This window comes from Artibeus jamaicensis, unplaced genomic scaffold (genome assembly GCF_021234435.1).
Source record: "Artibeus jamaicensis isolate MK-2021 breed Jamaican fruit bat unplaced genomic scaffold, CSHL_Jam_final scaffold_916, whole genome shotgun sequence".
NCBI lineage: Eukaryota > Metazoa > Chordata > Mammalia > Chiroptera > Phyllostomidae > Artibeus > Artibeus jamaicensis.
In genome coordinates, this window is record NW_026522059.1 from 21,060,451 (window position 1) to 21,181,685 (window position 121,235).

A 121,235-nucleotide genomic window follows, 5' to 3' on the forward strand; every position below is an offset into this window, starting at 1 on the left:
GAAGACAAACTGAGCACAGAACGTTTAGTTAACCCAGTTGCACTGAATCACAAGCTCCAGGGATGGGTACAGCAACCTGTGTTTTAAAAAAGCAATAGAATGGTTTGATACCCCAGCCCCACCAAAAAAAAAAGCTTCCGAATGATTCTAATCTGCCAAATTTGAGAACCACTGGTTTAGACCATGCACATCTCTATCATAACATTGACTGTATACTCTTGAAATGAACTATTTATTGGTCCCTGCAATAGATTAAGTTCCATAAGGGCAGGAACCAGGTCAGACTTTCACATTGTTATATTCCCAGTGCCTAATACAGAGAGTATTAGCAATAACACCTGGAATACAGGGAGTGCTCATAAATGCATGTTGAGCATATTAATAAATGAGTTTAGGGATGGTTTGTCTTCAGGATTATTATTCTAACTTTACCAGATTATCATTCAGGGTACAGTCATAAATGTGTAGCACTTCCTAAAATGATTCGATAACTTTTGATGACATAATAGCCCTTTGTGCCCAAAACTTTTCTTAGAGGAACAGAAAGCAGATGTAACCTGTCATGTTCCTGAGTATGACTGTGTCAGTACATCCGTGGGTTCATTCACTCACTAAATATTTATTAAAAAGCTATCTATTTTTAGTTCTTTTACTAGGCACTTTGGGAGCTGGGTAGATGAGGAAAGTGCATTCTTGGCTCTCAAAGAAGGTACAACTCGGCAGCTAAATTAAATGGATTAATTCTAAACCCATTATAGGTTTTTCTTTGGTGGGCACTATAGATCATTAGAGAATGAGCAGATAAAGTCATGTGTGCCTTCTGAGTAAAGGGGAAAGTTTGTAGACCATTGGAGTTTCTCAGCAATGGTGATAACCACTTGCTTTCCAGGATTATTCAAGCTATTAAAGGAGAATAAGTAATACAATTCTAAGGTAATTCTCGGCTAATAAAATGCTTTTGTATTTTTAAAATCTGTTTATGTATTTCTCCTATACTGAATATACAGGGGTGGGCAAAAGTAGGTATACATAATATAAATAAATAATCCAATAATTCATAAATAATAAGACAAGAATAAACTCTGTTTCATGTACTCACAACTGTAAACCTATGTTTGCCCATCTCTGTATATGTATTTGAAAGATACATGGATCCTCCAACTTGAAATTGCTACTACAAATTGTTGCATTTACTAACATTCATTGACTTGGGGCTTTCACTGTGCCAGGCAGTGTCAAGTATAAACTATTAATTATTATCATATCGTACTCATGGTGTTCCCTGAGAGCAGTTGAATTCCCTCAGAGAAGTAGGAAGCAAAGAGATCACATGAAAGGTGAAGATGGAGTGAAGGTCATGAAATCTCTTAATAATCATATTTTTCCCAACTGGAGATGGAAAAGAAGGTTTGGGTAAGAGCTAGCAAGGAAGATTATTGGCCCAAGCTGCAGCTTAGTGGGTTTAGTGTGATTTTACACCCTAATTGATCATCCACACCAGTTGGCCTGAGGACCTTCCTGTCACATAGGCCCCCTCACTTTGGAGGGTTGCTCACTGTAATCCAAAGGTCTAAGGGAGGGTTGCAGACAGAAGGACAGGAGGCAGTGCCATGCAGGGTTATGCCCAGAGTAAGATGTGGATGAGTTCACATGATGGATGAGGCCTCATCGTGGTCAGCCTGGAGTGGAGTGGCTGCTGGAATATGGGCCAGGTGAGAGAAAATGATAGTGGTCCAGACTGGCAGGCAGCACTGGCACAGGGCTGACAGCAGCCACAGGTCACCCCTGAAAATGACAACTCAACATGTGGTCTTAACATAAAGAGAAGAATGAATTCCAGCAATAGGGCATTGTTCTCTAATATTATTTACTACTTTCCTTTGTACTTTTGTGTTTGCTCTCAAAGCTTTCTGTAATGAATATGTCTTGCTATTATAATCAGAAAGCACAATTTGTTCATTTTGAATGGCAGTCAGAGTTACAGGCAATCAACTTAACTGCCAAATTCAAAGGAAAAGTGGGTTCTTACCTTTCCTATTATACTGTAAGCTGATATTCTAAAATCATCCTGACTCGAGATACAGATTTTTAAAAAAATAAGAGAGCAGCCTAATCCATAACATCATGACCCCACCTAATGACTGGGTTTTATTCTTTTTTCCTACTTTGTGAGGAGAAAGTCATAAAATAGCAATTGGACAAACAGGGTTTAAGCAAAAGCATATTTGATATCATTCTTGATTGAAAAAAGTACTATATTAATAGCTAGGTGACAACAGCATTCTTGAACAGGCATGAGCAGTAATTATTAACTTTAATGTTTAATATAATGTGTTCCCTGGCCATGATGCTAATTGAAGTTAGGCAAAAGGTCATTACTTCAAAACACAACTGTGCCAAAATAGCAATATTTTTTCTGAACCAATGCACAGTAATGACAGACTGAATAAGCCATACATAAGTTGGTTATATAAAGGATATTGTCATGGTTTTTTCCCCAAACAAAAAAGAATGTTCTCTAATATATTTACTGCCTCGGGCCTGAAATAATTAAATATCCAAGGTTCTTCAACAAATAAATTATAAGTAAAGGAAAGGATGGAGAAGATACCTTCAGAATCAAAGGCATTGTCACAGTATATGCTTTTTTATAAAAAGTATAGTCAGAACAAACTGTATAGACTGCGGACACACAGCTGGATGATGAAATACAAAGAAAAAGCCAGGAGAGGAGTTACCCTTGGGGGTATGGAGAGGGCTGCAGCTAAGACAGGGACATAGGCGGGGGACCAGAGATGACTGACAAAGTACTTCTTCATGTGAGTGGTGATGTCAAGGATGTTTGCTTTATAACTTAAGCTTTAGCAATTAAATTAAATGATTTTTAAAGATTAGTACATATGCACAAAATACCCATATGATCTAATATTTCAAAAATTCTATAAGTGGTTCTCAACTGGAAATGGTATCGATCTGCAACCAGGGAAATTTGGAAATTTGGGAAAATGAACAGATACCAATATTAGTGGCCAAAATTACTACGAGAGCATATTCAGAGGTCATTATGACTGGGGGCGGGCATTAGTGACACTAGGGATGCAGTACATAAATATGCTGTAGCCCAAGAAGAGTCACGTGCAATAAGAAATACGAATCCCACTAAGAATGTCGACAGTGTCATCTACCTGCAGCTGACATATCAGTGATGACCACCTAATATCCTATCAAATCACATCTGTGTCATAATGCTCATTTCTGTCCTTTAAGAATAGAAACTCTGAGTGTGTGTGTGTGTGTGTGTGTGTGTGTGTGTGTGTGTGTGAAAAGACATAGTCTATCAATTTTAAGGTTGAAGAATTCACTTCATAGTTTTGCAGACTGTGATTTGATTACAAATGGCTCAGTTCATAGGCTTTAGAGTTAGCCTTGTACAAGTTATTCAGTCCTTCTAAAATTCAGTGTACTTATATACAAAGTGGGGGTAATATTAGTAACTATCTGTATCAGCTAGCTATTGTGAAATAACACACCGCCTCAAAACTCAGACTTTAAACCAGTAAGCATGTGTTATTGTTCCTAATTTGGCTGGGCTGGGCTGACCTCAACCAGCCTCACTCAGGCTTCTACAATCACTGGAAACAGAAGCTGGGCTGGATACCTTAGGATGGCCTTGCGTGGGATATCTTAGCTCTCCTACATTATATCTCATGTCCCGCCGGAAAGCTTGTCCAGGCCTACTCACTGGTGGCAGCGGAAGTGCAGGAGACAAAAGGGAAATGGGCAAGCACACTCAAAGTCTCTATTTGTATCAAGTTTCCCATTGTTCCATTGGCCAGAGTAAGTCACATGGCCAAGCCCTGAGTCAGTGTTGAAAGAAATTATTAAAGGGTATGCATTCAGGAATGCTGTGATCTGAATGTGTACCCCCAAAACTCATATTTTGAAATCCTAATCCCCAAAGATGATGGTATTAGGAGGTAGGGTGGGCCCTGCATGAATATGATTAAGTGCCCTAATAAAAGAGAGACCATATCTGTGGACCCTTCCACCATGTGACACAGTAAAAAGGTGCCAGCTAAGAATCTGGAAGGGGCCCTCCACAGAGAACATGACCAAGCTGGTGCTTTGATCTTGAACTCCTAGCCTCCTGACTGTGAGAAATAAGTTTCTGTCACTTATAAGGTACCCAGTCTGTGGCATTTTGTTATAGCAGCCCAAACAGACTGAGAGAAGAAATGTGTGAAAAATTGGAACTATTAACACAAATCAACCCACCACACTATATCACAGAGCTGTTTTGAGAATAACACATGCCAATAAATGTGAAATACTTAATTCAGAGCCTTATGTACACAGTAAGCACTCAATAATTGTTAGCAATTATGAGGAGTGGTTACAAATAACATTTCAAACTTCACACCCAGTCTAGCTAAATATAGCAAGTTGTGAAAGTATGCCAATGTCCAAATGGTATTTCTGGAGAATTTTTTTAAATTTTAGAGAGCTTGGAAAGTGCACAAATTATTGAAATTTTATTACTTGTACCTGAGTTCATTCAGTTTGAACTTCTTGAGAAACAAAACCACAACACAAACTGTGAGAACAATAGCATGAAGAACACAAGTTTTCCTAGAATCTTATTAACAATGAAATAGACTTTTGGGTTAAAAATTTTTGTGTGTGTGAAGGCTATTTCCTCTCCAAAGAAGTTTAATAGACAACCTTGAAAACTTTGAACGTGAACCCCAAGAAGTTGAAAAGTAGGTAGGGGTTTCTGAGCAGAGTTCCTCATATGGTCATGAAAGCAAATTTTCATTTTTAATTAATAAGTGGAATGACATGGTGTTACTGGACCTTGAAAATAGCTTGAAAAAACTCTAAGCAAGCAAAAATTCTCACTGACCCTTCAGCACACGCGCTGGCTCTGGCCACAGTTCTACTTTCAGGCAAAATCATAAAATGTGCAGATGTGCACAGAGCTACATTCAAAATTAGGCTGCATTTGGCTTCATGTGTCTGCAAAGTTAGTGATACCTGGAAGCCAGAAATAAATACACAATGACTATCAGGTAAGTGAGTACCAAATATCAAATTTTTCAGACTGTAAGACTCACTGGCCCATAAGATGTACCTAGGTTTTAGGGGAGGAAAATAAAAAATAATTTTGAAGCAAAAAATGTAGTAAAATATTTAATAACATAAATAACATGTGCTGCCACCCCTCCACAGTGAGCCAGGCAAGCTATGTTTGGACTATAAGATGCACCCTAGTTCCTCCCAAATTCGGGGGTGAGTCTTATAGTCCAAAAAAATATGATAATCTCCTTCCCATCAATTACTTCACTAACTTGGCTTTCCATGAAGAAATACATAGGCAGGAAAATAAATTCCATAGTCAACTTTCCTGCTAAAGACTTGCCACTGACTGCATCTTACTCGGGTGCATGAGAAACCTATTGCTGTTGAAACAAACTGCTGTAAATGTATTAGCTAAGACAACACAAACGAATTATCTTAAAGTTTTGAAGATCTAAAGTCCTAAAATAAAGGTGTCAGCAGGTGGCACTCCTTCTGGAGACTCAAGAAGTACTATTTCCTTGCCTTTTCCAGCTTTTAGATAACCACCTCCATTCCTTGGCTCAGGACCTCTTCCTCCATTTTCAAAACCATCAGCATAGCATCTGCAAACTTAGGTTTTCTCTCTCTCTCTGTTTTGAGATCATATCTCCTCTCTGACTCTGATCTTCCACTTACAAAGATCGTGATTATAGTGTATCCAACAAGATAGTCCGGGATAGTCTCCCCATCTCAAGATATTTAATCATATCAGCAAAGTCTGTTTCTGATATAAAATAACACATTTACAGATTCCATGGGTTTAGGAGGTGGACGTTTTAGGGGGCCATTATTCTGTTTACCACATCAAGTCAAAGGGATTGGATTAGAGATTATAGAGGACTGTACAATCAAAAAGCATTTCTTGACTATCTGCTACAAAGAGCTGACATTTCTAATGGTGAAAGTAATATTGGCCTTATTAATTTATAAGTTTATTGTGAAGATTACAATATAGAACCTTCTTTATACTCTGCATGCATACAGAATGCAGAATATACCTCAGTTGAATTCCCAAATATATTATGTTTGAACTTTCACTTATCAGGAGAAGCAGGAGGTTTGATCATAATTTCTTAAAGGCCTTAGCCCTCTCCACATTTTAATTCCAAGGAACCTCTTGTGCATAGTCGTATCTGGGAGAGAAGGATTCTTACTATGCTGGGCAGTTACTGAGGAGAAGCCGAGGCACACACAGTAGCTAAGATAGATTTTCCTCCCCTTTCATTTCCATTCTTTGAGGAGGGGCAGAGCCACCCCCCTTAAAGAGGGCTGGGGCTCCAACATCACAGCAGTTTCCCGTCTCATTAGCCACTTCTTCAGGCTTGAGGGACTTGAGCTGTGTTGCTCTGGGACAATGTGGTCTCTTGTACCCAGAGATGCGATGGAGACCACAGTCCCTTTATGCTACCCATTGCTGGCTGTAGGGAGCCTTTATAGGCGTACGACACTGAGCCTCAGTGTATACCTGATGCCCAAGTATTATGGTCTAAGTTTTCAGATCTTTGGGACCTTTCGTTCCTCAGTACAGCTAATCCCCAAGAGCCAATTCCAGTGTGAGCTCTCTCGGACACTAAAAAAAAATAAAAGTTCACTCTTCCTTTGAAGTGCCATGTTTATGGGAACTTGTGTTCAGTTTATTTAAAGTCTTGTGTTGCCCTTTCTTACCACTGAGGTTGGTCAGGACCACCCTAAAAGAAAGCAGAGCTCTTTAACCTTGAATGTCAGGGAGAAGGAGCTGAGGGAAATGAGGGGCCTCTCTCCCAGACAACGCACTGGGCCCCTCAGCAGGCCTGCCTGCTGCCACTTAAAGGTTCCTCCTACTGAAAAAAGGTTAGGTGACTTGTTTCAGGAGCTGTCCTTGCAACTTTTTGCCACTCAAATGGGCACCAAGGCTTTTTGCTGCAAATGCTGCCTTCTACTCGTCTCAGCTAGAACATGTTTTTCTCACTGTCCACGGCAGAATGATTTGAGAGTGACTTTGCCAATGGAGGAATTAAGTTTCAGGTTTCACTCTTTAGGTCATTGACTTGCTCAGAACCCACATGGTAAGGAAATGACCCTGCCCAAAGGTGAACATAGGCCTTTTCCACGAGGTCAAAAATGACCCTCTATCCCCTCATCCAAACACCTTTAGGACTTCAGTAAATACTTATTGAATGAGTAAATAAATTCTAACTCCCAGATTAGTTCATTTTCTATTTCATATGGCTACTGTACCTCTTATTTCTTATAGATAACCTTTCCCCATCCTACCTCACCTTCTAGTAACTGCCCATCCTTCCTCCTTCCTTCTGTACCCAGCACTTTCTTTTAAAATACCACTTCCAGTTACTGTAGATGTGCCATATTCTCTCCTTCCCCTGTGACACCATCTGTGTCATGCCCACTCTCTGGGTTGTCCTCTCTTTTCCTCTACCTCCACTCACCAAGGAAGTCCTGCTAGACTTGGTTCAGGAATCATCTATTCCCTGAGGCTTGCTGTAGGCTCTCCAATCATCTCAGAGATAAGGCCTTTACTGGGTGTGGTCACAACACACCTGAATTGCTCAGCAGCTGCTGTAGCTCGTTTCAGAAGTGGAATAGTTAAAGTTAATAGGCTAAAAAATTTTCCAAGGAGACCAGTTGCAAAAGTGGCTAAGTTTGACTTTAAATCCAGGAAATTGGACTTCAGATGGAGAAGGTCTAATCAACTCACCAGGCTATCCTACTTCCCCACCTAGTAGGACCATAGCTTCTTTTCTTTGATGTTGTAGTTGGGAAGGAACTCATCAGAGGAGGAAGCTCTATGTCAAAAACACTGGGATCTGGAAATGCCAAGTTCTTTCCCAGGCATCAACCTCCAGCAGGCTTGCTAGGAGTAACTGGTGTAATGAACACTACTCCGTGGTGGTCTGCTCATAGGAACACATCTGTTTCTATGTTCCTAATCAAATTTCGAAAAGTGAAAAAGCTTCCATTACACACATTCTCCTAAAGAGCCCCCCACCATCCCCACTGTGTGTAGATCCCGTGGTGAATGTGGAAAGCATTGAGACAAATCTCATTGTGCCTGTTGAGCTTAAGCACACTTAGGAAGATGAAAACTTGTTAACTTTTATGGATTGCAATAGATGCTCTCTTCAACCTCTTTTATTGTGTTTATGACTCTAGACAATGACAAATTAGTTTGAATTAGCTCTATGATTTTTAAACAGCAGTGTTGTAACTTGGGAGATCACTGGAGACAGAAAATTCCACTCTTGACCAGATTGCTAATTAGCACATTAAAGGACCACACTGGGCGTAACTCAAGGAACAAAACTGCAGATCTTTCTATGAGCCTTTCTTTGTTGGTATAGTTGCACATGACTCTTAATAAGCCCCAATAAACAGCACCATTCCCTATCCTGTGGGTGTCAATGAAAATCTTGTCTCCTATTTTGGAGATTTTTTTTTTGTTTTTTCCCATTACCATTTATTCCCCTTATAGCCCCACCCCCTGCAATCACCACACTGTTGTTCATGTCCATGAATCCTTTCACTTTTTTGCTCAATCCCTCCACCCCCTAAAAACTCCTGCTGTCATCTGCTCTCCATCTCTGAGTCTGTCTCTATTTTGCTTGTTAGTTCAGTTTGTTCATTAGACTCTACATGAGTGAAATTATATGGTATTTGTCTTTCTCTGAGTGGCTAATTTCACTTAGCATAATGCTCTCTACTTCCATCCATACTGCTACAAAGGATACAACTTTCTACTTTTTTACGGTCAAGTAGTATTCCATTATATAATGTCCCATAGTTGTTTTAGCCACTCATCTACCTACTGGTGGACACTTGGGCTGCTCTCATGTCCTGGTGATTGTAAATAACATTGCAATGAACACAGGAGTGCTTATGTTCTTTGGAATTAATGTTTTGGGTTTCTCTGGGTATATCCCCAGAAGTGGGATATCTAGGTGGAAAGGCAGATCCATTTTTAATTTTTTGAGATATCTCCATACTCATTTTCTATTCCATATGGCTACTGTACCCTTTAGTTTGATGTAGTCCCATTTTTTTTAACTTTCTTGCTATATTCTTGCAGTAACCACATCACACAGGGGTCCTCCCCTTTGAGCATGAGAAGTCTTTCTCAATGTACAAGCACTTGGTGGATCACAGAGGTGGGTAAGAGTAACAATTAGCCTTACTGAGTACACACTACATAACAGAAACTGTGCTAGTTTTTATTCATCATCTCATTTACTCTTGAACAAGCATATAAGGTCAATATTAGCACCATCGCTACTTTACAGAAACAGCCCACAACAGACAACTACAGTATGGTAGAGCCAGGACTTGAACTTTGTGTTTTTCTGAATCTCCTGTGTCTATGTTATAGCACATTCCACAGCACTACAGGTCACTTCTCAGATGGCAGAGGTACCCACAGGAGATGGAAACTGTAACTACAGTCAATAGCACTGAGCCCTTTGTCTATAGCTGTTCTTACTCAAGGGACCAACCAAAAGTGTGGGAAGAGAGAGGATAACCAGGATTCCTTACTGTCTTTTTAAATTACAGCAGTTTTCAACTTCCTTATTTTAACATCTCACATACTATAATAATGGAGAGTTAAAATGGAATTTGCCCATTTATCATACTGGTTTTATTGAGTGGTAACATTTTATATTATTTTTAAATACTCAAAAGGGAAACTCTAGTATTAACATAAGAGAATTCACAAATTAAAGACTTATTTAGGTCTCCATACAATGACTTCTAGCCAGTCCAAGATTGCTTAATACTATTAGTAATGACCATTAGGAAATCATTTATGGATTTTTTGTGAGTGTTCAGAGATACTAATGGGTTTTAGAATTACTTGGGAATCTTCCTGAGGTCAAAAGAAGAAAATAAAGTATGAAGTGATAATAAAATGTATGAGGTGACTAATGGGCAGGTTGTATATATATAATGGTTCCAGCAAAAAAAACCATTCAATTTTTACAGCGTACATTTAAACAAATGGAAATCTCACTGTCACAGCCTCTTGTCTTCACTCAAGAGCCAGGAAGGATGATAACACCTGTGTGTCACCATTATCCATCTCAGGTTCTCAGCAATTTTCCAGCCATCAGGTCATGGGCCCCAGTCACCTCTGCGGCCACTGCCACCCTCAGCTGCCCAAAGTCTGATGAGAAGTAGTGGGAAAGTAACACCACATCCGATAAGGCACCCCCAAACTGACTTGCTCGTACCTCACACAAATAACAAACTGACGCAGACACGGAGTTTCCACGGCAAACGTTAATACTGACGATAGTTCCCGACAGCCCTTCTAGAGATCAGGTATCTCTCCAAGCTTTTTCTATATGTGTGAGCCAACAAAACGACAATAAATCAGATAAAATGAAGAGGTGTGTTATATAGAATTCTGGATTGAAAGAGGGAAATTCAGAGTAAAACTTCATAGGATGGCTTTATTGTAAATAAACAACAGTACTCTGGTTTCCCCAATATAGAGACAAACAGATAGTATAAGTTTTTATTGAAAATAGATTAGAAGTAATGTAATTATATAAACAATGTGGAAAATGTAATGGGGAAATAAAATAGTGGATGTTGTTTTTTTTAATTGTCTGAAGGTATTGGTTATGTTCATAAAGGAGTCTGAATGAGATGTTTAATTGCTGTTCAGTAAAACTGCCTTGATTCTGGTTCTCAGTGATCAGTGGATTAGGGCTCAGTATCTGGGATCATCAAGTCATTGGCTACATTATTGAATGATTCAATTATACACTGATTATTCTTCTGTTGCTCAGAGTGCACATATGGTTTATATTGAGTATGTTTTACCTACTATGTATCTCTTACATACTCTGCCTGTACTTGAAAAACACGTTTGTTTGAAATAGGATGTAATTGGTATTTTACCAAAATGAAAACTCCTTTTCACATATATCAGACTTCATAACTGCAACATCCCTGTAGTAAAATTAAGTTTGCTTCCAGGTTAGTATTGAGTGGAGGGACTTGTAAATGAATAGATTTCCTCAAGAGCAAAATAATTCAACAATAATTATTTTGCATAGTAGGTAACAGAGTAAGCACATTGGGGATATTAAATGACATATAATTGATAAAGTATACCCCGCAAACATTTTGACTGCTTGCTATACCTTATCTTTAAACCTTAAACTGTGATCCTATTTTTAATCAAAAGAATTCACATCTGTGATATATAATTGTATATTTTGTTTGGAAAAGAAAACGAACAGTCCAAAGGAATTTTTAGTACTGATACAGGAAGAGTAAAGCTACTTTTGAACTGAAAGGCCATAGACGAACACACTTGCAAGGGAATACTGAGAAGAAATATGTTAGTGTTTAACCATGGTCTCATCACATGACTATAGAGAATGTCCACCTCATCACATTTTGACTTGTCCTTTATGGCAGGAACATAGTTAGGGAAGCTTTTAAAAAGACAAATGCAGACTTGCAAAACTTGGGGCCCTGCCTTCATTCCTCATAGCTCTCTCACATGCGTTTGTGTCACTATGAACAATTTAAAATCGGTGTGCGCCTTCTTCCACGTGATTCACAAATCTGTGAGATGAACTCTAGGGATCCAGGCCCAAGTCTCCCACCGCTTGCTGGCCTGTCAGAAACACACAGCTAAATTCTTATCTGTCCTCACCCCTCACCCTCCGCCACTCTCCCTGCAGAGTCTTCAATAACAAGAGGGAACAATCTGCGGGAAAGATTTGTAGAAAATCTATATGCTTTAAAACACACTGCGAGAAACAGAATAAGTCACGCTGGCCTGGCTCTGTGTCTTCCTGGCATTCACTAATAAATTATATCTTTTTCTGATACTTTAAAACATAGTGAAATAATCTACATGAGGGTATTTGAGAGACAACCAAAGTTAGGAAAAACAGTGAGAAATTCCATTCAGCTTGTTATAGACACACAGTTCCTCAACAGGGAGGAATGTTATTTTGGTAATACCTTTATTTTCACTATGGTTTTCAACTCCCTGGGAAAGGAAAATCTGCAAATACCCACTAATCAACTCGAATCTATTGAATGCCAATTAACTGCATATGCAGTAGATATATGTTAAGAGGAAAATGAAAGCTATAAAATAGAGTCCCTTACCTTGACAATATAAAATATTTAAAATTCAGTCCTGGCCAGTTGGTTCATTTGGTTGGAGTGTCATTTCATACACAAAAAGCTGTGGGTTCGATTCCCAGTCAGGGCACTTACCTAGGTTGCAGGTTTGATCCCACGTTGGGGCACATGGGGGAGGGAACCCACTGATGTCTCTCTCTCACATCGATACTTCTCTTTCTCTAAAAAAAAATTAAAAACGTGTCTTCAGGTGAGAATTCAAATAAATAAATAAATAAAGTTCAGCAAAAGACACTATATATTTTAATAAGATACACATATTTATAAATAAACATGCATATATTTTTTTACAGAGACCCATGAACTATTTTGAAGGAAGATGCAACCACTAACTATTTCTTGGGCAAGTCCACAAAAGTTTTTCAGAGAGCTGGGCATTGACATATGGATAGAATTTTAATAGTTAGAAGGGTGGAATAGTGGGAGGAAAAGCCTTCTAGTGAGAAAACCTTAAGGAGATTCTGGGAAAAGTGAGAGTAAATCACAGTGGCCACCCAAATTCTGGTGTTTTAATAAATGGTGGTCACATTTATTCTTCTTCTACCTTTCTACCTGACTATCTGAGACTATGTTGACATGTTAGAGATCTTACACATAAAAATATTAGGACGTCGTTCCAATCCGTGCACATACATATATACACCCAGGAGAAATAAAAGTAAATGAATCAAAGGAAGTCAAAGTTCTGATTTGTTTCATTTTGGAATAATAAAATCAGTTGGGTGAGTTGTTCTTGGTTCCTCTACTTTACTGATGAGTTAATTTACCAGATTGTGCTTGTCCTGCTTCTGAAAAATCCAAGAAGATGGCTGGCAGAATTAACCCTAAAAAATGTAGTTACATCCTGCAAAGTTTTCAAGTAAGAGTAAGGTTAGACTCACAGAGTTTCTCAACTCGACACTATAGATATATGGGGGTCAGATAACTTTGTCATAGGGGACTGCCCTGTACATTGGAGGGCATTGAGCAGCATCACTGGGATCTACGTAGGTTTTTACATAGAGGATGGTAGTAGCAGTTTGAACAAACAACAATGTCTACATATATTGGCAAATGTCCTCTAGGGTTAAAGTCGCTCCTTGAGAACCACCAGGTTAAAGGAGAGCATCAAAACTGGTGAATTAACAGGAAAATCCATAAATTTTCCCCTAGAAATGTAAAAACCATTTTTCAAGATGTATTTGCATTTTATAATGACTGATTATTTAAGAAAGAAGAGACACTTCTTGTGTGTATTGCCTATGAAGGCCAGTACTGGGCCAAGAGATGGGTAAGTAGATAACTAATTATATACAAGTGGAGAGATTAACACAGATCAAGGAACCGTTACAGGCTATTCACGGCCAACATAGAAACATTATGTTATCTGCACCTGTGAGAAATACTAGACACAAAACAATGAAGCCCATTAGAAATTTGTCAGTTTCTTTGAAACTTGTGACTTCCTTGAGCTTCAAAAGCTAACAAAGGCCATAGAACTGGACCCTGCTTGGGAAGCAGTTTGTTTATTCTGCTTATCTTCAGCCAAAACTAACAATCTTAATGGTTTTAAAGACATTAATGTTTCACAGCATTGGGAAGGTATTTTGCAGATAGAGATATCTGTCCAGGAATGAGCACATGTCTTCATGAAAGTTTTGACATAGAGTCAAAACTAACTTAAAAGCATTTAGACTTAACTATTTCTAAACAATGAGTAGAGGGCAAACAAAATGGTGAGTTGGTTATCTTCTTTTTTCTCAGCTGAGATAGAGAGTAGAATTTAAAAAACAATAAAAGGGAGAGTGAGCAAAATACAATCTCACCCCATCATCATAATTTCCCTGCCACTATTTTGAAAAAAAATTCTCGAAGACTGGTTTTTATCCTAGAATTTTAAGCCATTTGAATATAGGTATTATGTTAATTTCACCTTTATATTCCCTGCTCATAAAACATGCCATTATATGGTATTTAGTACGTATTTATGAAGTGAATAAATAAAATGGAAGAGAAGAAAAAAGAAAATCAACTGGAAACTCTAACACGAGTAAGTATAAAGTTAATTATAGAATAATTTTAAATCTAAACTTTCTTGTTATTATTTTTATTCATATAGACTGTCAACCTCTCATTTCAAAACATTTGTCCTTTTACATGATCAAATTTATGTAGTACTGAATTATAAAGTACTTATATAATTCCATAAGATCTCCCCAAGTCCTTATAGAGTAAATATCATTATTCTTCTTCTACATATAATATAACATGATGAGTTCAGAGAGGCTAAGTGATGCTCATGGCCACAAGTAACAGAGGACTCAATACAAGCTTCAATTCTACAGCCACCTGTAGTATACAGTAACTCAGGTGATGTCAGTGGAGAATAATATTTAGTTTGTTGCACTGTTTCAGATGTAAACTGTGATTAAAAAGCATTCATTGGGATCAGACTTCCAACTCCACCATTGCCAGTTGCAGGACCCTGAGCAAGTTATTTCAACCCTCTGAATCTATCTCATCTGAAGTGAGCTAATACCTACTCCATAGATTTGGTATAAAGATTAAATGAGATAATGTGTGTAGCACACTTAGCACTCACCCCATCAGCAGTAATCATCGTTATAGTTCACCCCCAAAATAAAGGAGGTTACATCATTGTGGGTATTGTTCATGAGGAGTTCTAAGGTTATCAATTGCTTGTGGTGACATCAGCACTTTCCGGATTTCAAAACCTTTGTTACTAGGCTCTTTTATAAATTTGTACCCCTTAAAAGTTGAATTCTCTGATTACCCAAAATTAGAGCAGACTTCACATATGAAGTACATGTGAGGTCCTGGGTCTGGGAAAAGAAAATTTGATAATAGAATGTAAAAGCAAGACTTTTAATTAAAGAATTCAGTAGGAAGAATTTTGAAAGTTTCGGTTCCACACTTGCAAAATTGGGGAGGTAACATGGGCCTCTTATATGCCTAGAAATAGAATGTTTATTTTGGGATGGACACTGTTGTAAATGCTTTATAATATGTTAGCACATTTCAGATTGACACCAATGCACCTGAGACAGACTTTATTATCAACACCCTTATTATACAGATGGGGAAAAGGCATTGAAAAGTTAAATAAATTGACCAAGTTAACCCAGCTAGTAACTGAGATGATTTGAATCCAGATATTTGAACCCTGCTGCCAGACTCTGTGCTCATACCCACTGCACCACACTGCCTCTCTCCAGAGTGTCCTATAACCAGTCAATCACACATGTACAAGGTATCTATGGAATGGGGCAAAGCATTTCAGTGCTCTGACCATCAAGTCTCTGTCATTTCACGGAGAAGTCCATTGCAGGTGAGGTTGATATCCTGCTCCATACACCCTTGGTTTCCAAGTTCAGTTGCAGCTACAATAAATTCTTGATAAATGGACAACTTCTCACCTGGGTCTCTTCTCACCCTGCCTGAAGGCTGTTTCAGGAAGTATGGAAGCGGGACCAACCAAAGATAGGTACAACCTAGAATAGGAGAATTAAGGACCCTCAGGGCAACCTTCAACCGACACAAAATAGAAATTCATGAATAAATGTCCAGACTCTCCATCCCAGTCACTTTCTCAGATTCCCTAGTGGAACTGAGTCTAGCTGACCCATAGCACCTGTTCATTGAAGCACCTTGTACTGGCCCTTCCCCCTTCCTTGTCTCACTTTCCATATGCTTTCACTTGTGTTTTCTGGGATTATGTTTTAAATAAACTGCCTGTACCCATGGCCTTGTTTCAAGGCTTGCTTTGGGGTGACTCAATCAAAACAACCTCAGCTGGCCATCTGAAAGTTTCCTGCCCTCTCCAGTCTCACATCCCCTTGAACCCAGCTCCACCCAATTACACTGTCAAGGACTAGGCATTGTGGGAAGGGTGGAAGTGGCACAAGAGGGTCTTCCAATGGATTCTTAAAATTGGAACAAAAACACATCTCCTTGTGGATGTTGACTGTTTTTATTACATCACTTTAATGTGTTAGGATGCTGACCAAGTTTCTTCCTTTTTACTCTTACTAAGGACTTCCCACCAAGCACACAGAAGGAAGACAGAGAATGGGGTAAGAAGGGAAGAAACTATACCACCAGACTAGAGTCTCCAAAAATCAAAATAAGAGTTATTAATGTTTCTAAAGAGATAGTCAGAAATGGCTATGTCATTAGGAAGCTGAGTGCTCGTACTAAATTGATTTCCTTCTGAGAGATGTGATTTAATGGAAAGAACATGCATGAATCTGAAGACATACAGACTTGAGTTTGAATGTGAGCTTTGCCACCAGGGGTATGACATTAAGCAAATTAACCTCTTGAAGCCTGTTTTTTTTTTTTTTTGTACATATACCATGTGGAAATATTTACCTTCCAAACTTGTTAAAGATTTCAATGAGATAATGTGTGTAAAAATTGCTGGAAGATGTTTAATGTTTCTTTTCCTTGTCTATCCATGCCCCATCCCAACCCACCACCTCACAAAGAAAATACTATTCGAAATTTCTTAATGATCCTCAATTACACACATGTTGGGATCTCTGCTGCTCTGTTGTATTAAACTTCTTGGAGATTTTTCTAAATTTTTATGGTCAAGTAATCAATTCAGTGAGCATTTCCTTGGAAGCCATCATGTGCTAGATTCTACAGGTTAACCAAGGAAAACTAAAGAAATTGGGAAAGATGAAAATAAATGTCAGGTACTGACACTATAATGTATCCAGGTCAACATAGCCAAAGATGTGAGAAGTCAATTTAAGACAAATAGTAGTAGCTTCTCTTATGAACCAGATAATAGCAAGGTAAAGAGATAAACCTTCCTATTCCTATAACAAATGAACTAGTGTCAACAAAATATTTTTAAAAATCAGCAGCTTAAGGCATAAAACATCTTTTGTCTCAGGTTTCAACTATAGGGCCCATAATTAAGTGATGGAACATCTGAATCCGTCGAAGCATGTTTTTTACATAACTGTCCTTTGTTTAATGTTTTGAGTAACTTAGCAAAATGACCTAGCTTCAAATTAGAGGAATATGCATGTATGTAAAAAACTGCTCTTCCACAACCTGAAGGCTGGACACTGAGACTTCCTTTAAATCTTAGAGTGTTAGCCTTTGCGGGTTAGAGCTACACATAGGATCTAGAAAGAGGAAGAAAAGATGCATACCCACAGTTACATCCATTCCATAGAGACAGAGAAAGCAAAGGGAACTACGGTTGTCCAGCATCCAGCATGTACCAAAACTTCCTATGTGTATTGCAGTTGCCCATCCACTTTCTGGTGACTGGAAGGTCTGGGCAGGCCTCAGCCCTCATGCTGAATCACGTGACCAATGCAATATCTACATATGCAGATTGTGATTCAGGAAAGTTCAGAACGTTCAGCAGGACAATACTCCCATATCTCCAACCTTCAATAACTGAACTTCTTACTCTGTTATTGTTAGATTCTTTTTTGTTTTTATTATTACAGAGTTCAGCCTTTTTCTTTCTAGTTTCTCTTCCTGGGAAGCAGCATTTTACAGAGTTAATAACATTCGTTAACTAGAACTATGACATCTGGATTTGAAAACTTACTCTGATACTTAATAGCTATATAAGCTCTCTGTGCCTCACTTTCCTCATCTATAAAATTAAAATTGATAATAATACTTATAGGATAAAGTTGTTCTTGGTATTAAATGAAAGTTTAAACCTGACCTTGGGTAGTAAATACACATTACAATATACAGATAATGTATTATAGAATTGTACACTAGAAACCTATATAACTTTACTAATAAATGTCACCCCAATAAATATACTTAAAAGTTAAAAAACTGTTCTGTAAACCACTATATCTGGTACAAGTGTATGAGTCTGTCCAGAAAGTATCCAGCCATGCACTATGAAAAACAGACATTTATTGAAGAAGCTACAAGACACAAGAAACATTAAGCCCTGGCTGGTGTAGCTCAGTGGATTGAGCACAGGCCTGCTAATCAAAAGACTGTGGTTCGATTCCCCATCAGGGCACATGCCTGGGTTGCAGGCCAGTTCCCAGCAGGGGATGCACCAGAAGCAACCATACATTGATATCTCTCTCCTTCTCTCCTTCCCTTCCCTTCTAAAGATAAATAAATAAATTTAAAATAAGAAACATTATACATTAGACAATGATGCTTCAGTTCTCTTCAAAGGTACGACCTTATTGAGTAAATATGTCCACTGTTAGTGGTTTGAATCAAATCATTAGCAACTACAGCATGATGTTCCTTCTGCTCTAGTAGGAGAAGCCACAGAACAAAGTTTGCCATGATACCTTTCATGCCAAGATCCTGTATCAAAATCTCAGACACGGTAGTTTGGGAATCCCCAGACCAGCTTCTAGTTCTCCCACTGTCAGTGGCTGATCTCTGTTGATTGCAGCCCAAACACCTTCAACATTCTCAGGTGTTCTGCTTGTTACAGGCCTTCCAGAACATGGATCACTTTCAACAGATTCTCAACCATCTTTGAAGCATCTGTACCACACATTTATTTGTGTTGCACTCATTGCATCATCCCCAAAGACTTCTGATTCATCTGAATAGTTTCCATAGAGGAATGTCAACCCAATGCAAATTTGATGCAGATCTACTGTTCTACTTGCTCAGTCATTTTGAATGTGACAGCCACATAGTACACATGCTCACTCAATGGTGTCTACCACACCCACTGACCAGTACAGTGAAGTCTTCATTGTTCAGGTATGCACACTCCAGTCCACTCTCCTTGTCTGTCACGTTACATCAATGTCATGCAAACCATTCTCATTATATTAACAATGGCTGGACTTTTTCTGCACAGACCTTGTATAATAATTCTCTCTTAGAAATGAACACTTGTGGAAAGGAGACCATGGTTTACTAGGTTCTTTGATGTGGCCTGGGGCTTTCCATGGTATTATCACCTTGATAAATACTGGACAATAGTGCCAACAAGGATGTTCCTTTATCATGGCTTACATTTTGCTGACTAAGTGAAATGGTTTGGGTGGCTATTAAAATTTCTACATTATGTCTCTTTTGTCCCACTAATTTGTTTGAAAATCAAAATAGTGCACAAGGTCACCAAAGCATTCTTTTCTACTTCAACAAAAAATAGTCAATTCAAGTAACTCCTCTCAGAGATGAAAAAAGTTTAATGTCATTTGAATTACCAGCACTTCCTGGACTGCCTGTTTCAATTAATATGTAGTGTTTCCAGTATATCAGGCCCTACAGGCTGTAGAATAATGGAAAAGGTTCATTAAACAACTGCAAAAAGAAGAGAATCAAACTTTACTAAAGTATTCCAACAAGCAATGAAAACCAGTGACAGACAGAACTACTGTTGCACAGTGCAAAGACCCATAATACGTTTAAGCTCCCCTTTGGTCTACACAATAATCTACCCTTTGGTTCTTTAGGTCACAGATAATGAAACTGAGAATCAGAGAGACCAAACTACAGTGAAATTAATTTCCCATGAACAAAGTTGAGTGTTAAAACCATAGTAAAGCTAAGATCTAAATGCAGATTTAAATCAAGATTACGCCCTCACTTTGAGTTTTTCATGAAAGTTTCCATAATTACACCACTCATCTATCATGGGAATGATGTGAATCCCATGAATACTTTGCCACCTAGTTGACTAGCACTCAGGTGTGAAGTTTGATGTCTCCTCCCTCTATCTTACAGGAATTTTCATAGTTGGACTTTCTCATTCATTTTTTCTGGCATCTCTGGACCTATTCCTCCTTCTTTCCTCTTGCCTTCTTGTCTTCTCAAGTTCCAGTCCCTTTCCCTTTTAATTGAGGCCACTATTAGTATAGTGCCTCCAGAAAATATTCTTTAAAATCAAACTAAACTAAAGTCAATGGTCTTGATATGCACTCAGGGGCAATGGGGCCAGAGGGAATATTGATTTGGGTTTAGTGAAAATGGAAAAAGGCTTTAGTTTGGGCTAAAGCATAAAAGAGAAGGTGGCAGTATTGCAAATTGTTAGACAGAAACTGTTCTATAAGTAACACCCATTCAAGAATATTTTAAATGTTTTTTAAATTAATAGTCTGCAAAATTTTATAATTCTTATTATGTCTTCTTTATCAATAAAGATCATTTTAATTCATTTACATGACAAGAAAATATTCAAATGTGAATAAACCTTACCAAAAGTTAGTTTTCCTCAATATGCTCATAAATTGTGTATTGTGTATCAGGTACTACCAGGAATTTGGTGCTCCTACTACCTCATTGGAAGATGAGCTTCGGTAAGGCCTGGCAATTTGCTCCAAAGTGAAGTTGAGGGGATTTCAAATCAGGTTGTCTGCCCCACAATGCACACTCTTTGTTATGACATCATACCGCCCCATTTGATGTAAGGTCTAGATCCCGGGAGAATATGGCTGAGCAAGTGTAGAAGCCAATCAAAGTTTGTGGGTTTGGACTTTCAAAGTAAACTCAGAAAACCTTTTGGCACTTGCATCCTCCTTGTGGTGGACAAAATGCAAACTTCCATTTGAAAAGAGGAAGAGAAAGTCGTCTAAATGGCTTCAAGGCTTTTGAACATCAAATAGTTCTTAGCAAAGAACAGTACAATCACTCAACTGTGTCTGAATCAAAAACTACATGGATTTGACAGAAATCTGATTCACAAAATACCCAGAGCCATTTCGTGGTTATCACGGCTCCAAGTTAAATAGAAAGCTCTGTCTTGCCTTCTTCTGCCCATTAATTAATCTTGATTGGGTATTTCTGATTTTCCAAGGGCATGCCAGTGGATACACATTGGGTAGCTTCACCAGGAAATGATGTTGGCAAGATGAAGAAGTTTGGCAGAGTGGGTGGCTTTGGGGCAAGCCTGGCCGGAGCTGCCTCTTCTCGTATGGCCCAAGTCAGCAGCAGCAGCAACTGCAGGCACTTTCAGACTGGAAGTTTCACAATGGGTGAGTATTTTTCCATGTCCTTCAAAGTCTATGGATAGAAGATGGGCAATTAATTGTGCCTGCAACTTGGTAGTGTGGGCAGCTAAGATCAAAGCAAAGGAAATTGTACAAATTGCCCACTTGAATACTAAAGAAGCAAAGAAAGCCAAGCCAACTCAACCAAATACTGCTTTTTCTCTTTGAATTCTTTATTTTTCGGATCCAGAAATTTATGTTCTAAATGGTTGGTTAGCAAAGCGGCAGAAGTGGCTCACGGTCAAGATGTTGGGATTACTACCAGAAAACCTCACTTAGAAAAAAAAGGTAGAAGACCTGGACTTTTTATTTTGCTGTCAATGAAGATAATAAGCTGGCATCATTCAAATAATCGTGCGAAGCAAATCTAAGCTGTAATGATTTACAAAAGAGCACTGACTTAGAAGAAGAAATGAGCTAGAGCCAGGATGCAGCTGGAGCATGAGAGTCTTAAGGACACATTTCTCATCTAAAAAATGAGAGTGTTGGACTGCCTTCTCCACTGTGCCTCCCCACTTAAAATTCCAGGACCCAATTTTAGGTTAAATGTGTGTGTAGAACAGGACAGATCACTTGAGGCTAGGGGCTTTCACTCATGAGTCATAGATAACATCCACAATTCTTAGATGATTCTTGTTAATAGTGTCTTGATAGTGTCAGAACATTCCAGGGCCTGATGCTGAAAGTGGGATGAACCTGACCTAGCTCTGACACTGATTTAGCTATGTGAAACTGAGCACGCCAACTACCTTTATTTCTTCATCTGAAAAATGAGACTAATCTTTATAATTTTATTATTTGACTCTCAAATATTTCTATTGGTTATGTTTGTGACCCTGTGTAAAACTGTTAAATGTTATTTTAATAACATTACTCTTAAACTAGAGTAATGTTAAATAGGTTCCAGTTTCTCTAACACCCAGGAACCTATGAAATAAGGACAGCATCTTTAATCCCATTTTCTTTAACATAGAAATAACATGGACTTAGCAAACCTGAGAATTAGTGCCCAGGAAAAAAAAAATCTATCAGTCATGAACAAATATTTGAAGATATTCCTTTCTGGTATTATATGACAGATTGGATCACTGACAGAAATATTTAGTCACATTGGTTAGTTGGCATTGCTAATTAATTAGAAGAAAATGTGATCAAAGATGTCGCTGAGGGAGAATGAAATGAGGCAATGACATACACAAGAGCCCTTGCCTAGCCAAACGCTGTCACAGGTTCTTGTCTGTGTCTCATTCCAAGGAGGGCACCATCCATTTATGTGAAGCATTGGCATGTTTCCTGTGAGCCCAGTTGCATCTCAGCAAACTGGAAAACAAACACCCAAAGTTATCAACTATAATTTCCTAGTGACTGAACACTCACTGTGTCGAAAGGGTCAGATACACTTTGTTGTTCCCACATATTTTACATGACTTGTTTGCCTCACCTTGGCTTCTCTACCTTAGGAAATTTAGCGATTTTGGTTCACTGTTTTTAATGTTCTCTCTCAGGTATTAAGTTTACTTAAAACCCTAGGGCTTCAGAAATGGAAATGGGAGATTTCACTTACCTCATAAATTATATATATATTGTAATTTATGTTATTTCTTTTTTATAGAATATGTCTCTGTACTAGAATTTAAAATTCATAAAAGCATGAATTTATATTTTTATTTTTTCAGAGCTTACCTAAAATTTAATAAATACTTATGGAACAAACAGATGCACTTCTCAAAATTCATAATTATACTGTAAAACTAGCATTTAAACAAAGCATTATTGTATTCCTGTACTTTGGGGCAGAAATTCTTCAGTCCTTCCTCCCAATACAGAGCTCAAAAAGTCTTCCATCTGTCCTCTAAATCTGTGTTTGTGCTTCTTAGATATTTTTCATCAGATCCACTTGGATCTCTGTTGAAAATGCAGATTCCTAGCCCCTGATTCACATCAATACCTCTGAGGAAGGGGGGAGACTTTTGTAACCTGTATTTTTAATACCACCTCCAGATGATATATGTGCACTCTTAAGTGTGAGAGCAACTGACAGAAATATTCTGTGGCCCACTTCTGTCTTAATGTTTTTCTTCTGTTGTACTAAGGTTTACATATTCATGTCTGTCTAATTACCAGGGACCATACCCATGTGGCTCCCCTTGAATGATGTGGCTGGGTACAGACACGGAGACGTTTAACCAATTATTTGATGGGTTTTGGTGGAGAGGATGGGAATGATAACAACCATTGCAATAAAATTGATTTTGATCCTAAATAAATGTAGAATTTGGAGATTTAACTACTTTCAACTTTGCTGTGTGAATGATTAAGGTATTTTCTCCTTTCACATGTGTCTGAAAAGGACCATATCCTTTTCACATGACCATATCCTTTGCATATTTTTGGAACAGTGTTAGTTGAACAAGCCAGCTGCTTCTCTTATGTAGTAACCTATTTCAGATAAAATCTTCAGTTACCATTCAGAACTCAAATAAATCTTACAAACACATTCTACATCACTGGAGCCACAGAACCCTGTTGAGAAACATTAGTATTGCTTACTTACATTCTCAGGAGCATTTACCTACGTAGCTTTTTGCCTTCAATGATCAGGAAAAGAAGGAAACCATAGACTTCTCAAAAACCTTTATAAAACCTGGCTGCAAGCTGACCTAAGATTTTCAGATTGAGTGGGAGGTTTTACAAGGCAAGAGGGAAATGAAACTTGTTTGTTTGTTTATCTAACTAGCACACACATTTTTCGAACAATTTAGGTTTGGCATCACCCACAATGCATCTGGCCAAACACTTTTTCCCCTTAATTTTTATAACCAACGAAATTTTCAGGGAAATTTAATCCACATGTTTCTGATTCATTCCATGCCCAGTAATGTTTCAGTAAAGGGTATTTGATTTCAAGAACTTTGGAAAAGATTCTATTATCAGCAGTTCCTAAGTGCAGGTAAGTCAGTATCAAGAAAAGGGGGTAGATCCAGTCATACAAAGATTCACCCAAATGTAATTGGACAATCCCAAAGGTCCAACATTTTCCTCAAGGTTCTGGGAAGTTGAAGTAGACTGTTTTGAATTCAAACTCCTTAGGTGGCCAAATCAGAATTAGTTTACCAGAAATAGTTCCACTGGCTCAGAAACTCCACTCTACAGAGTTGCATATTCTAATTTAGTGGGTACATGGCAAGTACTGCTGCTATAGGAAAAGAGAGATGAATCAGACATAGCATCAGCCTTAAAGAACTTCCAATTTAGTAGTGAGTGTAAGACTCAGTGAGAATATAACAGTCTACCTTAAAACTTTAAGATAGACTGTCTAGTCCTCTATGTAACCTATGTCACCAACTCATTCAAATCCTAAAATACATACACGTGACACACACCCAGGACTGTACTAGTAGATGTCACAACTAAGAGATTATGCTATTTGATCTAACCAAAATTTATCTTTTATCCTGTATGGCACACAAAACATTTTAAACATTGTGCATGTTTAAAATATATTTTAATAACCATAATGTGAATAAATAAATAAAATACAATTTATTTCCTGGCTTGTTTTAGATGTTAACCTACAGAACTAAAAAGAATAACATGGGAATTGATGATGCTTGAGACTGGAGAACTAAACTGGAAAAGCAACCAGCACCTTTTTAATGTTAGACTTCAAATCAATTCCAGGCCCTTTACAGAGAGAATAAGTACCATAGTTATGTCATTACAACATTTGACACAGCAAGAGCTTCTACAATAGAATTGATGATTACTACATTCCACCTAATCAAAGAATAGCCTCTACCATAGTACTGATAGATGCTGCATCATTTCATAGTATATCAGGCAGACCATAGTACCTCAGACCAGAACCTACCTGCAGATTTTTGTAATGTTGGTATATACATTTGTTTTTTATTGATTGGTTGGTCTAAAATTGCATCTGTTTTACACATTTAAAACTTTTCATTCTTCATTTTATAGAGCTTATATTTTACTCAAATGCATTTCTAAAATATACTCTGCAGATTGAGTCACACTATATTATACAAAATTGGCCTCAATAACTTCCACTCTGCATCTTCTCTTACAGTATGACCTTGTCACATTCCCATCAAGAACTTACTTCCCTTACCCCCTTGAATTTGGGAGGCCTTGTGACTGCTTTGACCAATAAAAGAATAGGGCTGACCTGGCTGGTGTAGCTCAGTGGATTGAGCGCAGGCCTGTGAACCAGAGGATTGCGGTTCGATTTCCAGTCAGGGCACATGCCTGGGTTGCAGGCCAGTTCCCAGCAGGGGACACACGAGAGGCAGCCATACATTGATATTTCCCTCCCTCTCTCCTTCCCTTTCCCTCTGAAGATAAATAAATAAAATCTTGAAAAAAAAAAAGAATAGGGCTGATGTGTCATTGTGCCAGTTCCAAGCATATCTTTTAACTGGCTGGGAGCTTCTGACATCTTCTTGTGGAAGCCAGCCATCATGTAAGAAATGTGATTACCTCAAGTCACCAGTGCTGTCAGATGCTCAAGCCACATACAAAGGGCTTGAGGATGAGACACAATGTAGAAAGTGACAGGCGAAGGAACACCAAGGCACCTGACATATGAGTGAAGAAGTCATCTTAGAAGTACATCCTCCAGCTGCCCCAGCTGATGTCACAGGAATGAGAGACCAACCACCATCCAAGCTAGTCCCAAGTTCCTCATCTCTAAAACTGTGAGTGAAATAACATGGTTGCTTTAGGCTCTAAGTTTTGGGGGTTTTCTTATGAAGCTACAGACACCCAAAACACACACTATTAGGGAGCTTCCTGCTCTCTATCCAAACCTATACTGATATGAGAAAAAGAAAGACCTAAGAGTTGCAGTAAAAAAAGTTCGTGTGCTCAAAAAGTCTGCAATTCAGTAAGTGCCAAAAAGTATGTTTACTACAGGAGAATGACCAACAACAAATCAAGAGCTACAAATAATGAATGGCTAATGATAACAGAATCATAACTTCTGATATGACAGAGAAAATCAGTGCTCTGACTCTTGTATAGCAGCCAGTGAAGTTTTCTTTTAGGTAAATTGCATATTTAAATGATGATAGGTTAGAATTGTTAGGGAGAGGGGAAAAAGAATTTTTGTAAGGAAAATAAGATGAACAAAAGTGGTACATAGAAAATAAACCAAAAGAAATAAGGGACGGAGGGATGGAGGAAAGAAACAAACAAAAAGGATGAAGAAAAGAAAAGGAGGGAACATAGAAAACTGGTTTTGCTGAAATAAAGGGAAAATTGGGGCTGGAAAAGTATATTTTGAGACGAAAACTTATATTTGAGATAAAGAAATAAACACAGATACTTGTTTTATATATATAAATATATATAATATATAATTTATACATATAAATTATATATATATATATAATGTCCAGAAAGTATCCAGCCACATCCTATGAAAAATAGACATTTATTGAAGAAGATAAGAGATATAAGAAACACTGTTCATAGGACAATGATGCCTCAGTCCCCTTCAAAGTAGGCACCTTGGGACCTCACACAGTTCTCCCAATCACTTTCAGCTGCCCCACTGTATTTTCCTGAATCTCATCAATGGTCTGAAATCTCTTCCTTTTCAAAGGCAATTTTAGTTTTGGGGGAAAGCCAGAAATCACAGGTCACCAAATCGGGGCTGTAGGGGGCTGAGCCACCTGGGTGATCTGATGTTTTGTGAAAAAACTCTGTATGAGATGTGATACACAAGCAAGTCCATTATCCTGATGAAGTTGCCAATTACCAGTTGCCCATAGCTGCAGCCTTCTGAATCATCTGAATAGTTGTCATGAAGGAATGTTCAAGCTTAACACACAAAAAAATTGTAAATGTATTTTATTGATTATTGATTATGTTATTGATTGCCCAATTTTCCTCCTTTGACCCCCTCCACCCAGTACCGTTTTTCCCTCCAGCAATTCCCCCTTAGTTCATGTCCAGGGGTTGTGCATATAAGTTCTTTGGGTTCTCCATTTTCTACACTATTCTTAACATCCCTCTGTCAGTTTTGTACCTAAAAATTATGCTTTTTAATCCCTGAACTTTTTCCCCATCCTCCCCATTCCCCCTCCCAACTGATAACCCTCCAAATGATCTCCATACCATTTTTGTTGTTTGCTTATTCATGCGTTTGTTTGTTTTAGATTCAGTTTCTGCTAGTTGTGAATTTGCTGCATTTTTAATGTTCATAGTTTTGGTCTTTTTCTCAAATAATTCCCTCTGACATTTTATGTAATAATGGCTTGGTGATGATAAACTTCTTTAGTTTTACCTTGTCTGGGAAGCACCTTCTCTGTCTTTCCATTCTAAATGATAGCTTTGCTGGGTAAAGTAATCTACGTTGTAGGTCTTTGCTTTTCATCACTTTGAATACTTCCTGCTAGTCTCTTCTTGCCTGCAAAGTTGCTTTAAGAAATCAGCTAGTAGTCTTATGGGTACTCTTTTGTAGGTAACTGCTTTTCTCCTGCTGCTTTTAAGATTCTCTCCTTATCTTTAACCTTTGGTATTTTAAGATGTCTGGTCAAAATGGAGGCATATAGGTAAACATGCTTCAATGCACCTCCTTGCACAACCACAAAAAGAATTACAACTAAATCTCAAAGCAAATAATCCCCAGAACTGTAAGAAAATTGAACTATATGGAAATCTGATGACCAAGGATTTAAAGAAGCCACAGTCATCCAGATAGGCAGGAGGGGTGGAGATGCAAAATTTGATGCAGATTCCTTGCTCTACTTGCTCAGTCATTTGAATGTGATGGCCACACAGTGCACATGCTCACTCAATGGAGTTTACCACCCATACTGATGAGTTGAGTAAAGCCATCATTGTTCACACATGTGCATTCCAGTATACTCTCCTTGGCGGCCAGGTTACATTGATGCTGTCAAAACTCTTTTTGTTATATTAATAATGGCTGGACTTTCCTGGGCAGATTGTGTGTCTATATATATATATATATGTACATACATTATGTATGTATATAATGAGCTCTATCCTAAGGAGTTAGAAAAAATGATACACAGGCTTGTTATAAACTGTAAGGCATCACAGCACTAATTTGGATGTGGGTTTGATTTCACAGAGTAAAGACATAAAATAAATAAATAAATAAATTAGACAAGTGTCACATTCAGCTTTACCCAAACAACCACATTTGCATATATCACCACTGAAAGCTCCAACTGTGCTAAATGTCCCCCAAACCTTGCCCCACTTACCAAGTTTACTAGGTGTCGCTGTATTTGGGAATCTAAGTAGCGGATTAGCACTTGGTTGGCCCTGTTGTCCTGTTGATACTTCCAAAGGACTTTTTAGCTGAACTAATGTGGGAAAATTGGAAATTTTTCCAGTGTCATTGGACTTACTTGTCTCTAGAATGGCCCTTGAGGATTATATAGTTCAACTACCTCCTGTAAGCCCAAACCTGCAGTACTCAGAGTCTGCCTGCTCAAGGGCAGGACTTGAACTCGGCCTCCTACTGGTCAGTTCAACACCCTTCATCCAAAAAATACTGATACCTCCATGAGGGTTCTGTCACACATGACCAAGAGGACGCATAGGAGACTGAAAATAACATTAGAATAGAGTCCGAAGACCTGGGTTTATTCTGCTACTCTCTTTGAGATATTGAGCAAGTAAGTTGCTTTTTCTAAGCATTCTCTCCTAAGAATCATGCATGCATTCAACCATAGGCACAGACTATATACCAGGCACTGTTCTAGGAGCCTATGTAAATATAACACAATAATAAAGAGTGACATGATCTGACTTCCATATCAAGGACAGCTCTGGCTGCTGTGTTGAAAATGGACTGTAAAGGGGCAAGAGCAGCAGAAGGCAGGCAAGTTAAGTTAGGGCCTATTGCACTAGCTAGTGGGTGGTGAGTGTGCCTTGGAGCAGGGTAGTGATGGAGTAAGCAGAGGGAAGGGGTTAAATCCTGGATATATTTAGAATTTAAGCCAACAACGTTTCCTAATGAATTAAACATGACATGGGGAGTAAAGAGTCAAAGGGATTCCAAAGTTTGGGACCTGAGCAACTAGAAAGATGCAATTACCATTAGTTGAGGCAAGGGAGGCTCTAGGCAGAAGAGGTGTGGGGGAAAGATCTAGAGACGATTTTTAAGACACTGAAACTAAAATGTCTTACAACAGCCAAGGGGAGATATTGAGTGGAAATTTGAGTATACAAATCTAGAGTTTTACCTAACTGAAGATGTTAATATGGAGATTGATAGCATATAGATAGAAGAATCTACTTGTTTGCTGCAATTTCTTGGGTAGCACCTACAGAAGGAGAGCTAGCCTTGTTTAAACATTTTCTAAGGAGCACAAATCATCTAATTTTGTCCCATTCTGGATGTTAAAAGCTTGCCTCAAAAAGTGAAGAATATTCTATCAGTTATCCAAGTATTATGATAGTTTCAGAGAGTCTTCATTTTGAGATTTAATAAAAGATAATTAAAAATAATTTTAATGACTACATGTTTATTACATACATTTTACTAAAATGTTGATTCAAATATGAATTTCAAAGTTAATTTCATATTACTCACAATGGATTTCTGATGTCAGTTTCTAGTTCCTCCTTATAACTGTTAAAAGCTTTTATCTAGTTATGCCTAAAAGGATGGGTTACAAGGTATATTTCTCCCTGTGTTTTCCAGTTTCTGAAAATTTGCTTCTTTATCTCCCTAATATTCTGTCCTACTTACCTGTACTGGAAATTGTGTTCATCATATATCATGGTCCTAGCAATTCAGATATTTCTTAGTTTTCATCTGGGGTTTTGGGCCTGAATTCCCTTTGATCCCCAGCCACAGGGTCACTGAGGAGCCTTCAATCTGCAGGTGCTGAGGCCTCCTGCCCCCAAAGCTCTGCTGTGCATCTCTGTAATCTTGGCACTGCCTGTCCTGCTGCTTCTCTGCTTTCAATCCATGTGATTCTTAGTGTGTTACACCCTGCCTTCTCCCACAAAGATTTTTAAGGTTGATTTCAATCATTTATGCAATCTGAAAGTATATATAAATGTGTGCCACAGAACAGAGAGTTCCATGTGGTATAATATCATGGATGCTGTGCAAACACACTGAACTCCAGCAATCATGGAAGCCCTGGGTGGGAGGGCTGGCTGCCTCTACCCACAAGGGGCTTCCTCTCTTCCTCAACATGCCATGCAAATATCAGTATTTGTTTTCTGTGCCTGACTTGATAAAGGTTTAAAAACATAGAAAAATTGATAGGAACAAAAGAATTCCTATGGCCAAAGCAAATAAAGAACCAGAGTAAACACTTTTTAAGAAAAAAATTTATGGTGAATAAACCATCATTTTCTCTGGGAAATCTGAGAATAATTTTTCCATTGCTCTCCTTTATGTAGCGGACAATGCCTTTAACAATGTACCTGTATAGGCACAATGATGAATTTGGTGAAACACTACTCAATATAATCAGTTTTATGATGACTCCAAACAATGCAGCATTAGCGCCCCACTCTTGTTGGTGCTGTGTGATGTAAGAGGAAAATGGAGACTATCTTGAAGACTGTGGCCTTTAGATAATTTTCCACAAATATGACTTTTCTTTTTTTGAATAACATTTGGTTATCAAAGGGTTCAGAAAACATTCCCCAGAGGAAACACTCAATGCGAATATCCTGTTACATATTTAACAACCAACTAGGCAGAAAGTAAGGTTAACATTTTCTTATGAAAAAATCTAATCAAGACACATATCAGAGTGAAGGGCCACCTCACTTGGATGGCCGAGAAATTACTTGCATGCTGTGCAAACATTTCTCTCTGAAAACAGACCTCGTTTTGTGCTACAGATGGACTGATGGCCAGATGTTCAAGCCTCTGAATGCATATCCACCTGGCATGCCATACCACTTTTAGTTGAAACATTTTAGACAGGAATTTCAATCATCTCTCAGCACAACAGAAAGATCATTATGACGATTCATTGTAAAGATGATGTCTAATTTTGCAAAACACAGTATACACATACACTTTTTGAGATGTTTTCTACAGCCCTGGGATACATAAATGACTTATCTTGTACTGAACTAGTGGATATAAACCAATTGAATGTCACAACATCTCTCAGGGTGGATAATTTGGATATCAGAGGGCTGATCTGAAGCTGTCCTTTCTGGCAATAGCATATAATAAGACTTACTGAATATGAGGGTTGTTTCTAGGGCACTATAATGAAATCCAATCATCAGTAACTACTCAAAATAACTAGCATTCTTGAATGCTTACAATGTGCCAAACTCTGTTCTAATTGCTTTACATGTATTGACTCACTCAATCCATGACACTTGCAGGTAAATGCATTAGCTTCCTTATGTTACACAGGGAAACCCAGGTATTGTGAGATTATTTCACATGCCTAAGGTCAAATGATTGGAAAGCAGAGGAACCGGGATCCCAGCCATGGCAGTCTAGCCCTAGGGCTCACATCTTCATTATTATTTTATACTTCCTCTCAGTCTAGGAAAGAAATCTCTTTCTATTCTCATCACCAGGAAACACCTGACCATCTCATCTAAGCAACATCACATTGTTAACCTACAATTTTAAAAGCAGAGAAAAAAACTAAAATCACTGAAAATTACCATCACTTCTGCTATCTTTGTAATTTTCTCTTGTGTTTTTTCTGAAAACTATCGTGCTTTTCTTCCTGTTTTTGCTTTTGTTTTGCTTTATTTGATAAAGTGTAACTTCCTGACTGAGATCTAACCTATTAATATTTTTTTGAATATAGAGCAAAAACCTGAGAACCAGGGCATTGCTGTATAGCTCCATTAATTTTCTCTGAAAGAAGAAATTCCAGGAGATTAATGTTTAATCAAGTTTCATGCTCCAAATTATGCAACCTATACTCTAAAGAATAAATTCTGCAAGAAAGCTTTTAGTAAATCCATGATATGCTGTGGAAACAATCTTTGTTGCTTAGGTTTTTGAAGGTCCTTCTCATATTTGGATAAAAAACCAAAGTGTGTCCCTGAATTAACCAATCCTGTTGTCAAGGCAACCTCGGTGTTTTCTAAAAAAATACACTTAGAGTTAAAACACTTAAAATAGGAAATTATTACTTAAGAAGATACCGTATTAATGGTTGATGTGGGGTTCTATCTGCTGTCCATTAATTTCCAATCTTTCTATCAGAAAATAGATAACAGAGACTTCCGCCAAGATGGAGGCATAGGTGGAGACGCTGTGCTTCTCACACAACCAGGTTTAGAGACAATTAAATAATAGCAACAGAAAACACAGCCAGAACACAGAAAATTGAACTTTTCGGAAGTCTGATAACAAATTCTTCAGTCTGACCACTAAGAGGGGCGAAACCAGCAGCTGGCAGAGTGGGGTAGCACAGGAAAACTCGGTCAGATGGACTCAGGCGCGCGGAATCCAGGCGCAGGGTTGGACCTGGTGGGCAACTCAGCGAGCGACCGCGGGGAAACGGCGAGGGAGCAGGGCTGCGGGTTGACTGTGGTCGCGCATTCGTGTGTGGATAGACAAGCGAGCGAGTGGGCAGTTGGACGAGAGCCAGCAGCCCCAGCAGCAAACGGTTGCGGAGGGCACCGCCATTTTCCCGCTCTAACCCTGCCTCCACATACAGAGTCACAACCCAGCAACCTGGGAGTCCAAGGCTCCACTCCTCACACTTAACGGGTGCAAACAGACCAAAAATGGCTCATGAAGATCTCAAAGCCCCAGAGCCTATAAATCTAAGCAATGAAGAAATAGCAAAACTCTCAGATGCACAGTTTAAAACACTGGTGATCAGGATCCTCACAGAACTGGTTGATTATAGCCACAAATTAGAGAAACATATGAAGGCAAAACTAATTGAAATGAATGGAATTGCACAGGAAACCAATAGCAATAAAAAGGAAACTGGGACTCAAATCAATGGAGTGGACCAGAAGAAAGCAAATAATGGCCAAACAGAAAAGAGTCAAGAAGCAAGAATTCAAAAAAATTAGGAGAGTCTTAGGAACCTCCAGGACATCTTTAAACGTTCCAACATCAGAATTATAGGGGTACCAGAAGGGGGAAAGGAACAGCCACGAGTGGAAAACTTATTTGAACAAATAATAAAGGAGAATTTCCCCAATCTGGCAAAGGAAATAGACTTCCAGGAAATCCAGGAACCTTAGAGAGTTCCAAAGAAGTTGGACCCAAGAAGAAACACACCAAGGCACATCATCATTACATTAGCCAAGATTAAAATGAAGGAGAGAATCCTAGAAGCAGCAAGAGCTAAGGGGACAGTCACCTACAAAGGAGTCCCTATCAGACTGTCAGCGGACTTCTCAAAAGAGACCTTGCAGGCAAGAAGGGGCTGGAAAGAGGTATTCCAAGTCATACAATCCAAAGACCTACAACCAAGATTGCTCTGTCCAGCAAAACTTTCATTTAGAATGGAAGGACAGATAAAGTGCTTCTCAGATAAGATCAAATTCAAGGAGTTCATCATCACCAAGCCCTTATTATATGAAATGTTAAAGGGACTTATCTAAGAAAAAGAAGTTAAAGAAACATGAACAGTGAAAGGACAACAAACTCACAGTTATTAACAACCACACCTAAAACAAAAGCAAACTAAAAGGACAGCTAGATCAGGAGTGGAAATATAGAAATGAAGATCTCAAGGATGGTTAGCAACAGGGGAGTGGGAGGAGGAGAAGGGGGGAGAAGGTATGGAAAACAAGTAGCATAGACAATAGATAGAAAATAGATGGGGGGCAAGAATAGCATGGGAAATATAGAATCTAAAGAACTTGAGACACATGGTCATAAACTAAAGGGGAGGTAATGGTGGGGACAGAGGGGTAGGGTGGAGGGGAATGAAGGGGGGAATAGAACAACTGTAACAGCATAATCAATAAAAAATAAATTAAAAACAATAATAACAACAACAAACCAAGTAAATTCTAATGAGAGCTGGTCCTTGATGATGACTTAATGGTTAAATAAACAAAGCACATGCTCCAGAAAAAAAAAAGAAAATAGATAACAGCTGAGGGGAAAAGAAATCACTAATACATGGCACTAAAACCAAAAATTGTTTCCTGACATGGCAGAAAAGACTCTCGTTGACTCCTCAGAGATGTCTCGGAGAGGTTTGCTTCTCTATCTGCACAAGTTGCTTCCTACCGTTGGTGGAAGAATCATGCTGTAGTGTAGTATGTTTCTATGAACGCCTTGACAGCACAGAACTGCTGCCCGTTCTTTTTCCGAGGCCTTTTTCTCATGTTCAGTTTTCTCATTTGACTCCTTTTTCCAGCTCTACGTGTTTCTGTTAAGTTTTTAGTCTTTTGAAGAAAGGAATAAGCCATGGGAGTGACTCTCATCTGCAAACAATAAATTGGCAAAGATATAAGGGAAAAAATAGATATCAGAGAAATTATCAAAGAGGCTCATTTGCAGTCATGAAAAGTGAGGCCAGACACAGTCTCAGAGGAAAATGAACCATGGAGCTGAAGGTTTAACTACGTAGTATCGATGGTATTTATTAGGACTGGGGACAATTTTCCAGTTCACAAATGAAGAGTTTTGTTTCTTTCACATTAATTTGATACGGTAACTGCTACCTCAACTATCACCTTGTCTCAGGCATTTTACTAGGTCTCAGGCATAAAATAGTCCATTATAATTGGGCCCTGCCCTTAAAATTGTTCATAATTTAGTGGGCAAATATACATATATATATATAATGATTTTTCATTTTGCAGTCATAAATTCAATTGTACAAAACTGAATACAGTTCAGCAATGAAAAGCTTAATCGTGCCAACTTGAGATATTTTTGGTTTAAAACTTATTATTATTGTTAACAAGCCAGTTAATTCTAGATTCTCACTTGAATTTGTCTGCCCCTACTTCTTGGGTGGTGTCTGGTTTTGGAGAGGGCTCAGAACACTATGGAATCCTGGAAGTTGGAGGGCAGAGGGAGTGGACATATGTCCAGTCCACAGTAATCACCTGACCTCCCCAAGGTCAGGGTCACCCAGTCTGTGTTCTACAAGGCCTTCTCTGTGCTGTCTGCCACTCCTCCCTCTCATGACCTTGGGAAAATGTTGAATACTCTTCCAGACACCTAGAGTGCAGGGGCTGGTCTTGGGTCTTCCCTCTGCTATCCCTGTCTTTTGGCTTTGCTATTCCAACCTCTGCTCTATCCTGGAAGTGGGATCTCCAAAAGGTGGAGAGCATTTCCTGTGGTAATCTTAGTGAGTAAAACAAAAAGTCTCTGCTTTTAGACCCCAAATCTATGTACAGTTTCTCTCCCCACCCAGACGTGGCCTGAGACATACTTGTAGGAATCCCCTCACCATCTGCTTAACCTTCTATGTCTCCTTTTCTTGAGAAGTTTCTCCCCCCAATTCTCTGAATGGTGGCGAGATCTTTTTTTTAATATCAATAAGCATTCACTCACACTTTGCTCAATTATTTTCCTGAAATCTCCAGACATTTGAAATTCAAAGCAGAGCAATGACTCCTTTCCTTTTCTCTTCACCTCTTGTAATGTCTAACCCCCAGGACAATGCATGTAGAAACTCTCCACTGGTGGGACTGTTAGAATAAAACACACACAGTCAAGAATCTAACTGGGACTCTACAATGAGTACTATATGGCTAGTCTGCTTTTCTGCCAAGTCACCAGCTACATTTGGTACATGATTTATCTTCTTCCAGCTAACATGTGTTAGCAGTCACATAAAGATCAAAGGGATTATTTATAAAAGTAATAGGAGATTAAAAAGAGACTCTTCCTCTCTTGGTTTTGGTTTGGCTACCTACTCAAGTTCTAAAGTAAACTACTCTACTATATACACAACAAGGATTTTGTAAAAATAGTGGCACAAAATCACCTTGTGATTTTTTTACTCACCTTCCAATTAACCCTGTAGAGTAAGCTGGGGAGTCTAAGACAAGTTGGCAGACAACTAAAGAGATTTCTTCCTCTGGAGATAGTGGTTGATAGGCTATGAGACCCAGTAGGAGCAGCAGGACTAATCCAGAAAGCCCCCAAAATACTTTCATAATTCAGGGCATATCACCTGGAGGGGTGTGAGCAGCCTCACACTGAGAGTACATGTGCAGGTGGTGTCCCCATCACCTGTGTTAAGTGAGGTTAAGCAAGGAGCTTTTAGACATAACACCAAAAGCACACAAATGAGATACAAATTTAGCCCTCTCTGGTATAGCTCAGTGGATTGAGCATGGGCCTGTGAAGAAAAGGGTCACAGGTTTGATTCCCAGTTGGGGCACATGCCTGAATTGCAGGCCAGGTCCCAAGTAGGTAGGGGGCATGCAAGAGGCAACCAAACATTGATGTTTATTTAAAACATTTGTAAATCACCTATTCAGCAAATGACTTGTATCCAGAATACAAAAAGAACTCTTAAGTACTGAAAAAAACCCCAAGTTGCTCAATCTTAAAAATAGATAAAAGATTTGAACAAAACATTTACCAAAGAAAATATAGGAAGGAAAATATACATATAAAGCCATGCCCAGCATCATTAGCCATTAAGGAAATACAAATTAAAACCAAATGAGATATCATTACATACCTGTTAGAATAGCTAAAATTAGGAATATTAATACTACCAAGTGCAGACGAGGCTACAGAACAAATGGAACTCTGACACATTGCTGATAGAAATGCAAAATGGCACAGCCACTCTGAAAACGGTTTGGCCATGCCTTATAAAGTTAAATATGCTACATGACTCAACAATGCCACACCTTGCTATTTATTCTAGAAAAATAAAATTTATACTCACACAAAAGCCTATATATTAATGTTTACAACAGCTCCACTAATAATCATTAAAAACTTGAAGTAAAGCAAATGTTCTTCAATGGATAATTACTCTGTGGCACATCAATACAATAGAATACACTTATCAATAAAAACGAATGAGCTATTGATACACACAACGTGTATGTATCTCAAGAACATTATACCAAGTGAAAGAAGACAGTCTGAAAAAAGTATGATTCCATTTATAGGACATTCTTGAAAAGATAAAACTATAATGATGGAGAACAGATCAGTAGTTCCAAGGGGTTAAGGAGGAGGGGACAGTGGGACTATGGAGGGATATATAGTAAAGGGGAGTTTGGGGGGCAATGGAACTATTCTGCATCCTGGCAGTGGTTTTATAAAACTGTACCTATGATAAAATTCACAGAATTGCACACAGAAAAGGACCAATTTTAATCTAATTCAAAAATTAAAATAAAATAAAAGGAAGGGAAAGTTATTGGGAAATGTCTTATTCACTGTCTTTATTTTCTGGTAACAGGCAATTGTTTGCCAAAACTGCTAGCCAGGCTACATTGTCCTACCGAACATGCACTAAATCATCTAGCCGAGACATGTCTCTTAATCACACAGACACGTTACTGAAGGTGTTCTCCAAGAATTACAAAAGAACTTCCAAAAATTGTTGCCAGAATAAGAACTGCAAAAAAAAAAGAAAGAAAGAAAGACTCAGAAAAGCCAGGTTTTGCTATTCTTGGCAAACTTAATTGCCAAACCAAACCCTGTCAATTACAAGATAACATTTACATGGGATTGGGATGATTTCCTTTTCTACTAAGAATGGGCACTTACCTATTGCTGGTTTAAATACGTCAAGCTGAATGTTATTTCTGTTGGGAAATAAAAACCTCAATTTATTGCTCAATTCTACATTCAAAGTTAATTTTACAATGATAAAGAAAGGAAAACTGGGCCTCTTTTTAGATACATCATGATCACATAAAGAGCAGATTTGGGGGGAAATGCACAGGAAATCTATTATTTGGTCATGTATGTGGGTTGGTAAAAATATATTATTTCTTTGCTGGAATAATATATAAAGTCTCAATAAAGGTATAAATATACATGTTAATTTGTTGTTGAAATGATAGCACTAGGGAAAGTATGCTGTTTATTAAAAATTAAAGTAATGAAGTGAAAACAATAATAAGACCATTCCTGCACAGCAGGTAGAAACACACACCCTCAGAAAAGGTCTTTACAAGTGGTTTGGCTTTAAGGAAAAACATCACTGAGTGGGTCAGAGACTGGCAAACCTTATCCAGCCTCTGTGCTTCTCATTACAAATGTATTGTAATCTCATTTCAGTAAATATTCATAGTCTAATTTTTGTCTGCTAAAGCCAATAAAACACTCCAGATCTGAACCTCCTCTTCTCTTTTGCTGATATGGATACAGCAAAGGCGGACACATTCTGATAATGGGATAATGCTGAATGACAGAATACTCAGAAGCTCCATGATCTTACAACCAATGTGTTTCAGAATGATGATGTCTGAGGACACGAAGACCAAGTACTGCCTTGGTGGTTGGAAGGAAGGAATCAAAGTAAGCAGGTGTGTGTGTCTGATGTGTGTGCTTATTTATCTGCAGAGGGAAAGCTTTCTTCCTTTGGGTGGGAGAGATGGGCAAAGGGAGGGATTGCTGCTCTCCTCCTCGGCAGGAAGCTCCAGGACCTGCAGAGCTTGTTAAAAGTCTCTGGAAAGGGAACCGATTTATCCCGAACCTTTGCAGCCTATCCTGTGCAATCTCACCGCCAGCACCCACCCATGTGGCGCATGTTCTTCCTGCAGACACACCTACTTCCTCTTGATCCCTGATGAATCCACAGGTTTTTAGGTAAACATGTGATGGCTTAGATAAAAATACATAATATAGCTGGCAAAAATACCTAATAAAGGTAGTTAACAAAGTCCAAAATTAACAGTACTGAGCATAAGATGCTGGTAAACTTCCTTTCCTTCTCCCACTGACTCCGGTTCCAAGTTTTGTAATGTTGACGTCAGTGACAGGGGAGATTCTTTCCCTTTGGGAGATTTGTTTCCTCATTCTCAGGCCCTTTCCATGCAGGCTTTCTGCAGGCCTCCTGCTCTTAAAATAACAATCCCTCTTTACTGCGCACTGGCTTGTACTAAGTACCTGAGATGTTTCTTTGATCCTTAGAAGAGGCCTGAGGCAGAGCTTTCATTAATGCCCTTCCATGAATAAATACTTTGAGGTTCAAGGAGGTTGCAGAAGTGATCGTGGTGTGTATATAACCATTACAAACCCACCCAGGGGGATTCTGGCTGGGGTCTCTGTGACACCAATGCTGCTTAAGGCCCATGGAATCATAGACAAGGTGGCCATATGCCCTTGTTTGCTCTGAACTGTCCAGATATATGTCTGTACTGGGATTTCATCCCCTCTGAGTTGGGATTTCTCCCTATCCTTTTTCACTTTCAAAAGCAAACCAGTTTTGATAGTAAAAGATGGGATGGCCCTGCCATTGGAATGCTGACTGATATCAAAGGGGAATGACATGTGTCTTGGTTTCTTCATCTCTCTCCACAACTTTGCCCTTGACTAATTTTCCTTTTCTTCTCAGATAAAACCAATAGCCTCTCTTGAGACCTTTCTTCCAAGCTGGCCCTCTGACAGCTTTTCTTTATGGTAGAATTTTATAATAAAGTTGAGATATGCCCAATAAGAGACCCAAGTGTAAGAGTGCTGTTGTTGGGTATAAAAAATGAATAATTAATAAGAACTGCCAAAACCATGCCTCCACTAGTTTATTTTCACAAGGATTAAAAAGAAAAATTGGACTAACATTTACAGAATGCCCCAATGCAGCAAGCAGTATGCCAAGACTTTTACATGAACAAACTTCTCTCTTTGCCAATGAGAAAACTGAGATTCAAAAAGTGTAAGTAACCTTCCCAGGGCCTGAGCAGGATCCTAACCCTCATGGGTCTGACTCACATGCCTTACTCTCCTTTCAACATGCTGCCTCCTACATAAGTGTAAATATAACACATTCATGCACTACTATAAACTTGTTGGTGAATGGACAAGATCCACATATTTTTAATTTAAAGAACTTGTGTTTTAAAAAAAATAAATAAATAAAATAAAGAACTTGTGTTTTTCCAGGCATTTTTGGCTGGAAATGCTGTTTTGGCCTATATGCTGTTTTCTGTGTTACTAAGCCATGAGCTGACATGAGTTGAGCTTGTGGTAACCAGATCTGTATTTATTCCTCCTTTTGTTTCCTGTACAGGATTGTCAGTGATATAAGTGCCTTTGTGATCAGCTTTGGTTGTTTTCATTTGGAATTGGGACAATTTAATTGTCCCTATCTTTAATTGATAGGGACAATTCTGTGAATTTGTGTATTTTTAAAATGAAGTTATAAAGAGTGAACAAAGCAAAGCTTTAAAATGTAACATTTACTCACCATCCCCCTACAATCAAACATTTGGGTTATTTAAAACCATTCTTTGAATGGTTTCTTTCAGATACGCATTCTACCTAAAAAATTCCCCAAAAGAAGAGCTTTCAGCTTGCTGTGTGTACTAAAAGATTCTACAAAAGGCCCTGCTCAAGAAGTACAAGCTAAGAAGGTCCTATCTCCATCCATTGGCCAAATCACCCAGTGACGGCTCAATGCAGCCTAGGCTACTTTTCTTCACAACTTACTGTCCCCAGCCTTGAGGCTGATTGTGGCCCTCTGCCAGAAAGAAAAGGCATTTTAGTCTTCTGACACTCTGTTTGAGAACACAACTCCCATGTAATTTTGGTGGTAGCCCTCAATGCAACCCCCTCCATTCTTCTCAACCCTCCATATATACAAAGGTTCTGCTTCATGGTCCCTGTGGCACTTTTGTGAATCTGGGGACACTCCAAGAAGTGACTCAGAATGTTTCAGCAGCCAAAACCAGGGCACTGAGCATCACACACCCAGCTGCAGAAAGAGTCTGTCTTTAGCCAGGTTACCCCCTGGAATCTATCCTTTACCTTCAGATAAATGAAGAGGAAACAAAGATTTCACACTGGGACTTGAGACCAAGGAAAACTGTCAAGCAGACCAAGTCTATTCTGCAACTCCTGCCACAGCGGGATCCAAGTCCCCTTGACCCCAAATTGGACGTAGAACTTTGGAAGGAGCATTATGTAGAAGACAAAATGCCAGTCAGGAAAATGGGTGCTGGTTCTAGGTCTGCTACAGCCTTGCTCTGTGACCTTCTAGAAAACCACTGTGACCTTCAGATGTTCAGCAGTTTCATTGTCAAATTAGAATGTACCCCAAGCTTACTCAAATTCCTCCAGCTCAGGAATTATGGGATTTTCTGTTTTTCTGATGACTGAGACAGGATGAAGTATGGTGTAGCCTTCTTCACCCTTTCCTTGCCCATCTAAATGTCTAGCATAGTTTGGTTGTGTCTGACTCCCATGAGATGGAGGGCTTCTTGAGGGAAACGTGTGCCTTCTTCATTTCTGCATTTGTTTATTTCCACATTCCCTTTGGATCAGGCACAATGACACATAGTAGGTACCAAGCAAGAGGGGCTCACCTGCTTCTTGTCTAGCCGATGGCTGTCACTAACGATCATTTAAGATGGTAGGATGGTACAACTGATGGTTAGCAGTGAAGTAGCTTAACGCAGAGTAGAAAGTATCCTGTATTGCTTTTCAAATCTTATCCCAATGTCACCTTCTCTATCATTTTAAGGACTAACTTTATTCATCACATAACAGTCTAATTAATGTAATCATATGGCTATTCATTTTACTTCTGATTTCCTTAACACACTGTATACATGTGTATGTGTGAGAGAAGAGATAGAATGTATTTCCCCTAGTTTGTTTGCATTTCAACTTGGAAATACTTTTCTTGCTGTGTCATTCATACAGGTTTCACACACACCCCCACAAAAAAAACCCAAACTGGCCACAGATTCTCCTCTCCATTTCCTACCCTTTTCTTCTTCCTGCCACTACAGTGTTTTAATTGAAGTTATTCATTTATTTTTAATCAGCAAACTTAATGGAAGAACTTAAATTTCAAAAGGTAAGACTTAGGAAAATAAGGAAAAATGTTAAATCGATGACATGGGTGGGTCACTAAATAATATTCTGCTCCAATTAGATCACCATCATCCAGGCTTCTGATGAGTACAAGTGACAGTCAACATACCAGATTCCCCAAATTAAACATACTTCTCTGTAATTAAATATCACAACTTCATTGTTCCGATAACAAAATTGAAATATTTTCCACCATCATAATATCCTTAGCAGATAATGTCATTGGAACAGAATGATGTTACCACATGATAATAGGCTCTCGATGCCAAAGTCAAGTTACACTGTTTATTTTCAAAGCAGATCATTACATTGACTTTTTTTCCATTACCAAGTGATTGATGCAGCTTTAAAGGTGACCAACAAAAATTTCATCAAAAAGAAAATGACCTAACGACTGGGTTATGTGCTGAACAATGCAAATACCAAGGGAGCTGCCACGCACAGCAGCACAGACTCCATTTAAAAATTAACCTTTGCCAACCCTTCAGCAGCAGTTTGCTCTGCAAAATGAGAGCAGCTGTCAGAGGCCCCAAAGTGCCTCAAAACACAATAAAACCTTGTGCAGACACAGCCCACTTCTTGATAACTACGGAATTCTGGAACAGAACACCAGCCAATAGAGGAACCTGGTGTGCAGCTAAGAGATAGGAGCTGACTCATCTTGACAAGCAGCCTGCAGAAAGGTGGCTCTACAAATGCCAGGCCCCGTGAACAGACCCCCAGTGCGCAGCAAGGAAGAGCCTTCCCCACAGCCATTTCAGCCCCTTGGGGATACAACTCTATCGCTGAGGTCATCTTCAAATAATAGAGACAAACAATGAATACCTTTCTCTGGGACTCCAGGCACCTACACAAAGAAGGGCCTTTCAGCAGGAGTGTGCTCTGTACAAATGACTGCGTATCACATTTCATCTCTCCCCTCCGGAAGGAGGCAAAGGGACAGAAGCACTATCTCAAAAATAAAAATGCTAGGTGATTGGACTTGGACTGGTTGGCTTTCAAAATCAGAAGTGGTGCTGAAAAAATATACCAAGTTCTGTACACTTTTCATTAGAACAACAATTTCATGAGTAAGGCACTGTGCTGAGGACTGCTAGAGGAGGAAAAAGAACCCCCCCCCCCCAAATGTCTACCAAGATGAAGCTGCCTGCTTGCGGGTATTTACTTTCTCAGCATGAAGTCATCTGAGCTGGGCGGATTCCAGTGGAGAGTACTTTGTACAGTCAGTACTTGCAGCTTGCATGAGATGAGTGCCATGCACAATATTTTTGATGGTGATGTTAATTGGTGTTGAATACAACTTATTTATAATTCTAGAGAATTATACATGTGTTAAGGATGCCTGAGGCTGCAAAGGCCTCAGTTACAAGTTAAAGATCAAAAAAGACACATTTCCCGACAGGACAGTCCAATAGGCTGACTCTGATTATTTGCAAATATGGTAGTCCCAGTGTCTGAGAGGAAGTGCTGGCAAAAGAGAAAATTTTTAAATGATAGCTTGTTCATGAGAGAAAGCACAGTAATCCAAAAGCCCCTTAAACATATTGCAAAAGAGCTATTGTCACTGTCACATACTGTCCTGGGGAAGACCTTGTCCATTCAGGGGTTAAATTAGTTGGGGAGTTTCAGCACTGCCTGCGGCAGCAGCCGCCTCGTGCCCCCAGGCCAAGCTCCTGTCCAGCCCTCTCCCAGCTTCTGCCCAGATGTCTTCTGCTGGCAGAAAATCTGCCCCCTCAGTAGGGCCCCTAGTTCTGAGCATGCTTGCTCTATCTACTTTTGAATTTTCTGTAATTCCCTGTCTGGGCCTCTTGCTCCCACAGTCTTTGTGCCACTTTCTAACTCGCTATACTTTTTCTCGGCAGCACTCACCCCACTCATTATTGGTTTAACGTCTGTCTTTATTATTACACAGTGAGCACTGTGGCCCAAGAGTCAGCATCTGGATTGCCTCTACTTTATTCCCAGGACGTAGTACAATCCCTGGCACAGAGCGGGTACTTGATAAAAAATACTTGTTGACTGTCTTGATTTCCATGTGCACAACCTTCCCCAGACTCCGGGACCTGTTCTTGGGTCAGGACAGGGGTGGGAAGACTGAGTTCCAGCTTAAAACTCATGGGACTCGTAAACAAGTCAAAGTTGTCACCAAGGACAGCTTTTATCTTGTGCTAGTTTATAGGCATTCAGGATCTGATTTACTCTTCAGAAAAGAGCCCTGACCCTAACCCAGTTTGAGTCTCTCAGGCTGGGGCCATGACGTATTTTTGCCAGTTTTCTCATGGTGTGGGGGGAAAGCTGGCCGACAACCTTCCCTGCCTGCCCGTTTTACCTAGCGCCCCTCCCCAGACAATGCCTGTCAGTTAAACTCCTCAGAAGCTCTGTCTTGAACTTCCCTGATGCTCTTGTATGGGTAACTTTCTGTTGCTTATCATCACACCGCAAGTTAGGTAGGTTGCTAGGCAACCTTATAAGTGCACCAAATGTATTAAAATGCTTCTTTGTCCCTTTTAAAATATAATCAATATAATATTCTGCTGTAACTTTTTAAAAAGATCTTGGTAATTTTGTTTTAGAAGTTATGCGGCACCCATAATAAATTTCTATAGTAACCACTCATTCTGGGGAATTTTGGCAAGGTAAAACAATTCAATCTACAAATTGCTTTTCAAATAAAATCAATAGTTAATTAATATGAAAGTTAACAAGTAATAGAATAATGTAATGTTATACTTCATATACATTAAGTAAAACATTTATTCATTTAAATTTACTCTTGTCCTTTTATATTTAAAGCCAATAGGTTTTTCAGTCCTCAGATATTTTTATGTGCTCCTAAAAAGCTCAGGGTCTCTGGGCAAAATTTCTATAATGCCAAAAGCACAAAATTGCCTCATCCTAAGAAAGCTTCAGTTCCTGGTGCACCAGGGCTAAGCCCCATGGCCTGAGCTCTGCCGAGCTGCTCAGACCAACAAAGCTGGCCCTTTAATGGGCAGCTGTGTCATGAGCAATAGAGTCCATGCTCTTCTCTTGAGTTAGTGGAATCTCCCTACTCTCCTCATTTTCCTCACTGAATACTGCGTAGCTGTTATAAAGACTTGGGAACCTAGTCCTGATTTTCTCTGAAGATATGTCTCTCCACCTATAAAAGCTCCATTCATACATTGTGTTGTCGAATAAGTGATTCTTGAGGTTACATCATATATGTCCAGAGCTCTGTCCTCACAAAGCCATTTATAACCCAGAAATACATTCCCTCTGCTTCACTCAGGGTACATTTCATTCCCCTAACCAGCTGCTGTGCTGAATTTGATCAAGTCATTCTCAAAAACACCAACTCTTTATCCCAGCCTCACTGCTCTGCTCTTCCAACGGCCTTACAGTGGGGCTGAGTAACTGACATTTTTGCTAACGGGTTGTTTATCATTCATTCAACAGTTATTGTATATCTACTATGAGTGAATGAGTGGATAATAAGGATGGGAGCTGGAGAGTCTGAGAGGTGCTACGATCCACCAGATCTCAGTCATTCAGTGACCCAAGTCTCTGACACACAAGCAAAGCACTGTCTCCTGCGTAACTCGGAGCCCAGGGAAGACTTTCTCTGGGCAACCAGAAAGGCACATGAGGACAAACATGCAACTGGATTTAAGTCCCAGAACAGACACTTCTGGTTATAATACGAATTTACTTCAAATTACATATCCATCTCTGGAGTATCACTAAATAATATGTTCCATAGACATCAGCGATAGAAAAAAACCCCATTAGATGATACAATCCCCCCATATCTAAATGAGTTTAGTACTCTATGATTAGATTTTATGGTTCTATCATTTTCATACACTTCTTGAATTTCCAAAACAAGGGTTGCATTATATAGCAATATAAAGCTAGACAAAAAGTCTAATCCTAAAAGAAGTCAATTATGGGAAATAATCAAAGCAGGATAATAACATCATCAGATTTATATTTTCAAAGATCTCTCCGACAGAAATGTAGAGGAGGAAAGGATTAGGGGGAGGAAGGGAAATAAGATTCTAAATTAGGGTAGAGCTTCAAGGATGGAGAAGAAGAAACCTAAAATATTGTTGGGGCATAAAACTGGCAATATCAGGGAAGGGTTAATGATAAAAAGGAATCAATCTAAATAACCTGAGTGCCTGACTTGGGAGATGAGATGGATAGTGAAATGGAGACTAAAAAGAAGCAAATTTGTAAAGCAAAGATGCTTGGTCTACTTGCATACCTAAGGCATTTGAGATGCCATATGATACACAGGTGAAATATTACTAGCCCAGTGATCAGAATAGTGAAGTGCAGAGAGATTGGAATGTCATTGCCATTTAGGCCCCGTTAATGGAACCCTAAAGAGCACCAGCACTCAAAGCAGGGAGAGGAAGGGCGCTAAGAAAGGAAAGAGAAACTACAGAATCAGTAAAAAGAAGAAATTTAACATATGTATGCCTTCCCGACTGTGGTATGTATATACAAACACAAGTTAAGAAAAATAAATGAGAAACATTACTTCCTGTAAGCGCTCCTACCTAATTGAAGGATTTCCCTCCTAGTTTTGAAACAGTACCACTCAGTGTTGAGAAAAGCCCAGAGAACTGGTCAGTGCTTATTTATCTATTTCCCAAGTCACCAGCCCCCGTTCCCGCTGAGTCTCCCACAGCAAAGGGGTGTCCAGGCTGTTGCCCTGTCCCGTGAGTGTCCAGCATGTGGGTGTTTGAGCTGAAGTCTGGGCAGTTCTGCGTCCCTTCTGCATCTTTTTACTCTTACGTGCAGCCTTGATTAGACACTCTTTGTCTCCAAGTAAGGAACTCAGGTCTTGAAAATAAAGAAATGTAAACTCTAAATTTAAATTGATTTAACGAGTGGTTGCCCTGTCAAAGGTCAGTGAGTCATGCCTTTTTGATAAATGAGATTCTCAAAAAAAAAATGAAGGTAATGTGAGTGGCAGCCAGAGCAAAACCATCCTTTCCTTATATTACCCTTCACTGCAAGTTTATATTGCTCCTATCAAAAGGAATGAAAAAAATGGGAAGGATTATATGTGGTAATCCTTCTTCATTAGCAAAAATTAAATCAAGAAGAACATATATTTCTCTGATTCAGTCCCAGTATATTCCTCACGTCCAAAGTCTTGGTTTCACCACCAGACTCACCCCAACCCCCACAGTAGAACATACAACTCCCTACACCGCCTCTCCCCCTTCGCTGCTTGAATTTTCAGCACCAACACAAACCATTACCTATTTCCCCTAATGCTCTGTATTCCACCATGAGGATGTGAAGTCCATTAAGGTTGGGATTTTTTTCTACTTTACTTACAGTTTAATTCCCAGTACCCAGAATAATTACTGACACAGAGTATATGCTCAATAAATTTGTTCAATAAATGCATTACTGTTGTCACATCACTATCAGATTTATTTCTGTTACTAAATGATGATATTAACAAATGTGAGAAATATACATCATGCAGGTACTAATACAGGGTGCCTATGTAGTATTGAAAGCTTGAATATATTACTGTATTTTGCTGTGTATAATGTGCACCCACATTTCTGTGTGCATTATCCACAGGATTATTATACCCATGTTATGTAATCATTACACCTATCTGTAATGCATATTCTTATTTTTCCCTCAAATATTTGGGCAAAAAAGTGTGCATTATATGTGGCAAAATATGGTATATATTCTTCACTATATTCATCTACAAAAGAAGGTACGTTAAATTGACTCTTAAGATCCTTTACTGCTCTAGAATTTAATGATTCTAGATTATGATTAGATCAATGAAATGAAAGAAGAGAAAGGAGAAGTCAACATCTAAGAGAGCTTCCTATAGTGGAATTATGGCCTAAGGAGTGGGATGTGTAACAGACAGGGTGAAAGTAGAGGAAGCTCTCAGTTAACTTTGTTAATTGTTGGTCCAAGTAGAACAGAAATGTGAGAGTTCAAGAGGGGACAACAGTCCCTGAGGTGTTTTGCTTAGGGCATTAAGTGTGAGTTCCGGGATGAAGAAGGGAACACCTGGGTTGTCATCTCCCAGCTGTTGAGAAGTTGCCCAGCTAATATATATATGTATATGTAATTTGTGAGAAAGAATATGCAGGGACAAAGTTTCTCTTGGAACCCTAGCATAGCCTCCAATTACTGAGCCCCCTCAATTTCATGGCTGAGTTCATACTGCTGATGGTTTCTTTGGTTCCCAACTGCAGACATAGAAGATGAACTGATGGAGCGACTCAGATATATTCTTATACTTAACTGAAAAATCCAAAGGGAATTCAAAGTTCTCCCTTCTAGAAAATCTCTGGAAAGAGTTCATCTATCCCCAAGCCTTTCCCCTTCTCCTTGCCCCTGCTCACCATCACAAATAAAAGAGTATTTTCCCAAACACATTTTGTTTACTTGGAGCTTCTCATGGCCCCAATCTCACACTAACAAGCAGTCAAAACATTGAAACTGGAGGGGTTTTCCTAGAGAAAATTTAACTTTCTCAATAAGCACATACTTTTACAACACTCACGACTTTGAGTAAATATTTGGTTTTATTTCCACTACTCCTTAAAAAAACTCAACTAACACCATAACACCACTGAAACTTTATTAAAGAAGAAAATCACTAACATCCAATATAATCAAAACATACCCATTCCTCTGGTTTGTACAGCTATCCTCAATTCCACTAGGCTTCTCTAATTAAAACCAAAAAATGAAATAAACTCACTCAATCCCTCTGGAATCCACTGAACACAGCTATAAATTTTACAAACATAAAACAATGTTATAAGCATCTCTTCTGAATAAGTGTCTGCATTCTTTCACTTGTTTATTCAAACTATAATCGCTTATTGAAATGTTACTGAGAACATAAATATACCCTTAATTAAATAGAGTAAAAGCAATAATATTAAATGGCCCAATTAACTCCATGAATCCATTCAACTACTGCTTTTTAGCCAGTAGGAAACTATGACTTCTCAGGTTTGGAATCGACTCACAGCTCTTAATGAGCTTATACAACAATGCTGCCTACTTTTTCCTTCCAAATAAAACAGCAACTTTATCTTTATTCATTTGGTCACAAAAATAAGTTTGCATACCATGTCATTTTTTTTTCCGGTGACTTCTGGTAGTATGTGAAGAGCGTATTCTGAGCATGTCTTGGGGGACAGGAGTGGAGGGTGGACCTACTGGTTTTATTTCCATGAGGACATTGTGGGCCTTATGGTCAAAAGCATGGCTTAGTCTCTTGGGATTAAAAAGTGACCCCAAAAGAGTCTGGAAATTATGGTATATTTCTTACTTAGCTTCCCAGGCAGTGTACTAGTTTGGAAAGAAACTCATTTGACCATACATTGAACAACAATAAAATAATTTAAATTTTTTAAAAAAGAAACTCATTTGAAAGGAAGATGAGTCAAGGTACTTTCTTGTCCATTAGCTGGGGTGTTCTGAAGAAGGTGAGTGGTATGAGTACAGTATAATATAGTTTTGCTAAAATGATAATGTGTTCAAGCTTCAAAAAGATAGGTCCACATGAGGGAGGAGAGAAAACAGTAACTAAGATTTATCGAATGAAAAAATACATTACCAGAAGTGGTATAGAATGTATAGAATACACTGCTATTCTAACAAAAAAAAATTTTTTTATTCAGAGGCAAAATAAACTTTTGCCCCGCTGCTTCCCCTTCCCTGCTACCACCACCACCACCCCAGTGGAGAACAGTTATGGTTTCTAAGCACCTCAAAAGTGATGCAATTCTTCCTTCCAATGGCCTGTTATACATATATGAGAGATCAAAGGAAACTCTACTAGCTTCCCACAACTGCCATAACAAAATACGACAAACTGGGTGGCTTAAAACAACAGAAATTGGCCCTAACTGGTGTGACCCAGTGGGTTCGGCATCATCCAGCAAACTGAAAGATCACTGGTTTGATTCCCAGTCAGGGCACACCTGGCTTGCAAGTTCATCCAGGCTCAGGGCACATAAAAGAGGCAACTGATCAATGTGTCTCTCTCACATCAATGTTCTTCTCCCCCTCGCTCTCTCCCTTCCCCTCTCTCTAAACATAAATTATATATATATAATTTATAAATTTATATAATTTATATATTATATATAATAAATTTATTTATATTTTAAAAGATTTTATTTATGTTTAAAGAGAGGGGAAGCAGGGGAGAAAGAGAGGGAGAGTAACACTGATGTGCGAGAGACACATTGATTGGTTGCCTCTTGCACACCCCCAACTGGGGATGTGGCCCTAAATAAAATATTTTTAAAAAACAACAATAATTTATTCTCTCCTAGTTCTGTAAGCTAGAATTCCAAAGTCAGACTTTAGCAGGTTGGTTCCCTCTGGAAGCTCTAAATGAGACTTTGTTCCATGTTTCTCCCATAGCTCCTGGCAGTTGCTGTTAGTCCTTGGCATTCCTTGGCTTGCAGACACAACACTTTAATCTCTGCCACTGTCTTCACCTGGTGTTCTCCCCAGCATGTCTCCTCTGCATTATGTTCAAAGTTCCTTCTTCTTATTAGGATACCAGTCACCAGATTAGGGCTCACTGTAACCCAGTTGGGCTTCATTTTAACTTGATGATATCTGCAAAGACCCTATCTCCCTATAAAATCACATTCACAGGTACCAGAGTTAGGGATTCAACATATTTTTTGGTGGTGGGAGTGGGGGAGAGGAAGGTACAATTCAATCTAGAAGAGCTACTCTGGTTAAAAGGTTGTCTCCAGGAGCATGGCCCCACCCATTAAGTATCTGTCATCTCTGAGGTGTAAAGCATATTCAAGGAACCCTAAAGTTCCACAGTGAGAGGTTTGAGAGAGAGACACTAGAGTTAGTACAACTCTATTGATATCAGGAACATCTCCAGGCAACCTCCAGAGCAGACTATGCTATAATAGAATAGGTGCGTTATGACCAGATGTGATAGTACAGACTCAGAAAATATCAATAGGATTTTGCAGGTCTAGGGCAAGGCAGGGGACCTTCCTCTTCCACGAGTTGCTAGATGAGGCTGATACTACCAGACCTTACTTCAATCAGACCCTGAGTAGCAGATGCTTAGGAGGATGGTTGTCCGATAAGAAGAGAACAGATGGGTGAAAAGAAAGCTGACTCACACCCTGATGGTGCCCAGGCTGCAGGGCTCTTGGAGCCAGGGACCTCCCCCAGCCCCCTCCCCTGCCATTTCTGAGCTGAAAAGACAGATGTGTGGAGTTGTTGCACTTCCCTCCCATCACTACCACCTTCCTATCACAGAAAAGTAGGAAAATGCTAAGAAGGGTTTTTTTTGACTGTAGGTGGGTTTTTCACTGCTTGTTTTTGTTTTATTTTATGTGAAAAGTAGTTGGGAGGAAGGATATTAAATAAGCAGTGCTAACACTGAGAAAAATCCAATTAGCAAACTTTTGGCCTAAGGAACTCAGAACGGGCCAGAAATGCCTCTGACTTGGAGACTGTGGCCACACACAGAAGAGCGTTAGCCACTTCGCTGCATTCTCCAGAGTTCCACTCAGCCAAGCTGAATGGGGCCCTGAGAGAGATGAAGGGGAAAGTCAGGTAAGACCTAGTGAAATGAATGTCTGCTCCCCAGTGTCAGGATTAAATGGCAGCCCGAAAGAAGAGAAGGGGAGGAGGCAGTGTCAGTGAGAAATTCTCAGAATGCCTAGCTCCAAGGCAGGTTGAAAGTGAGCCCCAAATGCCCCAGAACACCAGCAATCCTTCATGAACCTCATAGCAAAATAGTCTCAGATGGGGTTTCTGCCACTTACATGCAAGCATGAATGAGTCACACAAAGTAGCAACCTCAGTGTATGATTGGCTCCCTGGAAAACTGTAAATCTGAAGCAGTTACATTCCTGGGAATCCCTTGAGCAGTTCATTAGGAATAAATTACAGGCCCCGCGTCATGCAGTCCAAGGAAGAAGTCCCAGAATCTGGTCGTCTGTTTGAATTTTGGCAAAAGCGTTTCCTGCACTTGGTGATTTTATTGGTTACTACTCTCTATCAAGTTACCCAGAAGAAAAATGACTACATTTTGTCCATGTGGCAATTATTCACAACACACAATGGTGGTCAAGACATGGCATTTTTTAAGTCATGCAATAATTTGAATATAAACCTTAAGTTTTCTTATAATAGTATCACATTAAATTTTGCATTTGTTTTATATAGGAATAAAAAGTATAAAGATAAGCCAAAAATGACAAGAAGTTACATATATATATGACTTATGAACTATCTAAATATAATTTATAAATATAAAATTATAGAGCATATAAAATACAGCATAAAAGTATATATTGAAATATAAATTAATATAAAAGTATAACTGTAATTACCCAAATGCATTGATTTTCTTTGTTTATAAATTTATTCCCATGAAGCCCAGACACTGTCATGAATATATGGACCTATAAAAAATTTTCCACTTATTAAATATTTGGGAATAAGTTTTTAAAGTCTCTGGCATTTCTTACTTTTACTCTCATTAAATTATCTGACATACTTGCTTGACTTTTAAGATTATATATGAGTAACTATATTTATCTGACTATTATGAAAGTGAATCTGGGACACCGGGTTTCCTATACTATAAATAAATGAAGACATTTATTGTCTTCAACAATAAGCAGAGAGAGAGAAAGAGCTACTACCCTTTGCAACAACATGGATGGAACTGGAAAACATTATGCTGAGTGAAATAAGCCAGGCGTTGAAAGAAAAATACCATATGATCTCACCTTTAACAGGAAGCTAAACAATAAAACAAACAAGCAAGCAGAATAAAAACAGGCACTGAAATAGAGGACAAGGGGACAGTGACCAGAGGGAAGAGGGAAGGGAATTTAAGGGGGAAAAAGGGGGAGGGATTTGGAGGAACAAATAGGAAGGACACAGGGATGAGAACTAAGGGGGGTGGGAAATGGGAGGGAGGTGGGGAGCACAGGGCGGGGGTGGGGCTGGGATGGGAGAAATAGACAAAAAACTGTATTTGAAAAATAACTAAATAAAAATATTAAAAAAAATAAAGACAACAGTGCTCACAAATTAAAGTGGTAAGAGAAATTTTGCCAAAAATCTTAAAAGCATTTATGTTTTGGCTTTTTAAACTAGTACTTAATTATTTTTAAAGATAATTCATTCAAAAAAGACTTGTTAAAGAATACATATTTCTATGTTTGGTGCAGAAAAAGTCAAGGAAAGCCCGGGGCATCTGGTTGTCAAAAAGCAAAGTGAATTCAGAAATACCTGACAGTAGTCTACAAAATGATAAAACGTTCAACCTGCAGAGAGGACTGTGAGGGAATAAGTACTGGAAACTTGAACATTAAAAAAAAATCTCTATAATTAGATCACTCATTCCTTCATACATTCATTCATTTCAACAAATGTTGAGTGTATACTGTGTGTCAGGCACTGTTTTATGCTGTAGACAGAATACAAACAAACAAAAATCTGTGGTGGGTAGAGCTAATTTTTAGTTATAGGAGACATAAGAATACACAGCACTTTAGTTTCTGGTAGGTACCATGAAAAAGAACATAACTGGATACAAGGACAATGAGGCATAGTGAGGGATGCTATTTTATCTAGAGGTGGCAGGGAAGGCCTCTCTGATGCGATGTCACTGGAACCAGTAACAGCATAAAGGCTTGAGTCACAGCTATCTGGGAGAAGAGTGTCCCAGGCAGAGGAAGCTGAAAAGTAAATCTGGGGCAGTGTGAGGAGCACCAGCCACCATGGCTGTGGAAGAGAGAGAAGGGAAGAAAGACTGGAGATGAACTCAAGGGGACGAGGGTGTCAGAGCATGTAAAATATGATACGGGCTGTGGCAGGAGTTGGGAATCTGCTCTGAAACAGTTAAAGGACCTAACTAAAGGACCTATCTAAAGGACTGGGAAGTTCTCGTCTGTTAGAAAGGTAACTCTGACTGCTATGTTGAGACCATAATGGGGCAAGGGTGAAAACAGGGAAACCAGCCTGGAGACTAACAACAGTTAAGGGTGGCTGGCGAGGAGTGACTGAATATGGGATCTATCTTGCAGGTAGAGTTGGCAGGATTTGCTGATAAACTGTTGTGGGAGAAGAGAAAAGGTATGTATATGTAGATAGGTAGGTAGGTAGATAGAGATACAGCTGTGTAGTAGAGCTATATGGATAGAAATTTTAGATTCAAGATTGAATCATATAAAATTACCATGTTTGTGTATCAAAAAATCCAAGCATGAAAAAAGAAAGAAAAAAATAGTGAAGTGTTAAAAATTTCATGTGGTGCAATCAATAAAAATAAATTCAGGACTAATCACCATAGAGATGCTATTTAAAACCACAGGACTTAATTATGTTGTATAGGAAGTAGAATAAATAGAGAGGAATGACAACTGAGTCCTGGGATACTCCATTTACAGGTCAGGAAGAAGCAACAAAAGGAAACAAACAGAATAGCTAGGAACATAGGAGGAAAATTGTGTCTTGTAAGATAATTGAAGAGTGTTGCAAGGGGAAGGGATTATTCAACTTTACTAAATGCTTCTGGTAGGTTAAGTAACATGAAGACTCAAATGACCATACTAGTGAAACCAGTTATGTCCACAAAAGACTATTCACTCATAATGTTTCAGAGAGAGAGAGAGAGTAATGTTTCAGAGAGAGAGAGAGAGAGAAAGTATGTAAAATGTTCTTTAAAAAATAGGCCTTATTGCCCTGGCTGGTGTGGCTCAGTGGACTGAGTGCCAGCTTGCAAACCAAAAGTTTGCCAGTTCAATTCCCAGTTGGGGCACATTACTGGTTGTGGGCCAGGTCCCCAGTTGGGGGTGTGCAAGAGGCAATTAACCCATGTATCTCTCATACATCGATGTTTTTCTCCCTGTGCTTCTCCTTCCCTTCTCTCTAAAAGTAATTAAATAAAACCTTAAAAAAAAAACAGGCATTACTAACAATGTCGGTCAATAATTGGTGTGCAATTTATTACAATTTAGATTTCCTTTTTTAAGCTAAACTAGTCTATTTTCCCACCACCCTAAAAGGTTTAAGTAAGTATTTTTATGGGTTAGTTCTACTGTATCGACACTGAAAAATACAAAAATCTTAAGTCAGCTAGTCAGATAGACTTTCAGCAGCCTAAAGCATGTTCTGGTGGGCAATGTCCATACCTAGAAAATTGGTCTTTACTTTCCCAAGTCTCATAATAAATGCTCAAAAAATGTACTGGAGCTACTTTCACTAGTCACTTGTACTTGTTAAGAGAATATGTTTCCAGAATTATGCACAAGTGGAATAGTCAGGTAGCATATTTAAAAGAAAGAAAAAGAAAACCACCAAAGCTATTATGCCTACCATTAAAATGGTCATTACACTTGTAAGTTTCTATGCCTTTTGCCATAACAAAAATGCCTCCTGAGCCTCACCCCTGTGCAAAGAACATTAGGTACTGGCAAAAATCTCAGAGATCAAGAAGATATAGTGATAAAAAATATATGCACCCAGCAATATAGGCTCACTATATATATATAAAAGAATTAAAAGAATTCTGGAGAAATTTGTGACTAGAGATTTTAATTCATTCATCCCAAAACTAATAGTTCAAAGCAACTAAAAATATAAAAAAGAGGAACATAGTATTGAAAAATAAATATAGATATTTGCATCCCCACGAAAGAGAAAATACATTTTTCACAAACATAGAGCATTCACGAAAACTAAGTAGCACTAGAGAAACTAAGGCACAAAAAAGAAGCTTAAAAAAACACCAAATAATCATTAGCATACAGACTATATTCTGTAACTGCAATACAATACATTTAAAATCAATTAAAATAGCTTTAAAAACCATAGATAGATATAGATAAAGATATGGACGTAGAAATGGAATCTGAAAATGTACAACTAACCTTGGAATAAAGAGAACATGATGTGGAAACTTTAATACACATACTTCGAACTGAATGACAATGACAGACTAAATATCAAAATTTGGGACAGAGCTTAAGTTGCATTTAGAATATTTAAGTAAAAAAGAATGATTTAAAATGACTCAATTAAGCATCTAACCATAAAGAATATTTTTAAAAAGAATGATTTAAAATAACTCAATTAAGCATCTAACCATAAATTATAAAATGGCAACAGAAATCAATTACATAAAGCTTATTTATAATAAAGATAGTTAACAAAAACTAAATGATAATTCCTTGAATAGATTAATAACAGAGAAGACTCTGAAAATACTTTTTAAATTTTAGAAAAAATAACTAGCAATAAGCTATAGGTATAACAGAGATTTTTTAATAATAGAATATTATTAACAATCATATGCCAAGACATTGAAAAACCTAGCTTAAGTAAATACAATTTCTGGAAAAACATAAGATGCCAAGTAAACTCAGGAAGAAATACAATACTTGAATAGATGAATCAGACTAAAGAACTGGATATGGGAATCAATAACTCCCCCTTTCAAAAGTGACCAAACTTGGTCCCACGTGGTTTTGCAGTTGAGTGCTACAAAACTTTCAATAACATATAGTCCCTTTCTCATACAAGTTGTTCCAGAAAAATAGGAGGGAAAAGTTATCTTCATTTTATGAAGATAGTGTAACCTTGAGTCTAAAAAGGGATGAATAATAGAAGAGGAATAAAGTATAGATATGTTTAAATTAAGAACACTTTAAACATGCAAATATTCTTACATAAATGAGCAGACAACTAAATTTATCAATTAAAAAATTAATATATCATGATCCGATGTGGCATATTTAAATAATCTGACATAGTTCAACATCACAAAACTTATTAATACAATTCACAGCATTAATAAACTAGAGGAAAAAATCACATAATCAGCTCCATAAATGGAGAAAAACTATATTTGATGAAGTTTCATATATATTTATGACTAAATTCACAGAAAACTAGAAGTGAAAGGAACTTTATTGACATGATAAAGATGATCGACTAAAAACTGACAAAGCACATTCCCTTTAAGAACTGCAACAATGTAAGAATCCCATTTTCTTTTACTATTCAGCACAGTAATACTGTCCATCCTAACAAATGCAGGAAGGAAAATACGAGAGGATTATGACAATTGCAGGGGAAAGTGTAAGACATTATTTCTCAATCATATAATCATTTAAAAAATAAACTATTAAAACTAATGAGATAATCCATCAAATCTGTAAGTATACCAACACATTATAGAAATTAAAAAGCTATAAGGGGGCCATCTAGTGAAGAATGAATAAGGCCCTTGTAAAAGAAATGCTGAAGCACTTTGACCTATCATAAAAGATGACCTGATTAATCATATCATGTTTAAATTCAATAAATACCATTTACTTAAAATGTGCAAAAATATTTAGAGAAACTTCACAAACATTTTAATGTTTATACGGAAGAATAAAATCTCAAAATACCATGACCCATTCTACCAGGTATTGAGACACACTGGAAAGCCACAGCAGTGAAAGGAGAAGAACTGATCTAAAACAGACAAAACACAAACACACCAACAAATAAAAATAAAACTAACAGGGCAGATTAAATGGTCCAGAAGCAGGCCTATGAGTCATCTTTACATAAAATATAAAATACAAACCCAAATTTTTCCTCACCATATCGACTGCCAGATTTCTCCAGATGTCTACCAACAAGCTTGTTTTTTTCCCACAAATCTGTATTGTTAGCAGCAAACTCAACATACTGGTCACACTTATTACAATGAAGACTAGAAACACCTTGCCTCTAGTAGTTTGAATATCAACATAGTGAAACCAAGGAATCTGAAACCTCAAACCAAGATGTCTCAGGAAAAAACAGTGTGGTATTTGTAAGAGAATTTAAATAGGAATATGATGGGTTAAGAAAGAAGTGATTAAAGAGATCTTCCAAAATATCTTTTCTTAATATTATTTTGTTGAAGCAAAATAGTTTCTTCAACATCATAGGGAGTACTGATGTTCATAATGGAGGTGTTCTTTCATAACTAAGAAGTGTGGAACTTTTGATTAAAAGTATTTCATATTTTGCTATTAAAGAATACCTAAAAAGCCTTTGGAGGGACTTCTGCTTCCAGGGAGATAACATAGACATATTTTCCCCATTTTTCTTGCTAAGTACAAGAAAAAATAAAAACCTTGGACACTATACATGAAACAAATGTGAGAAGAATCTCAAAGATAAAGAGAAGATGGCAGACTAGCAAGAAATCCAGAATCAATATAGTTGTGAGAACACTGGGTTTTCTTTTTGAGTCACAAATCCCAGACTTTGAGCCAATGAAGCTGATAACTCAGAAATAGCAATGGGTACAGAAACAAACAAACAAACAAACAAAAACCAAAAAGCCTGCTCTCTCTAGCCAAAGGACAAGAAGAAGTCAGTTTAGCAAGACAGGAAACTCTTAAAAAATAACTGTTCTGGTATAGCCAAACACAACAACAATGAAAAAATACTGTGTCCTCACCCTCACTTGAAAGAACAAAGGCCCAGTGGGAAGTCTAGACTCCCACCCTAGAGAGACTAAAATAACTCAACCCCAGGGTGGTGTCAGAAGAGGCTAAATAGAGGGTTGAGTTGTTCTTCCTTCAAGGTAGAAATAAAGCTCTCAGTTCTTCACAGTGTCAGTGAAGATACTGGATTAATCAGCAACAACCAAGTAGTCCCACCTCCCCCCAGTGGAGTAACATCAGAAACGAGCGAGTAGGGAGTCAAGATTTTTACCACTTCCCAGTAATAATGAGCTGAAATGGCTGCCACTGTGTCCGTGGCAGAATGGTGGAAAGCTAGGATTCCACTCAGGAGTAACAAGGAGCTCCTCCCTCAGGTAACAATAGACACCAGTGGGAATCTGTACTTCTACCCCCACCTGACAGTAACGAGGTAGCTCTCCTCCTTCCTGTATCACTGGAAACTTGCTAAATGAGAAGGTTTAAATAAGATGCAGGTTTTCATAACATAATACCCCAAATATCCAGATTGTAGTCAAAACGAACTTGCATAGCAAGAACCAGAAAGACTTCAAACTGAAAGAAGAACAGACATAAGTGCCAACCTTGAGATGAAAGAGGTGTCAGGATTATCTCACAAAGATTACAGAGAAAGCACCACAAAATTGCTTTGATAAACAATTACAAGCATACGTGAAACATCTTTTTTTAAAATAGAGTCTCAGCAAATAAATAAAAGTATAATAAACAACCAAATGGAAATTTTACAACTGGAAAATACAATAATCAAAAGTTTAAAACTCTATAGACTAGACGGCAGCATGGAAATGCCCAAAGAGTATCTGTGAAGTAAATGACAGCACAATAAAATTCCTCAATACAAAAAACAAAAAGAAAATAGACTAAAGAAAGCCTCGGTGACCCAGAGGACTACAACAAAAGATCTGACATTCATGTCATCGGAGAGAAAAAAGAAAACAAGAATGGAAAAGTACCTAAAGAAATAATGGCCCAAAAGTTCCCAAGTTCAACAGAAGACATCAACTTACAGATTCATGAAGCTCAGTGAATCCTAAACAAGATAAATCTAAAGAAATCTACACCAAGATGCATTATAGTCTTTGTAAAATAAAGTCTAAAAAATTCTTGAAAGCAGAAAGAGCAAAACCAGATATCCATAGGAAAAAACATAGTTCAAATACCAGATTTTTAAAATCAGAAACCATAGAGGTCAGGAGGGAGTAAAACAACCTTTTTCAAGTGCTGAACGTTCTGGCAATCCATAATCCTGTATCCCGTGAAAATATCCTTCAAGAACGAAGGGGAAATCAGACACCTCAGATGAAAGAACTCTACGAGAATTTATCTCTAGAAGGTCCACCCCACCTCCAAGTATGGCTAAAAGTACTCCAAACAGAAAGAAAATTATTTTTTAAAGGAACCTTGGAGCATCAACAAGGAAAAAATATATAATAACCAGAAATATGGGTACATAAAATAGGCTTTCCTTCTCCTCTTAGTTTTCTAAATTAAATTTTAGAGTTGAAGAAAAAGTTATAACACTGTCTGATGTCCTAAATGTATGTAGGGGAACTATTTGAGACAATTATTATATTATAAACAGAGGAAAGTAAAGGAACACAGAGAGGGAAGGTTTCTACGCTTTACTCCAACTGGTCAAATGAAGACAACAGACTATGTTACATTAGATAAATATAATGTAATGCTTAGAGCCAGTACTAAAAATTACACAAACTCATACTCAAAAACAGTAGAGACACTCAAATTGAATTCCTACAAAAAAATTCAAGTAACCTACAAAAGACAGGAAAAGAGAAACAGAGATAAAACAGAACAAAGAGAAAACAAATTGACGTTTTTTCCACATCCATGAGAGTAACAGATGGGAGTATAGATGTCCTTCAGAGATATGATCCTGACTTTAAGCAGGTACTTATTTGCAACAGGAGATTAAAATTTACAACCATTCATTTCCTCTAAGGTATTGACAGAAGATTCAAAATTGGGCAATCACAGAACCCTTGATAATAACTTCTTGTAATCCAGTATACAAATTATACAATTTAATCTTAATTCAAAAATCCATAGTATTTTTTATTTTTCTACAGTTCTGTTGAAATCCACAGATTCTGAATCTGACCTTTGAGATCAGTTTCAAGTCATGAGACATTGCACTCCTGGTGGCTGGGTACTAAGACATCTGGCTGCGACACAAATCTATTGCACACAACTTGCTAAGGCCTAGTTCATTCAGTCCAAGGTGCCCTGCCCACCCTGAGTGCAGAGAACATGACATTGTGCCGGGCCAGGCCTCCTCTGTCCTCATATAATTTACTGTCTCCTGGGAGGTGACTAACTCCACAGTCAGAGAGAGCATGGAAAAATCTTTTTTTTTCAAATTGTATAGGGGTCAGGGAGTTCATGTCTGTACATGAACTATAGACAATATAACTGAGTAAATGCACCCTGTGAAATGCCTACAATAATGAGAAATCAGATCAAACATTTAGAAAGACCCATAGTTTTAAGAATGATGTTTTGAGAATCTAAACTTCCAAAATTGTTCATTACAGTATTTTAGTTTAAAAAAAAACAAGTAAAAAATGCTGTTAGTGTTGATACTGCAATATGGTTGACAGAAACCATGAGCAAAATAATCCCTAGCAATGCTCCTGCCGTTCCCTGGACTTCGCTGTGATGACAGGCATAAATGCTTGGTTTTGCTGAGGAAGTTGGTATATGAGGTTTGGCGGCCTTACAGAAAGGACTCACTGTACATGCATTAACAAGATAATAGATATAGTCCAGGGCCCCTCTCAATTATAAAACCATACTCAAAATCATAATCTCCGTCTGGGTGGTCTAGTAAGGTGATCCCGCCAGTCCTCCTCAAGATTCCTCAAAAATGGTGGCCACTTACTCGCTTGGTCACTTACAATTTGGAGTATCTTGAAAACTATATCACTTTTAGCCTTTTAACATCCCTATGGTGGAACTTAAGTTCTGTTCTTCAAAGATGTGATTCTGACTTTAAGCGGATACTTATCTGCAATGGGAGATTAAAATTTACAACCATTCATTTCCTCTAGTCCTAAGGTATTGACAGAAGGTTCGAAATTGGGCAATTACAGAGCCCTTGATAACAACTTCCTGTAATCCAGTATACCAATTATACAATTTGATCTTAATTTAAAAATCCACAGTATCTTTTAAATTTTTCTACAGTTCTATTGAACCCCATTAAAACTAAACAATGTTAAAATAAAAATATGAGGCAAATGGGGCTTGGGAACACACAGTTCCTTCCATCCAGCTGAGTTCCCCGCCTCTTATTTCCCAGGATGATTCTCAAATAGGACACAGAGATCCGGAGGTAAATCTAAGAGTTCGAAACTGGCTGTGGTGCAGGGCTAAATAGTTTAATAAGAAAAAACGAATGTTTCTAAAATGCCAAGTCAAAATATTTGGCTTTCTTTTAAGGAATTTCAGGTGTGTTTCCAGGCCCTTGCTTCTATTCTCTCTTCTTTGCCAACTTTAATGTAGGAAGGAGGGTGGCAGAAATGTTAACTCGGGTGGACTGAGGAGAAAGCTTGGATGTATATGCTCACATAATTAACATGTAGGCCCACAGTCCCCACCCCCTGCGCCCCTGCTTTGTCCTCTTAGTTCCTTTTTTTCTACTCCACCAACACCACCCAAGGAAAATTTGCATGAATACATCGTTAAGAAAAGCAATTACCATGGAAGAAATTGCCATTCCTTGGGGCTACCATAATGTATTAGGAGCGGGGTGTGTATGACTTCACGTTGTTCGGACAGAATGGCATGGAGAACAGCTGTTTGTGACAGAGGAAAGCAAGGGTCACAGGACTTTAGAGATGTATACTAGAAAGGGTAAAAGGTTTTAATATAATCATGGTAGTTTATGTTCTTGAACTCCCATACATTTTTGTGAAAGATTCAAGGAAAGACTGAATTTCCTGTCTGTACTCTGCTTATTTAAATGCCAGTCTTACCCTTAGGGTAGAGGGAAAGATTATATGAAAGGCGCTAAGTGAAAATCCATGGAGCTGAATGTGAAAGATGAGGAAACGCCAGACTCCAGAGCTTAGTTGTGCCAGAGACATTTTTAATATACAAGTTGATATAAGTGTAAGCAAAAGCAAACTTTTAAAATATTTTCATTCACTGAAACTTTATCCAGTACGGCGCTGGCATCTTGAATCCACATGAGCATTATCTGTTTTATTCCAAGTGACCGAGAGGCAGAGATGAATTTATGGATTTCTAGGTGTGCACCTTTATTTTCAAATTCTATGTCATTAGAGATTGCTTCTTGCTTCCTGCCAGAATTGATACTCAGAAAGCATATGATTAAAGAAAATTATATATATAAATGAATATATATAAGACATGAATAGAACTTGAGAGTACCACGCTAAGTGAAGTAAGGCAGACTTAAAATGGACAAGAACCATTTAATTTCACTCATATGTGTGACATAAAACATAAAGCAAAAATGAATAAACAAACTGACTCACAGACACAGACAACAGAATGGTGGTTACCAAAGGTGAAGGGGAATAGGAGAAGATTGAAAAGGGTAAAGCGGGTCAAATGTATGGTGATGGGAAACTAGACCTGGTGTGGAGGAGGCATGGTCCCTCACTTCTTTCGTTACTTTCTTCCTATGATGTAATAGTTAACAATTATTATAAAGCAAACATTTCTTCTGTCAGATATTGAATACAGGAAATGGGAAAACCCAAATTAAAAGTGAAGATCCTGATATCAACATGAGATTTCAAGAAATCTAGAGTTTTTAGAATGACATCAGGAAGAGTTAGTTACTGCCCACCTGATATCACTGACCAGAAGCATATCACAGGGATGTCAAACTCATTTTCACTGGAGGCCACATCAGCCTCAGTTGCCTTTGAAGGGCCAAATATAATTTCAACTCCTTAACGGTTAAGGAGTAGTTACATTTATACAGTCCTAAAATCTTTTTGGTCCCTTGAAGGCAATCGTGAGGCTGATGTGGCCCCTGATGAAAATGAGTTTGATACCCCTCTGCTATAGGTTAAAAAAAACCAATTCATCCAAAGGTTATTTTTGTCTATGGTTTAAAGTAAGACCATAATTTTATTTTTCTGCTTAGAAGAGTCAATGCAGCTCTGAAACAGCTCTCTAGAATAGTGGTTAAGGGCGTGGACACTGAGTCCAAACTGCCTGGGTTGAACCTGCTTGGTTGTCATCAAGTTATTTCATCTCTCTGGGCCTGTGCCTCAGTTTTATCATCTGTATAATGGTCCTAAAAATATCACCTACATCATACAATTACTATGATACTGAGTCCACAGATGGAAGCATTTTAACATTTGGAGCAGTGCTAGAACATAGTTAAGTGTCCAGTAAGTGTTGGTGGTGGTGGTTATTATTATGTCAACATTAAATTTTAATAATCCATTTTCATAACTGTTTTAAATAGCTAATCTAAAAAATAAATATATGACTAATCTATCCTTATCAACTTCTCATGTGTACATGATTTTGGAACCTCCATTCTACCATAATAGTCTGTCCATTCCTGTGCCAGTGCTGGGGTAGTTTAATTATTATATATTTGTAATGAACCTTTATTTCTTAAGGGTTAGTCTCTCATCTTTGCTTTACTTTTCCAATATGTTTTAGATACCTGGGATATTTATTTAAAATGCATTAATATTATAAATTAGATTGGGAGGAAATATTATCTTTACATTGCATTCAGAGATATGATGTATCTCTTCATCCAGATCATTCGTGTTCTCTGAAGCATGTTAAAGTAGTTCCTTGTAAAAGTCATATTTGTTTCTGTTAGGTCTATTACCACTGAGTGTGTGATTTTATATTTGGTTCAATAATTAGTGGTAGAGAGGACTGCTACTGTTTGTTTAGGGTGTCATGTGCCACTATTTCAAATAAATTTTGTGGGGGTTATTTTTAAATTTTTTATTATTGTTTGTTGAATTTATTAATACTTTTTCTATATCTGTCAAGATGATCACATGACTGGTGTCCTTCATTCTGTTGGCATAGTGAATTAGATTGATTTTCCAATATTAAATCAATTTTTGCTATTGGCTAATGGTATATACTTCTTGCTAAATTTTTACTAGTTCTAATAATTTTATGCTGATTCTTATAAATATTCTACATTAATAATTATATTGGTTTCCCTTATAAACCTCCTACTTATTCCTTTTGATTTTCCTATTACAGTATATGAGCTCCAGTATTATACTGAGTGTTAAAAATAAAACTAATAGTTACTATCACAAATATAAAAGATTACTATGATAGAATTAGGGAAGGATCTTAAGATGCAAATGAAGAAACCATAAAGAAGAGGTCAGATGAATTTGGTTATATTTAGTGATTGAGCTGGAGAAAATATTTGCATCTGGAAAAGACTGTCGAGGCCATGAAAGATCCCTGCAAATCATCACAAAAAGATGAGAAACCCAAAAGTAAAGTTGGCAGAGAATATTAATATGAAATCTATAGACAGAAAAACCAAGTGCCTGCTATACAATTGAAGAAGTCTTCAACTTATTAATAGTCAGAGAAATATTATACTAAAACAACTATCATATGGTACTCCCTACCCATAATATTTTCAAAGGTAAAATATTAGGCAGTATCAAGTCAGGACTAATATGTAGGGAAGTTGGAATTTTCATGAAGGTATTTATACAGGTGCAGCCATACTGAAAACAAAATCAGAAATAATTACAAAACTGACTGTGAGCTAGTGACCGTAATCCTGGTATATAGCCATCACCACCATCACTCCCCCAGTAAAAACATCTTATACTGGTAAAGACATGTGTGAGGGATGTTCGTTACAGCACTGCTTTAGTTAGAGACAAAGTTAATATCCATCAATATGGGGCACAGATAAAATACATAGAAATAAAAAAAAAACTTGTTCCACATAGGTTGACATGGATTTAAAAAACATGATGTTGAATGACAAAAGTTATCAGAGTATATCAAATAATACTATTTTGTAAAGTAGAAACACATACCCAGAATAATAGTATTTATAGATGTATATATATAGTGTGTATATATATAATATATATAGTGTGTGTTTATACATATACACATGCATGCAAACAAATATTGGTTTGGAAGGACACATGTTAAATATACAAGAATGAATATCTATGGTATGGAAAATGATTTAGAAGTGGGCAATATAGGGAATAAAAATTACATGAAGATATTAAATACAAAAAGAGAGCTGGGCATGGATTGATTATGATACTCGGCTATACACTAAGAATCGCGATCAATCCAATTCTATAAATGTGGGATCAAAAAGCTGAGTGGGAACATGGGAGACAGTAAGAAAGGAAAGAATAAGTGAAAAAAGAAGAGGAGAAGTTATACTGAAGGGTCATAATAATGCCAAGAAGCCAGAAATGTAAACACTAGCTGTAGCTCTCAACCAGAGAGTGGCTCCTGTCATTGGAGTCGTCCCGGAAGAGCTGCGGAAGAAAACTGGCGCTCGGGCCTTTCCGGCGAGGTGCGCCTGACACCCTACCCCCAGACACAGCTGTCTTGCCAAGTCTGGACATTTGATGGTCTTTTCTGCCTGAGGAAAACTTTTGAGACTCTTTCAAGCGGCTTTTAAGTGAATAAATCACACATGTAGTGCTATATTCTAGGCAATGGTTCAGGTTTGGTGAATCATGGGGATTTTTAAATTTCTGTCATTAGTAGCATTGTTTAGTGGAATATGCACTCGTATGACTGATGTTTTCCCAGGACAATGATGTCCCACCCTGTGGAAGCTCCCTGCACCCTTTCTACTTCAAAAAAAAAGTCCGGTGGACTGTATCATCTTATTTCCCCACAGTCAGCTTTAAACTCATAATGGGAAAAATATTTACACAACTATGGTTAAACCTCTGGAAAACACACATATGTATAGCAAAAAAAAAAAAGAGTGCCTGGAAGTGGCCTTGGCTGGACTATGTTAGCAGTTCATAAAGAGACTAAAGGCAGAGAGTTGTAATGGCTCCACAACAGACGCCTTGAGAAATTGAAAGTTTCAAGCCAGGAAGACTGGCAATCCACAAATGAACAGCATTCCTGTGTCTTGTTTGGCCTCTGTGGGTCTTCAGCGATTACCTCTAAATCAGCAGGACTGAATGAAAGCCCAAAACTGTTCTTGCCTGTCCTGATCTGCACCACGTCCTCCCAGTGAGTACTCAGGAGCATGAAAAATCATCATGGCCTCTTTTGAGCTGGGGCAATGCAAAGCAAATCATTCATTCACTGGCATTACTTTAAGGTCCAGTTCCAAAGCCAGGCTCTTAACTTAGAGAACACAAACTTTCCTCCTCTTACCCCCACAGGTATATGCAAATGCTAAAATCAAGGGTAGGCAAGGTCCATTCAGGGCCAGTGTGTGCTCTGAATCTCTAGAACCAGGTGTCCTCTAACTTTAAAAAAAACAGATAAAGACTGGGAAAATAAAGATCTAAAATTTGAGAGAGCCTCCCAAGTTCACCCTTTTCCAAGCTCTGCATTATTTCAGCAAATCCTCATGACCACACCCCCTGTAAAGTATGTTATCATTATTATACCATCATAACCGTGAGCAGCCAAAGCTTGGAGATGACACCCATGCTAAGGATCCGAAGTGGCCAGGGCCAGTGGGTCCACCCCCTTTCTTACTACACATGTTGTACCCTTTCTGCTCAAAAGAGTCAGCGCAGCAGCAGACACCAAAGTGAAATCACTCCTCCAGCAGAAATAAACAGAGATTATAGATGTCGAGTCACCCATCCCTTGATCCTCCTAGTTTGATGGACAACCAAACGACACAAGTGTTCCTCAGGCAGTGGTGATCTTTAATTGAAATTTTGCTCACCAATAAAATGAGGTTGCCCAGAAAAATGTGAAGTTTTTCTAGGTCTAACCCATGTGGTGGTGTTTTCTTCCCTAAGGCCCCCCTCCTTTCCCATTCTCAACTAAGACGTTTCATGCAGTGTGGCTGCCAACTAATAGCCTTCACAGGGTGGCTTGTTCAACAATACAGACTTTTCCTCTGCCCAGGACTAAATAAAGCAGCTGCCCATTGCCTTTACTGCCTAGAAAATCTTCCCCAAATTGCCTGGCTTAATTTACTTCATTGTTTCTGAAACGTCTCCAGCTATTGATTCTTTAGGGTAATCAGACTCTTCTTAAAATGCAAACATTCTAGGAGTAATAAGAAGTTTATCAATTATTCATACTTAAGTGTGGATTAGTTCAGCCAGCAAGCTGTCCTCTTAAAATCCACTTGAAAATTCTCTTGTGAGGAAAGTAGGGGAGATATAGTTAGAGGGGAAGAGATACTATTTGGGACTATTTTGAAGGTAGAAGCTGTCCTAACTGGGGTTCTCTCTATCTGGAGAGCAGTAAGAAGTACAAGACCCTAGAAATGGAGTGAGAAGGATGCCAGCAGGTTGTAAAATAGGGTGGCAAACCAGTAGAAGAGAAGGAAAAGACAGAAGGTAGATTTCACCTCCATGCCCATTCAACCCAGTGAGTTTTCTGGCTCTGGAGCCTTTCCTGGAGGCCCCCCAGTGAAACTGACTCCCTGACTCCTTACAGTTGGTCCTTTGCTGAGTCATGGTCTTCAGACCAGAGCACAATCCCTACCTGTCCCCATCCAGCTGACCAAGGGGTACTCCTCCGCACTCACCATTGCAAAGTAATTGTTCCAGAGGACTGTGGCTCCCATTCTCCCTAACTAATGACAAAATGGAAACAAATACACAAACACTACCGCCACCACCACCAACACAATCAAACTGCATCATAGCTGAAATGAGTTAAAAGGAGGAAAAAAACCATTGATAATAGACCTTTACCTTTATAGTTCCATATCTCTAATTTGAGTTTTTGGAAAAAAGCAAAGTTGCCTGCTTTGTTCATTACATCAAGCGCATTATGAGATGAGTCGTTTTATGATGGTGGATGCAGGGTTGAATTTTTATTGTTGTTAATTGTGTGTGAGTATATGAGAAACAGAGAGAAAAGGGGGAACTAAATGCTTTAATACATCCTCAGACAATATTTCCATTCTAATAGAAAAATGGAGAAGAGGCAGAGTGGCTGTTACCCCCGCCCCAACGAAGTCTTTGCAAATCCTTCCAGAGCCTTAGCAAATGGGTAACAGTTTAACTCTTTCCCCTTTTCCTCCCTCTCATAACAAAGAAGTAATAGGTGGTAGAAACCTATTACAGTGTCCACAAACAGACCATGCAGGGGTGTGCTCCTGACCATTCTCCTATAAATTTCTAATAGATGCGTGCGGTTACAGAGATGATATCATCCACTTGTGTGGAGTGTTGCTCTGAATGCCTCACAGCTGGATCACTCTAGGGAGTATCAGACTCCAAAAAGACTAAGGACTTTTAACCCTAAGTGAGTTTTTGGAAAAAAGCAAATTCAGTTTTTGGAAAGAACTGAATTTTGTCTTAGAATGAGATTATATATTTTTTGTAGTGCTAGTCTTGATAGACAGAAATCAAATTTCTGGGTAAAAATTATACTCTAGGGAGTCTTATTGCCAAATTAAATGTGGAAGCTTATTTTCAAGGTGGAGGAAGTATGTTTGCAATATATGAAGGAAAAAAATCTTACAAAATTCAAACCTTGACCCTGTGTAGACAAACCCAACTACAACTTCTCTTTCATGTTCAAAGAAAGCTGAACAGTTTGCCTTCTACTTGTAGACACCAAACAACAGTGAAGTATTTTTTATAGACAAGAAGGCCCAGAACAGCTGTTCACACATCTGTAACTGACATTTTGAAATATACCTACACTAGGTCCTCTTTAGAATCCAACACTTTCATGGGTTTGCCAAAATGTAAAAGCTGTCATTAGTTCTGCTTTGCTTTTGCCTTCTGCCTAGTTTCTCAGCCATCCACATGGGGACTGTGTTTCTTTGCAGGATCTGGAAATGAGGGAATTAGTAGGCAGCAGATATTTGTGGAACAGACAAGAGGAACAACCCACACTGGATTGTGCGGAAACAAATAAACAAACACTACCACCCCCACCAACAACAATACAATCAAACTGCATCATAGCCAAAATGAGTTTAAAGGAGGAAAAAATCATTAATAATAGACCTTTACCTTTATAATTCCATATCTCTAGTTTGAGTGGAAAGTTGCCTGCTTCATTCATTACAGCAAGCACATTATGAGATGAGTCTTTTTATGATGGTGGATTCAGGGATTTGACCACACTGGATGAGGTCCCAACAAAATCTTCTGGCCTATGCTCCTATGATACATTTGTATAGGAGCATTATCATTTGTACAGGGCCAAACCCTTACGAGGGGCTTTTCTAGTAATTCTGGGTTTCATATATAAGAATAAAACCTCAGGAAACTCAGTCTTCATTGCTAAAAATCTCCTTCTGGGCATGCTTTTCTTTCTTCACCAAGGTGGTCTTCTTGGCCTTGTTCATGTTTCTTTGTTACCCTGTGTTGAGGAAGCAGTTCTCGTCATCCAATTATTACCTTCACTGAATCTCAGATTGCTATGAGATTTAAAGCTTTTGCCATGTGTACTGAGTTCCAGGAGTTAATCAGTAATCTGTGATTCTCATAAGAGAACACACAGGGAAGAGGCAGATAATTGGGTAATTATGGAAAACAGAGCTAAGAGAACTTTTCATGGCCCTCCACTTGACATTAAAAACATTTTTAGTAAACACAAACTAAGCCCTCTATGTTCCAGAGTTAATGCAGTAAAGAAGCATTTCTGCTACCATTCCAAGATAAAAATAACACACTAATAACAGTTGGACATATCCAAACTTCAGTGCAGCCTTGAGCCATAATATGGAAGCATGGCTAAAGTTGATGGAATAAAAACATGGCACCTTTACATTTAAAGCATCTCATCTGTAAATTCGCAGTGATACCAGCACTGTTTCACGAAAACAATTGACAAAGGATTTGCAAAATCAGAGGTATGTGGTCACCCATTTGAATTACTCAAATATAATGGATAAACAAGTAAGTACTTATTGAGATCCTACACCATGTTCAGCACCATGGAGCAGGGGGTGGGGGGAAGGTCCCCCCTTGTATTTGTTGTATGCCCTCACCTAACTGGAGTGACAAGAACGTCTATGAAACCAATACAAAGGATACCTACCACACTTGCTGTAGAAGAGGCTATGAACACTATAAAAAGAATGATCAGCATGGCAGCAAATTCTCCAGAAAAGGAGAGAGACACTCAACTGAGCCTTGAAGGACAGACAGAAGAAGGGTCTGTGTACTAGGGGTGGGAGGAGGGGAGGCAGGCAGGAGCAGGCTAACAGTGTGTATTGAGCATCACTGTCACTCAGCAAATTTACCTTCTGAGGGTTTACCTTCCAACGCTCAATCGTTTCTTGAGGATTTTCACACTTAAGCATAAAACTCTGGCTTAAACTTCTCTTTCTGCCCTACTATCTTGGTGTACATAACAAAAACATAATTGAAATGCTGACTGCCAGGTTCAGCGGCTAAAATAAATAGTTAATTCAAAAGATTAAAAGTGAAGTCTGAGATTTTAATTTTAAGTCTTACATATGAAGTTCAACAGTCTCAGTAGAGTGAGACAAACATTCTGATTCTGGGATAGGAAGCTAAATGGATCAGTACTAAAGTTTGTACATGACTCTCTACTAAAGGGGAAACTATTCAACATAACTCGGAGTTTTCACACTGAGTTCATAAGAAACCCGAGAGTCCCTGGGCATATTTCCCAGTTTCTGTAAACGTTTGAATGAGACTTAATCTTATAAATATAATTTAAACAGTTTAAAAACTATAGCAAAAGTCCATTTACTATACACCAGATTTTGAAGCACAGAAGGTCGGCAATCCTAAATTTGTTGGACTGAATTATATACCCAGGGACATTTTTCATGAAAAGAACTTTTATTAAATTACTTGATTTGTCCCACAGAATTTCAATGTTATTATAATAGCTAACATTTATGGTATGTTTACTAAATGCTTATTCTAATACTTATACTAAGTATTTTATAGGAGATGTTTTAATGTTCACAATGGCCCTAGGAAATAGACACTGTTAATCCCATTTATAATCAAATAAAGGAAGATCGGGAGATAAAAAACAATGGACCTAAAACCACAGAATAGAGAAGCTGGGTTGGCAGCTGGAAGATCTGAGAGCAGAGCCCAAGCCCTTGGGTGCCAAGCCAACGCCACACCTAAAGATATCTACATGGCAGAACTCATCAGGTTTGGCACAAACTAAATTGACACATACCTTTTTGCAATCAGTGGTAATAGAGTGATGTTTTACCCCCCAACCCAATATCTATCCATAACTAGATTGACAAGAAGCAGCTCTGGCATTTTTCACCTAACAAATTACTTTTCAGCCCCAGAGAAGTTCAGAACACTTTGCTTCTTATGTAGGCTGCTGATCAAGCACACTGCTTGTGACATGTATCTTATTTACAATTCTTCATTCTTTTGCTAAACCTTACTTACTTTTATGTTATTTATGATCAAGATGATTTTTTCTCATTGTTGAAAACATGAGCCATTTTTCGTGTGTACCTAAGAGCAGTATCTCCAAATAAGAAAAGCTTCTCAACCTAACAATGTAGAATTTATATTTTAAAAGATAAAATAAAAGAGACCCCTGTCAATAGCTTCTAGGTTGCCTAGACTAATGAAAATGCCTTCATGTTCGTCCAGCCAGGATATGTCACTGGCAGCTTCAAAATTCGTTTACCTCTTTCCTCAGAAGCTTTAACTTATCACCTTCCAAAATCTACTGTCTAGAGAGTCAAGAATGCAAACTACATTTCATATCCCTCGCACCTCAAGTTATCTCCTCCGTTTAGCTGATGTGATATTCCACCAAAATTGTAAGACATACTAAATGCATTCAGCAGCCCAGGTTCAAGTAGCTAATTTTCTCTAAGAGGTTTTTTTTGTTGTTTTTTTCTTACATTAGACATCAGCAGGCCATCACTATATAAACATAAACTGTTAAAGAGAGTTTTCAGATTTCAATGACATCATTTTTATGCACCACTTAGAAGGTTTTGTTTATTTTTGAAAATCATTTTATTTTTATTCTGATAACCAGCCACATGGTTTTAAGTATCCAGTTCATAAAAAAAAAAAAGATGGGGAGGAGGATAACACATATTAAATGTTTTATTCTCATAAAACAAATCTTTAAAGGATTTATCTGTTTCTGAATTGAATAGAACTTTTTTTTGTCCTTACCTTGGAACAGTGGTTAAGAATATGGCTGATTAGTCCTGGCCACGATTTACTTTGAGTTCCACATATGTCCCAGTGACATCAAAAATGTGATATTGAATTATTAACCCACTGTCAGCAGAAATGGGGTTCTGAATAGACAAAAGGCCTATAAAAGGGAAGTCATTGTAGGACTTGAAATTTATGTCCTCAGAAGACCTAAAAGAGCTCAGAAATACATGAACCGACCTTTGTTCAGGACTAGTAGCATCATTTCAACTTCAACATTAGATGAGCAGAGAGGGCCAGGACCGACTAGATGCACAAGCCATTTCCATTTTGTTCCCTTCTCTTCACATTTTCTGTTTTCTGATCCCTCATCTTACAGTTAACTTTAGATCTCTGTCCCACAAGAAATTCCCTTAGTACATGATACTTACCCAAGATAACTGGACCCACCACTTATTTCCTATGCTTGGTTCTAGATAGAGTACAGACTTTGGTTCAAATGAGAAAGGCGCAAAGTTTGAGCAAAATGCCTTCTGCTTTCAAATTCAGCCTAAGAAATTTTTAAAACTTTGTCTCCAGAGAAAGACTGTGTTTCAGAGCTCAGTGAGTATGGGAAGTCAGACCCAAAGAGGGGCAGGGCAAGACCCCACTGCTGTTTTTCTCTTTCCTCCCCTAAAATAGGACTCTACTTCTGTAAGGTTCCCCATCTCAGGAACCTTTCTTACTTCAACTTTCTTATCCAGTCCATCACAAAGTCCTGTCGATTTAACTTCACACTCAAATCCATTGACTAGTTTAAGAATCACCATCCTTCACCTGGACTACCACAGTAGACTTTTAACTGATCATCCTGCAGTCATCTGGCTTTTCTCTAATCTGTTCTCTGCATTGCAGCAAGCGTGAGCTTTTCACAATGCAAAAGTAGTTATTTCCCACCTGCCATTCCCAGTCATCCTCATCCCATCTAACTGAGTCTAAGATCGCCGATAGATGCAGACTGGTCCAGGCAACTGTGACGGCGTGAATGGGTGGGTGAGAGGAAAAGAGAAAACCCTACACTAGCAATTCTGAGAATGTGTATTCCATTCATGTTTCAAAGCCTCCCAGATAGTGCCTAGGCTTGTTCACCATTTGAAATCATGTATGCCTTTTCATAGGAACTGTCAGGTTTTCTGCAGGGTAAAAATTTTCACCACTTTCCACTTTTATTTTTGTTCTCTTCATTATACACAGAAATTATATAACATGAGTGAATTTCAGGAGGCTCTACTTTTTTTTTTTACTTTTTTAAAAAGATTTTATTTATTTATCTTTAGAGGGGAAGGGAAGGAAAGAGGGAAATATCAATGTGTGGTTGCCTCTCATGCATTCCCTTTTGGGAACTGGCCTGCAACCCAGGCATGTGCCCTGACTGGGAATCAAACTGCAGTCCTCTGGTTTGCAGGCCCACACTCAATCCACTGGGCTACACCAGCCAGGTGCCTTTTTTTTTTTTACTTTTATTAGCATTTATTTAATGCTGAATTTCCCCCTGGTGCTGTAAGTTGTTGTCTCTTTACTTTGCTCTGGGATATCTTTTTTTCTTCTGTGCAACCTGCTCTCTGGTTCAGGAACAATCTGCTCTTTTCAGTAAGAATCTCAGTGTGGCAGGGAGAGCTCGTGTGTGGCTTAATCTGCCCATGACCTCTGTAAATTGTGCACCGCATCTTGGGAGATTTGTTTACCTGGATGTGTTCAATGACTAGAGAAACTCATCTAAACCCTTAACTTCAGCATCACTCTGCATTTTTAAGCACGTGCAGTGAAAACTCAGCATGCTTTTTGAGCCACTGACCCTGTGTTTGACCTGGGCAAACCTACCAAATCCACTAATGTAACAAAAGAATGGCACACACTGCTTCCTTAAAGTGACATTCTTCAGGTGCTTGGTGGCTTCTTAGATATGCGTATCCTTGATGGCCTGGGCAATTTCATGAGTGCTCTTAAAATGAACAAGAAGATTTCAACTTCTTGATCTGCATGATTTTGGCGGGTTTTCTGGGTCAAGTGAATAATGAACCATTTTCAGAGGTCACCTCAGAGGAGGAGGCTTTGCTTTGGGAGGCAGCATGGTGGAGCAGAAAGAGCTTAGATTAGGGAGTGAACAGATGTGGAGTTAAATCACAGCTCTGCAACTTACTGTTATTATTTGAGCTCAAGTCCCTATTTTGAAATGAGAATCTCTCATAAGGTTTTTTGTTGGTTTTTTTAGAATTTAATGAGTTCAACTATACAAAGATTCTAACATACCATTTGACATGCAGAGCAAACCAGTGAGTATTCCTTCTTACCAGGATGATGGCATTAAAATAGTGTAGCCCAGAGAAAATCTCAAGATAATTTGCAAATTTCTCCATAGCCTAAGTTTGCCACATAGATACTTGCAAGTGCGTTTTGAGTTGAAATTTCATTTTTATTGATTGCTTTTAGCTAACATATTCATTAAGCACTTTCTACATGCTAGGTTTTATGCTCTGCAAATTAAGTTCATTATTTAATCAACATACATTCCCTATGATGCACTATACTGTCCCATTTTGTAGCTAAGGAGTGCCAGAACTCAAATTTGCAGTCAGATCAACCCACCCCAGAGCTTGGGTGTTGATCTATGGGATTCCAACTGCTGAGGGATTTCACTGAGAGAGATTCCAACTATGGGATTCCAACTCTATGGGATTTCACTGAGAGAGACCCAGTCCAGAAAACTGAAAGGAGAATGCTGCCTTTGACCATGCAAGTTTCATCAAGGACTTTGAACACTTCCCTTCAGCTGCTAAAATCCAGAGCCTGGAACTCTACCATATGAACTGCTGTATATGAAGCAGTTTCACTTCATTATATTACATGGCAACTCTATGATCAGAGACCTAAAATGTACTTTATTTTTCCATGTTCAATATTGTTCAAACAATATTTCTGGGATTGTAGCATTTAATGCATCTTTCTGGCAGTATTAAACACCAATACCCTAAAGGATTGTTCAGGCAGTGTTAAACTTAGGAATTTGGCAAGAGGAAAGAATTCTGATTATGATCTTTATAGAATCAGGAATAGTTTAGGAACCTGATTTTGATAGCACTGTGTAAGAAAATACGTAAGCTTCTATCTTTGGCATACTGATAGATTTTTCAAACTATCTCTGAAATAAAAAGTTTGAACCTCAGAGAATATTTCAAATGCACAGGGACTATACATCTGAAGTAGCTGCAACATGATGAGGACAAGGTCATATATAAGGAGACATTAAATTTTTCCCAAGGCCGACTAAGGGTTGAAATCTATCCCATGAGGGGGTTCGGTGGCAGTATCCAAAGAAAAATACGTCTGTCTCGCAGCCCCCAAAGAAATCCACAGGAAAAAATGATCGATGTTCTGAAATATAAGTTTGCAAATATGACTGCTTTTCATAGTGTTGGTGGAAATTTGGATTAAAGAACAATGTGAAACCACAGAGTACCTATAGTTAACATCACTTTGCTTTGTTGGTTCCCGCTAACCCTGAACTGCATTTCTGTAAAATCTAATAAATGTGATGGAGTCTACTAATATTTTGTGTAAGAATATCCTGGGTAGAGAATCTGAGGGCAAGGACTTTTGCAATGACTTAGAGCTTGCATTTGACTCCACCATTTCATCATTTTAAATGGTGAATATGTACTAAAGTATACTTAACAATAATATTGTAAATGCTCAGGATACGGTAGGTAGGTGCTCAAAGGAAAATGGATCAATTGACCAGTACCTCAGAGTATTAATAATGTTTTTTAAAGGGCAGAGTTTAGCTAATAAACTTCTTTGCTTTTCTTTTTTATGCTTTCAAATTATCAACTTTTATCTTCAAAACAACTTGTCATTGAAGTATCAACAAATTCATTTTTAAAAGACAGTTAAGAGCACAAAAAGTATCATGGGTGATAAACTTTAAATAAAAGAGCCATCACTTAAAAGAATCAGCTACAATGAAAAATTTAAATGAAATATCTTTTCAGGTAATTTAAAAATAATTAGAGAGTTATCATGGTAAAGAGAGTTAGATAGGGCTGCTTAAGTCCATTTCTATGTAATTGAAAGGCCCACTTTCACAAAATAAAATAATAACTTGGTACTGAGGTGGCAGGTACATTTGCAAGGGTGTCCGAATTGTGGCCCAGGGGCCACATGTGGCCCAGGATGGCTATGAAAGTGGCCCAACACAAAATCATAAATTTACTTAAAAACATTATGAGATTTTTTTTTGTGATTATGTGTCACAATGTATTTAATCTGTGGCCCAAAACAACTCTTCTTCAAGTATGACCCTGAGACACTGAGAGTTTGGACATCCCTGTCAGCGATCTCAGTAAGTCATTGCCTTGTAGAATCCTTTCTCCTCCAGCATGGGAGGCACCTGTGACTTGCTTCTAAACAAGAAAAATGACAAAAGTAATAGGATGTCATCCCCTTGGTTTGGCTACGTTACAGAGCAACAGTAATGAGATATTATCATGCCTGTGATGACATTATGTTATTGTATTAGTTCTCTAGGGCCACCATAACGAAGTCCCACACATTTGGTGGCTCTGAACAAAAATGTATTCCCTCACAGTTCTGGAGGTCAGAAGTCTGCAGTCAAGGTGTCTGTAGGTCTATGTCCTCTCTGTGGGCTCTGCAAGAGGAGTCTCTCCTCACTTCCGGTGGTTGATAGAAATCCCTAGTGTTCCTTTGCTTGCAGCAGCCTGACTCCAGTCTCTGCTTCTGTTGTCATATTGCTGACTATCTTCCCTCTGTGTGTCCGTGTGCCTCTGTTTTCTTATAAGGGCACAAGCCATGCAATTCGGGCCTACTCTACTCCTTTATGACCTTACCTTAACTTGACTAATAATGTACACAAGGACTTATTTCTATATACGGTCACATTGTGAGGTTTCAGATAGATATGAATTTGGGGGGACATTATTCAACCCAGTACCACTAAGATAGACTTTATCTTAGCATAAGGGATGGAGGATCGTCTCTTGTTGGCATGAGAAGTAGCTCCAGATTTTCAAAGGGTTTCTGAGAAAGCCATAAAGCAAAACATTGCAGGCAACCTCTAGGAGTTGAGAGCCACCTGCTCCTGGCTAACGGCCAACAAGAAAATAGAGGCCTGCGTTCTTCAAGCTCAAGGAAATGATGCTGCCAACCAACCAGAGCTTAGAGGAAGACCAAGCCCCAGAAATGAATGTTGCCCACTGACACTTTGATTGCAGCCTCCTGAGGGCCTGAGCAGAAGACCTAGCTAGACCATGCCCAGATTCCTAATGCATGCAAACCATGAGGTAATACATGCATATTGTCCTAAGCTGCAAAAATTGTGATGATTTCTTATACAGCAATAGAAAACTAACACAAATGGCATAATGTTTTAAAGGTTTCATTCATTACATCTCATTTACTCCCCACAGCTTAATCCAGAGGCACTTGTCTCAGTTCTGAGTTACATATACCACCAGCATTTTACTGTGTCCACATGGATCATATGCATTTACTTAGTTAAAATCACAGAATTTCAGTGCCCAAAAGGAACTCAGAGTTCACGTATTTCAATCTTCTCATTATACACATGAAGAAACTGAGCACCAGACATAGAAACAAATTCTTAACCACTGAGATACCGAGTGGAAAAGGCAAGCACAGATCCACAGGTCTCCTGGGATCCTGCCCAAGATTTTTCTCAATATCATACAATAAAGCAACACCAACTCATTGGGATCCTTTCAGATCTCTAATATCAAATAAGAAAAGAGCTAAAAATAAATCAGGAATTTTTAGAAAATGCATATACGTGCCAGTTACATCATAGCGCCCAGTAAATACAGGGTGGGGCAAAGTAGGTTTACAGTGGTTCCTGTGAAAAATAATACAACAATTAATAAGCACAAGAATAAATTCAGTGTCTGGCATACTCACAACTGTAAGCCAACTTTTGCCCCACCTGTATTTAATTAAAATTAATAACATGTTTTCATATACTATCACTGTTATAAAACATAAAAGACATGAGCCCATCCCCATGCATCTTGGTCTGGAGACAGCACAGCCCTGTCTGTAAAAGCCACAGCTTCCGAGTGGATACCAGACCCACCTGAGTTCAAATGCAAGTTCTCGCGTTTATTCACATGTAAACTTAGGAAATTTCCTCAGGCTCTCTGTTGTCAGTTTCTTTCTCTGCAAAATGAAAGTAAGAACAATGACGTCCCATGGTTGGTTTTAGGGTCAAATAAAATAGTAAGTGTAAAATGCCTGGCATTTACAGAGTGCTCCAATAAATATCACTCTGCTACCATTTGTTGATGATTTTTTTAATAAGGAAGAGTTTTTCATTTCAGATATTTCTCTGAACTATAATCTATGTCAGAGTCATTTAATGAAAATATACTTTTAATTCTACATTAAGAAGCATTTTCTTTGAAAATAATATTCTATTGTAAGGATTTACTCTTCTATGGTCTAACCACCTGTCTTTCATCCTCTCGACAAGTTCAATAGAAAATAAAGGCTTAAAAAGTCTAGGGAAAAAAATTCCACTTGACTAGCCCTAAATTCTTTGACACTTAGGAACCACACACAAAAAAAGGGGGAAAGGCAGCAGCTTGGAGATTCTTAAATTAATCATTGATTAGGAGTTTACATAATTTAGAAGTAGTAATCCAAACCTGTTTCACATTAGATGAGAGCAGAAAAGTGATGTGGAAGTGGTTACTGTTAAACTGGAATTCTTCTGATTGCACCATTTATCAGGTAGTATTTCAGATAATTAAATAGAACTATGAGTACCATGAAAGATTATAGTTATGCTTCATTTTTGCACGGGTCTGTTGAGACTTGGAAATTATGTGCAGGCAGAGTTGGAAAAATTCCAACATGGACCATATTGAATTAGGCAACAGCTGGTGAAGAAGGTTTAGTTTAGGGATTGTCCTGACAGCCGAAGAAAAAGTAATATGCGGTCCATACTAAATTTCCCATTAAAAATTAGTAGTAAAATAATTACAAGTTAATTAGAAATGTACTGTCTTGATTTCAAAGCTTAAACAACCTTCCTTGGGGCCATTTTAAGACCATTTTAAAGTTCTTTAATCTCTGCTCAAGAGAATTTATTCTCTAGCAGGTGTGCCTTAAAGCTACAAATGTAGACATGACTTAAAATCATTTCCATGAGCTTCAAGCACTTCCACATGTTTTAAAAAAATAGTCGTTTCAATGTTGCTTGAAACACAGAAAAGGTCATGGGGAGAGGAAGCTGTGAAAAACTTAATCCTGCAAATCTCATGACACATGGCATGATGCAATGAGGCTTGGAGCCAGGAGGCTTCTACTCTGCTAATTACTAAGGAGGAGGTTCGGGGTAGGATTCTTGTCCTTCTCGGACCTTCATTTTCTCATCCAACTTGGGAATGACAATACCTACCTTTCAACTGTTGTGAGAAGTGACCTATATAGAGTACCTAGGACAAACTGTGCACCGAGGAGTGCCAGGACCCTAAAGCCCACTTACAGAGTGTTAGGGCATGCTTCAAATTTTCAAGAGAAATACAGGAATATTCAAAATCTATCAGTCACTGCGTGAACTACTAGCTCAAGATAGTTCACAGTTCCAACATTAGCACCTACTATATTCCCCAGACACCATAACTTAGTGATGCTGTGTTTTGGTGGTTGGTGGACAAAAAAAGGAATAAGGGCGAAACTTAGTGTAGAACTAGAAATAAGGGTGGTGATGCCAAACTGATTCCAATGTCTCTGAGGTGTGCAGTGTGAAGAGATCCACACATCTTTTTAGTAAGCAACTGTGTTAAGACAAAAATTCTTTTTTTTCTTTCAAGTAGGTGCGTTACTTTTTCTCAAAGAGCTACCAAGTTATTGGTATAAAAATACATTTTAAACTGTTTGGATATAACTACTCAATTAACAATAAATATAGTTAGATATTTTGGCCTAGGAATCCATGCAAAAATCCTGAGATCCTGTGGGTGCCACAAAGTGAAAGCATTAGAGAACCACGTTGGTACCAACACCGTCATTCTCTCAGACTTGACGTCCTTTCACATGAGTGACCCCTTTCTCTCATTAGTTCTGTTCTCATTAGGAATGCACACTGCTATTCTCAGCCTTTGCCATGTGATGGGGCCATGGGACTGTCTTTGGCCAGTGGGATTTGAAGAGATTATGGCTCTCCATTCATTCTTCCCCTGTAGAGGCATCTTACTGTGATAGGAAGACAGCAGAGCACAAAATCTAAGAAGCTCCATTTCTCAAGTTACTGTAGGAACACAAGTTTTCCAGAGGAATCAACCTAGACTCACGAGGTCTAGCCAATGAGACTTGGTGGTTTGACTAATACTCAAACTTTTTTCTATAACCCTCTCTCCTAAATATGCTTTTCTTACTGTTTTTATCATCAACTCCAAAAAGGAACTAGGTAATACCTGGTACTATAGAAAACATGGCCTGAATAATCGAAGCCTGAGTGGTGTAACACACAAAGAATAGTTGTCATCAACAGTGTGGACTAAAAGAGCCTGATCAGGGTGTACTGCCCAGATCAGAAATCAAAGTAAAAACATGTTAATTCAATCAGTGTCAAGCTGTGCTGTATAACATCTTAAGGGTTAAAAAGAAAACTGCAAATAGTTTAACAGACTTATTACAATTAGGTATAAGGACATATACAGTAAGATAAAACTACTTTTATATAAAATGTTGGAACCATGGATGTTCAATGTATTTTCTGTATTCTTGGGGATTTGGCATTATATCACAAACGAGAAGCAAGTCAGATATGTACACATTTCCACAGTGGAGGAATTTTGGATTGGGGTAGCAGGCATAGAGGAAGTCATCATTCCCAGCAGTTATAGAATGAGGACAGGAGGATGATGCTTTGAAAGTAAAATTTAAATAAGTTACTCCATACCTCAGATATTATAAAGAAGATGAGGTCAACAAGGAGAAAGTCAAGAAAAGGAGTAAGTCACTGGTTCATCAATTTTATCAAATATCTTAATGTGCATTTCTTAAATGCTACCAGGTATTCTGATTCTAATGGTCTATTCATCTAGTAAGGAGACAGATTTGGACAGGCATAATCAAAACCTAACATGTCAAAGACTATAAAAAACAATGCTGTGGATGATCACAGATTTACAAGAGTAATTTCACCTATAAAGATCAGTGATATTTGCATCAAAGAGCAAACATTCAAGCTGGACCTCTAAAGATGAACAGACAGTACTTAGAACTGTGAAGTTTTGAAACTGTACCCTATTATCAAACTAATTACCGTGCAATGGCTTCATGGATGCTGGGAAACAACATGAGGTTCCTGAATCAAACAGAAAGGGCTTTCACTCATAGCCATAGTCATAGCCAGAGTATTAGCACTTTCTTACACCAGTTTCCCGAGTCCCAGTTCCCAAGGATGACCCAAGTAACACTTGCACACACAGTGGGTTGCATTACAGGGAGAAATCCTGAGTTTAGTGTGGCCAAATTTTTTTATAATGAACAATAAACATGTCTGCCCTTTGCTCTAGAAGACACTATTTCTGTCTTTCAAGGTTGCTTGCCATACAAACATCCTGGAAAAGATAATCCAGCACAAAGACAGTGAATGCCTCTTCTCACAAGTAATGCAGAAATGTAAGCGATCCACAGAGAATTACCTCCCCAAAAGCAGGAGTTCACCAGGATGATACAGCATAATACCTTAGCAGAATGTATAACACACCTGAAGAGCTGCAGTACAAAATACCTTTCAAAGCACAAAGCAGTGGGCGGTGTAGGCAGGGGCTGGTGTGTGTTAGGAAGAAAAAAATAAATCCATAGAATTACATTGAAATTAGATTACCGAGTAAGGCAAAAAATGTAGACTATCAACCTGTGTCACCAATAGTTATTTAGTGTCAGCCTCATGGTAGGAATTCCTTATATTAATTGAATGAAGAAATGAATGACCTGCTTCATCTTGTGAACATAGGGAGCTACCATAACATTAAATGAACGAGCAAATGATCATATCCGGAAGCAGTGTGACAAGAGCATTACTGTTGAAAGAGAACAATTAGGCATTTTGCTTACAGTTAGGCTTTTGCAATAAAATAGGTTAGGGGAAGTAAAGGTCTACCCCAGGGGTGTACATCCCACAGCCACACACAGCCAGGATGGCTATGATGTGGCCCAACACAAAATCGTAAATCTACTTAGAACTTGAGATTTTTTTGTAATTATGTGTCATGATGTTACATAGAATAAACATGTATGATGATGTTTTATTACTTAGATATGTACATTTTCTCCATTAGTGATCACAAACTTGGGACCTGCTTGATGATTTTAAGAGATGGTCGAAGAGCCGCTGCATAATTAGGGTTATTACCTGAGGAGTTTTTTGCTTATCTGTGGGGCAGATATCACAAAAATTATGCACAGACCTTTTTTTTTTTTTTGCTCATTGGTTTTCCTTAGTGTTTGTGTATTTAATGTGTGGCCTGAGACAACTCTTCTTCCAGTGTGGCTCAGGGATGCTTAAAAGGTTGGACACCCTTGGTCTAAACTAAAGGAGAAGCATGGAGTACTGAGAGAAGTTGTTGAATTAATTGAGAAGGACCAACAGAACAATCTGAAGATCCCTGGCTGATATGGTTCAGTGGATTGAGCACTGGCCTGTGAACCAAAGAGTCACAGGTTCGATTCCCAGTCAGGGCACATACTTGGGTTGCAGGCCAGATCCCCAGTAAGCAGCACACAGGAGACAACCACATGTTGATGTTTCTCTCCCTCTGTCTCCCTCCCTCCCCTTCTCTCTGAAAATAAATAAACTGTTAAAAAAATCTGAAGGTCAACTGAACGTGAAAATGAGAGTTCAAAAATAAATATGAGTTATCTAGCAGGTTTAGGAGGGGAGGGCTGTTGAATCAATGGCAATGTCACTAATTGTGATAGAAAATGAGAGAGAAGATACAAGAAATACCATCTTAAGAAGATACAAATGGCAAATCCGAAGAATTTCTGAAGCTCCAGACAGGAGCCCGCAGGACAAGGTAGGCACTGAGATAATAGCTAAAGACAAAAAGTGAAAGAAATTACCCAAGGAGAAACCCAATGACAAACAGAAAGGAGGCCTGCTTGTATATGGGAAGTACTGACCTTATTTCCCACAAAAAGCATGTGTGGGAAGAAGACAAAAAGGTAATGAGAATAAATGGGGAAAAAATTCTGGGAGAAGTGGAAAAGGAATCAAGAAAATGACATGCTGAAACCAAGGAAGACAGTTTCAAATGGGAAAGTCATTAGCAAGGGGGAGTCACATTGGATGAGAGCTGAAAAGTACCCATTGGAGTTGACTTTTGAATCATCGCAAATGTCAAGAAAAGAGTAGGGGCAGAAGGCAGATTATAGAAAGAAATCAGCTTCTTATTTCAGAGGAGCTGGGAAAGGCAGGTTCAGTCAAGTTGCCACCAGTTTATCAGGTGTGATAAGCTGTGAAAAAAAGAGGCACTTTTCCAAATATACACCTTAAGAAAGAACTTTCCAAGTGGTACCCATTAGTCGTCACTTAAAATCCCCTCTGCTATACAATGCCACTTTGAGTCTTATAGTCTTTTTTCCCTTTTCAAAGATCCCCTAATAAAATGCAATTGCTTCTGAAAAAAAAGTAATAATTTAAACTCTTCCTCTGAAGTGTTAGTTCACAAGGCTTTAACAGAGAAAATGTTCTTGGCTAATGAGATACTAGAGTGGTCTTAGTGTTCTAGAAGGGGAATAACAGAGGAAGGGGCCTGTTAAATGGGGGCCTGTGAGCACCCAGAGAAACGAGGCTCCTATTTGATGATTTGGTTAGAGTCCAGCAAGGCTGGCTTTTTGTTGGCTGGCTCTGCCAAACTCCACCCCCCCAACACACACACTATTTGAGGACACAGGACAGTTAAGAACATGTTAAGTGTGTAGTAGAAGAAAATTTATATTAAAACACATAGCAACTGGTGAAAAGTCACCGAGGGATTATTAATAGCTGTCATTCTACCCAGAATATCAGTTAAGATTTTAAGCTACTACACTGGATTTGATTACATCAAATATACTTTTCTGATCCCAACGAAGAGTATTTTGCTGATCTTCAGAGCAAGGCCGATCTACACCTAGAATGTTCAACCTATTAACATAACAGCTGCTTTCCAGGTTAACGAATTAAGCATTTACTGACCATGTACTATGTAGCAAGACAGTGTCTGAAGTAAGAAAAAGATGAATACTAATTGGGTATTGTTTTATTTGAAAGGTAAATTTTTGGCTCATAACAAGGAATTAGATTAAGCACAAACAAGATGGATCCAAGTTGACCATGATATTCATCTCATTAGAAACATAAATGCTTCCGTGGGAATAAAACCTCCTGGGAAGTCAGCACTTTCAAGATCTCCACTAGGCAAATTCTTATCAATATCAACTAGAGAAGACAAAGAAAAATAGAATATATCATCTGTTTAAAAAAACTGTCACCAAGTTTCATTTAGCTTTATGATGATTTCCTAAGTTTCAGAAGCAAATAGGTGCCTCCATAAAATGATAGATCCTCCTTGTAAACATTAGTTTCAAACATTAACTAATTATAATAATACCTGCTAAAAGATTTAAAGAAAAAGTAATTTCCTTGCACTTCAAAAATATACATTTATTTATGTCCCCAATTTTCTTTTTCTCTCCTTCTTCTTTTGTAATTACTAAAAGCTTGAATTTTTCTGTAAACCTAAAAATACTCTAAGAAAATAAAGTTTATTTTTAAAATATATAGTGCTTGAGGGCAGGAACTATGTTTTTACAAGTCTAAATAAATAAACTTTTGGACTTCCGCCAAGATGGAGACGTAGGTGGAGGAACCACCGTGCCTCTGTGCACAACCAAATCTAAGAACAACTATTTTTAACAGCAGTCACAACCAAGCCACACGGAAAATCGACAATACGGAGTCCAAAGGACAACTAGATACTCAGCTGGACCGGTATGAGGAGCGAAGCCAGCAGCGGAACAGGTTAGCAAGAAAAAATTCCCTGGCGGCGCGGTGAACGGTGAGCGCGCGAGCAGCCTAAAGCGCTGATGGAGACTAGCTACGGGAGCGCACAAGGAAGAGGTGCAGCGGGCTGTCTGCGGTTGGTCGCGCACCTGCGTGCGGAGAAATCAGTGAGAAGGGAAGCCTGCTCGGGGCAGCAGGCTCGCACAATTCCGATCGGATAAACAAGCCGGAGGCGTGTGGTGTGACTGAGGCGGGCTGGGCTAGTGGAGAAGGCCGCCATTGCTCCCTCTCTGACCACGCCCCCACACACAGCGTCACAAACCAGCGACCTGGGTCTCCCCGTCCTGGTAAACAACTAAGGCTTCGCTCAGCTTACTTAACAGCACGAATAGACCAAAAATGGCTCTAGGACAACTCAGAGCCCCAGAACCGATAGATCTAAGCGATGAAGAAATAGCCAGTCTTTCAGATGCACAGTTCAAAACACTGGTTATAAGGATCCTTACAGAACTGGTTGATTTTAGTCACAAATTAGAGAAACATATGGAAGCTAAACTAATTGAAATGAAGGGAAATACACAGGAAACCAATAGTAATGGAAAGAAAATTGGGACTCAAACCAAGGGAGTGGACCAGAAGGAAGAAAAAAATGATCAAACAGAAAAGAATGAAGAAACAAGAATTCAGAAAAATGAAGAGAAGCTTAGGAACCTCCAGGACATCTTTAAACGTTCCAACATCCGAATTATAGGGGTACCAGAAGGGGTAAAGGCACAGCCACCAGTGGAAAACTTATTTGAACAAATAATAAAGGAGAATTTCCCCAATCTGGCAAAGGAAATAGACTTCCAGGAAATCCAGGAAGCTCAGAGAGTCCCAAAAAGTTGGACCCAAGAAGGGACACACCAAGGCACATCATAATTACATTAGCCAAGATTAAAATGAAGGAGAGAATCCTAGAAGCAGCAAGAGCTAAGGGGACAGTCACCTACAAAGGAGTTCCCATCAGACTGTCAGCGGATTTCTCAAAAGAGACCTTACAGGCAAGAAGGGGCTGGAAAGAGGTATTCCAAGTCATGAAAACCAAAGATCTACAACCAAGATTGCTCTACCCAGCAAAGTTTTCATTTAGAATGGAAGGACAGATAAAGTGCTTCTCAAATAAGACCAAATTCAAGGAGTTCATCATCACCAAGCCCTTATTATATGAAATGTTAAAGGGACTTACCTAAGAAAAAGAAGATAAAAAAAGATGACCAGTGAAAGGACAGCAAACTCACAGTTATTAAGAACCACACCTAAAACAAAAGCAAACTAAGAGGACAGCTAGATCAGGAGCAGAACCATAGAAATGAAGATCTCATGGAGGGTTAGCAACAGGGGAGTGGGAGGAGGGGAAGGGGGGAGAAGGTACAGAAAATAAGTAGCATAGACAGTAGATAGAAAATAGATAGGGGGAGGGTAAGAATAGCAGGGGAAATACAGAATCTAAAGAATTTGAGACACGTGTTCATGAACTAAAGGGGGAAATGGTGGGGGAGGGGTATGCAGGGTGGAGGGGAATGGAGGGGGGGAATAGAGCAAATGTAATGGCATAATCAATAAAAAAAGTTAAAAAAAAAAAATAAACTTTTATCTACTCTATCCCATTATGAATAAATTGAAAAATCTAATAAATTTAAATCAATTAGTGACTTTAAAAATGGATTCTTAATTCAAATTTTACAAGTCTCAAATTTAACTCTAGTGTCTGGAAAAGCGACATCCCTGGTGCATTAATTATTTATAAGGCACTTTATACCACAAGGGAGAATCACATCTAACGGATTTGGGGAGAGGAGCACATGCAGGGTGATCTTGCCTGCTCTTCCCATGCAACTCCTTGGGTGTCCACTAAACTGCAAAAGGAACTTGAATTGCAGCCAACTGGAATTTGGCAACAGCCTTCAAAATTTAAGGCTTCTACATCCTCTTTGTCCCAGACATTGTATTTCTAGGAAATTATCTTGATGAAAAAAAAAAACACATCATAACGTGAGCAAAGATGTACTTACAAGGATGTTGTAACAGTAGTGTCCATTGCAAAATTGAAAACTCAAATATCCATCAATAAGGGATGATTCAATAAACAGCTATAATATTGCCCCATGAAAGAATATTCTGTGGCCAGCAAAAATTAATGTATAATGTATAAAGAATAGCAAACAGCAAAAAATGTTCACAATAAATTGTGGATTAAAAAAAAGTTTAAACAGTGTCTATGGTATAATTTATATACTAAAAATATGTATAGCTATAGTACAGATAGATATAGATATGAATAAAACAAAGACTTAAAGGATCATGCTAGTCAAAGTTATCACTCACCTGGTCTACTGCAATAACTTGCTAACTGGTATTTTTATCTAATCAGGCTTCTTATAATCCTACTTCCTCCAGACTACAGCCACATACAGTGTCCAGCAGAGTAAGGCCTGCCTGAGTGTGCTTGGTAGGGTAATAATATGGGTGTAACAATTTATAGTTTTAATCCGAACATTTCACCTAAAATGCCATATGGTGTGCTTAGTGTGATATATTATGTTACAGAATTACATGCTTACGATTTGGTAATAAAAAGGGGCGTTATTTGTGTCAGACCCTGTAGTTTCAAAATGCAAATCCAAATGCCAATTCTGAGTTAAAAATACTTAAAAATGCTCCTTTCCCTTTTAGGATAAAAACCAATCCCTGTCTTATCATTGTCAACGATTGTTCTCTGCCTGCTTCTCTTTCTCGTTCTTTTGCTTCCTGCCACTTTCCTCCAGGCCTCTCTTCACTCCATCATCTACATTCCTAACAACTGCGCCCCAAAAGTCAGTTCCAACACACACAGTTTTAATCCTGGGTCTAAGCATTGTTTCACCCTCCCTGATTTGTGCAGTATAAGAGGCCTCAAAAACCCCATTCCTAAAGAGGAATTTATATTTCCTATCACACCGAGAAATAGGCAAAAGGGCTTTTAATCAGCCCTGAAGTGAGATCTTGGCCAGAGAACAGAAATGCACAAAGGCAGCTGGCCTCTCCCTGTCGGGTTTCTCTGGCAGGCTGTTCGGCTGAGTAAAAGAACAAGAGCAGGGCTCCGCCCATTTGGGTATAGAAAGTGGAGAACCTAATTTTTTGTCACTGTCTTTGAATTGTGGTCATAGAAGAATGTTGATTCATTAGCAACACTCAAATCCTTCATCATCACATCCACTGCACACACCAACTATGTGTTGTTAGGAAGAAGATGGGTCTTTCATTTAACCCCTCAGTACCTCATTTTCTGATACTACATAATGGGCGTCAAACTTGGTCATGTATCTATTTCTAAATCTTGTTCCGACAGCTGTACGTCTAAGGCTCGCTGGCCTTAATGTTTGCCTTAACTTGGTTTTACCTGCGTACAAAATTGGACTTGAAGGACACACACTGGTTTGCCCTGGCCCCATAAAGCCCCAGGAATGGACTTGACCAGTGGATGCTGCACAGAAAAGATTGCTATGAGAAATAGAGTGTGGCATTAGCAGGCAAAGCAAAAAAAAGCATTTAGCCAAATCCAGCCAAATCCAAAGGCCAAATCTGAGCAGCCTAAATGCTTCATAAATTATAGTGAAAGCTGAATCTCTGAATTTGTACGGTATGTGTGTGTGAACTCCTCACAAACAGAGCCCCTCAAAAGTGCCAACACCCCTCGTGTGCCCAAGGCCTAGATGGTTCAGGGCTACATTGACATGAATTTATGAATTCCACCACAGGTTGCGGGATGGGGCACCTCTGGAGGCTGAAAGGCTAATAGACCCTAATCCTCACAATACTCCGCATTAAAATTCCTTTGAAAAAGGCACTCATAAAGGGGAAATAACATGTCCTGCAGGGAGAAACCAAGGTAGACAGTGAACTCTTTCCCTCATAATTTTTCTTACTAGTCTTTCTGATTTTACAGCATGATATGTTCTGAACCTTTTAGTAAAATGGAGGTTTCTCATTTCAGCCTAACTGCTGTTAATCTGTTCCAAATGTTAAAGTTGCAAGTAAGGTCTGGTAACCATCGCTGTACTGAGCTGATAATAGGAATAGAGCCGATCACCATCTGGTTTGGTTCAGAGTACAACTTGCTGCCTAATACTGCAGAATTTGAGTTGGAAGACCCCTGCATTTCATGAATGCCACAAAAAGAATTTAAAACAGCACTCCCCAATAGTCATGTGTCCTTATTTATTGCTCTATAGGTTTGCTAAATATAAAATATCACATTACTAATTTTGGCAAATTCCAGGGTACATAAACAGGCCCAAACCTCTGAACATAAATTATGCCAGAGCTGCCTAATGGTAATTTGAAAAATTCCTGGTGCTTGTTTTCCAGAGGTATGACAGAAAACCATTGCAGAAATAAGAAACAAAATTTGAAATCAGTTTCTCGTTGCAAGTCTCCCTTACCAATGCTGTTGTTGCAGATCTACGAAAATATACTTTATCCTACCACATTATGAATAAATTAGAAAATCTGATTGATCCAGAATGACCAGTGATTTTTAAAATGGATTCTTGACTCAAAAGGAAACATTTCACAAGTCCTTTACAATTTCAAAATTCTCTGTTATATTAGAATAATTCTGGCAACCATATAGCTTTATACAGTACAAAGAAACCTTTCTTCTAACCATATTAAAGTATTTTACTAGGTAAAATATTCTCTGAGAGTTTGAGAGGCCAGACAATGAATATTAATGACAAGGACCATGTCCACCTATTTCCATTGCAATTCCATTTCCACTGATCCCCAGTGTTTTGAATTATGCCTACCACATAGGTGTCTGTCTACTTTAATGACTAGTGCCCGGGAGACCTCTATATGAAAAGTAACAAATCTTTGAATAACAACTTCCTATTTGCTTGACATTTGTGCTTTGTTCTCAGAGCATTTATAAATGACAATCAGACAACATAAACTCTTCATAAACAATGCAATAGCAGGCAATTCCCCTCTGGCAGGAGGAGACCCCAATTTCCTGAAGACACGTTGCTCATTTATTTAGGGACGTATGCCCCCAAATTACAAAAGCAAGATGGAGGCACCGTAAGAAACACAACCCTCCTTGGTGGACTTACTTCTTTATATTGGAAGTATAATATATTTCAAGGCACTCCCTCTACTGCAAGGAAATAAGATTTATTCACAGGTGACTTTCTCCATTAACAATGGTTTCAAAAATTCTTTCTGCAATTTTTGCCCTAGGCCTCCAACTTTTTAAATAACTATATTAACAATTGTGTCATTTCATTTCAACAAGATAGACGATTCTAATATGTCCCTGTTAAATACTTCTAAATATCCAAAAGCTAATCCCGTTGATTAAGATGACTTGAATATAATCACGGATTTTCAAGGCTGGAGCAGAAGCCATCTATCCCAGCTCTCTGCATCCATCTGTAGGCAGAACCATGTGAACAGGTATCACCCCTATTTTGTAAAGACCTCCCAGGTAGATTTTAAGACCATCCATTGAATGACCTTCCAAGAATCCTATTAGAATAAAGCATTTCTTTAAACCTCATTTTCCTTCTACACCTCCTGGCCCACCTGTCTGCTGAAAGAACAGCTCTTGTTTCCTTGCCAAAGACTAATGTCTGTGAACTATGGACTGCTTTTTTTTTTAAACAGTATGATTTCCATAGTAAGAGCAAAACTGAGGTAAGAAAGCAAACCTATTCCCTGTACCTTTTTGCTCCTTCCTTTTCAATCTCCAAACTCCTTTCTTTTCTGGTTCTGCACTTCGTATCTCACCAGCCTAGTGTGTATTTGCTTTGTCACCCAGCAGACATAACTCTGTAGAGAGAAAGTGCCTCTGTGGCACATTATAACTGGTGCCAATAAATCCCCACAGTATCAAGGAAATTCCTTTGTACCATGATAAAGGCGCCTTCTAACAGCCAAGAAAGGAAACACCAGCCCACATGTGCACCTTAAAAGAAACTCCATGTACTTTGTTTTCCCTTTCCATCTGACAGCGCTGCCGTCTGGGAAGCTGAGCAGAAATGGGTCTGCTTAGTACTTGCAAAGGAGACAGTTTGGGAATATCTCGTACCGCAGGCTTCTCTCCTCCCACCCCCTCACTCACATCCCACCTGTCTGAACATGGTGGTGTGAAGAAAGCACATGAAATTCCAGATAAGCAATAGGGTGATTCCATAACCTGCTCCAGATCACAAACTCTCACTGTGCTCAAATGACAGAATCGATTTTTTTTATTTCTTTCAGCTCTAGAAGTTTAAAATAAAATTTTGTGAAGGAAGTTTATTTACCCATATGGTTGGAAATGGGGGTTGCTGATGGGCTACTGAACTTGAAGAAGTGGAATAAAGGTAAATGTATGCAACACTGAAAACACCCTGAACTTACATTCTGCTTGTTACCCTTCATTAGTTTGCTGTGAGTGTGCCTCCATGACTAATTTGCATTTTCCCTCCACTCTGCCTCTGCACATTCTCTATCACCCTCAAGACCTAGTCCATAGCCAACTTTCTGCCTGAAGCCAAATCGTCGTTACTCTCATTAAATGCTCTATCCTCTGAATATTATACCTGAAGTCTTGACCATATGGTTCTGGGATTAATTATTCTCTCTCTTTTTTTATGTGTTAGTCTTATCCTCCCATCGAAACAGTCATTTCCTTGATGAGCTGAATGGGAGGACAATTAGACAATTAAACTACTATGAGCTTTGGTGCTGTTCTTGCTTCTACCACTTTGTAGCTGTCTGACTGTGACCAGTGTTTGAAATGAACTGTGTCTGAGCTTCCTTATCTCTAAAACAGAGCTAACAATACTAAGTTTCCTCGGTGTTTGGGACCCAGTAGGTTATCAATAAATACTTGTTTATGAATCAATATTTCCTTAATTATTTAAAGTTTTTAAAAGTATTTCAGGCTCCTCATTGTAGAGAAAATTACATTGAACAGCATTTTAGACCTAAGAATAGAATGGCCAGGTGTCTTAGTACTGACCTTGCTGTAGATGTTGAGGTTTAAAAAAAAATCACTCTTCACAATTACACTTGCTTTGTCTCTGCCTCTCTCAAATAAAACTAGAGGGCCACACAAAATTTATTTGAGTTTTGGTGATTGTTTCTACTCAAAGTAAGTAGAATTTATCATATCCTCATTGTTTGAATTGAGTATGTCTACTGAAAATCCCTAAGAGGCTACGAGGGCATCCTGAAAAGCTGTAGGTAGTAGGCAGGGGTTTAGACACCTCTGGTTTTTGATGCACTGTTCAAAGGAGGGTGAGCAGCAGGACTGTACATGTCACCGAATGAACATGATTAAGGCAAAACAAACTATCACTCATTTCAGCTGTCCTTTCTTCTGGTGTAATACAGAAAACACCCTGGAGGAAATTCTCCAGGAAATTTTTCCTACTTTTTGAGAGTAACAAAACAAAAGCAAACAGCAAGAAAGTTTGGTAAAAACCCGCTTACCTGTAAATGAATGATAACACTGATATATATAAAAAAAAAAAGCTGACAAGCTGGAAATATGGTTTCTACTTGTGTGAATGAATTATATCATTTTGTGGGTTAATAAAGATTAAAACCCCAGTGTAGTTTCTGTAGGAAGACCAACAGCTAATGACACCAAGGCCACTTTGGTTGGCTCTTCTTGAAGTACACACCACAAGACTCAAATCCCCAAGTCATGGAACTAAGTGCTGCTGCGATTCAACAAGCACATGATGAAAAAGCAGTGTGAGATGAGGAAATGACCAGAGAGGAAGGAAGGATTTGTCAGCAATGACTAGAAAAGTAATTCTCCAAAAAGGCTTGGCTTGGACGCAGATTTAGTTTGGATCTGAAAAGACAAATTGCTCAGCACATTCTGAATCCTGGCTTTGCTGGAAAGAGATGTAGCTCTACCCACAGTGCCAGCCCTCCTACCCACTCATAATAGCTCAGGTTGAGGAAGATGATTCTGGAAAAGCTGTTTCTGCTTCTTTGGTTTCATATTGAATCCTGGAGCCTAGAGATTTTTGTAGGTACTCAACTGAAGTGAATAGAAACCATATCACATTACTCTCAATTATCCAATTTTAGAAAGGGGATTAAAGATGGAGATAATCCAAAAGTAGGACTAGAAAAAGGTCGCTCATCCTCCATACTACTATCAAGGTAATCGTCATTATTTTAATTTTGAAATTTATGTACAGAGATATATGTTAATTTGGGCCTGCAGTTAGAAGTTTTGACAACATACAGCATTATGTGACAATCACACTGTGATCTTGCTTTAAACCCTGCCTCCTGCTCAGCAATATCCAATGGTCCCTAATGGCTGACGGGTTAAATGTAAATTTGGTAGCATGATATAAAAGCTTGTCATTATTAGACTACTGTCCATTTTTCCAACCTCAGCTCTTAACCATTTTCTCTCATATACTCTGCAGACTATCCATACAAAAATGCTTATACTTACCTGAACTCACCTATTCTTTTATGCTTTTATCCATTTTCCTGGAGCACTCTACTTTTATACCCCTACTCTTCCTAAATTAAGCAGAGATTAGGCTAATTTACTATAAGGCTCCTCCTAATAAATAAGTTATTATATTATAAATATAGCATATACAAAATAACATATCTCTCTCTTATATATAAAATTATGTACGTTTATATCTCTGATGTAACAACCCAGAGGTAGGGATGGCGAGGCAGCACTGTCATTCACAACACACACTGGGTTGGCCAAAAAACCTATATGTCTTTTTCATTTAACTAAAAGACACATTTTGACTTCCAATCAAGATGGCAGCACAGGTAAACATGGCTTGCCTCCTTGCATAACCACATCAAAATTAAAACTAAATTATAGAACAACCATCACTCAGAACCAGCAGAAATCAAACTGAATGGAAGTCTGACAACTTGAAATTAAAGAAACCACATCCATCCAGACTGGTAGGAGGGGCAAAGATGTGGAACCTGCTGGTCTCACATACACAAGTGGTAGATAAAAATTTGGGAGGGATATCTTGGGAACAACAAATCCCAGCCCCATACCAGGCTCCCCAGCCCAGGGTACCAGTGCCAGGAAGATAAGTCCCCATAACTTCTGTCTGTAAAAACCAACAGGGATTGAGTCAGGGGAAGAAACTTCAAGCAGTTCCTCTTAAAGAACCTACATATTAACTTACTCAGATTCATCCCCTCTGAGCTCCAGCCCTTGAGTAGCAGCTTGAAAAGCACCAGAGGTATACAGGGAGGAACTGAAGTGGCTAGCTTCGAGGAGAAAATTGAGGAACCACTTTCTCCCAGACAGGAAGGCAGGCAGAGCCATAGAGCTGGCAAACTGGCTAACAGTTGCCCCCCCCCTTGGAGATCCCACCCCATTTACAGCTGTTAACAGTATCTTTTCCATATGAATGGTTGGTCTTGGCTCAAGCTGCACAACTTCCTAAATCCTTTCAAATAATTAACAGCTGACATCAGTGAGCCCCCAGTTTCATACCAGCAAAGCTATCATTTAGAATCAAACGGCAGATAAAGAGCTTCCCAGGCAAGAAGAAACTAAGGATTTCATCATCACCAAACCATTGTTACATGAAACATTAAAGGGACTTATTTAAAAACAGATCAAAACTATGAAAAATAAAATGGCAATAAATACACATTTTTCAACAATCGTATCTAAAAAACCAATTAGGTAAACAAGAAGAACAGAGACAGAATAATAGGTATGGAGAGCATTTTGATGGGTGCCGTATTTATAGAGAGTGTAAGGGAACAGGTGAAGATGTGAGAGTATTAAGAAGTGCAAATAGGTAGTTATAGAACAGGAGTGGGGATGTAAAGTACAGAATAGCAAATGGAGTAGCCAAAGATATATACACATAATTCATGGACATGAACAATGGTGTGGGGTTTGCCTGCGGGAGTGGTACATGCTGGGTGGAGAAGGGGAAAAACTGAGACAACTGTAACAGCATAATCAATAAAACAATACGAATAAATAACAAAAGACATTTTTCATTTTCATCAATAACTTTATTGATTTGGATATCTTGAATATATTGGCTATCTCCTGCATGCTATAGTGCTGACTCAATTAATGTCTCAATTTCATTGCTATCAACTTCCACTGGTGTACTCAACCATGGAGCATCATCCAGCAAGAAATCTCCAGCATGAAACTTTGCAAACCACTTTTGACACATTTGATCAGTCATAGCACCTTCTCCACACACTACACAAATCTGTTTTTTAATAGTTTATTTATTTTCAGAGAGGGAAAGGGAGGGAAAAAAAGAAGGAGAGAAACATCAGTGTGTGGTTACCTCTCATGCGCCCCCAACTGGGGACCTGGCCTGCAACCCAGACGGATGCCCTAGATGGGGAATCAAACCAACAACCCTTTGGTTCACAGGCCAGTACTCAATCCACTGAGCCACCAGCCAGGGCCACAAATCTTTTTTGCATTTAAGTTGTGTTTTTGTGTTTCGTAAAATAATAGAGCATAATATGCTAAAAATGTGTATTTTCTTTCATCTTCAATATTAAAATGGCTACACAAAAATTCACCAATTTTGATTTTTTAAGGCATGTTGATACAACAGCTGTCATAATGTAATCTAAAAAAAAATTGTTCAGAATGAAGTTAAAGACATCTAAGTGCTACTACAGCCATCTTACAAAAAAAACTAAAACTTTTTGGCCAACCCAATAGTTCCAATAATTCCAGGTGTGAGGCAGCTGCTCCATTTCTCACCAAGTCACTATCAGTGGCAAAGGAGAAAGAAGCTATGAAGGCCATTAGCCTCCTTTATTAATGGAGTGATTCAATGTTGCATGAACTAGTTTTCATATACCACTAGCAAAATTTGATCATCTGGACACATTTAAATGTGAAGGAAAACAGAAAATACAGTCTCTAGCTGGATGGCTTTGTAACCTTCTAAACACCCTGGAGTTTTCTTATCAAAAGAAAAAATATTGCCCTTGCTGGTGTAGCTCAGTGGATTGAACGCGGGCCTGCAAACCAAAAGATCGCGGTTCGACTCCCAGTCAGGTCACATGCCTGGGTTGCAGGCCAGTTCCCAGCAGGCTCCAGTTCCCAGCAGGGGACACACCAGAAGCAACCATACATTGATGTTTCTCCTCCTCTCTCCTTCCCTTCCCTTCTAAAGATAAATAAATAAAAATTAAAATAAATAAAAATAAAAGAAAAATATTAAAAATAAAAAGAGCTGAATCAAAGAAACGAAAAGTGAGTGGAAAAGAGACTCAGGAAGCATTTCAGAGGGAGAGCCTTAATGACCATGAAGGGGAGAAAAGGGTTCATTCAAGGTTTACACTTTGGTGACTAAAAATGACAGTAGATAACTTAACCAAGAAAGAGAATACAAGTACAAGGAAAAAAAATTTAACTGGGAAAATTGAATTTAAGGTTTCAACTATATATTGCAATGACACTTCATTAAGCAGTTGGAACCACAGATTATGGACAAAATTATATTTTAGAGCTTCAGATGAATTCTATATTGGAGATTAAGTTTCTTCCTTCCCTTACTTATTTACCCAAAAGACCAATTAATATAATAATATCATTTAAGCATCTATAATTCATAGGATTGAATTATACCATGATGCTGCATATTATTAAAATATTTAGAGAAAAGGTACAAAACATGTGAAGCAATGATTTCAGATGGCATTTTAAAAGCCTATGAACTCTCTGAAGTGATGAGAATAAATTTAAAATTGTTAGACAAAGCCAAGTATATAATAAAGTATTAAGTCCTAAAGTTATATACTTTGATACAGAATGTTACCAGAACTAATGAAAGAGGACTTAATTTGTCCCTGAAACAGAATATGTAGAAAAGAAAGGCATCCTAAACCCTTCATATGGTAGGCCAAGAAAAATAATCAAGAGAATTCTCGTGAAAGATTTTGAAATATACAATAAAAATCTTTCTCCAGCTCTTTCTTTGGATGAGAAGTCACAGGAAGTCCATAAGAAAATGTATGATAGGGCCCAAATAGTTGTAGCATTACTAGTAGTGGTGGTAATAGACAACTGTTACTTTAAATCAGTACCTACTACCCGTTCACTGCTAAGTACTACATATAATTGTTATATGATTAATTCTTAAAACAATCTTAGAAATACACAAGCTATAGTATTCATGAGTATTCGAAATGGAGCCAAAATATAATTAAAGGAGGAACTCAGCCTCCACTCAAAGACTAGAGGGAGGGATAGATTCAGTAGATTCCAATTATTCTACTTTCAGAACATAAAGAGATCCTATTACTTTGCTCACTATAGACCTACACAAACACAGACTTGGGCATTTTAGTGCTCTCCCCTCTCTCATTCTCCCTTTTCCTTAAGAATTACATGGAACCCTATGACCACATCAATTCCTACTGGACTGTTTCCCAAAGAGAGTCCTGAAGGCTTCCTGTCTTCTAAGAGCTCATGATGTTAAAGTTAACAATGGCATCTGTTTCAATATCTATTTTTAAAATGTTAATAAACACTCTTTGTTAATTATCCCCCTAAAATGGGACACCTGGCAAGTCTGGGAGTGCAATGCTGCACAGAAACCAGAGGCAGGGGCTCCAGAAAGAGTCCACCAGTTTACAACTCGGCAGAGCACGCTGGTCATCACGAGGATATTAACCGTGACTTGGTTTTAAATCATCTGTGTGTGGCTCCTTATTACCTCATTGATACCAATAGTCTGCCATTGCTTAAGGAGCGATAACACAGGCAAATGCTGAGATGTATATTACTGCGTGCAAACACGCTAAATATGCCTATTCGCCTCCAAAAGACCCCCTGCAGATCCTTTAGTTAAATCTGTCTGATCAAAATTCTTTAAAAGCGCATCAGTTTCTCCTGCACTTCAACAGTAATGCTAATAAATGATAGTGGTAATTATATCCAATTCAGCTTTATTTTGACTGGGAATAAAAATACTAACATCTGTGATATATTTGTGAAGATATGCTTAATAGCAACCTTCTTTTATGTCATCACTTAAGAATAAAATACAGTAATTTACAAAAACTTTTTGCTAAATCACTTTGTTATATGCTTTAAAAAATTGGAAAATCAGTTTTTAAATTCCCGAGTTTGCAAAATAATATGTTATTGTGAAAGAGATCATTCATCCAAAAAGGTTAGGAAATAATTATCTACATCAGTGGTTCCCAAAGTATAGTCCTCAAAACAGAGTGACATGGAATTTTTTAATTTTAAGAATAATGTTCTTATTGTTTCAAAAAAAATGATGCACATTTACTTTAGAAAGTGTACTGAGAAGTTCCAGGAAGAAACTAAAAGATTTACCAACATTCTATCATCCCCAAATAATCACTGCCAAATTTTATTAAACATCTTTACAAATATGCATATTTTTCAAGAGTACTTTCACATGAGCATATATAAATAATTTCAGAAAAATAGAATAATCATGATTTTAAATTCTTAAAAATTGTTAATAAATGGAAGGCATTACTGATATTCAGATCCTTCACAGAAGATATGGTTGCTAAAAGAAAATATTTCTCTATAGGTAAAAAAATTTAGAGAAATATTTGATACCCCTTTTGAAACTTTATTTTACCTTTAAAATGTTTTCTTGCAATTCTTCCTTGAACCTAATCTCTACCCTACCCTAGTTTTTGTTATTTTTTCATTTTAGATTATCAAAGCTTATATGTATATTTTACTTTTATATTTTGTAACAACTTACAGTTGTCTTAGATTTATACTTATGTATTAAAAAGAAGTGATAAATATAATGTACCATAGGTATTGAAGGTTAAATGATGGTAGCATAGAAATCTCTTGTAAATTATAAAGTGTTAGAAAAATACTTGTTCTACTATATCAATATTTCCTATCATTCTTTCTCTACATAATAATCCTCCTTCTCTGTGGGGAATACATTCCAAAATCCCCAGTGGATGCCTAAAGCCATGGGTAGTACCAAATTCTATACATCCACACCTATGATAAACTTTAATTTATAAATTAGGCACAGTGAGAGATGAACAAAAATAACTAATAATAAAAAACAATTATAATAATACAAGGTCTGTCTGGAAAAATTCCAGCCATTATTAATATAATGAGAAGTTCGGTGACATAGATGTAAGCTGACAGCCAAAGAGAATGGGCAGGAATGAACATGCATGAACAATGACGACTTCACTGTATTAGTCAGCGAAGGCAGTAGATGCCATTGAGTGAGCATGTGTACTGTGTGGCTGTTGCATTCAAAATGACTGAGTAGAGCAATGAATCTGCATCAAATTTTGCACTAAGTTTGAACACTCCCTGCAGAAGCTATTCATATGATTCAAAAGATGACAGCTATGGGCAACTGGTGACCGGCAACTTCATCATGACAATGCACCTGCTCATGAATCACGTATTGTGCAGAGATATTGGCAAAACAGTGGATCACCCAGGTGATTCAGGCCCCCTAAACCCAGATTTGGCACCCTGTGACTTCTGGCTTTTTCCCCAAACTAAAATCACCTTTGAAAGGGAAGAAATTTCAGACCATCAGTGAGATTCAGGAAAATACAGTGGCACAGCTGATGGCAATTGGGAGAACTGTGTGAGGTCCCAAGGTGCCTACTTTGGAGGGGACTGAGGCAACACTGTCCTATGTACAATGTTTCTTGTATCTTGTATCTTCTTCAATAAATGTCTATATTTATCATATCACATTGTTCGATACCTTCTGGACAGGCATATATATATATAAAATTCACTCATTATGTTATTCATTTTTATTCATTACCTCAAACTAAATTTTAAACTCCTTGAAGGCAAGATGTAAATATTAGATTTTTGTGTCCTTATTACCTTCTGTTTCATACCTACTGGCACCACCAGTGTGTTTGTTTATAATAAGCTTTCAAAACCCAGAAATACAACTCTACAACACAGTTAGGGGTTTACACAAAATTCTAAGTTCACTTAGCAGGTATTTAACTAAACTGCACCTCAGAGACTGCCCGTGTTCAAAAAATAAAACAAACACATAAATTATAATGAACATAATCTACAAATCTACAAGTTACAGTAAACATAATTTAGCATTACATGTTAAATCAAATTATAATATATAACAAATATTATTTCTATTTAATATATGGACATTAAATATATTTATATATTGCAATATATGTGTTATATATAATAAATATCAAGGAGTTAATTGTTGGTTCTTTAGATTAAAAATCAACATTAAGATAGTACTTCCATGTTTTTAATATTAAAACAGTATTTCTTACAATACTTGAAGATATTCTTCAAATACCACAGGTTTGTGTAGTAGATAAAGATGGGCTTAAAATATTGTCTTGACATTATGCTAAGCAAAATAAGCCAGGCGATGAAAGACAAATACCCTATGATCTCACCTTTAACAGGAACCTAATCAACAAAACAAACAAACAAGCAAAATATAACCAGACACTGAAATTGAGAACAGGCTGACAGTAATCAGAGGGGAGAGAGGGGGGAATTTCAGGGGAAAAGGGGAAGGGTTTACAGGAATAAGTATAAAGGACACATGGACAATAATGGGGGTGCAGGTGGAAACAGGGGAGAGAGGTGGGGAGGGTTGGGATTTTGGGCTGGGCGTCAGGGGGAAAGGCAGAAACTGTACTTGAAGAACAATAAAAAAATAAAAATTAAAAAAAACATATTGGCTTGAGCTGAATGTACACTGACTCTAAAACATATACAGTAAGTATGTTGTTGCTTTTAAAAAGAAATTCCACATATTGAGTTTAAAAAGAAATTCCACATATTGAGTTTACTTTAATGTTCTATCCTATTTCTCTCTTAACAGTTGAGGGAAGAATTTTGAATAAGTTCATTTAAATTTTGATTTGTTTCAAATAAATAAAAGCTTATACAATGATATTAATAATAATGATGATTTTCCTCTGGTTAAAATAAATAAATAAAGCCTCATCCTACATAGGCTCATGTCAACTGACAAGGCATAGTAATTAACTATGCCTTAACAAGGCATAGTGTTTAACTTTGGGGTTTTAATATTATTATACAAGCTTATTATAATGCAAAAGTGGTCCGTTATAAGCACAGTAACTATGGCACACAACTGCAGTTGTATTTGGCGTTCTTATGGGTCTAAGAAACAAGAAGCTACTGCTTCATTGCCAAGAAGTCAAGTTTAATTTGCTTTCTTTTCCCCTTCCTCTTCAACTGGCTGAAATACAAATTCCACTGCAAATGCAACAACCAGCAAACAGAGATGCCATCATAAATACATAACACTGCCAAGGAGGAAGCCCTACTTTGATGGATAACAGGGCTTCCCATGGCAACTGGAAGGTATTCTGGGCAGCATATTTAAGCCTTGAAACCATATTATCAACAAAATGCATGCATTCCTTACAACTAAAAAATAAGTTACTTTTTTTTTACAACATTGACATTTACTATTACTCAGGGGGTAATTTTGTTCGTATTTGTCTAGTTCGTATTCTTAGTGGACTGAGAAATTTTATAAATCTTTCATTCTGAACTTCTGCAATACCTAACCGCAATCAAGGAGGCCCTGCTATGCCTTAAATAAAATTTGCCATACTCAATAAAGTAACAAAAACCACAAGCAGTTTTTGAACTTTGCTAACTAAATTCATAGTCTGATAAACTAATTTGGGTGTTAAAATTTAGCAACTGAATGACACTGCTTGCCAGCATCAGTTGGCCTTGGCACAAAATGTGGACACAACAAATATTTGTAACATCCACTGTGGTAGCAGTGTATGTTAGACACTGTAGGGGGGGGGGGGTGAAATTGAAGACAAGACCTCTACTCTGATGGAATTTTTCTTCTAGTTCATAGAAATAACTTATACAGGACACTCCTAAATCAAAGCAGTATTTTGTTAGAAAAATCTGATCCTTGTGGGATGTTACAAGAAACATCATTTGCCCACAATTGCTCTAAATTCTGAACTCCCCAAAGCAAGAATTCCAAGCATTACCTATCAACAAATACAAAAACTAGAAAAGAATCTTTTAGATCAGAGATGAAATAGAGGCTCAAGACCTCGTCAGCTTTGGTTTTAAGTTCAAAATACTGTGCACTGAATTTTATGAACTCTTTCCCCATCACAGTCACTGTGAAATGTCAATGCTAAGGAGTGGCATCACCAACACAGTGGAGCAGGAAACCCCTGGCCTGTTTCCCCACAAATATCGGCAATTAGACAGCTATCCATCAACAAAAACAGCTCCGGGAGAGCTCAGAAGTTCACTTAAGAAACTTTAGCAACACTGTGAAACAACAACAACAACAAAAACCTGAGAATAACTGCACAAAAAGAAAGAAAGAACAGCTTCATTTTACGTGCATCAGCCCATCCCCCAGGCTGGCGCTGCTCAGCGCCAAGAGGGAACTCCCCAGCTAGAAAATTTCCCTTGCTGGGAAAGGGAGAGCAAAGTGAGTGATCTGCTTCCCAAATGCACTTCAGTTTCACCCTACCCAGAGACCAGCAAAGCAGAGACATACAGGGATGTCCAGGAACAAAAGAGAAGGGCAGGGGCTGGCTGTATCAATCGCAGAACAGAAATGACCAGCTCCACCAGTGAAGACCCTCTGCAGCAGACCCTAGCAGTTTTAATCACTACAGAAACCAGCACAGCTGAGACAGAACCCCCCTGTAAATATCACTGTTTTGGGGGGGTTCACACACTCCAGGTGCCTGAGTCCCCCTCTCCACACCTTTCCTTCCCTCCCTGCCAAAGCTTGTGATCTGTACCAATATCTTGCCCAGCTTCTGCAGCTGCATGAGACTGCTGCCTAGACTCTGGTGGCTGACCCCATGGCTGCACACAGGCTGAAGCTAGCTCCTTCAGCTATGTACTTGTATACCCCACCCCGACTCCTGTCACCATGTGCGTACCCATGGCAAGACTCTGAGGCCGCATGAGTGCACACTGACATCCAGGGACCCTGCAGTTGCCAGTGCACCAACCCTTGGCCCCAACCCTTGCTGCCTGCCCTACCCCACCACGAGGTGTGTGTCTGCAGTTGGCACCTGTCACCACATAGACACCTGTAGGTAGCTCCCACCGGCAAGGTGTGCACACCAGTGCCTCCACTAACCACCAATGCTGTCCTAGTTCCTAGCCCCTCAACCTCAAAGTGGCACTGAGGTACCAACAACACTTGTATCCACCGCAAATCCCCCAATGCTCAAATTACACAGCTGTCAATAGTATGGACTCCAGCAGCATGAGTCACTGAGCTATCTGGGCCCCCCTAGGACCCAGAACTGTTGCACATACCCACACTTGGTGCTGTGAACTACCAGACCCAGGGTTACAACACATCCTACTTTGTCCCCCCATACAGGTGAAGGTCCTTCCTTACTAAGTCAGCCCATAAACCTTGGGAGAGGTGACTGCTTCTTCAGATGCGAAGACACCAATGCAAAGGTACTGAGAATCACAAAGAATGTGGGAACATGACGTTACCAAGACAACACAGTAAATCTCCAGTATGTGATACCAAAAAATGGAAATCCAGAAACTGTGTGATAAAGAATTCAAAATAATTGTTCTAAGGATGGTCAAAGAGCTGCAAGAGAACAGCTAACCAATTAATGAAATCGGCAAAACAATTCAAGAAAAAAAGGAGAAGTTCAACAAAGAGAGAATACAGAAAAAGAACCAAAAGGAAATTCTGGAACTGAAGACTACAGCGAATGCACCGAAGAAATCAATAATAGCTTCAGCAGTAAGCTGCACCGACTAAGCAGAAGAAAGAAACAGTGAGCTCAAAAACATATCATGTGAAACTATCAAGTTAGAGGAACAAAAAGAAAAAAAAGAAGTGAAATGAAATGAAGAAAGCCTATGGGACACCATTAAGAGAGAAAAAAAAAATGCATCCCTGAAGTGCCAGGAGGAGCAAAGCCAAGGAAAAGGGGTAGAAAGCTTAAGCAAGAAAGAATGTCTGAGAACTTCACAAACCTGGGGACAGATTTAGCCACCCAAATTCAGGAAGCTAATAGGTCAGGCCAAAATTTCTATCCAAAATAGTGTTCTGAAACATATATTATACTAAAACTGTCTCAAATCGAAGATGAAGAGAGAATTTTAATAGCAGCAAGAGGAAAAACTATTCTCCCATACTAGAGAACCCCCACAGGGTTCTCAGTGGATCCAGCAGCAGAAGCCATGCAGACCCGAGAGGATGGGATGATACATGCAAAGTGCTGAAAGGACAAAAACAGCCAACGAAAATACTGTACCCTGCAAACTTGTTCTTCAGAAGTGAAGATGAGGTCAACGCTTTCCCAACAAACAATCGGAGGGAGTTCATCACCTCTAGTCTTGCCTGATTAGAAATATTGCAAGGAGTTGTTCAAGCTGTAACAAAAAGATACTAATTAGTAACATGAATTAAAAACATATGAAAATGTATAATATACTGGTAAAGGTTAAGTATATTGTCAGATTCAGGAAATTTTGGTAGTGCAATGTGATGTTTTTATCACTTAACTCTCAGCTAAAAGGAAAAAGTATTAAATATAGCTATAGTTACAATACCTTGTTAGTGTATACATAACACAAAAAGATGTAAACTGTGACATTAAAAACCTAGAGTATAGCATGGAGAAGTAAAAGGGTAGTTTTTGTACATGAATAAAGTTTAGTTATCAGCTTAAAATAGACTGTTATAAGATGTTTTATGTCAGCCACAAGATAAACACAAGACAAAAATCTACACCAGATACAGACCATATAAAAAGAAGAGAATATATTACTATGAAAAATCATTGATTCACAAAGGACGACAATGAAAGAGGAAGAAAGGGACAAGGGAACTACAAAAGAGCCAGAAAACATTAAAAGATGGCAATAGTTTGTGCTTACCTATCAATAATTTAGTTAAATGTAAATGGATTAGATTATCCAACCAAATGGCATAGAGTAGCTGAATGAATGAGAAAACGAATAACAAGGTCCACTATATGAAGTGGGTCAAAAGACCCAATTCAACTTCAAGGACACACATAGGCTCAAAGTGAAGGGAGAGAAAAAATATGCCATGCAAACAGAAACCAAAAGACAGCAGGGACAGCTATACTTAGACAAAATAGACTTTAAGTCAAAAAGAGTAATAGCAAAGCTATCATTTAGAGTGGAAGGGCAGATAAAGTACTTCCCAGATAAGGTCAAGTTAAAGGAGTTCATCATCCCCAAGCCCTTATTATATGAAATGTTAAAGGAACTTATCTAAGAAAAGGAAGATAAAAAATACAAACAGTAAAATGACAGCAGACTCACAACTATCAACAACTGAACCTAAAGAACAACAACAAACTAATCAAACAACTAGAACAGGAACAGAATCACAGAAATGGTGATCACATGGAGCATTATCAGTGGAGAAGGGGAGGGGGAGAATGGGGTAAAGGTACAGAGAATAAGAAACATAAATGGTAGGTACAAAATAGACAAGGGGAGGTTAAGAACAGCATAGAACATGGAGAAGCCAAAGAACTTACATGTACGGCCCATGGACATGAACTAAGGGGAAGGAATGCTGGTGAGAGGGGGAGGTGACAGGTGGAGGGGAATAAAGGGAAGAAAAAAAGGGACAACTGTTATAGCATAAGCAATAAAATATATTTAAAAAGCAAAAAATAAAGTATTAGTGAAGAAGCAATAAAAAACTAAAAAATGAAAAGAACTATAATAGATTAAGAAGCAAAGGGGTCAATTCATCAACAGAGTATAACAATTATAAATATACATGTACTCAATATCAAACACCTAAATACATTAAGTGATTATTGATAGACCTGAACTAATAGACAACAACATAAATATAGTAGGAAACCTTAATCCACTACTTTTAACAATGGATAGATCATGCAGACAGAATACCAATAAGAAAACACTGGACTTAAACATACTTTAGAGTCCCAGGGGCGCCCAACCTGTGGCCCACGGGCCACATGTGGCTCAGTCAGGATGGCTGTGAATGTGGCCCAACACAAAATTATAAATTTACTTAAAACATTGTGAGATTTTTTGGTGATTATTTGTCACAATGTATTTAATGTGTGTCCCAAGACAACTCTTCTTCTTCCAGTGTGGCCCAGAGATGCCAATAATTTGAGTACCCCTGCTCCAAAATAACCTCATAGTCATATAGAGAATATTCAGTCATTCAGAGAATATTCAGAGTCTCCATAGTCATTCAGAGAATATTCAGATAAGCATATTCATCTTCAATGCACATGGAACATTCTCCAGGATAGAGCATATGTTAGATCACAAAAACAACTTTTAGCAAATTTAAATGATTAAAGTCATACCACATATTGACATGAATTAGAAATCATTAAGAGGAGGAAAGCTAGAAAATTCACAAGTATATGGAAATTAAAGAACACACTCCTGAAAAACCAATGGGTCAAAGATGAAATCAAACAGAAATTAGAAAATCTTGAAACAAATAAAATGGAAAACACAACACCAAAATGTATGGGATGCAGAAGAAGCAGTGTTAAGATAGAAGTTTACAGCAATAACAGCATATATTTTAACAAGAAAGATCTCAAATAAATAGCCTAACTTTACACCTCAGGGAACTAGAAAAAAAAAACAAGCTAACAAAGCCCAAAATGAGCAGAAGTAAGGATATAACAAAGATCAGTGCAAAAAACAACAACACTGAAATAGAGAATAGAAAAACAATAGAAAATTAATGAAATCAAATAGTTTTGAGAAAGAGAACAAAATTGACAATCTTTTAGCTTCGCTTACCATGAAAAAAAGAAGGGGACTGAAAAAAATTATAAATTAAGGAGGAAACACTGCAACTGAAATTACAGAAATACAGAGGATTATAAGAGACTACTATGAACAATCATATACAGCAACAAATTGGACAAACTATAAAAAATGGATAAGTTCCTAGAAACATACAACCCAACAAAATGGAATTATAAAGAAATAGAAAATCTGAACAGACCAACTATTAGTAAGGAGATTGAATCAGTAATCAAAAACTTTCCAACAAAGAAAATCCCAGGACCAGGTTGCTTCACTCATAAATACTACCAAACATTTAAAGAAGAATTAACAGCCATGTTTTTCAAATTGTTCCAAAAAAGAATAGAAGGGGAGAAAACACTCTCAGGCTTATCTCACAAGGCCATCATTATACTGATGTCAAAGTAAGATAAGAATACTATAAGAAAAGAAAACTACAGGCCAGTATCTTTGATATACACTTCTCAACAAAATATTCAACAAATTTTCCTTTTTAAAAAATATTTTATTTATTTTTAGAGAGAGAGGAAGGAGAGGAGAAAGAGTGGGAGAGAAACATCGACGTGTGGTTGCCTCTCATAAGTCCCTTACTGGGGACCTGACCTGCAATCCAGGCATGTGCCCTGACTGGGAATCGAACCGCAGTCATTTGGTTCACAGGCCCATGCTCAATCCACTGAGCTACACCAGCCAGGGCTCAACAAATTTTTAATAAAATATTGGCAAACTCAATTCAACAACACATTAAAAGGATCACACACCATAATCAAGAAGGGAGCAAGAACAGTTTCAATATATGCAAATCAATCAGTGTGAAGGACCATGTCAACAGAATGTAAGACAAAAAATCATACAATCATCTTAATAGATGTGGAAAAAACATTGGGCAAAATTCAAAATTCTTTCATGAAAAAACACTCAACAAATTCCATATAGAAGGAATATACCTCACATAATAAAGTCTATATGTGACAAACCCACTTCTAACATCATATTCAACTGTGAAAATTTGAAAAATCCTCCCCCCCCAAGGTCAGGAACAAGACATTGGTGCCCACTATTACCCCTCCTATTCAATTTAATATTGAAGTTCTATCCAGATCAATTAGGCAAAAAAACTAAAAAGAAGGTATTCAGACCAGAAAGGAAGAAGTAAAGAGGTAAAATTGCCTTTGATTGCTCCTATGATCTTGTATATAGAAAATCCTAAACACTCTAGCAAATAACCCTTTGACCTAGTGAGAAATTCAGTAAACTTTTAGGGTACAAAATCAACACTCAAAAATCAGTTGCATTTCTATGCAATAACAATAATCTGAAAAAGAAAAAAGAAAACAATCTCATTTACAATGGCATCAAAAGCAATAAAATACTTAGAAACAAATTTAACCAACATAGTGAAAGACCTACATACCAAAACTATGAGACCTTGATGAAAAAAACCGAAGAAGTTACAAATGAATGGGAAGATATCCTATGTCCATGGATCAGAAAATTTAATATTGTTAAAACATTCATACAGCACAAAATCTCTATTGATCCAGTGTAATAGCTATCAAAATTCCAATAGAATCTTTCACAAAAAGAAACCAAAAAAATCCTAAAATGTGTATGGACCACCAAAGACCCTGATTAGTCAAAAGAGTCTTGAGAAAGAACAAACCAGGAGGCATCACATGTCCTAATTTAAAACTATTGTATAAAGCTTTGGTAATCAAAACAGCATGGTACTGGCATAAAAACAGACACATAGACCAATAGATCAGAATAGAGAGCCCAGAAATAACTCCACAGATATATTTGTGAATTTTATATATTTTTAATTAAAATTCTGAGTTTATTTTACACATATATTTTTGTCTCCCCATCATTTCCATTTGTATGACCACCATTGCTACTATGTTCTATCAAAACATTCCATACTTACTTAAATCCAAGCAAAGGGTGGAGTGCCATCTTTAAAAACTAAACAGGCATTTTGGACAACACATCTTGGCAATGGAACCTGGACAACATTTATCAGACACGGGGAAGTTCTCACTCAGCGTTATAAAAAGGATAGCCAGATATCAACTATTACAGAAATGAAATAAGATGGAAATTTTTAACAAGCTGCTAAACTAAAGAGACTTCTTCCACTGCCAGAGATCTTGAATAGCCTTCTGGTCAATCATCCAGGTGCAATTCTTCACATAACTAACTGATGAACTTGGCTTCCACTTTAGGAAGAGAACCACCTTTTTCTATACTTGTTTGCAAATTTTTGCTTTAATGTCTTCTACAGAATTAGATCCTTTCAGTGTTTTAGGAGTTTCTTCTTGTATTTTTTTTCAAAGATTATTGATCTTTTAATCTTGGTGTTGATGGGTTTGAGTCTTTTGACAAGGGACCAGGAATACTCAATGGGGAAAAGATAGTCTCTTTAATAAATAATGTTGGAAAAACTGAATAACCATATACCAAAGAATGAAACTGAACCCCTATTTTACACCCCTCAGAAAAATTAACTTGAAATGGATTAAAGGTTTAAACCAAGACCTAAAATTGTAAAACTCCCACAAAAATATTCAAAAGACAAAAGCTCCTTGAATCAGTCTTAGAAATTGTTTTCTGGATATGATACCAAAGAGAGAAGCAACAAAAGCAGAAATCAACAAGACCTCATCAAACTAAAAAGCTTCTCTACAGCAAAACAAACAATCAACAAGATTAAAAGGCAACAGAGGAATGTGAGAAAATATTTGGCAATCATATATTTGATAAGGGGTTAATATCCAAAAAAATACAAAGAACTCCTACTACTCAAAAGCAAAGAAAAGAAAGCAAATAATCCAATTAAAAATGGGCAAAGTACTTGGATAGACATTTTTACAAAAAAGACATACAAATGGCCCACCAAGTATATAAAAAGGTGCTTAACAAAACTTAATCATCAGGGAGATGCAAATCAACATCACAGCGAGATGCCACCTCATACATGTTAGAATGACTATCACTAAAAAGACCAGAGGTAACAGATACTAGACAGGGTGTGGTGAGACAGGAACCCTGGCACGCTGTCCATAGAAACACTGAGTTGGTACAATCACTATGGAAAACTCTACAGAGATTCCTTAATACTTTAAAAATAGACCTACCATATGATCCAGCCACCCCACTTTGGGGTGTGAATTTAAAGGAAATGAAATTACTATCTTGAAGAGAAATCTGCACTCCCATGTTATTTGCAGCGTTATTCATAATGGATAAGACATGGACATAACCTAAGCATCCACCCACTGATGAACAGATTTAAAAAATGTGATATGTGTTTGTGTGTGTGTATATATAAATATATATATATATATGCAATGAAAAAAATTCAGCCAAAAGAAATGGAGGAGATGCTGCCATTTATGACAATCTGGATGAGTCCTGAGAGCATTATGTTAAATGAAATAAATCAGACACAGAAAAATGCTCTATGGTCTCACTTATACATGGAATCTAAAAGTGTCAAACTCACAGAAACAGAGTAGAATGATGCTCACCAGGGGACTGGAGGAAATGGCAAGATGCTGGTCAAAGGGCACAGATTTTCAAAGGTAAGATGAGTCAGTTGCAGGGATCAAATGCACCACATGGTGACGATAGTTGTTAACACTACTTTCTATATTATCCACTTCAAAGTTGCTTGGGGAGTCAATATTAAATGTTCTCATCAAAACAAAAACAAAATGCTAATAATGGGAGGTAAAAGATGTGTTAATTAACCCTGTTGTAGTAAACATCTTGCAATATGTGTGTATCAAATTACCACATTGTACACCTTGAACTTTTACTTACATAAGGTTATATGTCAATTATAATTCAATAAAGCAGGAAAAAAAAGAGAAAGTATCAATACTTTTTAACATTGCCCAGTTGAGAAAGCCTATAGGTCCAAATGCTTTACATAATATTTTTCCAATAAAAATATGTAGGTCTATAGTTAAATTTTAACACCTGTTCTTTTAATTGGTTCCCCTAAGAAAAAGCATATTTCATGTCCAATTGAAAAACCAAAAGACACACACACACACACACACACACACACACACACACACGGTTCTTTTCATTCACATTTTATTAGCATTTGAAAAACCTTACCTACTTGTATGTTCAAATCTCTAGCATCAAAGCTTACTCAATGACTACATCTTCTACAATGCTTTAAAAATTCATTGAACACAACAAAATTAACGTTCGCTGCATGTGTATTTATGTATGCATACAAATCTCATAATTTACACTGTCAAATATTTCCATAATTATTTTAGTTGGTAATAACACATTAAAATCAGTCCTAGTTCACTGAATTAGATTTTTAAAGATCATAGTTCTTAAACTTGCGTCATTATCCATCTCAAGAAGGTATATTAGGTAAATTGCTAATTCTGATACTAGTAACAAAAAATCTATCTCATATATACAGTAATATTAAGAAAGTAGCATGTAAAAACAAAGTATATGAAGAAATTCCACAATTATTAATTTGATTTTGGTTAAAATATGACTACTTTTCGCAGTAGAAAAGTAGCTCAGTTTTCATACTTTAAAAAGTATAAAACATACTCTAGGTGGCGTACTTCTATAAGCTTATAGAAGAAAAAGAATACAATTGAAAATCAAGCTTTTTATTATTTAGAATCAATGACTTAAAATCAGAAACTCAAAAATGAATCCACCAACATTTGAGATTTGTTAATATAAAGTTCAGTTGAAACTTAAAATTATTAAGCTACATTAGGATATAATTGATAAGAAAATACTCTGTGGGATTTGTCTCTTCAGACAAGAAATATTTCCTTGTGATAAAAACCTTAGAAAAATCTCATGCAGAAACATGAAAATACTTCGTTGTAGTCTCCAAATATGAAAAAAATATTGTATTCAATTATGTTTGCATCTTTAACTTGCTTATTTTTAAAAAGTCCCCCTCGTTGTAATACTCGAGGCTGCATTGTGTAAGCCCCAGGGCTCTGGCCCTCAGGGGGCCACTTTGGATGCAGCCATTTGCTTGGTACTCTTTCTGTTTCCTGACTGTTAACCCATTTTCTTAAATCGGAAACATCACGCAATTGAACTTCTTTTTAGCAAGACAATTGTTATAGTTTTTCTTCAGTTGTTTTTATCTGGAACCACCCAACTCTGATTTGGTCAGACTAGCAGGGAGATTGGGGAATTATCAACCAATGGGACTGTGTTGTCTCTGGTTCTCTCTGTCACACTGGGAATCACATGTCGACCAATATAGTGAAATTGGATCCAAAAATCAGTTGGCCTTTGAATCCGACCCTTGAAACCACTAGCTACAGTTACCACTCTGGAGACCTTCACATTTATTTTAAATTGATGTGGTATTATGGTATACATTGTGTTTAAAGAACATGGTTTTTGATAAACCTAACTCTTTTAATGATTGACCTGATACAACCACATTCCCTAATTGTTAGCTGTGTTTTTACGTAATATCTGTTACCTAAAAGGGAGTGGAATTCACAGTTAAAGGGTATTATTAATGGTATATCTCCTAAGTCGGTTAGTCTTAACTCAGATTTCTTCAAAGTTACTATCCATTCGCTATGTACAAAGATTCATTATTACTTGGATATCTACAGTAGGTTTTCCTATCAGTGACTTATTTGCCAAATTACTATCTCAAAGCTTGTATTGGTGGCAGTAGTTTCCTAAGGTAGAGAAGTTTTTCCAGGACCTAGAGTTGAAAACAAGTTGTACTTTTTAATAGTATTATGTTTTCTTATAATAAGTAATAGAGAAGTAATTGGCCCTGTTGGAATTCACTTATTTGTGGCTGAAATGGTTTGTTGCAATATGCTTCTAATTTAATTTGGGGGACATCGAAATCTTTCCAATTATTACTCAGACTTTAATATTAAGAAACAATGAGGAAAAATACAGACCTGATATTTTTCTTGCTTTCTATTATGCCCACTCTAATACAAAGCTCATACCTTCTAAACCCCACTGTAGTTATTGTAATTGGGTACAAAAATACAAATATACACATATACAGGGGGAGAAGGGAGATGTATATATGAACATCTGTGTATATGTGAGTAGACAGAATTTCTCTTTTTAAAAGACTACTGAACCACTCCCCTCTCCTTAAAAAAAAGTTAAAAAGCTATTGAAGTCAACTAATACAAATAAAATAAATTCAGCTAGACTTCTGAGGGAAAAAATAGCAATAATTCTACATAGAAACTAATTTGAAAATTACAAGGAGAAAAATATTTCATTCAATACACAAAACAAACATTTATGCCTCAGTTCTTTATTTTGGCATCTAGGGAAAATAGGGTTGCAGAAAAAAAATAATGGGAAAAATAAAGCAGAATAAAAGGGAATAATGTGAAGAATGTCATACACAACAATAATAAAAGAAGGGAATAACACAATAGTCTACAGAATCATCTGCTTCTTCCAATTCATATTCAAATAACTCAGTCTTGTCTAAACCATAAACCAATGGTTCTCAAATTCTAGTGGGACTCAGGACTAGTATTGGGCTTGTTAAAACAAATTGCTAGTCTCTCACGTAGCAAATTGGTGTAAGACTCAATAATTTGCGTTTCTACCAAGTTCAAAAATGACCCTACTTTGAGAACCATTAACTAGAACTCTCAATAGCTCATTAATCACCCCGATCATTCACAATACCCTCAGAGTTGGAGAAAATTCTGCAGCTCTGGAGAATGATCCAGGCTTATGTACCCCAGAGTAGTCAAATTGTGAGATATTATTTTCCTGTGATTTATGTGGCATGTATATATTTTCACTGGCAGCCTTAACCATAATGTTGTTCTTGATATGAAGATTAGATTTTTGAAATGACTTACCGATTGCAATTGCTTCTACCAGCAAAGTGAAGTGAAGCTAAACTACTTCTGGAAGATTTATCAAGTAAAGTATACCATAATGTGCACAGCATTTTTCTTTTCATTCGTTCCACTATGTGCTATATGCTGACATTGTTAGCAGCTGGAATGACAATAGTGGACAAAGATAAATGTATTTTGCCATGTAATGCACACTTTTTGCCCCAATTCTGGAGAGGAAAAATAAGGATGCGCAATATACATGGGTGGTAGTGGTACATAAAATTTCTTATACCTTATGCCTGTTCTTGTGTTTTGTAATTATTTGCCATGTAAAATTTCTTGTACCATATTATGTCAAAAAATAAATGCTAAAGTTCCTTTTTAATACAAAAAACAAGTATCTAAATATAAATAAAAATTTAATTAAAAAATTAAAATGAAGTGTTCTCATTTGGGGAAAAAATGTGGGTGCACATTATACACAGGAATACACAGCGCAATATGGTATAGTCTCTGACCTCCTTTAATTAAAGAACCTACTGGGGAAGTCAGTGACCTGAAAATATAGTGGCAAATGATCCAAATGAAAGGTAAGTGATAATGTAAAAGTATACAGTCATTCTCCAGAGCTAAACATTTGACATTTCCAAGTTGTTTCACATAATGATCAACATATCATATAGGATTATCAGTGCTTTACTTTAGCCAGTCGAATAGGTGTCCAATGGTATCGTTAAAGCTTTAATTTGCATTTCCCTATTAATAGCTAATGATGTTGAACATCTTTTCATGTGCACATTTGCCATCTCCCCAGCTTCTCTGTTGAAGTGTCTTTTGTCCATTTTCTAACTGCATTGTTTTCTTACTATCGAATTTGGAATTTCTTTATGTATCTTGGACACAATGTTTGCAAATATTTGTCTGTGGCTTGTCTTCTTTAAGGTCTTCTATGGTTTGTCTTTCCCACTTCTTTAACAAGGTCTCTCTCACAAGATTTTATTTGTGACAAGGTCCAATTTATTCTTTTAAAAAAAAAGAAAAATATTGCACCTTTGATAGCCCTCTAATTCTGGCCTAACCCTAGGGTTAGATAGGTCAGATATTTCTTCCTTTTTTTTTTCCTGAAAATTTTAGTCTTCCATGTTACATGTAGATCCATAACCTATCTTGAGTTAATTTTTTATAAAGCAAGTCTACATTGATTTTTTAATTTTGCTATGAAATATCCAACTGTTCCAATACCATTTTCTAAATACGCAGTTGTCCCAAACGTGACTGTTCCATTGAATTGCTTATGCACTTTCCCCAGAACTTACTTTGTTGTACCAGTGTGGTCTGTTCTGGACTCCATATCCCGTGGCACTGCTCTGACAAAAACCATACAATCAGTTGCAATACCTGAGTAATCAGTCGTCGTGATTATTGTACTACATCATTTTTACATTTTTATTATCTGATAGTCTGATTCCCTCAACTTTATTTTCCAAGTTGCTGACACAAGTTCTTTTGTCCTTACATATACATTTTAGAAAGCTTGTCTATCTACAAAAATCTGCTAGGGATTTGGATAGAAAGTGTATTAAACCAGTACAGTGTCAGTTGTCACCTGGGGGACAACGGACATACTGTTTTCCAATCCATTTTTGAGGCCATTCTTTCATTAGCATTTGTAGCTTTCAGCAACCATATCATCTACATGGTTTTAATACATTATTAAGTAGCTCTGGCTGCTATGGCTCAGTGGATTGAGTGCTAGCCTGTGAATCAAAGGGTCATTGGTTCAATTCCCAGTCAGGGCACATGCCTGGGTTGCATGCAGGCCAGGTCCCACATAGGGGTCGCACAAGAAGTAACCACACATTGATGTTTCTTTGCTCCCTTTCTCCATTCCCCTCTCTAAAAAACACACAATCTCTTAAATAATTTATAGTATGATATCAATTACTAGCATGTGGAAACACAATTGGTTTTTGTTGGCCTTGCACTTTGTGATCTTGTTAAACTCACTCATTAGTTCCAAGGTGTTCTTGGAGCTTTCCTGGGGTTTCCCATGTAGACAATATAATTATCTACAAAGACAATTACTTCTCCCATTCTGACCTGTATGCTTTTTATTCCCTTTCCTTACTATTCTGCAACAACGGACACATCAAGAACAATGTCAAATTGAAGTGCTTTAAGAGTGCACTTCCCAGCCTCATCCACGACCTTAACAGGAACACATTTGGTCTTTCAAGTCCAATAGTAACTGTAAACTATTGTTGGTTTTGGTCAGACTGAAAAAACTTCCTTCTATTACCAAGTTAGCTTTTCAATCATAAATGGATCAAATGCTTTTCATTAATTGATATTATGTTTTTTAATTTTAATATGATGGATTGCACTGGCCGAATTTCAAATAGTGAATCAATCTTGCGTATCTGAAATAAAACCTGCTTGGGTGTGGAACGACTCAAGTCTTTGCGCAGTGAATGGATTACCAGGCTGTGGTACATTTATACAATAGAACATTACCTAGTAATAAGGAAAAACAAACTCCTGACACATGCAACAGCACCAAAAGTTCTAAAGGGAAGTATTTTGAAAGAAGCAAGTCTGAAAGGGTTATATATTGTGATTCTTCACAATGACACATGACATTCTTCAAGTGATACAGTTATCGTGATGGAGAGAGGATCAGTGTGTGCCAGGCATCGGTGTTAGATTAGGATGGTATTAAGGAGCAGCAAGAGGAAATCTGTGCAGTTCTATAGCCTGACATATAACATTTCATAAACAGAAAAAGAGAACATGTAAAAACTAAAATCCAAGTAAGGTCTGTACCTGAGTTAATGGTATTGTTGCAATGTCGATTTCCTAGTTTATAATGTACTGTGGTTACTTATAATAATAGGGAGAAACTAGTACATGGGAACTTTTTGTACTGTTTTACAACCTCTTGTGAATCTTCAAAATATCTTAAAGTAAAATGTAAAATACCAGTAGGAAAAAAATGAGGGCTTAACCTCTGGAGAATGAGTCAAAGTAGTTTTTGTTCTATACCAGCAATCTTCAACCTTTTCATCTCAGGACACAGATAAACCAATTTGCTGAAATTCTGCAGCACACCAAAAATATTTTTTTTTTGCCAATCTGACAAAAAATAGAAATAATTTTGATTCATTGACACCAGATTGTCATTGGCTGTTGTCAAGGATGGCAAATTCATGACACTGAAGTAGAGCTGAAGTATAAAAACTGAGGGGACAGTGGTGGGAAATAGCTCAGAAAAATGGTAGGGCTACTTTCCTATTTATTACAAGAGTAGATTTGGGTACAAAAATATCTGATACTCGGTGTTTTTTTTTTAAGTAAATTCTTCTCTGTGAAATAGTAAGAAGGCTGTTTTGGTTTGCTATGGCTGCCTTAACAAAGTACACAAAGAACTAGGTGTTATAAAAAACAAACACTTGTTTCATCACAGTTGTAGAGGCCAGAAGTCCAAGATCAAAGTGTCAGCAGGGTTGGTTTCTTCTGAGGAATTACTCCTTGACTCGTGATGGACATTTTCTTTGTCTTTCCTTAATGTTTCCTTTGTGTCTGTGTCCTAATCACTTCTTATAAAGACATCAACCAGATTGGTTTAGGGCCAAAGCATATGACCTAATGGTACCTTAATTGCCCCTTTCAAGACTCTAGCTACAAATTAAGTCACATTCTGAGGTACCAGACATTAGGATTCAACATGAATTTGGGGGAGACACAATTCAGCCCATAACAAGAGGTTACTCACCAAGATTAAGAGGGAGATTGTATACATCTGTGGTGTAAGTGAAAGTTTAAAAATAGTTCTAAATAGTCTAAAATAGATCTTACATTGGCTATATATGAAGTAACACTTGAAACAGAACACTTAATTTAAACCAATTTAGTTCAAAAGAAAATTTGACTTTATTATTCTATTAAAAACTTTTTTCCAAATCATAAAATCTGAATTCTGTTCCCTTTTCTACAAACGAGCAGTGAGTGTCACTTGAACATATCTGGCTCTATCTTTACTACTCTAAAACAGAAACAATTTATCAAAGAACAGATATACGCCTCTGAATATACCAGAAAGAGCACTAACTGGGGAGGCCCTGACATCCTGGTCCTATTCCTTGCTCCATCACAGAGAACTTAATTTCTCTGAAACTTGATTCCTCATCTTAAAATGGAGTACAACTAAATCATCTTTTTTCTTCCCCTCTAAACTCCTATAGTCCTATAAAATGAAATGAAGTTACTTTGAGAATGAATGGATTGTAGCATTAGAAAAGACTTTAAAATATTTGCCAATAAAAATTATATGCTTCCAGCATATTAAAACATTGGTCTTCCATTTCTATTTTCTCTCCTTCCCTCTCTGCTCCCAAGTCAATATTATCCTTATGGTAATAAGTCTTTTTCTCACTTCTGTTGGCTTAATACTTGGTGCTGAGTTGTAATAATATACTACTTCTTTTATTATATACAATTATCTACTTAACCTTAAGTGATTATATTCTGAAATAGCATTCTAAAATGAGTTTTTCATGTTAAAAAAGTTACATGGTGGATATATTAGTCAGAAACATATATGACTAAAGTAACAGAAATCAGGAGTTTGTTTTTCTCATATAAGCACTGAGGTTGGCAATTCCTTACACAGGTTTAGGTGTTCAAAATTGCTACCAGAGACCTGGGCTCTCCTTAACCTTCCGAAGGAAACTTCTTCAAAATGTAGCTTTCATCTCCTATTTACCATTTCATGGTTGTAGGATGGATGTTGTTCCTCTAGGTATGTTGCTGGCCAGAAGGAGAAACAAAAAGCTTCAGCTCACAAAGCTCCGACTTTTTAATCTGAAAGGAAGGCCCTTCCCAACATTCTTCTGTTCACTTTTAACTCTAACTAGGTCACGTGCCTATACTTATCATTTCTGAGCTGTCCAATATGTTGCCCACAAGTCACGTTCAGCTATTTAAATTGAAATAAAGTTAAATTAAAAATTCAACTTTTCAGTTGCACTGGGCCTATTTCATTCAGCTGGTGGCTATCATAGTAGACGGCACAAATACAGACTATTTTCTTCACTGCAAAAAGTTCTACCTGGCCTATCACAGACCATAAAGAATGAAACCACTGTGGCTGGTGTGGCTCAGTGGATTGAGTGCTGGCCTGAGAACCAAGGGGTCACCAGGTTCGATACCTGGTCAGGGCACATGCCTGGGTTGCAGGCCAGGTCCCCAGAAGGGGGAGCACAAGAGGCAACCACACACTGATGTTTCTTTCCCTCTCTCTCTCCCTCCCCTCCCTCTAAAAATAATACTGAGAACAGTGAAAAATGTTTTTTAAGAAATACAATGAAACCATTGCCATTTAATATCAATTATGATGCATCCCCTGGGGTTGGGGTAAAGTCCTAACCTCCCTGGGGAATAGGGATCTCTGCTCCTATTGGAACAATATAGGATACTATTCATAGGGTAAAAGTGAAGGTAACGGTTGGGTAGGCAACTGTGTGCCACAATGGGATTATCACTACATTTAAATTGAGGCCCATAAATTACAATAGTAACAGAGTAATACAATTCTTGGACAGAAGGTATTAAAATTTAAAAAATAAAGTGAAACTAAAGTTGAGAGTAATGAGGCACTAACTTATTACACAAATTTAATTATTAAAGAAAACACTATTCTAGTGACTAATGGGAACAGATCTGAGAGGATAAGGTAGTAGAATAGTACGTGGGCACTATTTTCTTTGTAGCAAACAAATTTGAAATGGCTGATTATGCTGAAAATGCAGTTTTTAAACTCATGAGCAAAAAGGGCACATCTTGTGATAACAAAGATTAGTTGAGAATTATCTTCATATTGACATGAGTTATTTCACATTTGCTCATTACTCATGGCAAAATAAAACAAAAAGGACTGCAACATGAAAGAATTATACTACATAGGAAGAATAACAGAATTACTGTAAAGGTTAAAATGCTAATATTGGTAAGTTTTCTTCCTAAAGACTTTCAGGTTGTCAATTCCTCCAGGATCTCCATTTGCCCAAATTCAGCAATGACAAATGAGAAGAAGTTTCTGTATAATGTTGGTATTAAAAAATAAGTAATATTATTCACATATGTATTATATGCAACATATATATAAATTACAAACTAATAATAAATATTGGTCCTAAATGAACAACTGCCTATTCTAAAAACCTATGTTATGTCTCAGTGACATAAAGAAAAGTTCTTTCTATTCTACTAAAACATGCAAACTACTGCTGAGGGTATTACAATGACTGATTAGTGGGAAAGAGAAAATGAAAGAAATTTCAATTATTACTAAGAAGGTAAGAGATATGAAGATTGTTTTTCCTCTAAAGACACTTTAGATTTTATTTTTCCCTA

The 121,235-nt window shown here is 37.8% G+C and overlaps 1 long non-coding RNA gene across 1 annotated transcript; it reads right to left on the reverse strand.

Moving 5' to 3' along the window:
* Nucleotides 1–12,286: 12,286 nt before the first annotated feature.
* LOC128626742 (uncharacterized) lies at nt 12,287–105,531 on the reverse strand. Its single transcript, XR_008390795.1, has 3 exons — nt 105,426–105,531; nt 79,158–79,240; nt 12,287–12,440 (listed from the first exon to the last, which is right to left on the reverse strand). It is a non-coding gene; the product is annotated as an uncharacterized LOC128626742 (long non-coding RNA).
* Nucleotides 105,532–121,235: the final 15,704 nt, after the last annotated feature.